The following is a 144179-nucleotide window of genomic DNA, read 5'->3' on the forward strand; positions in this document are numbered from 1 at the left end:
CTTAGATCAAATTGCTTACAAGATTTTGCCGGTTGGATAAAGAGAAAACTGTTAAATATACTGAGCCCTTGTTCTTAGAGCGGTACCACAGCCTGGGGCTTTCAGAGATTTGTTATCTCATTTGCTCTTTTAAAAAAATAACAGCTTTGCAGAGATATAAGTCATATACCACAATTCACCTACTTAAAATACACAATTCAGTGGTTTTTAGTATGGTCACAGAATTGTGCAGTCATCATAATCAATTTTAGAACATTTTCATCAATCACTCCCCCCTCAAAAAAAACCACATAGCCATTAGCAGTCACTTCCCATTTCCCCCAATCCCCTCAGCCCAAGGCATCCACTAATATACTTGCTTTTTCTATGGATTTGCCTATTCTGGACATTTCATATAAATGAACTCATATAAATGTGGTCTTCTGTGACTGGCTTCTTTCACTTAGCATGATATTATCAAGATTCATCTCCTTTGTAGCATGTATTAGAACTTCATTCCTTTTTATGACCAAATAATATTTCATTGTAAAGATAGGCCATATTTTACTTATCCATTAATCTGCTGATGGACACTTGGGTTATTACCACTTTACTGGCTACTGTGAACATTCATGCACAAATTTTTGTGTGGCCCTCACTTGATCTTTACATCACTCTGGAGATAACAAAACTCATGCCAAGATGGTAGACAGGAATTTTGCATACAGCTTTTAGATTTCTGAGCCCATGCTTTTTCCAATCTATGTTCCTATAGTTGAAATAATTGCTTTGACAGAACCTGGTGTGGATATGACTGTAGGAAGGAACCATGAACATGGACGGTTGTTTTCAGTTGTGAAATTACAGCCCTCTCCCCAGCGTCTCCCCCTTCTTTCTTGGCCCTTTTCTCCTTTCGTAGTATTCTCTTTTTTCAAGTATCAGTTCCCCGCCCCTGTGTTGGGGACAGAATCTACTATCACTCATTTACACTTTGGTGTGCAATGTAATGTTGTGGGAATTTGATATTTGCATTTTGTAGTCATCTAACGAGATGAAAGCTCCACTGCCAGCGGCAATCACAGGGGTAGTATTTGAAGCAGGGACAAGCAGAGCGGGGATTTCTTGGAAAAGCTCGTTCTCTCGTCCTGTCCCAGGGTTTCAAGGATGAAGGACACCCACGTTGGGAGTTGGGGCGGCGTGGACCGCCACCAGCGCGGGGCTCCCCTCCAGGTAGGTCACGCGCACCGTTGCTCGGCAACAACCGGCTCAGGAAGGTGGCGTCCCCGGAACCCCGCAGGGAGCGCGCACACGCTAGGCCGCAGGGCCGCCCGCGCGGCCGTGACGTCAGGCCCACCCCGCCCCTCGGCTCCTGCTGGACCGGGCGCGAGGCCGAGCCCCGCCCCTCTCGGAGGGCAGCCACCGGAACCCACGAATCAGAGAGCCTGACACATCGCCCGGGCCGGGCGCAGGGTAGCCAATCGCTGCACGCGTGTGATCCCGCGCCCGCCCCAGAGGCTGGCTGCAGGCGCTGAGGCGGCGACCGCGGGAGTCGCTGCTGAGGCGACCGCGGGCGCGGGTCGCGTCGGCGCTGTCCGCGGGGCCGGGCCGGGCTGGCAGCAGCTGGCTCCTGGCGCTGAGGGCAGGCTCCCGGGGAGGGCGGAATGGCCCCCACCTAGGGCAGTGGGAGAAGCGGCTGAGCCCAGGATGCCGGGAAGGCGGCGCGGCGGCTCCTCACTCATCCCAGGTAAGGGGGACGCCGCGCTCGCTACAGCTCCGCTCGGAGCGCCGCCCTAGCCCCGCTGTCCTCCTGCCGCCGCCTACCTGGCTCCGAGTCCGGGCCGCCTCAGTCCTGGCACCCCTGGGCCGCAGTCGCCTCCGGGCCGCACATCTCCCCTCTGCTCCCGGGCAGTTGTCCAGCCCCGCCCCCCAAGCGCGGAGCCCCACGTACTGGCCGGGCCCGGCTTCTGCACCCGCACCCCTGGCCCCAGCGCTGGTGTTTCCCGTTCTCGGGCTTCCCCGTGGCCCGGCTTGCCCCGTCGTGGTAGCTTTCCCGCCCTCTCCCTTCCCTTCCCTTCCCTTCCCTTCCCTTCCCTTGCCTTCCCTTCCCTTCCCTTCCCCTCCCCTCCTCCTCCTCCCTTTCGCGGGGCCGGCACCGTTTCCAAGCCCTTGCAGTCTTTCGGGGAGCCTTCCGGGGATGAGACACCTCAGTCCCCTCGGGATCGGACTTTGGCCATCAACTCTACCTCGGCTTCATTTCGGGCTCACCCCAAACATGCCCCTTACACCGTATCCTCTCTACATTTCACTCGCGCCCTCCCACCCCCATCCCATGTGTCCCTGGGTTTTGCTCTTTTGCTCCCAGATGCCTTCCTTTCCCATCTCGCCTCTTCTCCCTTCACTTTCATCAACCATCGTCCCTAAAACTGTATCTTTACACTTAAACCTTCAGACCCTCCTACTCTCCTGATTGCCAGATCTGTAGTTTTAACATCTGAATTCGTCGTTAAATGAGCTGCACCCATAACACGTGAAGTGTCTTGCCCAGAGGCTGGCACACAGTGGACCTGGCACATGGCAGATGTTTAGGCGTGTTGCCACCTTCCTCCTTCCAGGCCTTTGTACTCTCCAGATCTGGCAAGAGGTCCAGTATCCAAAGGGAGTTGACGTGCTACCAGAAGAGTGGTATAGGAGATGGCAGGATGAATTAGTGAGCTCCCAATGTGATAGGGAGATTAAATTGTCAGTTATTTGCTCAACTGCATTCATCCCGAAGAACTGAATTCTGCTATCTTTGTGTCCTGTTTTGTTTTATATTAATTGGCTTTGTAAAGGATTCTTAACGATCTTTGCAATATAATTGTTCCCTTAATTCCCCCTCTCCATCTTCAGTGTTTGTTGAACCTTCACTTTTAGGAAATACCTCTACCTCCTAGTTGAAATAGCATTGTATATAAGAGGTGTTTCATGTGTTTATCTCCCACCTGGATAGTCCAGTCCTCTAGTGTATTTTCATCCTTTGAGAGCCTGGAAGAATCAGATACAGATTTCTTGGAATGAGCTGTTGAAGGGATTAGAAATGCTTAGGACTGAAAGTTCTGACGAGTTCTCTAAGAGTGAAAGAGGAATTCTCTTGCACCCGCCTTTGTCTTTCTGGCTATCAGGGAAAGTAATTATAGTCAGTTTTTTAGAAGAGTAAAATAAGTTTGACTTTTAAAAATTATAAAAGCGATTTACTGGCCTGAAGCCATTATTGCCACATTTGCTCAGATGGTTTCCAAGCCTGGATGAATCAAACAGTTGGCTTTTTCTGCTCCTGGGATCTCCAGAGCAGGCTGGAGGAAATCATGTAACCGAGCTGCTGGTCCTATTCTAAACTTTTGGATTCCAACTTTACTCACACTGTCTGGAGACACTTTGACCTACTCCCTAGGTTTCTCTTGTGTACCCAAACCTAAATGGCTGTTTATAGATTTTTACCATTTTCCTCTCTTTGTCCTACTCGTGACTTATATACGTTGCTAATTTTGCCTCCTGCTTCACAGAATTGGTGGTCATCAGCCGTGAACTCTTAAGGGACTGTCATTTTTCTGTGTGCTTGTACCTATCTGATTTCTGTTCTCCTTTCCTTTTATCAGAGAAAGAGGGTCCTCCTTTCTGAGGCTAACATCTCTGATATTCTATTTTCTCATTTTTCTCCCCCTCAGCCTGCACACATGCTCACATTTTCACCATCCAAAACAAACAAAAACAAAAACCTTCCCTTAATGCTTCCCTCTTTTCCCCCTCAGATTAATGTGGTATTCATTAGGATTTCATTTTCTCTTCTTTCCTCTGTCCTCTTCCTGGGGTGATTACACTTCCCTTCATGGCTTCAAGAAGCACCTGTATATTTATGGTTTTCAAAGATGTGTTTTCAGTTCCCATTTTTCTTGAACTTCAGGTGTTTCTTATTTTCATCTGCCTTTTAGATAGCTATACTTGGACACTTGGTACTTCAAACTTGATTATTTTTTTCCTTTCTCTTTTCTCTACTTACTCAGCTGCCTCAAGCACATCCATCCAAGCCCTACTTTAAAACCACCTGGGGAGCTTTAACCACAGAAATTCTGATTCAGTTGGTCTGGTGTGAGGCCAGACCTTTTCATTTAAAAAATACTTCTCATGTGGCAGTGATATGCAGCTCAGGCTGAGAACTGGGCTGAGAGCTGGAAGAGGGAGTGGGAACCCTGAGGAACTATGTATAGCATTTAACTCATTCTTTAAAAATCAGCATAAATGGCACTTTTTTTGGCATGGTTAGTTGCTTACTTTCCTAATACTTTGTACATGTACCTATTACACTTACCACATTTTATTTAACTTATTTCTCACGACTCATGACTAAGAGTTGCTTGAGGTCTGGGATTATGCCTAAAGGTAAACTGCTGTTTCTCACACTATTCACAACACTTCTGCCACCAAATATGTAGGTTTTCCCCTCATATTAAACAGTTCCGCAACTCTCCGGACAACTGGGTGTTCTACAATTTAACTTAATTATTACACTAACTGCTTGGAGTTAGTGCAGACCCCACAGATTAGGGACTCAGTCCCACAAGACTCCGCCTGACTTCAGACACCAATCACAAGTCCCAGGTTGTGACCTGGACTTCTGACCAATTGGCTATAAATTGGGGCTTCCCACAACTCCCTCTTCAGGTCAGTAATTTGCTAGAATAGCTCACAGAACTCAGGAAAGCTCTTTACTTACCATTACCCATTTATTATAAAGGCTATAACTCAGAAACAACCAAATGGAAGAGATGCATAGGGCAAGGTATGTGGGAAGGGGCATGAATCTTCCCTGAGTTTCCATGCCTTCTCTGGGGCTCACCATCCTCCCAGCACCTCAGTGTGCTCACCAACCTGGAAGCTCTCTGAACCCCTTTATTTAGGGTTTTTATGGAGGCTTCATTATAGAGGCACACTTGATTAAATGACTGGCCGCTGGTGATTACCTCAATCTATAGCTTCTTTCCCCTTCCTAGAGGTCAGAGGTTGGTTCCTCTGGCAACCAGCCCCCAACTTCCCAGACATGGTTGAAAGGGCCTTATTATAAATAACAAAGAATGTTCCACTCACCCCTATCAAGAAATTCCAAGGGTTTTAGGAGCTCTGTGCCAGGATCCAGGGATGAATATACTATTCTATAATAATCTTATAATATCACAATGTCTTATTTATTTTTTCGTCACTGCCTTGCACAGTACTTGGTATATTTTAGAAACCTGATAAAAATTGATTAAGTAAATCGGTTGGTAAATAATGTAAAACAGATCTTGAATTCACAGTTTTGCAAGCTGACCAGCTGTTTCTCTTTTGCTGCTTAACAGGTCACTAGTCATACTTGCACAGTCATTCTTCTTTTAAACACACACACACTCTTTATAAATTAGAGTGGATTAATAGAAATATTATTTGCTCTTTATGCTTTGGCTTTTAAGATAGTTTAGCTATGACAATATTAAAAAAATTTTTTTTGAAGTATAGTTGATTTACAATGTTGTTAGTTTCTGGTGTACAGCATAGTGATTCAGTTGTACATACATGTATATTCCCTATTCCTTTTCATTATAGGTTATTACAAGATATTAAATGTAGTTCCCTGTGCTATGGAGTAGGATCTTGCTGTTTATCTATTTTATATATGGTAGTTTGTGTCTGATAATCTCAAACTCCTAATTTATCCCTCCCTGAACCTTTCCCCTTTGGTAACTGTAAATTTATTTTTTGTGTCTGTCTTTCTGTTTTGTACAATAGGGTTATAGAGGTTCATTCAGACTTCCTTTTTAGCAGATACTGTTTAAAATATATCTTATTTCATACGACTGAGGCACATATATCTTGTATCTTTTAAAAATAAATAACTCTGATTTTAGGCTTATAAGCTTTGGAATCTTTAACTAGAACAAACACTGTCAAACTGATTAAAAAATCATGAACAGTGGTAGAACTATTTTTTTTAATGGCGATTATGGGAATTGAACCCAGGACCTCATGCATGCTTAGCATGTGCTCTACCACTGTGCTCCCCACCCCCATCCCCAAACTATTACTTTTGAACTAAGAGAATTAAGGAAGAGGGGAATATGCATTAACGCATCTACCTATGTGAATCGCATTGGTGATAGGGATGGGTAATTCTCAAATATTTAATTACTGTTATAGGAGAAACCAGTAATTGTTCATATGTTGATATCAACATATTTTATAATTCCTCACAGCTAAGATATAAACTGTGGAGTTGTTTGCCTTTTGTTGTTGTTGTTGTTTTTTAGTGTTCTTAAGATTTTGTTAGCTGTTCTCTTTATAGAATTTGTGGTTGACAGTTTTTACTTTCAGCGTTTGAAAAATGTGCCACTTCCTTCAGACCTCCATGATTTCAGATGAGAAGCATTTTGTTATTGGAATTTGTGTTTCCTTATAAGTAATGTATCGTTTCTCCCTGGCTGCTTTAAAGGCTTTTTCTTTGTCTTCAGTCTTCATAAATTTGATTATGATATGTCTTGGCATGGATTTCTTTGGGTATATATCCTATTTGGAATTCTGTTAGCTTCTTGAATTGTAGGTTAATGTCATTTGCCAAATTTGGGATTTTTCAGCTGTTTCTTAGAATAACTTTTCAGCCCCACTCTATTCTTTCTGTGACTCTGATGATACAGAATGTTAGGTCTTTTGTTATTGTCCTACAGGCATAAGGCTTTTTTTTGTTTTGTTTTTTCTTTAAGATAGCTTTTTTCTCTTGTTCAGATTGGGTAGTTCACATTGTTGTGCTTTCATTTTCAGGTTCACTCATTCTTCTGTCAAAATCATTCTGCTCTTGAGCCCATCCAGTGAGCTTTTGTTTTGTTACCATGTTTTTCAGTTCTGTAACTTCCATTTGGTTTTTTCTGTATCTTCTCTTCCTTTGGTAAGATTTTCTGTTTTGTCATTTGTTTCAAGAGTATATCTCATTGCTCATTAAAGCATGATGGCTGCTTTAAAATTCTCATTAGATAATTTGAACATCTGATCCATCTTGGTGTTACCATATGTTAATTTTCTTCATTCATTCAGGTTGTGATTTTCCTGGTTCTTAGTATGATTAGTGACTTTTGATTGTATCCTGGACATTTTTTGATATTTTGTTAGGAGACTCTGGATCCTATTTAAATCTTTTATAGGTTAAGGAAATTAAGAATTATAAACTTCCAGTTATAAAATAAATAAGTCATGGAGGTATAATGTACAGCATAGGGAATATAGTCAATAATATTGTAATAACTTTGTATGGTGACAGTTGGTGACTAGACTTATGGTGGTGATCATTTTGTAATGTATAAAAATATCAAATCAATATTGTATGCCTGAACTTAATATCATATTGTAAGTCAATTATACTTTAATTAAAAAAAAATCTATTTTAGTTAGCAGTCACCCTGAGCAATTTAGTGTGTAGGTCCCAGCCTGCTTTCTTTTTTTTTGGTAGCGGCTTTATTGAGCTATAATTTACATTCACTCATTTAAGGTGTAAATTTTTTTTTAGTATATTTATTGTGTATTTATATTTGTGTAACCCTTACTACAGTCAATTTTAGAACATTTTCAAGAAACTGCACACTCCATACCTGTCACCCCCAGCTCTCCCACTTGTCATCCCCTCCATCCCTAGACAACTGCTAATCTGTTTTTTCTCTCTATAGATTTGCCTATTCTGGACATTTCATGTAAATGTAATTGAAAAAGAAGTAGTCCTTTGTTACTGGTTTCTTTCACTTAGCATGTTTTCAGGGTTCTTCCATGTTGTCGACTGTATCAGTATTTTGTGTCTTTTTCTTGAAGAATAATATTCTGTTTTGTGCATAGACATTACTTATGTACTGATCAGTTGGTGAATGTTTGGGTTGTTTGTACGTTTTGGCTGTTAATGAATAATGCTGTTGTGAACATTTGTATACAAGTTTTTGCATGGACATGTTTCATTTTTCTTGGATATATACCTAGGAGTGGAATTTCTGGGTCATATGATAACTAGAAGTCTAGGTCTAACATTTTGAGGAACTGCCAGACTGTTTTCCAAGATGGCTGCTCTATTTTACTTTTTTTTTTTTTTTCAATTGAAGTATAGTCGGTTTACAATGTTATTAATTTCTGGTGTACAGTACAGTGATTCAGTTATACATACATATATATATTCCTTTTCATATTTATTTTACATTTTGTCAACAATGTTTGAGGATTCCAATTTTTCTACCTTCTTGCTGACACTTGTTATTATCTGACCTTCAGATTCTAGCCATCCTAATGAGGGTGAAGTAGTATCTTATTGTAGTTTTGATTGCATTTCCCTGATGGCTAATGATGTTGAGCATTTTTTCATGTGCTTTTTGGCTATTTGTATATCTTTGGAGAAATCTTATTCCTTTTCCCATTTTTAAATTGAATTATTTGTCTTCCTGTTGTTGAGTTGTAAGATTTCTTTGTATATTCTGTATATTAGACCCTACTCAGGTACAATTTGCAGCTATAAATCTCCCGTTCTGTAGATATCTTTTCACTTTCTTGATGGCACAAAGATTTTCAATTTTGATGAATTCCTATTTGTCTATTTTTTTCTTTTGTTGCTTGTGCTTTAGGTTTCGTATTTAAGAAACTATTGCCTGATTCACAATCATGAAGACTTACTCCTATGTTTTCTCCCATGGGTTTTATAGTTTCAGCTCTCACATTTAGATCTTTAATCCATTTTTGCAAATTATGTATATAGTATGAGATAGGGTCCAACCTCATTTTTTGCTGATACTTAGTTGTCTCAGCGCCATATGTTGAAAAACTATTTTTCCCCCCTTTAAATTGTCTTGGCACCCTTGTCTAGTTGGAATTTTGATAGGGATTGCATTGAACTTGTAGCTCGGTTTGGGGAATATTGCCATCTTATCAGTATTAGTTTTTCAATTCATGAGCATGTAATGTCTTTTCATTTATTTAGATCTTTAACTTATTTCAGGAGTGTTTTCTAGTTTTCAGCATATAAGTTTTGCCTTTTTTGGGGGTTAAATTTATACCTTAAGGTTTTATTCTTTTGGTGCTTTATAAATGGAATTCTTTTCTCAATTTTGTTTTGGATTGTCATTGATAGTTTATAGAAATATAACTGAATTCTTTATATTAGTCTTGTGTCTTAACACCATACTGAACTCATTTAATAGTTCTGAGAATTTTTTAGAGATTTATTGGGATTTTATATATGCATGCTATATCATTTCTGAAGAATGATAGTCTTACTTCTTCCTTCCAATCCGGATGCTTCTTCATTTATTTTTCTTGCATAATTGCCCTGACTAGAATCTCCTGTATGATACTGAATAGAAATAGTGAGAGTGGATATCCTGTCTTGTTCTTGATCTTAGAGGGAAGCGTTATATATGAAATCAGCTGTGGATTTTCTTAGGTGTCCTTTTTCAGGTTAATGATGTTTTATTTCTAGTTTATTGATTGTGTTTATCGTGAAGGGATGTTGGATTTTGTCAGATGCTTTTTCAGTGCCTATTGAAATTATGTGATTTTTGGTCTTTTATTCTATTAATATGTTGTATGATGTTAATTGATTTTCATATATTGAAATAACTTTGCATGGCTGGATGCACCAAACTTGGTCATGATATGTGTTTATATATGTTGCTGTGTTTGGTTTACTGGTATTTTGTTGAGGATTTTTGCATTTATATAATAAATATTTGTTTGTGGTTTTCTTTTCTTGTTGAATTATTCATCTTCATCTGGTTTTAGAATCAGGAAAACTGGCTTCATGGAATGAGTTGAAAAGTGTTACCATCTCTTCTGTATTTTGGAAGAATTTGTTAAGTGTTAGTGTTCATTCTTAATGTTTGGTAGGATTCACCAGTGAAGCCATCTGGTCCTGGGCTTTTCTTTATGTAGTAGTTTTTGATTACTAATTCAGTTTCTTTACTTGTTATAGCTTTATTCAAATTACTTCTTTTTGCATTGATTTTAGTAGTTTATGTCTTCTAGGAATTTGTTCATTTTATCTAGGTTTTAAAATTTGTTAGATTACAGTTGTTTATAGTGTTCCCCATAATTCTTTATAATCATTTTTATTTATGTAAAGTTGGTAGTAATTACTGATCTTAGTAATTTGAGTCTTCTCTCTTTTATTCTTGCTCAGTCAAGCTAAATGATTGTCAATTCTGTTGATCTTTTCAAAAAACCAACTCTTTGTTTTGTTGATTTTCTCTATTTTTTTCTGTACTGTATTTATTTCACTGTTGTCTAATTATTTCCTAATGTCTCCTGGCTTTGGGTTTAGTTCTTCTTTCTCTAAAGTGGACAGTTAGGTTGTTGATTTGATATCTTTTTAATATTAAAAAATAGACATTTATTAAGAAATTCAGATATAATTGACAGATAGTATTGTGTAAATTTAAGATATATAACATGTTGACTTGATTTCCTTTTTTAAATATAGGTGTTTATAGCTATAAATTTTCCTCATAGCATGACTCCTGCTACTTTGGTTACATCCCATAAGTTTTTTGTTTTTATCTCGAAGTATTTTCTAACTTCCCTTATGATTTCTTCTTTGGCTCATTGGTTGTTTAGGGGAGTAGTGTTTATTTTCACATCTTTAAGAATTCCCAAACTTTTTTCCTGTTACTGTTTTCTAATTTCATTTTGCTGTTGGAGAATATACTTTGTATGATTTCAGTCCTTTAAATTTACTGAGACTTCTTTTATGGCCTGTTTTAGGGAATGTTACATGTGCACTTGAAAACAATATATAATCTGCTGTTGTTGCTTGGACTGTTTTATAGATGTTTGCTAGATCTAGTTGGTTTGTAGTGTTGTTCAAGTCTTCTATTTCCTTGCTGATCTTTTGTCTGGTTGTTTTATCTGTATTGAAAGTAGAGTTTTGAAGTCTCTTAACTATTATTGTTCAATTGTCTATTTCTCCTCAGTTCTGTCAGTTGTTGCTTCTTGTATTTGGGAGTGCTGTTATTAGGTGCATGCATATATATTTATAATTGTTGTATCTTCTTGATGAACTTGCCATTTTATAATTATAAAATGTTCCTTGTTTCTAGTAACAAATTTTATCTTATAATGCAGTGTATCTGATTTTAGTGTAACTACTCCAGAGTCTTTTGGTTACTATTTGCATGATGTTGTTCCTCTCCTTTTGCTTTCAGCCCATTTAGTCTTTTAATTGAAAATATGTCTTGTAGAAAACATGTATTAGGATGATTTTTTTCGTTTGATTTTGGTCCATTCTGCCAGTCCTCACCTCTTGATTATTTAATCCATTTACATTTAATATAATTTCTAGTATATTAGGATAAATATTTTACATTTTGCTATTTGTTTTCTGTATGTCTTATGACTTTTTTTGGTTTTTTTTTTTCCATTACTGCCTTTTTTGTATTAAATATTTTCCAGTATAGATTTTAATTAGCTTGTTATTTCCTTTATCATAATTTTCTTTATTTTCCTGGTGATTACAATATTTATTTACAATAAGTTAATATCTTAGAGCAGTCTATTTTGGATTGATACCAACTTAATTTCAGTAGTATGCAAAAACTTTGTTTTAATGGAGTTCTGTTCATTTCCCCCTTCTTTGTGTTCTTATTGTCATTCAGATTGCATATCTTACATTAAAATCCCATTAACAGTTTTATAATTATTGCTTTATGAAGTTGTCTTTTAATTCAGATAGGAAAAGAGGTACAAATAAAGTCTGTTTATACTGGCTTTTTGGGTAGTTTATTGGTGCTGTTTATTTCTTCATGTGGATTTGGGTTACTGTCTAATGTCTTCATTTCAGCATTAAAGACCCTTTATTTCTTGTGCAGCAGCCCTTCTAGTGATGAATTCTCAAGTTTTGTTTACTGGGGATGTTTTAATTTCTCCTTCATCTTTTGAAGCTTTTGAAGGATAGTTTTGCTGCATATAGAATTTTTGATTGATAGTCTTCTTTTATTACTGTGAATATGTCATCCTACTGTGTCTGGCCTCAGTGATTTTGATAAGTCAGCTGCTGGTGCATGAAGAGAGCCACCACACACACACACTTATTGAAGATTTGATATATGATGAGTCACTTTTTTCTTGGTACCTTTAAAACCCTCTTTGGCTTCTGACAGTTTGATTATAATGTGTCTAGCTATACATCTCTCTGATTTACCCTACTTGATATTTATCTAGTTCCTTGGATGTTTAGATTAATGTATTTCATTGAATTCAGGATGTTTCCAGCCCTTATTTATATAAATCTATTTTTTTCCCTGTATTTGTCTCCTCCTGTATTTGTGCATGCCTTCTAGATTCCTAAGGGTATATTGGAGCTTTTCTAAACCCTCTATATACCTTGTATTCTTCATATTTTGGTGTGTTTGATGATATCCCATAGATCTGAGGCTGAGTTCATTTTTGTTCATCCTTTTTTCTTTCTAATTCTTCAGACTGGAAAATCAGTCTGTCTTTAAGTTTGCAGATTCTTCTAGTAGCTTATGTCTGCTGTTGAGCTGCTCTAGTGAAGTTTTCATTTTAATTATTGTACTTTTCAACTCTAGAATTCCTATTTAGTTCTTTTTTTAAAAAAATAATTTTTCTCTATTGATATTCCCTATTTGGTGAGAAATCATTCTCATAATTCCTTTTAATTCTTTAGACATGGTTTCCTTTAGTCCTTTGAACATATTTACAATAGCTGATTTAAAGTCTCTGTCTAGTAAGTCCAACATCTTGTCTTCTTCAGGGATAGTTTCTGTTGACTACCTATTTCCCCCGTGTATATACTCTCTTGTTTCTTTGTGTGTCTCATAGTTTTTGTTGAAAAATGAAAATTTTGAATAATATAATGTAGCTACTCTGGATGTCACCCTCTCTCCCAGGGTTTGTTGTTGTTGCTGCTTGTTTTATTACTTTTTGGGACTAATTCTGTAGTCTGTGCTCTTTGTTCTGTGTAGCTGCTGAAGTCTCTGCTTGGTTAGCTTAGTGGTTAGCTAATGATTGGACAGATTTCCTTAAATGTTTTAAATCTATAAGTCTCCCAGCCTTGTTGAGGCGCTCTGTGTGTGTGTGTGTGTGTGTGTGTGTGTGTGTGTGTGGTGGCTCTCTTCATACACTCATTCACTTCATGTGCCTTAGCTTTTACTTCCTGCTTGTATAGAACATCAAGGTCAGCCAAAAGTGAGAGAATAGGAGCTTCCTAGGTCTTTCCTGGGCATGTGCATGCCTTCTAGATTCCTAAGGATATGTTGGAGCTTTTCTAAACCCTCTATATACCTCTCATTCCTCAGTTTTATCTTTTAAGTTTTTGGATCAGTGTATTGTTTGCCCCAGCTATTACTGCCACTGCAGACAGCTGTGGCATGAAAAAAATTATTATTTTAATAAATGCCTGAGGATAGAATTGTTCACATTGAGGGCGCTCTGATTCACGCCCAGTAAAGATAAGCCCTGAAAATGGCGCTTTTCCAGTGAGCTGCTAAACAGGTTAAATAGTGACAGTTCTTTGGAGATGTAGTTTTACGGGGAGCGCCTAACCTCTTCTGCTCCCTGAAGTAGCTACTGGGTGGCTGTTACTTACAGCTACGACGTTTGCAGATTGTTGGTTTCCAAGGCTTCTTTGGAGCTGGGGAGAGGGAAATACGGCAAACTGAAGTGCCGTAAAGCTTGCTTTGCTTACTGTAAGTCAGCTGTTTTTCATGAATAAATGTTCCTTGGATTGTTGCAAACCTTTGGTTAATTTTCAGATTTCTGAAAAAGTTGACTTTTGCTAGTGTTCTCATTATTTTTATGGAAGAATCAGACGTTTAGAGGTCCTTACTCTTCCATCCTGGATGTGCTTCCTCCACTCTTTGTTACAGTTATGTAATAGAAGAGTTTCATGCATTAGATTTTAGCACTTTTTTAGGTTACTGACAGCTTCAAGTTTATACATTTCTGTTTTTCTGGTTTTCTTTGCTGCTGTTCTCCTACCGTCTGGTTAAGCTGATTATTTAATATTTTCTGAATATGTGCTGTCCTCTTCCACATTGAGGGTTCTTGTTTTCTTACTTTCTCTGCTCAAAACACTCTTCTCTCACTCCCACAGTGAGTGTCCTGCTTATCTTCTAAGATTCATTTTGTCATTTTCTTTGTATAGCTTTTTATGAGCCCATGGATGTGATCCTTTCTTGAAAAACTTGTATTCTTTTTTCATACTTTTGTATGATCTTCTCATAATCTCATCATGTAGTATATAGTTTCTTGTCTTTTCTCCCTAAGTTGCTAGCTCTTTGACGGCAAATGATGAATCATACTCATTTATATGCTCAGTAAACATTTGTTTAATTGAAGTGTAGGAGTAAGGTTTCACAGCAAGAATTCTCCATATTTTAGGTATTTGTTACTAGGAATTGCATTTTATCCATTTATCATTGATCTGAAGGAAAATGTCTACTCTGGAAAAATAACAATATGCGGTTGTACACACTCTATACTACATAATCCTTCGTAAGGTACAGGAAGATAAAACTGTAAAGGCAAAGTTCTGTTTTTCCCATAGAGATTGTTATAGTGTGGTTTCTGATCAAAGATTTGATACCTAGCTTTTTATAGAGATGATCACAGAATTCCAGCTCTGAGTAACTTTGTGTTAGAGACATAACTTCTCATGACAGAAGCTTAGTTACGTTTGAGAGTGACTGTGCTAAAGCAAAGCTAAACTGATTAAAACAAAACAAAACAAAAAATCACAGGAAAGATAGAGCTACTTGACATGCTAGTTTCTAGCCTCCATTTATGTCTGTTGTCTTTTAGGACCAGATCTAGCTCTCCATTCTTAATCCCATCTAGATGAAATCAGCAGGAACTTGCAGAAAGTGTGCAGAAATACATGCTGCTCATTTATGCAAATAAAGCAGAAAGCATACATGACTTTAGAGCTTTCTATCATTCTGATTTGATGTAAGATGATTGAAATTGGATAATTCAAAAGCTGCGTACATTTTTAAAACCATATGCTAACAAAAGACTTGTAACAGTGGCAGTTTAAATTCACTTCATTTGCAACATATGTGTTTCATACGTAGCTTTTTGTTCATGCCAAGCCAAATGTCTGCGAAGCACCATGAGGTAGCCCTCATAGTTTTAGTCAGACCTGGGTTCCAACTTGGTTAACAATTTGCCAAATATCGATGCCTTTAATGAGTTACTTGGTTTTTTCTGAGCTTCAGTTTCCTCACATGTAAAATGATTCTAGGACAGAAATGTTACTTTACCTTTTGATTTGTTGCAGTGAGTCTAAGTATGAAAAAATAAGATTCTGATTTATTCATCGATGAGAATATGAAATGATAGAGACAGATGAAATAGACTGATTAATAAAGAAAGTAGGTTTAGAAAAGCAAGGGTCAGGGGGAAAAAACAAGAGGTGAACTTTGTACTTTAGTTTTTCTGAATATAGTCAAACCATATTTTAACACAGGATTCAGGAGGAAAAGACAGTATTCTAATAGGAAAGTGTTCACTGTCTGGAGATTTAGTGAGAATGAAAGTTTTAGTGGAATCACTCAATTTGAGCGCTGAGTATACATATAGCATTTTATGTTATATGCTAAGGGGAAAACTGAAAAAAATAAAGTATAGTCAGTACCTTCCAAGAATTCACAACTAATCACACTTACAGAATCTAGTTACATTAACTTATTGGAATCAAGAATCCATTAACTCATTCAAAAGTCCCTACTTTCATGGTGGGCAGGGTAATAGCTCAGTAATAGAGCTCATGCTTAGCATGCACGTGGTCCTGGGTTCTATCCCCTCTGTTAAAAAAAAAAAAAAAGCTCCTACTTTCAAAGAACTTACAACCTACTGAAAAAAAAAAGACAAATTATATAAGGAGAAATATGATATGGGTTAAGTGCAACGGCGCTAGGAAGGACAGCTGTGTCGTACAAGGCAGAGAGCTGTCAGGAAAGCTTCCTAGAGGGGATAGTATTGAAACAATATTGAAGGGTGAGTGGGAGTTACGAGTAAGAGGTGCTGCAGGTTGTTCAAGCTAGAAGCAGCGTCGAGTGAGAGTGCAGGACAGGGGTGCTGGGGATGGGACGTGATTAAAGAAGAGGCTGAGGGGCCGGCAGGGGCTGGATCATGAAGGGCCTTACATGTTATGGTGAGGATTTTTTTCTGAAAGAAGTAGAAAGTCATTGAAGGGTTTTAAGCGGAGAGTGTCATAAGTATGTTTACATTTTAGAAAGATCACTCCTGAAACAGGATAGTGAATGAACTGATTAAAGGAAGTCAGAGAGTATCAGTCAGGAGGTTGTGGAGTTATTCTGGAGAATAAGATGAGGGTGAGGATTAGAGCCATACCAGCAGGGGAAGAAAAGGGAGGAGAATAGATTTAAGAGGTAGGAAGGAGGAAGAATTGACAGGACTCTACTGGTTACCAATGGAGAGGTTAAGGGAGAAACCACATAAAGGCTCCCAGATTTTTAGCTTGGGCATTTGGGAGGAAGTGGTTCATTTACCAGCAGAGGAAACTGAAGAGGTGAATCGATTTTCTATGAAAGATTTGTTCCATTTGATGTTATTTGAATTTGACATGTCCAGCGGAACATCCAGATAGAGTTTGTCCCTTGGCCTTTGAATGATGAGGTCGTGGGATTTGGCATAGAAGTTTTGATTGCAGATAGATTTGTGAGGCATCAGAATATGAATAGAGGGTGGCCATAGATGAAGCAGGGTGAGTGCGGAAGTGTGGATAAGGGAACCCAGTACCACAAATTAAATAATATTTTGTGACTATTTTGTGATGTTTGCTTTTGATGCATTTTAAACTTGTATACATAGTTGAGGCTATTTTTTTTTCTAGATCTTCTATTTTGTTCCAGTGATTACTATTAGAATCATAACAGTTAAAATACTTTTGTTGATACCTTACTATCCTATGGCTCTTTCCAAAGTCTTGGAAAAACTATTTTTCCCATCTGCAATGAATTTTGTAGATTCAGTTAAAAAAAATCCTGTTGGGATAATGATTGGGACTGCAGAATTTTTTCATGGCTTCTAGATTACTTTGTTCTTATTTGTGTGTAGTTCCTTGTTTCATTTTTGATGTTATTTGTTGAGCAGTTTGCTTTGTTTCAGATCATTCTGTGGGTATTTTAAGGAGATTTAAGAGAGATTTCATTAGGTGCTTATTCATCTGTAAATTCCTTAGTGTATTTTATCTGATAATAAAGACCCACTACATAGATGATGAGTGTGTTTTAATTTGTGCTTTAAAGAAGCTTATAGTTTAGTGGGGTAAGCTAACCACAGTACAGTGCATGAGCGTGCAAACCAGTGTGTTTTTGCCAAGTGCTTGAAGTTACAGAAGAGGGAACAATTGATTTTGTGGGGAGGGATTTGGAAATAGAGCACTGAGGAGGCCTGTAAGAAAAAGAGAAAGGGTTCTGGCACAAGAGGCGGCAGCATAAGCAGAGGCCAGGTGTGGAGGTACCTGGTGCAGATGTGGGGTGATCCTGCAGGGGACCAGCTTCATGGGAGGAGTGCCAAGCAAGAGGTGAAGTTGCAGGATGAGCAACAGCCAGTGTCTGACAGTTGCCACAGGCCTGTGAGCTTTAGAAGTCCTTGAGCATGTTATCCACTTGATTGTCGCAGCAGCACTGTGAAAGAGAACTTGGTGTTCCTTTATCTTTTGCATTTTCTCTCCAGTCTTACATCTCATAATTTCTACTCTAATTACATGTGGAAAAGAGTTTGATTATCACTATCCCTCTTTTATGAATGAGGGAATCAGTGCTCAGTGATTTATCTAGTTCTATATGGCTAAGAAAAAACGGATTTCAGAGGAGAGCCCAGGTCTTCTGACTAATATATCAGGCTGCTTTTACATTATTTCAATGCCATCTTCTTTTCTCCTTTTCCTATTCTAGTTGTTTTTAATCCTTAAAGTTAGGAGGTTGGTAGAAAAATTGTGTAATTGAATTACTGAATGAGAGTATATAATTTGAGCAAATTTTTTTTTCTTTTCTTTGTGTTCCATCTCGTGGATGATGTAAACAGAAGATAAACATGAGTGAAGAATCTAGAATAAGAATGTTTAGCCTACAGTGGCCCTCTGATTTATAGATCCAAGAAGGTTAGAACTTGGTAACTTAAACTTTTTATTTTGTTTTATTTCATTTAACTCTTTATTATGAAAGTTTTCAAACATATGCAAAAATAGAAAATCTATTGAACCCTCAAGTGCCCATCACTCAGCTTCAACAGTTATTAACTCATAGTCATCTGCTTTCATATATAATCCCCTCTCCCCACACACACACATCTGCCCTCAGATACTTTTGAAGCATTTCCCAGACATCGTTTCATTTAACTTGAACTTTTTAAAATGTTATGCTTGAGTTTAACTTGTGCTCTTGTCCCTATTTGTGTCCTAAGCATTAGGTCCAGTTCTCAGTTTTTGACCAGCTCTTTTCCCTCTTGACCATGGGGTTGATTGAATACAAAATCCCAGTACACTGCTCCTTTATGCAAACGGGTCCCAGCAGACTCCCAAAGATTGTCAGCTATGTATACCATATTCTTCTTACCATTTGTTGTCAGTGGTTTTAGTGCCAGCCCCCAGTGTGTGGCTAGAAAAAAGTATTCCCATGTTGGTACTCTGACCATGAGCTGATGTAAGGATTGGCTTTGCAACACTGGGCTTATTTGAAGTTTCTGCCGAATGGCAAAACTGTCATTCAGATTAACCCCTGGACACTTATTAGCAAAGTTGTCATTCAAAATAACCCCTGGACATTTATTAATTGGAAGTTCAAGCACATGTTACAATTTTTTTTCCTTTTGCTAAAAAGCTAGAAGTCAGGAGAAACCAGTTATAGACTGGACTTTTGACAGAAGTCAAGGTGGTATTGGCTGTCGCTGTTTGCCACAGTGGTTTGCATGAATAAGCATGTTAATAATGATTAACAAAGGAAAAATAGTTTTTAGGGGATTGTTACATTCCTATAATTTATCTTTTGCTGGAAAATTTATCCAGCATCTCTTTGGATCTAGCAATCTAGCACTGTCCTGATTATAAAAGCAGGGTGACGAATGTGCTCATGAGTGCACATGCCAGGGCCTGTTCATGTGCACTGGCATGGCCTGCTGACTGCCAGCTTCTGTACCCCTGCTTTTTCTGAATGACACTGTTTTTGATTAGAAATCTTTATATAGTTTGCAAAGATCTAAGTATGGAAGTATAATGTCAGCGTTCTCTTCTTCTCTAGAGCATTATTTCTGGGACGCTTTCATTTAACTTGCTGGGAAAGAGCAGTTTTATTAATGGTAATTTTTCAGATTTCTTTGTTGCAGTGTTTCAACACTTTTACTTTCTCCTGGAGATAAAAGTGAATTTTCTAGTGTTCCCTTCTAACTCAGCCTCAGCTCTGTATATGTCCCAGTTGTGAAAATATTGATACTACTTGTCTGAAAATACAGTGACATGGACTTTAAGGTAATGGAAAGAGGCCTGTGTGTGTGTGTGCGCACATAAAACCATGCACGTGCACAGTGGTCAGATATATAAAGGTAATGGTCAGACAGCTTCTACTGTACTTTCTTCTTAAATTACAGGACTACTTTTTTTTCAAGAATTTGAGAAGAATTAGTATCGAGGTATGAGAAGAGACCTCAAGCTCTATGGCATCTCTCTTCTATGAAAGTGTTCTTCCCAGTTTGGTTAGTTTACTGATGCTTTTTGAAGGCTCAGTGTACACTGTGACCTGATGCTCTGGTAAGCATGCTGTGATCGGGGACGGGATGTAGACAAGGTCTCTGAGCTTCAGGAGCTTAAAATCTTTTGGAGTAAGTAAAATATATGCAATAAAGTGAAAAGTGACCTTTGAAGAAGAGGTTAAGATTTAGAGAGTTGATGAGGAGAGTGTGCTACCTGGGCCTCAGTTTGTGTGTCTATAAAATGAAAGCTTTGGACCAAATGACCTAAAGGCCCCTTTTAGCCCTCATGCTCTATGATTCTGTGATTCTCCAAGTTAGGAAACATCTAAAGACAGTAAATTAGGCTTCATAAATCTAGTGAAAAGTAATTAGAATGTTTCTGGGGAAGCCCAAATCCCCTTTCTTTCCCTTTTCAGTATCTTTTGCAAGGCTTTTGACCATTGTCTTACTTGCTTTCAGACATCTTGGAGGAAGATAGAACATACTTTTCTCCCCCAGGTGTGTTGGGGGAGACAGTGTGTAATTTAAAATACAATGGAAATGAAGCCTTGAAAAAAAATCACCACAAATTGTGTTAATTGACACAACTATTAAGTATGTTGGGACACATAGTAGGGGTTTCTTTTCCCCTAAGTTGTTCCTTAGTAAAGAGGGATTTGCCTTCATTTGAGTCCTTATTAAACCTTTGATGTTAAGAGATACATTCTCAGTTATTTTACTTTGAACAGCCGATTGTTTTGGGATGAAGCTTGACTTCAGTCAGTGCTACTTTTGATGACAGAATCAGTAGAAAAGAGATAGAGAAATTTAACACAGGTTTAGTATTGGATATTGTAAAAACAAGCCTTTTCAAGACCATTTTGAAAAATAATACCGGGCTTTTGGCAGAGGAATGACATGTTCTGACTTAAATTTTAAAAAGATGGTTTTGGCTGTTGAGTTGTGAATAGACTCTAGAGGGCAGGTATAGAAGAAAAGATAACCTTTCGGTAATCCTGATGAGAGAATCTGTTGGTGCTAATGAAAGTGTTGAAAAGTGGTCAGATTCTGATTGTATTTTGAAGGATGAGCCGACAGAATTTTTGTCACATTTGGATGTAGGATATGAGAAAGAGATAAATTAAATATGTATTAAATGCTTTAAAATCAAGCACATCCCTCTTTTAAAAATTCAGTGTAAGAAAATAATCATGTGTGTAATGATGTTTGTACATCTGAGACTATTTATCACAATGTTGTTTATAGTCATAAAAATTTAAAAACAAGTAAATAATAGTATAGAATGGGCCAAATAAACATCGGCAGATCCTTTCACTAAAGTTTTATACAGGTCATTAAAACGATTTACATGTATGTTTCTAAATAAGGAAGTATGCTAATAATATATTTCCAGTTTTTGTCTTTTTATATACTTTACTAGGAATTCGGGATATGTTAATAGGAAGTTATCAGATACTGTTGGTTGCTGCTATAGTAACTAAAGTTCTGGCACGTTAACTTTCAGTTGGTGAATTCTATTTTTGTGTCTGATATGTGCTTGGGAAAGTTTTCAGAGAAGTAGTTATCTTGTTTTTGTATAGTTGAATTCTAAATTGTAACCCAGGTAATTTTTGAAAGAAGTTGAGTCATTTGTCACCTATTGGATTCTGACATGTATCAGACATTGGTAAGTTACGTGTAATTTAAAATATGTATAGTACTACATTTTATCGAAAAGGTTTGCAATTTCAGGGTGAGTTCTTAGTGATCACTGCTGTTTGTTTGGGGGAAACAAATGAATGTACTAGAGGAATCATTCTTGTGTAACTATCTAAAATGAAATCAACCATTACAAGAGTTAATTGCATCCCTAAGAGCACTCCTTTTTGCTTCATTGAGTCTACTTTGTTCATATTTAAATGAATTTTTATTTAATTTAAATGTTCATAAAGTGGAAAATATGGAGATTGTTTTTCTAGGATCATTTCTCTGCTTTTTTGGTAAAACTCATTATTTACTTAATGTATTCCTATCAATAGTGTTTGATCAGAAACATTAATTGGAAGATTTAGAATCATAGACTTTCCTGTTCTTGATCTTTTGTCTTCTCCTTCCCCTGTGTTTTCCCTCAAATTTCTCTTGATTCAAAAAAATTTATTTAAAAAATTATTGTACTTTTTTCTGATGCACAGTTCTATGAATTTTATACATGTATTGATTCATGTAACAGCTGCCACAATCAGAATACAGAATAATTCCATCATCCCAGGAAACTCTGTTGTGTTATATCCCTTTATGTGTACAATCCTCTGGCATCTACTGATCTGTAGTTTTGTCTTTTCCAGAATATTTTATAAATAGAATAATTGTGAGACTGGCTTCTTTCACTCAACATAATGCTTTTGAGATTCATCCAAATTGTTGTGTGTATCAATAATGTGTTCCTTTTTACTGCTGGGTAGTATTCCAGCAGTGGATGTACCGCAGTTTATCCACATTTACTCATTGAGGAACATTTGGTTTATTTTCAGTTTTTGGTGATTATGCATAGAGCTGCTATATTAATGTGTAGGTCTTTTGTGAACTTAGGTTTCATTTCTCTAGGATAAATGCTCGGGGACACAGTTGTTGGGTTGTATGGTAAGTGTATGTTTATACTGATTAGAATCTACCACTCTTTTTCAGAGTGATTGTACCGTTGTGCATTCCCAGTACTGTGTGAGAGCCAGAGGCTCCTCATCCTTGTCAGCGCTTGATATTGTCTGTCAGCATTTTCAATTTTAACCATCCTAATAAAGTAGTTTTTTTTAAATAGTATTATTGAAATGTAATCCACATACCATAAATTTTCCCACAATCTGGGTTTAGAACATTTTCATCATCCCCCAAAAAACCACGTGGTAGTTACTTCCGTATTCCTTCTCTCCTCAGCCCCAGGCAACTACTAATTTTTCTGTCTCTACAGATTTGCCTATTCTGGACATTTTTAGTAAATGAAATCATGTAATATGTAATCTTTTATGAGTTGTTTCAGTCAATTAGCATAGTGTTTTCAAGGTTCATCCTTATTGTAGCATGTGTCAGTACTCCTTTTTATGGCTGAATAATACTCCATTGCATGGATATACCATATATTGTTTACCTGTTTATCAGTTGGTGGAAATTTGGGTTCTTGCTACTTTTTGGCTATGAATTATGATGCCTGAACATTTGTGTACAAGTTTTTGTGTGAACTCATGTTTTCAGTTCTCTTGGATGGAATTGCTGGATCATATCGTATGGTAATTCTATGCTTAACCTTTTGAGGAACTGCCAAACTGTTTTCTAAAGTGGCTGTGCCATTTTACAGTCCCACTCACCAGCAAGATAGGACAATTTCAGTTTCTCCACATTTTCACCAATACTTGTTATTATCTGTGTTTTTTATTGTAGCCATCTAGTGGGTGTGAGGTGGTATCTCATTTTGTTCTTGATTTGCATTTTCCTAAAGACTAACGTTATTGAGCATCTTTTCATGTGCTTATTAACCATTTGTGTATCTTCTTTGGTAAAGTGTCTGTTCAGAGCTTTAGCCCATTTTTTTTATTGTTGAATTGTTAAGTTCTTTATATGATTCTAGATACAAGTCCCTCATTAGGTATATGATTTGCAAATATTTTCTTCCTCTTTTTGGTTTGTCTATCACTCTTAGGATGGTGTCCTTTGAAGCACAAATATTTTAAATTTTGATGAAGTCCAATCTATCTGTTTTTTCTTTGTCCCTTGTACTTTTGGTGTTGTATCTAAGAAACTGTGGCCTAACACAAGGTCACAAAGATTCACAATTTTTTTTTCTTCAAAGAGTTTTGTAGTTTTATCTCTTAGATTTAAGTCTCTATCTCATTTTGAGTTAATTTTTGTGAATAGGTATTCAATTTCATTCTTTCACATGTGGATATCCAGTTGTCCCAGCACCATTTGTTGAAAAGAGTGCCCTTTCCTCACTCAGTTATCTTGGCATCCTTGTAAAAAATCAGTTGACCATAAATGTAACCGTTTATTTCTGGATTTGCAGTTCTATTCATTTGTTTGGCTGTTTTTATGCTAGTATTGCGTTTTCTTCATCACTGTTGCTTTGTAGTGAGTTTTGAAATTGGGAATTGTGGATCCTCCAGCATTGTTCTTTTTCAGGATGGTTTTGGCCAGAGGGAGATTGTATAAACCTAAACAGAATTAAGTAACTCCTTGCTTAAAATCTTTAAGTCAGTCACATGTGATTGCCTCTATGATAAAATTTTATATCCCTAGCCTGTTCCACAACATTTATGATCCGACCCCTGCACATCTTTTCAGTTTCATCTCTCACTTTCCCTCTTGCTCACTGCCTTACCCTGCTCCTTGGAAACTTTCGAATGCCTCTCCATCACAGGACTTTTGCGTATCCATTTACTTTTGCTTAGAATGTTCTTCTCTTCAGTCTTTACCCAATTCCTACTCATCCTTTAGATCTTCACCTAAATGTCATTTTTTAAGAAAGACTATTTGTTATTTTAAAATATTTTTTTCTTTATAATAAAGTACAGTGCCTGGCATTATAATATGTTTTCCAAAATGTGACTAAAGGAATGAGTACATGAGTAAACAGGAACCAGATTTTGGTTGTTGTATCCTACTGAGACTATCAAAATGTTTTTCTAGGAATGTATTCTTCAAAAAAAGAAAAACCAGTTGTACTGAGGTATAACTTATATACCGTAAAACTTACTTATTGCAAGGGTAACAATTCAGTGATTTTTAGTAGATTTTATAGAATTGTGCAACTATTACAGTATTCTAGTTTTAGAACATTCCCGTCGTGCCTGTTTACCATTAAATTCCTGCTTTCACCCGGTGCTTTCTGTGTCTATAAGTTTGCACATGTGAACATTTCATACGATTGTATGCTGATGTAGCTGCTCGGACACATACACACTTAAAATTGTTTTTAAAAAAATTGTTTTCACTTTTGAACATGGCTTTCTAGGGATTTGCCCCCATCTGCACAGCTTAGTGGACACAGGTTGTGCTCAAACATCTTGTACCAGTAAGAGTTGTCCTCTGCCAAAGGATCTGTGTGTGAGTAAGGAGCACAAAATTCAGGCTGTTTTCAAATCTGTCCTGGTGTTTACTTTCTACTTGTCATGTCTCCTCTTTGCGTACATGCAGCCTCGTGGTTGGCCACAAGCTTGCCAATCATGACTACAATCTCAGTCTATTAGAACTATTCCTCCTCCTAGCTCACCTGCCTACTGGAACATCACTTACACTGACAGCACAACTGGGGATGTGTGTTTTGCACCACTCCAGAATGAGTGATCTCCCACTGATCCCAACACAAAGCCTCCAGTCCTCATAGTTTGCTCTGCCTGGCCCTGCCTTGCTGAACGTCTACCTGCTGAGGAGAGGGATGGAGAGGGATGAGAGTGGTCTCAGACAAGAGTACCAGACTCGCTGTTCTTACTCAGCGTTTAGCAGTTTTTTAATAACCTATAACAAAAAATAATATATATAAATGTATGACTGAATCACTTTGCTATACACCAGAAATAACACAACATTGTAAATCAACTATACTTCAATTAAAAAAAATTAGCAATTTTTCACGCATAAATGCTTCTTGAGTTTTATACCTTTTGTCAATTTCTAGAGGACTGAAAGGTTTGTCTTGTCAATTCTGTCCTGTTTTGTAATTGTTTTTGGGGGGAAGAATTGCGTACCTTCGCAGTAATTCCTAGCTAGATGTCCTGCCTCTCAGGATATATTCTTTTTCTGGTATACTTAGTTATTTCCCCAGGTATACTTACTGCCAGTCAGAATATTCATATATATATATGAATATATATATTCATATATATATATATATATATATATATGTATGACTGAGAGTTTTTAAGGAATTGGCTCCTGCGATTATGGTGCTGGGATTTCTAAAATCCATAGAGCAGTCTGGCTGGTAGGAGTGGATGTTAGCCTTCAGTCTAAATTCTTCAGGGCAGCAGGCTGGAAACTCAGGCAGGGTTTCTATGTTTTAGTCTTGAGGAGAATTACTTTTTTTTTTTTTTCCAGAAAACCTGTTTTTTCTCTTAAGGTTTTTACTTGTTGGATGAAGCCCACCTGTTTTTTGGAGGGTAATCTGCATTACTCAAATTCTGTTGATTTAATTGTAAATCTCTTCTTAAAAAATACCTTCACAGCAACAGTAAGACTAGTATTTGACCAAACACTGGGCATCATGGCCAAACCAAATTGACACACAAAATTAAGTATCACACTTGCCCTCTGAGGAACCAGGGTACTTATTTTTAGTCTAGGTATAGGCTGATTGCTGTCTGCTTCATAATATGTATCCTTGCTCCAGCTAAACTAGCAGCTCTATAGTATGTGTATTTTATGTGTACATAGTATGTATGTTTTACATACATGCCCCTGCTTTTACATGTCTTTTCTTTGGTCATAGTGTATCTTCAGTTCAGAATGCTCTGTGCTGTCCAGATCTTATCTGTTCTGAAGGCTAGATCACAGACATACACAATTTTCTTTACATCCTATACACCAACTCTCCTGAACTGCTTCCTGTCCCCTAATTATGCTGTGTTTTGTCATGCCATAGTGCTTTTGGACACAGATTCCTATTGCTTGGCCTATTCTTCCCTCTTACTTTCTATAAGGCTTTTATAGCTTCCTGAGATAAACTCTGTGTGCCTTTTCACTATGCTCCCATTGTCTTCCTTGCTTATTTCTACTCAGGCACTGATCACATTTTATTGTCATTAGTTGCATATCTGTCTGCCCGTGAGACTTTGTTTCTTGAGAACAGGGGTCACTGCACTGCTGTCCTCTTCAGAGTTTATCCTCAGCCAAGCCCAAGTATCTGGACTGTAATTTATAAAATGAATAAGCTGAGTCTATGCCTAAGATTTGGAAATTGTATATTTCTTCTGTAATTTCTCTTTATAGTAGAATGTGGAGATAATGACTTCTTGGGGCTGAAGCAAATCTGAATACCAGAGATGAACCTTGGATTAGATTCTGAACATACCTGTGCATATTAAATGTTTGCTCAACTCACTATAGAAGTGGTTTTATTTATTTTTCCATTCTGTGCAAGGTACATAACTTAAATTGTTACATTAAGAAAAGTTGTTTCTGATTAGAAATGTTGATTTATTATTGCTTGCATTTATGTGTACTTGTGTTCTAAGAAAATCAGTGCATCTAAGACTGCTTCAGCTTCTTTCTAGCTAAAATGTGATGGTGATAACTGATGACGAATTTGTAAACAATCTTTACATGAAGATAAAATAACTTTTTCCTTTTCCTATTAGATGTTGATCATCTTTCTGAAGTAGAATCTCCATGGCCTGAACAATTTCTGAAAATCATTTGGAGCAAAATAGCTGTTTAATAACAAGATAACTACATCAAGATGGTTGGAAAACTGAAGCAGAACTTACTATTGGCATGTCTGGTGATTAGTTCTGTGACTGTATTTTACTTGGGCCAACACGCCATGGAATGCCATCACCGAATAGAGGAGCGTAGCCAGCCCCTCACGTTGGAGAGCACGAGGACCACGGTGCGAACTGGCCTGGACATCAAAGCCAATAAAACCTTTGCCTATCACAAAGATATGCCTTTAATATTTATTGGAGGTGTGCCTCGGAGTGGAACCACACTCATGAGGGCCATGCTAGACGCGCACCCTGATATTCGCTGTGGAGAGGAAACCAGGGTCATTCCTCGAATCCTGGCTCTGAAGCAGATGTGGTCACGGTCGAGTAAAGAGAAAATACGCTTGGATGAGGCTGGTGTCACTGATGAAGTGCTGGATTCTGCCATGCAGGCCTTCTTACTGGAAATTATTGTTAAGCATGGGGAGCCAGCCCCTTATTTATGTAATAAAGATCCTTTTGCCCTGAAATCCTTAACTTACCTTGCTAGGTTATTCCCCAATGCCAAATTTCTCCTGATGGTCCGAGATGGCAGGGCATCAGTACATTCAATGATTTCTCGGAAAGTTACTATAGCTGGGTTTGACCTGAACAGCTACAGGGACTGTTTGACCAAGTGGAATCGTGCCATAGAGACCATGTACAACCAGTGTATGGAGGTTGGCTATAAAAAATGCATGTTAGTTCACTATGAACAACTTGTCTTGCATCCTGAACGGTGGATGAGAACTCTCTTAAAGTTCCTCCAGATTCCTTGGAACCACTCAGTATTACACCATGAAGAGATGATTGGGAAAGCCGGGGGAGTATCTCTGTCAAAGTGAGTAGATGTTATATTTTTATTTGACCCTATAGTCAGCTAATAAAGGTCTGTGTGTTTGTGTATGTATGTATATGTGGAGTGTGTGTGTGTATATATATATATACACACACACACACTATATATCTATAGTGATTATATATATGTGTGTGTGTGTATGGAAACTATAGACCTTTTCTGGAATAGATATAGCTTCATCAGTGAGTTTTTTAAAAATTCTCTAGCCAACTCATTACAGACCTTTTCATTTATTTAATTCATTTTTTAAATGTGTTGTTGCACTTTTATTTATTTATTTTAGAGTGAGCTAATTAGGTTTACTTATTATTTATTTTTAGAGAGGTACTGGGGATTGAACCCAGGATCTTGCGTATGCTAAGCATGTGCTTTACCACTTGAGCTATACCCTCCCCCCAATTCATTTTAAAATTTATGAATTGTCCTTTTTATTTATTTGATAGAAGGAAACCCATTTTATAGCAGTATATGGCCTTTTTCATGGTCCTCTGGCTTTAATGTCTGTCATTCATTTTGGTGTTTTCTGATGTTTAATTTCTAGATATTTTTGCTAATAAGGATAGTTGGCTTTTGTGTATATTAAGGTCAATATAAGAAAAAGCATGTATAATGTTGGTGAGTATGTAGTGAATTCCAGGCATTTAGGAAATTTTAGTGATAGGGAAAAGGTTAAAATTATCTAACCCAGTTCCTTCACTTTACAGGTAGGAAGTACTCAGTCAGAAAGACCAAAATTATTTACTCAGATTTAGACGGCAAGGCCAGAATTAGAATTCATGCTTTGGTCTAAATGGGCTAATGCTTTTTTCCATGGCATTTTATTACACGTAGTGTTTCTTTTGTTATCTGATGGATACATCTCTTGAGTTTTACAAAAGGTTAGAGAATCTCTGAAATATGGAATCTTAATCCATAATCCATACAAGAAGCTCCCTGGATTCAAACACTTCTAAAACCATTGCAGTTTTCTTCCTTTCTCATAAAATGCTGACTGGGGTGCCCTGACTTGATGTGGTAATCTGACCTGATGACTTATGTACCTAGAATAAGGGTATAAAAATAGAAACTACTGTTAAATTCAGGTAGCATCTCCTCATGAAGAAAAGTTAGCTATAACTAAATTTTATTTTTCATCTTTCCATTTATAAAAGCAATATATATCCCCTGTAAAAAAAAAAAAAAAGAAAAAGAGAAAGCAGTGTGCTTCCCTTGTGTGCCCTGCTTGCCCCTATCAAGGAATATCGTCTTGATTTTTTTTCAAAGTGTAAAACTTGTACAGTAAATATTGATTCTTCATGTATATAATTTGTGAAACCTAGCATTCAGTTATTGATTATAAATTATTAGGTGTTATCATCCCAGTGACTTTAGGTTATTTTTATTGATTCACAGAGAATTACAGCTCTAGCTGTTGTCATCACAGTTTATTGTTCTTTCCTGATATTACACCATAACTAATTTCTAATTGCCTGTATTCCTAGGTAAGCACTTCAGACTATATGCTTGTATCTTGGTCCAGATATTGTAGTTTAATATAAAATGAGCATATTAGACACTCCTACCCCCTGGCTCTCTCCAAGTAGGGATTAAAGATATATGCTCAGGTTAAGTTCTTGTGGAAATCAGGAAAAGATAATTTTCCTAACATGAAGACCAAGGAAATTCATAGAAATTTCAAATCAGTAAATTTTAGAAGGGAAAGAGATCTTACTTAGCATGTAGGATATGGAATGGAGACCCAGTAAGTTTCTATGCTTTGTCACGAATCCATGGCAGAACCATGACTGGAACTTCCAATGCTTATTCTAAGATTCTTGCCACCATATGAATTTTTAGAAATTAAAGTATAATGTATATAATAGGTGCACAAATATTCAGTGTACAATTTGATGAATGTTTATATCTCTATGCACTTGTGTACTTATCATCCATATAAAGATACAAAAAATTAACAGCAATCAAAAGTCTTCTTTACGCTTCTTCTCGGGGGATATCCTCCTCAGTTCCAGAGTAACCACTGTTCCAACTTCTTTCACCAGAAGTCATGTGAGGTTGTATATGCAGTTCAGAAACAATCAATCTTGCTTGTTTTTTAACTTCATATAAATGCGGTCATGTCTATTTATTATCTTGTGCCTGGCTTTTTTCATTTAACATTTAGATTCATCCATATTATACATAGCAGTAGTTCATTCTTTTTCATTGCTGTGTAATATTCCAGTAGTTAAATAGAATCTCTTACAAGGCTGCAATCAAAGCTTAACTGGTAAGGGACTATTTCCCAGTTCACATGGTTTTGGATAAGATTCAGTTCCTAATGGATGTTGGATGGAGGATCTCACTGCCATGAAGCTTTCTCTGTATGGCTACTCACAACATAACAGACTTCATCAGCAAGCAAATGAGAAGAGCCAGAGAAAGTGAGCAAGACAGAATTCACATTTTCGTAACCTAATCTTGCAAGTGCCATCCTTTCACTTTTGCCACATTTATCAGAAGCAATTCCATAGGTCCAGCGACAGTCAAGGGGAGGGGATTAACAAAAGGAATACCAGGAGTTGGGAATCATTGGGTACCATTTTAGAAGAAGCTGACCAGTCTGCCGTCTCGCTGCCAATGACTCATTTCCCTTTCATATGCAAAATACATTTCCCCATGTCCCAAAATTCTCATCCCATTACAACCTTAAAGTCCAGCATCTTGTCATCTAAATCAGGTCTAGTTGTGGATGGGGCTTCTGGGTATAATTTCTTACATATAGGTCCTTGAATACAATTGCTCTCGATCTGAAGATTTGTGACACTAAAGATACAAGTTATGTCCTCACCCCATCCCCAGCACCAGTATACAGTGGTGGAACAGTCATAGAGTAAAGACATTGTTACTTAAAATGAGGGAAATAGGAAGCACAAAAGTAAAACTGGTTCATATCAATTCTGAAATACATCTGGGAAAATGTTACACATTTTTTGATGAGGTCTCAATCCAATATAAATTGAAGAATTATTTTCCATGTCTCTCTGCTCTGGCCTCTTCCTTTTTTTAGAAAGATAGCACATATTTTGTAGCTGTGTGGTTTTATCAGTCTGCTTCCTGCCAGCAGAATTGGGAATCCAGGGTGTCTTCTCATTTTGTGCTGTTTCTGTATTCTTCAGTCCAAGTTGGCAATGTTGCTGCTGATAAACTTTTCTCAAAAACTTTGTGGGTCCTCTGTAAATTTCACTGGGGTTCATTCCGTTTGGATGATAGTTTTACCCACAAATTCTTTGAGATAAACCCTTTTTGCTTTGGGTTCCTACTGAGTTGGGTAAGGGACAATATGGTTAAGCTTCCTTAGAGGCCTTATTGTTAAATTGAGAGGACCTGTGAGTTATACCCTTAATTTGTTTAAAGGACTGTGTGTGACTGAATTATTGGGGACCATTTTAGAAGCAGCCTACTTACAGAGGTTAATTTATCTAATCAAAGTAGTTTGCTGACTTGTGCTCTAATAGATTCTTCAGAAAGTGTCCATGGAAACAACATTCCCTGAGTTCTTAATTTTGATAACAACTGCTCAGTGCCCTTTATACCTAAAAGTCAGTTTTGCTGGATATAAAATTCTTGGCTGTTTTCTTCCGTGTGTATGTTAAACAGATTGTTCCATTTTCTTCTGGCAAAAAGTATTGATGTTAAAAAGTCTGATAATCTAATTTGGATTCTTATTCTTTATTTGTTCCTTTATTTTCTCCTAGAAGTCATTTGCTCATTTTGCCTAGATGCTCAAAGGATTTTTTTCTTTTAAAGTCCCATAATTTTACTGGAATATGTCTTGATATTGGTCATTATAAAGCACATATTCTCAGATAGACCAAGACTATGTACTCTGTCAATATGTAGTTTAAAATAAGATATTTTCTTTGAATTTTGGTTTTTCGTATTTCCTAACTTTGATTTTCTCCTTCCTATTATTCATATGCTGGATTCCTTCTTTTTCCCTTTTTAATTTCTTTCTTTCTTTTTTCTTTTTTTGCCTTCAGTATTTGGTCATTTTGTCTTTAATTTTATCTCTTCATTTTTTATTTTTAAAATATTTCTTCTGTTTCCAATTATTTTAAATTGAAAAACATTTAAGTCTTTTGAAGGCATTATTCTGTTTCACATTTAATTTCTTCTAAGAATATCTATTATATTTATTAACTCTTGTCTTTCTTCAAGATTAGTCTTCACTTCTTAAATGATTTTTTTCATTTCTTATTTTCCCCTGAGTTCTACTGCTTCATTTCTGAGTTTTTATAATCATAATTTATGTTGTTCTTTCCTGTCTGGTATCATTTTTTAAAATATCTTTTAGCTTGTTTTAAAATAGTAAGTTACAATTTTAATATGTTTTTGTGGACATGTCTTTCTAGCTGCTTTCCTTATCCATAGGAATGTTATTTTTTTTCTCATCATAACTTTGGATGAGTTTAACCTTGTACTTTTTTATTGCTCACTTATACATGAAAATAGTTTTCTTGAACCTTTAGAAGAAGGAATGATTCAGAACATCTTTATTAATTTCACAGATCTCCCTCTTCTGATTTTTTTGGTAAAATATTAAATACTGTGATGGCTTGTTTTCTGAGATGTCATGGTCCACCCCCTCCCTCAAATGTATCTGTACCTTTTCACTCTTTTTTCTTTGTCCATATTCTATTTCTGTTCTGAGAAGTTTCCCTTCAGTGTGGTGCCCATCCTGAAAAGGTGCTTTGGCTGGTTGGTTTCAAGAGTTCGTGTTTCCCAGCCTTCTGACCCCTTTCAGAACTTACCAAGGGCCCCTTGCACTCATCTTTTGGTTTGGTGAAACACCTCCCACTTTAATGTTCTCAGATAGGCCCACTGTGATTTTCAGAGTCCGGCTGACTTTTGTATGCCATGTTGCTTCCTTCTCTGTCCTCCCACACATTCATTCCATGCAGGTATTATGACTGTGTTGGCTGTTTCCACCTACTTGTATTTGAGGATTCTGGGGGCTGCTCTGTCACCTAGCTTTGTTTTTAAATGTTGTTTATGGGGTTTGGTTTTGCTATCTGGTTTCTTTGTTTTCAGGGGATATTTGACAGGATGAAAAAAAATATTCTGTGGTTTCTCAGATTCCCTCTCATTTTTCAGAACTTGGACTTGGAATACTTGGCCTGGGTTTGGGGGTGGTTTGCAGGATTTTGAACAGAGGAGTGACATGATCTGACTTGTTTTTAAAGGCTCTATCTAGCTTATATGCTGAGAATAGTCCACAGGGTTGTAAAGGAAGAAGCAGGGAGACTGTTAGGAGAATATTGTAGAAATCCAGGCAAGAGATAATGTTGGCTTGGACCAAGGGAGTAGCAGTGGAGTTAATGAGAAGTGATCATATTTGGATATATTTTGAGGTATAGTTAATAAGGTTTTCTCCCATCCAAGTACTAACCAGGCCCGACCCTGCTTAGCTTCCAAGATCAGATGAGATCAGGCACGTTCAAATAAGGTTTTCTGATGGATTGGATGTGGAGTATGAGAGGAGAGTAGTCAGAAGACGACTCCAGTTTTATTTTGTTTTATCCTGTGCAGCCAGAAGGATGGAGTTGACTTTAACTGAGATGGGGAGGGCTGTGGGTATAGTAGATTTATGGCGTAAGATTAGAAGTTCAGTTTGGGCTGTGTTGAGCTTGAGATAATTATTAGACTTCTGAGTGAATCTTTGTGATCATGTGTCCCACTACTGCATGGGCTAAAAAAGAAAGACATTGTTTATCATAGAAAATTGGAAGATATAGAAAAGTTAAGGTAAGAGTGTAAAAAATCACAATCATATCACTCTCATTGTTAACATTTTGCTGTGATTCTATGTATATATATATATAACATGCATATATAACACATTTTTACAAAACTGAATTTCTGTTGTGTACACATTTTAAAATCTGCTTTTAAAAGGTATAACCTAAACATTTTCTAAGAGTGAGATATTTTTTGAAAACATGACTTTTAATGGTATTTATCTTCTGTTTTACTTTAATAAGTCAAGCCGTATGGATTATGTACTCTTTTATCCATTCCTTTTTGCATTCCAGCCCATTCCAGCCCTGATGCTTTAGTCCAGAGGATTTGGTTTCCTGTAGTAGTTGCTGTATGTCATAATTCAGACCTGTGGTTTGGCAGCCCGCCTGGCTGTAGTGTTTAACTAAGACTCATGGAAGATCTGTGCTTTTAAAATGAGTGTCTTGGAGGATTATATTCACCTCAGTCATCAGGACTTTGGCACTGTCCCCATTCCCTGAGGAGGGGTGCCTTCCACTGTGAATGCTACAGAGGGAAGGGAGCTTGGGCACTTAAGACTCAGGGAGAGCCTGCAGGTTCTCAGATACCCTGCCTTGCAGAGTTGTGCCTGGGCTGTGGATATTGAAATACATGTCTGTCAGGCACTGTTTTATGGTCCCAATGAGACTAGAGGGTACCTGGATGGTATCTAGTTTATACCCTGTTACACTTCAGGCCTAAGTGTTGGTTAACTTTTGGAAGGACCGAAGGAGTGAAGGAGATTGGGTAAGCTCCATCCAGCCTGCAGGTTGTTGTCCAGAGAAGAAAATCAGGTTCTCTGGACAAAACTCATTTCTCTCTTAATAACTATATCCTTTTGAACAGAGAATGACAAAGTTTTCTGTAAGGGACCAGATACTTTTGGCTTCATAGGCCATATGATTTCTGTGATAGGTGTTCAGCTCGGATGTAGAGTAAAAGCAGCCATGAACAGTACAAAAACAAGTGGATGTGGCTTTGATCTAGTAACACTTTTACTTACAAAACAGGCAGCAGGCCAGATTTGGGCTATAGTTTGCCAGTCTCTGCTTTTGAACAGTGTTTTGCAAAACTCTGTCTCTTGTCTGTTAGTGGTCATTATCCCTAATCTCTGAGGGTCAGAGTTTTCTTAAATCTGACAAAGCTAGGTCTCACAGGTCCGATTTCTAGGGTGCATTCTCACCACTGCACTTTGCTGCCACTTAGAAAAAGACAGACTAACCAACTAGAACCCATGGGAAGAGAGGAAAGACAAGCCCAAAGAGCTAATTTGGAACAAAGAGGCAACTCTAAGAGTTTAAGGGTGGAAGGTTTGTGTAGCTCACCAACCAGACAGTGACCTCCTGGAGGACTGGGACCATACCTCCTCTTGTTTTTTATTTTATATCCTATTTTATTTTATCCTGTCCTGTCCATCGCTCAACAGATGTCTTCCTTGAATCTGATAAGTGCAGAGAAAATAACTGTTTCTTCCCCCTCCTTACCCTCTCTACCCAGGCAGCTCCAAATACATCCTTAGCTCTCCTCACGTGCTGTTCTCTAAATGCACCAGGCTGTCTCGTGTGTGTGAAAGTTGACGTCCTTCTGCGAGGAAGGGTATCACCTGAGACCACCACCCTTCCCCTGCCATAAACCCTATATGCCTGTAAGATACAGTCTTAGATTGGGGTTGACAGATTTTTTTCTGTAAAAGGCTGAATGGTAAATATTTTAGGTTTTGAGAACTGTATAGTTTTTACCTCGACTACTCAACTCTGCCACTGCAGCACAAGAGCAGCCATAGACAGTCTATAAACAAATGAATGTAGCGTGTTCCAGGAAGACTTTATGACATTGAAATTTGAATTTCATATGATTTTCATGTGTTATAAAGTATTCTTCTTTTTATTTTTAAAAACAAAACATTTAAAAATGTAAAAGCCATTCTTAGCTTGAAGGCCAGACAAAAACAGATAGCAGGGTTGGATTTGGCATGTGACCCATAGATTACTAACCCTTGCCTTAGCTGCTTGGTAACTCACGTTGACTCATGTCCCACCCCAGGAGACGAATGGCCTGGTTCTGTCCTCTGCACTCCCATTATACGGTTTCTGTCCTCTGTCATCACATTTATCATGCTGCGTATTAATCGTGTATGTTTCTCTTACTGGACTCTGAGCTTCTTGAGAGGAGGGCCATGACACAGTCGTGTCATCTCTGCATGCTTTAGTGTCTAACGACCCAACACATAGTGGGTCAGAAATATTTAATGTGAATTTTGTGCTCAATAAGTGTAAAATGCCATTATTACTGTCTTAAAGAGAAACACCTGATCAATATGCAACACGCCTTTCCAAGTTCTTCCTCTTAGGAGTCCATAGCAACTGCATTTGCTGCCAGTGGAGCTTGTGACTCAGTGATTACATGACAAAAGCCTTTTCATTTTTGAATTCTATCTCTTTCAGACAGAGATGATTGTACTTTATATTTAAATCCTTTATTTGTCATAATGATAAACCACAGCTTTCATTTTTCTTTTAAACCAGTGCTATAATCTGGATGCAGAAATAATGATAGCTGTTGTTTACTGAACACATACCACATTTCAGTCTCTTAGTCAACACTGATTTTCCTTTAGACTTTTGGTAACTTCCTGACTACTATCAATTTACCTCTTTTTCTTTGTTCCCTACACCTGAAACAAAACTAAGCAACACCACATTGCTTTTCCTCCATGCTATCTATTGTAATAAGAATGATAACACCATCCATTCAGTCCTTCAAGTCAAATCTGAATTCACCTAGACTCCTTTTTCTCCTTCTCCCCATATCTGACTGGCCACTAAGTCTTATCAATTAAAAAGAAAATCTGTGGAGGTTTTTCTTTCCCTATCTATGTCATTTGCTCTAGTTGAAGCTTTAATCATTTCTCAGTTCTCTCAATATATAGTTGAACATTTTTACTGGTTTTTCTGACCCCAGGTGCCCCATCCTTCAATCTGCCCTTCCCATAGTCATCAACATTGAATGCAGATAAGGATAATCTGGTCTTGTCCATCCTGTGATTAAAACCTTTCTATCATTCCCCATCATTTTCAAGATAAAGCCAACTTCCCAGTCACAACATACAAGACCCTATGTGTGACTTCACTGCTTAAAATAGATGTGTTTCAGAATTCAGAAATTTTTAGATTCTAGAAAGGTCATATGCTGTACATAAAACATATCTTATAACATCCTTGCTCATTCTGGATCAGCACTCTGTAATCAGACACATCAATATTTCTGCATCTGAGAGTATGATTGTTTATGCCAAGTAGAATAAAGGCTGTAAATAGATTCCTGTCAGTTCAGGTAATGTTTTGCTACCAGATAAGTTACAGGAAAATGTTTAGCTTTTGGAGCTTCTTGGATTTCAGAATTTGGGGTAAGAGTTTGTGGTCCTGTGGATGTATGGTGGTCTGCTGGAGCTGGGTTGCTCCAGCTGTAGACAGCCCATTTTTGTGCATCTCTTCTCAACTCTGCAGTAGTTGACGTAGTGGTAGTAGCTTGAAATCAGCCATTCTGGGAGTATTTACATCACTGGTCATCAGTAAATGCCACAAATCATGGCTTTTTCCTTCTTGGAAATCAGGCTGTTAAACATTACTAGCACAGCAGTGCATATATCTATTACATATACAGTATGTTTTTATCATTGTGGCAAAATGACTTTCTCAGTCTATGCAGTATAGAACGAGAGGCCAGGGTTTTCAGGGAAGCATAGACTGTAAAAATTAAGATGATCAATTGGACAGCAGTAGGAGAACTGGGTAAAACGGGAGCTTTGGAGACACACAGACATAGGTTCAAATTCTAACTCAGTTATTTCCAGACTGTGTGACCTTATGGGTCTCAATTGTCACATTTGAAAAATGGGTACTGATAATGTCTTTCCCTTGAGGTGGTTTCAAGGATTAAAATGGATACCATATGCAAAGTGCCTGACATAGAATGAAAAAAAATTGTTTTTTGTTTACTATAAACCTTTTTCTTCTTAAGATGTTTCTCTCTGCAGGCATGACTCCCTTTCTCTAACATTCCTAATGCACCCACAGTAAATATAGTGTAGTTCAGCACTTGGATGTTCTCTAGTTACTTCATCTTGTGTCACTTGATTTCCTTATAAAGATATGATCTTTGACTTCTCTTGAGTATGTTTGTATAAACTAAATTTATAGGGTTTTTTCCCTGCCATGAAAAGCTTTTACTCATTAATTTAGTAGACATTTATTGAGAATCTGTTACATGTTAACATGCTAGATACTAGTGATCGTGAGATTAGTAAAACATAGATCTTCCTTATAGTCTGGTGGAATGATAGATAGTTGGACAAGGAAGCCAGCTGCTTAAATACAGACTTTTAGTAATCTGGGTGAGAATGATGGTGACGTGAACTAAGGCTAGTGGCAGCCAGAATAGAGGAGAGATCACCCTACTCAAAGGTAGAGCCTCTGGAACTGGGTAACTTGGAAGTGATCTTGCTTTCTCCCTGCCCCATCTGAGATTTCTGGCTTTGCCTGGTGGATGGGGGTGGTGCTGTTTGTCAAGATAAGATGTACATGAAGAATAGATTTTGAGGAGAAGATGATGGTTTCAGTTTTAGACCATCTTTGTTTTTAGGTGTGAGTAGAGTATCTGGGTAGGGTGACCATATAATTTAACATACAAACTTGAACATTTATGGGTGTGAGTGGGATGTGCTGTTAATAATTAAGCTGGGTGCAAAAGGTATAAACTGAAACTGTCCTGGACAAACCGGGATGTTCTTTACACATGTAAAAAATGTCCAGAAAAGATCATTAGAGATGAAGCCATACAGGGAAAATGTACAGAGTGAAGAGAGCAGTGGGTTAAGTGGAGTCCTGGAGAAATTTTTAAGAGAGAAAAAAGAATGTGGCCATCAAGACAGGGAGGAAGCCTGGAGCTAGTGGCCTCACAGAATCCCAGGGAAGAATCATTGTATTTTCTCTTATGTATTTTTTAAGGAGCAGAGCCCCTTTGAGGGATTCTTCATCAGATGATGACTATCTGCAGTGAGAGGTCGTATACTTAAAGAAACAGTGTTTTTACTTTTTATTAGAATACTATGAGTGACTTCTAACACATTATGACATAAAACTCTCTTAGGCACTTTTGTTTTATAGTCATTTGGCCAAATCTGCTAATTCAGATCCAATTTTAATCTAGATGTCATTTTATATTATATTTTACCCCAAAATTATGAGTCAGATTATTTAGTCAAATTTGATGTCACTATAAGCTTAAAGTAAATCTCTAGGTCAAGAGTTAGAAGACATTTATTTTGTCATATTGAAAGTCATAAACAGCACTTCTTTTTCTTTCTTAGATAATAAGGTTCTTTAGGAAATAAACTGAAAAATAAGACAAATGAAATCTTGCATTCTTAATAGATTATGGTTGGCTGTTTTCCCCCTAATATTTTATTGAAAAATTTCAAACATACAAAGAACTGAAAGAATTATACCCACTAGCTATGAATAACATTTTGCTGTGTTTACTTTGTCACATAATCTGTCCATCTGTCTGTCCCTCTAGTCATCATTCATCAGTCCATCTTATTTGTTGTTGTTGTTTTTTATGTATTTCAGGTAAGTTTTTCTAAGCAGTCTTATCTTTGTTTTTTTTTTTCTGAATGTTGTAATTAAAGTGTCAACCCATTTTGTGCAGATGTTTTCAGCTGACCTCTTTTCCTATTTCTAGAAATCTGAGGTTGCCAATGATTGCTGTCAAATTGAGAACATTGAAAGTCTGATAAATGTGTTAAGCCTGAATAATGCCCTCTCTCTCAACAGCTTTATAATCTGGAGACTTATCATTTTTAAAGTTAGTGATAATAATTTTCAGTAGCCTCTTACCACATTTTTTCAGTAGTCTAAATGAATATTTATTCACATTATATTGCTTTCAGAGTGGAGAGATCTACAGACCAAGTCATCAAGCCAGTCAATGTGGGAGCTCTATCAAAATGGGTTGGGAAGATCCCTCCAGATGTTTTACAAGACATGGCAGTGATTGCACCCATGCTTGCCAAACTTGGATATGACCCATACGCCAACCCACCTAACTATGGAAAACCTGATCCCAAAATCCTTGAAAACACGAGAAGGGTAAGTAAGATTTTTAAAGTAAATGAAGAAAACTGGATGTGGAATTTGGTTCTTGGAAAATATTTTTCTTTTTTGTTTCTTGCTTTTTTTATGATCAGAAGATATTTTTAAATTAGAAAAATCACATTTGCAGAATGCTTTATCATCATAAGTCTTCCACGGCATTTTAAGGATAACTGAGACTTCCCAGGAACTATGGGGACAATTCTGTAATCTATTTTTCCCAATTTCTAAGAATGATGCTTACTGTTGGGGAAATTTATTCTCATAGTTGATTATAACAAATTTGCATAAGTGCAGAATTATTAGTGACCTCACTTATAGTTTCTTTTTACTTTGAATCTAATGAATACTTTACTTTTAAACCTTTGTTTAGATAAGGCATGATTTCTCAATACTTGATAACTAAACATTGGCTTCATAAGAATTATTAAACAAATACGATAAACTACCCTCTGAAAGAGAGAAAGTTGCTATTAAAAAGTGTAATTACAACTATTTATTTTATTTTTTTTCTGTTCATGTTTTTGGTTTTTTTTAAACATTTTTTATTGATTTATAATCATTTTACAATGTTGTGTCAAATTCCAGTGTTCAGCACAATTTTTCAGTCATTCATGGACATATACACACTCATTGTCACATTTTTTTTCTCTGTGAGTTATCATAACATTTTGTGTTTATTTCCCTGTGCTATACAGTGTAATCTTGTTTATCTATTCTACAATTTTGAAATCCCAGTCTATCCCTTCCCGCCCTCCACCCCCCTGGTAACCACAAGTCTGTATTCTCTGTCTGTGAGTCTATTTCTCTCCTGTATTTATGCTTTGTTTTTGTTTGTTTGTTTTTACAACTATTTATTTTAATAAGTTATACTCACATCTTTATTTTATTTCAGGAAGACTGAAAACTCAAAGAATCTCAACATATACCTTACCAATATAATCTATTTCATACCAGAACTCGATGTATTCTTTTTTTAATTGTGGTAAAATATAAGTAACATAAAATTTACCATTTTAACAGTTTATAAATGTGCAGTACATTTGCATTGTTGTGCAGCTGTCACCACTATCCATCTCCAGGACTTTTTTCATCTTTCCAAACTGAAACTACGTAGTCATTACCCATTCCCCCTTCCTCCAGCCCCTGGTAACCACAATTCTACTTTCTGTCTCTAGATGCAGTCTTTTTTGAAACTACAGTTTAAACAACTCAACCATGTTAGCATAAGTTCGCAGGTAGGGTATTTGGTTTCAAGATTTAAAATTCCTTAACTTTATCTGGCATTCTCTTGTTATGTCAGAGTTCTCCCCTCCCTGCAGCCTTATGATATATCATCTCTTTATCCTGTCCTTCTTTTGATACCCTTAATTGACAAACAAACTTACATTTCATGAGGCTAATTTCCATGTAGATTTTTTACTATTAGTTATTGCTTTCATTTTTCCTTTTTCAGTTCATTAATAGCTATGTAGAAAGAGCTGTTTTCTTCTAAACTATCACATATGGAGGCAGATTTTTATTTTTTTAAATAATCTTCATTTTTTTAAATTTTTCATACACACATTTTGTTATAAAAATTTAAGCTCAATTTCTAAAAGTTATGAAATTTAACAGATAAGAATAAAATTCTCTGATATTACCACCCAAACACTTACCATTCATAATATTTTAATGTGCTCCCCTTCCTTTCTGCATATTGTTAAACAAAGTTAAGCTTACATATTTTATAATTTACTTTTGCAAACATACAATCTTATATCCAGCACTTTCCTGTTAGTATTCATGAGCATTTTCCCATTGTGCATATGCTTTTTAAATACAAGTTTTCATCGTTATGTAGATAAATCATTATGAGCCACCTTACATCCTTTATGAAACACAGTACTAAGTAAATGAATGAATGAACAAATGGATAAAATGTTTCCCTAGTATATCTTCTATAATTCATTTTATCATTTTTCTTTTGTTGTTTACAATTTTCTCTTTGACAAACAGTGCTTCAGTGAACATTTTTGCACATACTGCATTTCAGTTTTTTCTTTTTTAAGATATACTAATGAGAGTGGAATTAAACCAGTCAGAGTATCTGAAAGTTTTTTAAGGTCCACGATATATGTTGATAATTTTTTTAATCTTTCAAACTACCAGCACAATATAGGTAATTTTACTTTATATTTTTGCTAATTTTAATAGGTTTCATTGATTAAAATAATTGAACATTTTTCAGTTATTATCTATATATATTCTTTTCTGAAAGACCTCAAGTTTTAAAACAGTTTTATATGTGTTAAAGTTTTGTGAATCACATTCTGCTAAAGACGAAGTATCCATCAGTCCAGCATCCATTAACCTAGTCCTTTGTAATCTCTTGGTAATTGGTAATTCATAGCTTTCTCCTTTGTGCAATACTGAAATGGTTTTTGTAATCCACAGTACATGTATACATGATATTTAGAGGTTTTCCAAGCAGTAGACATTACAGTTTTCTTACATGCAAGTTGTCTGGCTAGATTATTCTTGGCTTGCTTGAGTGGTTAAGTTGGGAAGAATGCTGTGGTTTGAATCCTTGTGACTAGAGAATTTGTTTCATACACATTTGTGGCTTTTGAAAGGGTTTCCAAATGCACACTGGAAAAAACCGCTCCCCCATCTCTGTCTATGTCTAAAGTGACAAATAATTTTGAGGGAAAGAAAAGATAAAGCGTGAACTGTAATTGCATTTTGAGCACTTTGTGATAATGCATATATGCTGACTTTCTTGTTTCATGGGATTGAGTTTCATAAGCCCTCAGATAATCCAAATACTATGTACTTTTAAAGCTTTTTGCCTGGAAAAACTCAGATGCTAATATATCCAGCACTGATGATCATGAGGTTTCATAAAGTAATACTTACAAAGTGATCTTCAGTTGCTAGCTGTGACATGAGAGGCTCCAGAGAAAACACATGGCTAGGGAGTCGTTCCCTTTATCTATGGGATGAGAGTGGGAAAGTACTCACATTTTCACTGGGAATATAAAATCCAAAGCTCCAGGCCTAAAAGTTCTGGTTTTCATACAGTTTTGGGTCTAGAAGTATGGTGTCTGAGTCAGCATATTATGGGAACATGTTGCCCAATTTTGAATAGAAACTCATTTGCTTCATAGCTGCTGTGACTCAGATGGTAAATTGGAAATGAAATGCTGACATATTTTGTACCCTTTCCCACCGTGGCCTCTAATCCCAAAATTGTAGCACATTTCAGTAAATGGTACCCTCTAGGTTACATTCTAGCTTTCTCTCTCCCCCGTAGGTTTTTAATCTTTTTAGATTTACAGGCCTATTTGAGAATCTGGTGAAACTTATGGATCCCTATCTGAGAAATACAGACACATGCATACACAGAATCTTACCCACAATTTCAGTAAATTCGTAGATGCCCATCAGATTAAGGAATTCTGTTTTGTAGTCTTCTTGATCAAGCTCATCCACTCATGTGACTTTGATTACATCCTATTTGCTGATGATCATAAATCTGTATCTCCCAGTGGGTCTCTTTCCTGAGCCCCAGGCTCATTTTTCCCACCTGCTTTCTATATCTCTCTACCTGGATGTTCACAAGGACCTCAAACTCAATGTCCAAAATGAATTTATTGTCCAAACTTGTTCCCTGATAGGCAGAAGCTAGATGGAATTGTCCACTAAACTGAGCAAGAATTTTGAATAGGAGTGGTTTATCTATATTTGCAGTGTCTTTGAGCCAATGAGCAGATATGAGGAGCAGAGTCCTCAGGACACGTGGGTGAAGCCAAAAAGCAGTTCAAAGACCTCATTACTAAACCTGAAGAGTGAGTTGAAAAGTAGATCCAAGTGTGAATGGAATATCCAGTTGAAACCCTGACTAGACAGTACTACAGGAGAGCAGGTAGTCAAATGGAAAAGCACATATCAGTGTGCAGAATCCACAGAACAAACAAGAAGGAACTTGAGTATTAATTAGGTGAGCTGGGAGAGGGAGTTGGGTTATATTCCTGAACCAAACAGTAGGAAGCTGCAACAGTTGAAACTGATGTTCTCGCATTAAAGGTAGAGCCTGTAATGCATACCTGTGTTCTAGTTCCTGTACTCAGCAAAACCTGCTTCTCCCAGCTTTTCCCATCTTCATATATAGCATTTCTATTTATCTAGTCATCAAAGTTACTTAGGATTACCTAATTTTGCAGATCACATGTAATTAACTGGGTAACAATTCCCCTTGATTCTACATTTGAAAGTATCTTGATTCAATTCTGTTTCAGCTACCTTAGTTCAGTTTCTTCTCATTTTTCACATGAATTAAGATTTCTTTCTGTTTGTGTATGTGTGTTCATTCTTCGCTACATTTAAAAAATATTCAATGGAAGTTATTTTTTAAAAGCTCAAATCTGAATGTACGTTCCCTTATGTAAACCTTGAATAGCTCAGTTGGTCCTATTGAGTAGAGCCCAGACTTCTTAGAATGGCATTTATTTTTCAAATCTTTGGAGATTTTCTGGTGACGTTTTTATTGTTGGTTTCTAATTTAACTTCATTACGGTTAGAGAACACACCTAGTATGGTTTCAGTCCTTTGAAATATATTGAAAATTGGTTTATGGCCAGCATATGTTCTCACATGTCACTTGAGAGAATGTGTATTCTGTGGTTGTGGCAGAGTTCTATGAATATCACCTAGGTCAAGTTTTCTTACAGTGTTGTTCAAACCTTCTAATTCTTATTGATTTGGGGAGTTGAAATTTTATCAGTTTGGGGAAAGATGTGAATTTGTCTTATTTCTCCTTTTAGTTCCATCAATTTTGCTTCATGTATTTTCAATCTATATTATTAGGCACATACCCTTTTACATCTTCTTGAGGAATTAACTCTTTTATCATTATAAAATATCTCTCATCAGCTCTGATATTTCTCAAAAATCAAATTAATGACATAGAGAGCATACTTGGGATGCTCACCCAGAATGCCCAGTGAAAGGACAGAGATGGAAATGATAGGTAAGAGAAAATTGTACATTCTAAAGAAAGGAAATTGAGACTTAATGAATAATAGAAATCTCCAAAGGAGAAACCAGAAGAAATGGAACAGCAGCATTAATCAAATTTGTCATTGTAGAAAAGTTTCCAAGGCTGAAAATGACCTGAGGAATAAACAGGTTTTATGTGTTCTAAAGAACATTATGAAAAAATGTCTATACCTAGATATATTTTAGTGGTGTTTTTAAATTCTAAGGATCCTGAAAAAAAAAACCCTGCATATATCAAGGCAGAAAAAAATAGGTTATCTACAAAGGATCAAAAATTATGCTAGCTGCAAAATTCTTTTTTGTAGTGCTATATGTTAGAAAATAATGGCGCAGTGGTTCTTATGCTGTGTGTACTTTTTGGTGTCTTTTTACCCACTGAACAACAAATTTACGTGTGTTGATACGAGTTGATATTCCTGGAAATAAAATCCATAAATTTCATTGTATTTTCAAGTAAAACAAAGAATGGTACTGGAGTAATATCTATTTTTTTCTTTTGAAATAGTTTAAAACTTAAAAGTTGGAAGAGTAATACAGAGAGCTCCTGTATGTCCTTTCCCAGATTCACTGATTTTTAACCTTTGCCCATCGTGTCCTCCCGCCATCCCACCTTCCTCCTTTCCTCTCTTTCTTTCTTTCCCTCTCTCTCTGCACGTGTGTGTGTAAAATATATTTACCAGATTTACTTTGGTTTTATCATTTTCATCTTACAAACACACACACTGTATTGTGTTTTATTTATTTATAATTTGAGTATTGGGTGCATACATCATGCCCCTTTGCTTTTAATATTTCCTGAGAATAAGATATTTTATATAACTACAGTTATCAAATTTAGAAAATTTCACATTGGCACAATACTTTTATCTAATTTGTAGTCTATATTTCAGTGTTGTCATTTGCCCCAATAAGGTACTTCCTAGCTTTTTCTCCTTACCGGTACAAGTTTCAGTCTAAGATTACATATTGTATTTAATTTCCTATTGTTTTAGTTTCCTTTAATCTGTAGCAGTTCCTCATATATTCTTTGCCTTTCATTGATGATGTTGAAGTTTTTGAAGAATTTAGGCTAGTTATTTTACATAATGTTTCTCGTTTTTAGTTTATCTGATACTTCCTCATGATTAAATCAGGTTGTGGCTTCCCAGCCAGAATACTAGATACATGGTATTGTTTCATTTTTAAGGATCACATCTAAAGGCACATGCTGAAGGTTTGTGGCAATCCTGTGTCAAGCAAGTCTATTGGCACCATTTTTCTAAGAGCATTTGCTTACTTCATGTCTCTGTGGCACATTTTGATAACCCTTGTAATATTTCAAACATTTTCATTTTTATTATACTTGTTATAGTGATCTGTGATCAATGATCTTTGATATTGTTATTATTATTATTATAATTGTTTTGGGTGCCACAAACCATGCCCATATAAGACAAGTTGACTGATAAATGTTGTGTGTGTTCTGATTGCTCCAACAACTGGCCATCTGCCATTCCCCCAGGTCTCCACTCTCTCCCTCCTCAGGCCTCCCTATTCCCTGAGACATAGCAGTCCTGAAATTAGGCTAATTCATAATCCTACAGTGGCCTCCAAGTGTTCAAGTGAAAGGAAGAGTTGCATGTCTCTTGCTTTAAATGAGAAGCTAGAAATGATTAAGCTTGGTGAAGAAAGCATGTTGGAAGCCAAGACAGGCCAAAAGCTGGGCTTCTTGCGCCAGGCAGCTAAGTTGGAATGCAGAGGGTAAGTTCTTGAAAAAAATGTAAAATGCTACTTCAGTGAACACATGAATGATAAGAAAACAAAACAGCCTTATTGCTTATATGGAAAAAGTTTTAGTGGTCTGGTTAGAAGATCAAACCAGCCACAACAGAATTCCCTTAAGCCAAAGCCTAATCCAGAGCAGGACCCTAACTCTCTTCAATTCTGTGAAGGCTGAGACAGGTGAGGAAGCTGCAGAAGACATAGTCTGAGGCTAGCAAAGGTTGATTCGTGAGGTTTAAGGAAAAAAGCCAGCTCCATAACATTAAAGTGCAAGCTGGAGCAGCAAGTCCTGATATAGAAGCTGCAGCAAGTTATCTAGAAGATCTAGCAAAATCAATTAATGAAGGTGGCTACACTAAAAAACAGATTTTCATGTAGGCAAAACAGCCTTCTATTGGAAGATGCTAGCTAGGACTTTCATAGCTAAAGAGGGGAAGTCAATGCCTGGCTTCAAAGGATAGGCAGACTCTGTTGTTAGGGGCTAATGAAATTGGTGACTTTGAGGCCAATGCTCATTTACCTCTGAAAATCCTAGGGCCCTTAAGAATTATGCTAGATCAACTTTGCCTGTACACTGTAAATGAAACAACAAAGTGTGGGTGACAGCACATTTATTTACAAATACTGAATATTTTAGCCCATTGTTGAGACCTACTGCTCAGAAAAAAGATTCCTTTACAAATAGTACTGCTTGTTGACAGTGCAACTGGTCGCCCAAGAACTCTGCTGGAGACAGACAGTGAGATTTAGGTTGTTTTCTTGCCTGCTAACACAACATCCATTCTGCAGCCCATGGATCAAGGAGTAATTTTGACTTTCAAGTCTTATAATATAAGAAATGCATTTTGTAAGGCTATAGTCTCCATAGACAGTTTCCTCTGATGGATTTGGGCAAAGAAAATTGAAAACCTTCTGGAAAGGATTCATCATTCTAGATGCCACTAAGAACATTAAGAATATTTGTGATTCATGGGAAGAGGTCAAAATACCAACATTAACAGAAGGTTGAAAGAAGTTGATTCCAACCCTCTTGGGTGTCTTTGGGAGCAAGACTTCAGTGGAAGAAGTAACTACAGATGTGGTGGAAATACCAAGAGAACTAGCACTAGTAGTGGAGCCTGAAGATGTGACTGCGTTGCTGTAATATCTTGATAAAACTTTAATGCGTGAGGAAGTACTTCTTTTGGACTAGCAGAGAAGGTGATTTCTTGAGATGGAATCTACTCCTGGTGAAGATGCTATGAAGACTGTTGAAATGACAGCAAAGGATTTAGAATAGCACGTAAACTCAGAAGATAAAGCAGCAGTAGGTTTGAGAGGATTGAGTCCAATTTTGAAAGAAGTTCTACTTTGGATAAAATGCTATCAAACAGCATTGTATGCTACAGAGAAATCATTCATGAAAGGAAAAGTCAGTCATTGCAGCAGACTTCATCATCGTCCTATTCTTAAAAATTGCCACAACCACCCCAGCCTTCAGTAGCCACCACCCTGATCAGTCAGCAGCCATTAACATCAAGGCAAGACCCTCCACGAGCAAAAAAGATTATGACTCACTGAAGGCTCAGGTGATGGTTAGCAGTTTTTAGCAATAAAGCATTTTTAAATTAAGGTATGTACATTATTTTTAGGCATAATGCTATTGCACACTTAATGGACTGCAGCATAGTGTAAACATAGTTGTGTATGTACTGGGAAAGCAAAAAGTTTGTATGACTTACTTTTTTGTGATACTTGCCTTATTGTGGTAGTCTAGAACCAAATCCGCATTATCTCCAAGGTATGCCTGTATTCTTTATTGTTGTTTGGAATCAGAGTAGCTGGCATTGATAGAGGTTCAACATTGCTTTGTTCAGCTATTCACTTTGGGGGCTTGAAATCTTGAATAAGCATCAGTGGGCATCATGTGAATTCTTCATATATATTTCACTTAATGTATTTTGCATTTCAACAACTAGATATTTCTTCCTAAATCATGATTTGACAGCAGGAGAGCATACAAAGAGCTCATCTTATAGTATTCATGTTTTATAATTGAATGAAAAATGTGCAGACTAGTGCCAATTCCTTTCGGTTTTTCCACCATTTTCCAACCCAGAGATGCTTCTTTTTCTTTCCAAGGGGACAGTATCAGTACCGTCAGAAGCCCTCTGCCTGCCCCTCCAAATTATTTCCTCCTCCTCTTTCCTTCTTTACACAGATAACTTATGTCCTGAATTCTGCCATCATAGATTTAATTTTGCTTGTTTTGAAACTTCATATAAATGGAATCATGCAGTATATTTTGAGGAAAGAAAGAAAAGTAGTCTCTGACATCCAGGAACTGATCTGACACAACCTCTAGGCCATGGTTTATTGGAAACTAGTATGGTGCTCACCACTAAGACATGTTGGCCTCCTATTGGATGTAAATGATCTCATGGAGCACCAGCACAAGCATGATTACTTTTTAACCATGATGAACTGAGAGAAAACAAGACCACTTCATGATTTTGTTTAAGCACTCAGAAAACATCAAGATCACTGTGCAAAGCACAAATACTCACCTCTGGTCTAATATGAGTGACTGTTGCTGCTTACAAAAAACAGCTGTAGTCTCACTTCTTGTCTGCCTTCCTTCTAGATAAGATTTATTAAGATACCCAGTCATAGAATCATCCCTATATGCTGGCAGCACCCAGTCCAGAGCAAACTCCTGTTTCCTCAGACTCTTCCCCAGATCATCTAACCCTGGGTCATGAAAGTACTTTCTAATACCCTTACTGAGACATCCTGCATTTCCCATGATGTGTGTCTTCCTTTGCTTAAGTGAGTAATGAACTCAACATGTTCAGCTACAGCTATATTCCTGATAGTCTTTAGCTGGAGGGTATTGACAGTGTCCTTCTGTGTCTGGTTTCTTTCCTTTAACATTTGTGAGATTCATGCTGTTGCATTTCACAGTGGTTTATTTTTGTTACTTAGTACTATACTATAATTACACAACTGTTTGGACATTTGAGTTGTTTATAGTTTTAGGGATGTTTTAATGTTGATATACAATATCGTTGTACATGTCTTTTGATGAAAATGAGTATGCACTTTTGTTGAGAATATGCCTGAGAGTTACATTGGGAGTCCCCAAGATCACTCACAGTAATCCAAAATTCTTATGCTCACAGTTGAAGCTGATTATAGCAAAAGGATATAAAGTAAAACCTACAAAGGGAAAAGGCATATGGGGGAAGCTCTGGAGGAAACCAGGTGCTGCCTTTCACACGTCCCTCCCAGGGTTTGCTCCATTCAGTCAGCAACATGTGACTTGTTGCCAACCAGGGAGCTCTAGAGCTTTAGAATCAAGAGTTTTTACTGGGGGTCAGTCACGTAGATGTGTAGCGTCTGCAGGACTGACTTCAGTTACTTATGCTCCAGGACCCCCACCTCCGAGAAAAAAACGGATGTTCACCATAAATAAATTACTAACATAAGCTATCTGCTCAATCTGGTACCACCTGGTCCAAGGCCTCAGACATGCAAAAATATTCTTATAGACAGAACATTCCAAGCTCATATCCCAGGAGCCAGCCAAGAGCCAGTCCTGAAAATAGGCCTTTCTTGGGAATGTGCAACATTTGAGCAAACTAGGCCTGCTGAGTTAATCTTTTCCTTCAGAGAATGAAAGTTTGGGTCAGAGGGCATTTGTATGTGCAAATTTAGGTGATAATGCTCAAGAGTTTCCCAAAGTGCTCCCCCTCTCTCCCTAGCAGATGTACTAGAATTTCAGTTGTTTACATTGCCAGTGTTTGTTAGAGTCGGTCTTTTAAAATTTTAGTCTTTCTTATAGGAGTGCAGTGATGTTTCATTATGGTTAAAATTTTTATTCTGTAATAACTAGTGAGAGCAAACACTTTTTCATGTTATTTGCCACTAGACTGTTATGAAATGACTTTTCACGTCTTTTTTACCCAGTTTCCTACTGAATCATTTGCTTTTTCCTTAATGATTTTTAGAAATTTTCTACATACTGTGGCATTTATATGTATTTCATGTATCTTCTCCCATTTATCTGCTTTGCCTTTTCTCTCTGTTAAGGCTCTATTTTCAAGAATAGAAGTTCCTAATTTTCATGCCTAATTTAGTGCCTGTATCTTTATGTTTAATGCTTTTGTTATACCGTTCAATAAATCTTTTTCATAATCCCAAGTTATGAAGATTTTGTCCTGTGTTATCTATAAAAGCTTTATTGCTTTACTTTTCTCATTTAGACCTGCAACCTACCTGGAACTGATTTTTTTATTGTGGTAAAAAATGCATAACATAAAATTTATAATCTTAAGCATTTTTATGTGTACAGTTCAATAATATTAAGTATATTGACATTGTTGTGAAATAGATACCCAGAACTTTTTCATCTTGCAAAACATTCTCTTTACCTATTAAAGAACTCCCATTCCTCCCATCCATTCCTAGTTTGCTGAGCATTTTTATCATGAAAAGGTGTTTTGAATTTGAATTTGGTTAAGTGGGTTTCTTTTATGTAAGTATCTAAGAAGGCATGAAAAAATGCTTAATGTCATTAGCCGTTAAAAAGATGCAAATCAAAACCACAATCAGATGCTACTTCATGCACATTGGGATGCCTATAATAAAAACATGTGGAAAACAGTATGGTAGTTCTCAAAATATTAGCAATAGAATTATCATATGCTCCTGCCATTCCACTTGTGGATATGTACACAAAAGATATGAAAGCAGGGAATCAGATATTTTTATACCAGTGTTCATAGCATTATTCACAGTAGCCAGAAAAGTGGAAACAACTCATTGTCCATCAATAGATGAATAGATAAACAAAATGTAGTATATACATAAAGTGGAATGAAATTCCTTAAAAAGGAATAAAATTCTGATACATGCTACCACATAGATGAACCTTGGAGACATTATGCTAAATGAAATAATCAGATACAGAAGGACAAATTTTTATGATCCTACTCATGTGAGGTGCCTAGAATAATAGTCCAGTATATAAAGACAGAAAGTAAAACATTGGTTATCAGGAGCTCAAGGAAGGAGGGAATTAGAAGTCACTGTTAAATGGATATAGAATGTTAGTAAGGGATGAATAAAAAAAAAGTTCCAGAAATGGATAGTGGCGGTGGTCGCACAACAGTGTGAATGCACTTAATGCCACTGAACTGGACACTTGCCAGTGGTTAAAATGGGAAATTTTATGTTTAGTATATTTTACCACAATAAAAACAAAATGAAAAATATATGATAATATGTTTCTGAGGAAATGGAGAAATTAGAATGCTCATATAGTGCTGGTGGGAATGTAAAATGGTACAATCACTTTGGAAAACAGTCTGCCATTTCCTCAAAAAGTTAAACATGAAATGGACAAAGGCCTTAAATTGACATACAGATGGCCAGTAAGCATATGAAGAAATGCTTGTCTCATTCTTTTATGAGAGTCAGAGGAGAGGCTCAGGAAAACAATTCATCATCTTCATAGGTCCTAGAGGCAAGAGCCCTTGCAGGGCTATATTAGAAAGCCGCCAGGATGGTCAGGAGGCAGAAAACAGGAACAAGGGCAAGGTCTAAGCCAGAAACTACACTGAGGTTTCCAAGGGAATGGCAAGACAGGGCAGGGTGAACTGGTTAGGACTGACTGTTTTTAATGGTTTCAGTGGGATGTGGGGTAAAGGGGTGCTCCCTCCTTACCTGACACCTGACCCTGGGATGCTTAAGGGGGAGGAATATTGTCTCCTGTGGTATAGGGGCCAGATAGAGGAAGTCTGGCCCTGGATTGGTTGGTTTGTATATCAGAGACACCCTTCAGATGGGGCCCCTTGCTATCTCTAAGAATTGGCTAGTCTTGGAAGGGTAGTCTCTCTAGCCAGAAAGGTTTTTAATCTTATTACAGAAATCTAAAATATTTATAATGCAGTGCTCAATATCACTAGTCATTAGGGAAATACAAATAAAAATCACAGTGAGATACCACTTCATACCCATGGGGATGGCTGTTATTGAAAGAAAAAAAGAAAAGGAAATTACAAATGTTGGTGAGGATGTGGAGAAATTAGAACCCCCATGCACTGCTGATGGGAATGTAAAATGGTGCTTTTTGACAGTTCCTCAGAAAGTTTATATACATGGAGTTACCACATGACCCAGCATTCCACTTCTAGTGGAATATCACCTGTTGTTCATTTATCCATCAGTGGACATTTGGGTTGTTTCTACTGTTTGGCTGTAGTGAAAAAAATGCTGCCATGAACACAGGTGTTCAAAAATCTGTTTTAGTCCTTGCTCTCAATTCCTCAGCTATAAAAATGGAGACCACTATGAAATGATTTCATTCATTCATTTATTTTTTCATACAACTGTCCATTCATCCCTGCATCCAGGATATAAGGCTGATTAAATCTATCCTTCTCCTTAAGAAGTATGGCGAAGATAGATTTGTAATTAACTATAATTCAGTGTGGTAACTGCCATAAAAGTAGGAGCATTCAGAATGCCATGTGGACACAGAAGTGGCACTACTGGGTTCTCATGTTTAAAGAATAAGTAAAGGTTCCCCAGGTGAGAAAAGAAGAAGAAAGCACCCCAGTGATAGGAAATTATCGAAATTATTATTGACTGTACTTGTATGTGTTAAGTGTGTTTTCATTGTTTCTGAAAACTAGGTTCAGTACATTCACTTTGAATAGAAATGACTTAGCATTCTTGCCTGACAAGTGTCTTATAGTAAAATAGTATGATTTCTTTATCATTCTCCATGCTAAACTCTTCTTTGCAGGAAATCAAAGTCCTAATGCTTAATTTGTTTTATTTATACTGTTTTCTGGAATAGAAAGAAGTCCCTGTGTCACAGTTACTTACACATTCTCAATTCAATTCACATTCCAGTCCATCATGTCCAATTTCACCCAAAAGTCAATACATTGAAACAATTCTTTTTCTTAAAAACATTATGGGAGGAATATATGTATGTATATGTATGATTGACACATTATGCTGTACACCAGAAATTGACACAACATTGTAAACTAACTATACTTCAATTGAAAAAAAAATATTGGAGGCACATATCATTGCTTCAGAGCTAATTAATATTTTTTCTTCTTGATACAGGAAATAGGATTAATAACATTTGTCCATTGTTTCTATCTAGCACAAAAGTATTGAACTCTCAAGGAATCCAGTCTGAGATTTGCAAAGCTGCCAAAATATTTTTAAGACAAATGAGAATGTGTAAACATACGTGTTATCAGATGTTTCATATTTGTGTTTTAGAGATAATGAGTCTCTAGTGGGCCACAGAGCCCAGTGGGATTAAAGATGTAAATCTCAAAATCTAGATTCCTTCCTGTGTCATCATATCTGGCTGGAGTTGTGTTTTCTCTGCATGTGAAACTATCAAGTCATTATTTCTCAAGGGGGAATGCTTTTTATATTATTAAAAATAGTGAATTACATTACAAAATAAACAATAGCAGGCCAAGCATGGACCAGTGATGAAAATTTGACATGAACTAAGGATTATGATTAGTCCAGTTCTGTGCACTTTGAGCACGCTTGGAAAGAGGATGGAGAGAAGGAAGCAGGAAGGGTTGGTGAGGCGGAAGGAAGGGAGGAAGGATTATATTATAGGATTTTCAGTGAGTTTTCAGAAAGGAGGAATAAATTAGTTTTGAGCTTACAGTGAAATTTGAATTCACAACCAAGGCTTATGAGACTAATCATTTAACCCTTGGAGTGTGTGTGTGTGTGTGTGTGTGTACACATGTACATGTACATGCACACACTTTGAAAAAACAATGTATGTGTATACATATATATTTGAGGAAAACAGTAAAAGCAATGCCTTAAAGTCTGCAGCACACATAGTGTGGTCATTAGTACATATTTCTGAAGATTGTTTAAAATTCTCTTATTTTGAAAGAATGTTTTGAGTTAAATCAAAGATTGGCACTTCATAGCCTGCAGGCCAAATCTGATCTACCACTTGTTTTTGTAAATAAAGTTTTATTAGAACACACTACACTCAGTTATTTACATGTTGTCCAGGTCTGCTCTCACATGCAACAGCAGAGTTAAGTAATTGGGAAAGTGACTGTGTTACTCTCTGGCCTTTTACAGAGTAGGATGCCAATCCCTGAATTTAATCCTATTTCAGCGCCTTCACAGATTACATATTGTAATATACTCCAGTGAGATTTGTAAGGCAAATATATTTGTGGTGTTAAATTTGTTTTGATTTTTTCCCCAACTGTTTCATACTTACAGAATTTGAAAGATATCTATATACCTTTAACAGATTCTTTAGTTAAAATTTTGCCATATTTGCTTCAACTCTCCGTATACATGTATACACACGTGTGTTTTTTGTTTTTTGTTTTGCTTTTGCTGCTGTTGAATTATTTGAAAGTTGCAGGTGTTAGGCTCCTTCAGCACACGTCTATAAGAATAAGAGCATTTCCTACATAACCCACTGTTTGAAAATTTAAAGACACATGTATGGGCTTTTTTTTTTAATGTGTGTAAGGACTATATAACTGTCATTTCTATAGCATTTTGTTCAACCCTGTGTTCCCATTTATAAATGAGAATTTCAAGTATAGTAATTCTAAGTAGAATGTATTAGTTATCTATTGCTTATAGCCTGAATAATGGCCCCCTGAAGATTTTCATGTCCTAATCCCTGGAAGCTGTAAATATATTGCCTTACATGGCAAAAGGGACTTTGTAGATCTAATTAAGGAATTTTCAACAAGGAGATTATCCTGTACTATCTGGGTGGGCCTAGTGTAATCACAGCATCTTTTTAAGGGGGAAGCAGTCTTGTAAATGGTGGTTTCCAGCCTCTGCAAAGCTTCCAGCCACAAGTTACTCACATGGACCCCAGAGAATGTACTTACTATGAGTACTTACCACATGTTTCCTTAAAACTAAGTATTGTTGAGTCCTTTAATTTTAGCACCTCTTCTCCTTTTCTATCTCCACCCTTGCAGAGAACATCAAACTAGCGACCCCCCCCCCATTTGTCACCACTGAAACGTAATATATGAAGATGGAAAGCTCCTGTAGGAATGGTAAATGACTTAGAGTGGAAGACAGCCGAACTTAAATGCCTGGGGGAAAAAAAAAATAAGACACAAGCAAGCCAAGGGGCAAGAAACAAGCCAGTTTACCTGAACCCTGTGAAAGTTCAGGAATTTGGAACCATCAGATATTACAGATTAGGGGTTTGATAAGGTCCGATACTAAAAACAGAGAGACTGAATATCTGTATAGAGCAGTTGGACTTACAGATCACCACCCCTTCCCCTCCGCTTGCAGAAGAAGTATATTCTCTTAGAGGGAAAGACTAGGGAAAGTAAGGACATTAGTAATAGAGGCAGGGCTCCAAATTGAAAACCAGAGCATTAAGTGAAAGTCTGCTGCTTTCTGAAAAAATTAACTCATCATTAGATGATGCCCCTTCCAGTCCTCTACCTCGACCCAGCTCAAGAATGCTGGCACCGCCACTATGGAAAACAGTGTGGAGATTCCTCAAAAGACTAGGAATAGACTTGCCGTATGGCCCAGGAATCCCACTCCTGGGCTTGTATCCAGAAGGAAATCTACTTCAGGATGACACCTGCACCCCAATGTTCATAGCAGCACTATTTACAATAGCCAAAACATGGAAACAGCCTAAATGTCCATCAATAGGTGACTGGATAAAGAAGATGTGGTATATTTATACAATGGAATACTACTCAGCCATAAAAACCGACAACATAACGCCATTTGCAGCAACATGGATGCTCCTAGAGAATGTCATTTAAGTGAAGTAAGCCAGAAAGAGAAAGAAAAATACCATATGAGATCGCTCATATGTGGAATCTAAAGACTCATGGACAGAGAATACAGACTTGTGGTTACCAGGGGGGTAGAGGGTGGGAAGGGATAGACTGGGATTTCAAAACTGTAGAATAGATAAACAAGATTACACTGTATAGCACAGGGAAATATACACAAAATGTTATGATAAATCACAGAGAAAAAAATGTGACAATGAGTGTGTATATGTCCATGAATGACTAAAAAATTGTGCTGAACACTGGAATTTGACACAACATTGTAAAATGATTATAAATCAATAAAAAAATGTTAAAAAAAAAAAAAAGAATGCTGGCACCAAAATAAGAAATGTGGTTCCTTCTCTAGATTCTTAACTACCCCAAAGAAACGACCTATAGCATGATATACGGAAAACCCTAACCAAAAAAGCTGGCTGAGGAAGTATATCTGTAACTAAACTCAACCCTCATAAATAGATCTCCAATCAACGTTTTAGTGTCTCACCACCAAGAATCACTGGACATTTGTAGAACGTCTCTAACATGAAAGGGAGAAACAAAAAAAAAAAAAAAGAGAGAGAGAAGGACTTAAGAGGAAACAAAATGTAATGAGCAAAAGAAAACATAAATGAACTGTAATTAATATTCTTCTAGAGATATGGTGAAAGAATAAGTATAAGATGTTATTTTTAAAACAATAACAACTAAAGCAATCAGAGAACTAAAAAATTTGGAAGCTAAAATATGAGAGCTGAAATTTAAAATCAGTAAGAGTTGAAAAAGTTAAGTTGAGAAAAATTTCTTAGAAAGTAGAACAAAAAGACCAAGAGATGACTTGGAGAGGAAAATTAGAGGCTTACTTCAGTGGTTCAACATTTGACTAGTTGGAATCCCAAAACAGAGAAAATGGTGAGCAAGAAATTACCAAAGTAGTCATTTAAGGACATGTATCTCCGGTACCCATGAGTGAAGAGAATGAGCCTCATCGAGGCACATTATCATGCAATTATAGAACTACCAGGGATAAAGAGAAAATTCTTCAAGCTTCCAGAGTAGAAACAAAGGTCGTATACAAAGGACCAGGAATTAGAACATCAGCCTTGTCAACAGAAACACAGGAAACTAGAAGACAGTAGAGCAATGCCATAATTTCAAAGAGAAAATTATTATATCTTAGAATTTTGCACCAGATAAACTTTCAGTCAAATGTTAGGGTAAGAAAAAGACATTTTCAGACATGCCAAATCACTATGAAGTATTTGCTTCTTACACATTCTTTCTCAGGAGCTACTGAAGACTGCACTCCATCAAAGATGAGGGCTTAACCAAGGGAAGACCTGGGCAAGGAAGCAGGGAATCAAAACCAGAGACATATGGAGAATATCCAAGATGACAGCAAAGGAAAATAAAATCCCAGGACGGCAGCTGTGCAGGAGACCTAGGAACAAGCAGTCCAAATTGAGGTAGACAGAGGGTTTCAGGAAGGATGTTTTAGGAAAGGGGGAAAAATGGAACTGATAAATTATTTGACAGTTTTAATGATGTGGAAAATTATATGAATTATATTGAGAGGTTTTTATAAAGACTTCAGAGGGTGTGAGAGGTCTTAGCCATGATTTCAAATACAACTACACAAAAATGTGAAGCAAAAGGCTTCCAGTTGTCACTCCCATCCTCACAACAAGAAAGCTGCAAAAACTGAAAATTAACAATTCTTAGAGCAATTGAGATCGAAGAGAATTGAAGTCTTCAAAGAGTATTGAGATCATGGGGCAGACCTGCACCCCCAAAACTGGAGGGAAAGGTGGATGCTGAGAATCGTAGATACCTAGAGCAGAAGCCTCCCGCTGAAGTTGGTACTGTACTGTTAGGAACACTTGAACTGTAAACAGTTAACTTCCAGAAGTTCAGTGTGGGCTAGGCTGAGAGTTAAAAACTCCAACGGCCCAGTCTTAGAGAGGCCCCTATATTCTCATGAGTTTTACCTCCAAGAGCCCCACAAGGGTCTCAGGGTAGAGATCAGAGAAGAATTCCCTGGTTCTCTGGCAGAGGGGGCAGAAAATAACCATTCTGATATAAGCTCAGTATACTCCCTAACAATGCCTTGCCCTCAAGGTGAACTATTTACCAAAGCCTAACCGACTTAGGTGAAGGGAAATACCCAACTCCAGCTCCTTCTAGCCTTCCTGTCTTATCTAAGAGGGTGGAATGGGAAGCTAGGAAGCAATTGTGGTGGTCACAGCCCAGGTATACAGACTCACTAAAATACTGAGATGTAATTATGGGATTACAGAACGCTTTCTCCTCTCTTCACGCACACACCGTACCACACCAGTCAGGCTCCTGTGTAGTAACGTTGGGTTACTGCCTAAAGTACTACAATGCTCAGACCTTATTTTAAAAAGGACTCTTGGAAAACCCCAAAACAACACAGGATATAAAAACAAGGACACTAGAGAAAATTTTAGCCTCTGATACTTAACGCTTTCACAAATGGTAAACATAGACTAATTCCTAGCCTCACACTAAAGACTTACTTACCTTAGTTCCTTTTACCCACTATATCATGTCCACTTTCAACAAAAAATTGCAAGATATACTAAAAGGCAAAAAAAAAAAGTATGAAGAGACAATTGCAAGTATCAGTACCAGATTCAGATTCAGATAGTTTAGAATTATCAGACTGGGAATTTAAAATAACTGTGATTAATGCACTAAGCACTCTGGTGGGAAAGTTGATAACATGCAAGAATACATGGGTGGTGTAAGCGTAGAGATAGAAACTCGAAGAAAAAATCTAAAGGAAATGCTAAGAGTCAAAAACACTGTAACAGAAATGAAGAATGTCTTTCATGGGCTCATCAGTAGACTGGACACAGCCCAGGGAAGAACCAGTAAGCTTGCAAAACTGAAGTGCAGAGAGAAAAAAAGAATGTCCAAGAACTGTGGGACAATTAACAAAAGGTGTAATATACACATAATGGGAATACCAAAAGGCGAAGAAAGAAAAAGGAGCAGAGGAAACATTTGAAGTAATAATGGCTGAGAATTTTCCAAAATTAATGACAGACACCAAGCCATAGATCCAGAAAGTTTATAAAACACCAAGTAGAATAAATACAAAAAAAAAAATCTATACCTAGTCATATCTTATTCAAATTGCAGAAAATCAAAGACAAAATCTTGAAAGAACACTAAGGACAAAAACATCTTAAATACAGAGTGACAAAGATAAGAATAATACTGGAGTTCTCCACACAAGCAAGAAGAGAGTAAAGTGAAATATTTAGTGTTGAAAGGAAAAAACCCCCACCAACCTAGATTCTCTATGCAGCTAAATTAGCCTTCAAAACTGAAGGAGAAATGCAGACTCTCAGATAAACAAAATTGAGGGACTCTCACAAGTATGCCTGCCTTGCAAGAAACGATAAAAGAAGATCTTAGAGAGATGGAAAATGAGTTGGAAACTCAGATCTGTGTTAAAGGAAGAGAAGGAAAGTTAGAGAAGGAATGATCGGAGGTAAAATAAAATCAAAATACTAAGAGCAACAATGTGTTCAGCCAATTGCAACAACACTGATGGATTTGGAAAGTATTATGTGTAATGAAATAAGTCAGACAGAGAAAGACAAATATTGCATGTTATCACTTATATGTGGAGTCTAAAAACTAAAACAGACTAGTGAATATAAGAGAAAAGAACAGGCTCACAGATGTAGGGAACAAACTAGTGGTTCCCATGGGAAGAGGAAGGGGGATGGGCAGGATAGGGTGGGACTTAAGAGATACAAACTACCATGTATAAAATAAATAAGCTAAAAGGATATATTGTACAGCACAGGGAATACAGTCAATATTTTACAATAACCATAAATAGAGTATAATCTTTAAAAATTGTGAATCACTATGTTGCACATCTGAAACATACATATCAACTGTACCTTAGTTTTTAAAAAGAGAGCAAACAAGAAAGAAAAAAAGATACATTAGAAAAACAAGAAAAAATGGGTAAAAGATCTGAAACAGACACATCTTGCCAAAGAAAATATACGAATAGCACCTGAGGATATGAAGGGGTGCTCAACGTGTGATACTTATATTGTCATAACAGTGAAAACTTACAGAATGCAGCCTACATTAGTACATAGTAATTTTTGAGAGACTAGAGGAAGGGAAGTATTGCAGACCTAATATCCTCATCTGTCGTAATAGAAATTCTGTGTAACAAGTGAACATCCATATTCCTACCTGAAGGCATTTCCTCCCCTTGTGTGTGTACCCAAGCCCATCTCCTTGTCTCCTGCATCATCACATTTTGCTTTCCAGCAGGATCTTCCCCATCAACAAACCAATATGCCTTTAGTTCACACACACACACACACACATACACCCCTACCCTTATGCAAGCACCCTGCCACTACCATTCTGTTTCTTTGCTGCCCTTTACATAAAAGCTCAGGTTTTCTATACTCCAGGTCTCCACTTTTCTCCCTCTATTTTGTCTTACATCCACTCCATTCAGAATTTCACCACTACCATTCTGCTTAATTTGCTCTTGTCAGGGTCACAGTGACCTTCGTGTTGCTCTATCTAATGGTCAGTTATCATCTTGTCTCCCAGCCTTTTTTGACACATTTGATTACTCCATCCTGATTATGTTTTCCTTTACTTGGCTTCTAGGACATCACTTCTGAGAATTTTCCTCCTGTGTCGAGGGATGGGTATAGCTCAGTGGCAGAGCATATGCTTAGCATGCATGAGGTCCTAGGTTCAATCCCCAGTACCTCCATTAAAAAACAAACAATCAAAAACTAATTATAAATAGAGCTAATGACCTCCCCCACACCAAAAAAAATTTTTTTTTCCTTTTCTCATTGATGGCTTCTTCTCAGTCTTCTTTGTTGGTTCTTCCTCATCTCCCTAACCTCTTAATGTTAGAATGCCCCCACATCTTGGTCTTAAATCCTCCGCTCTTCTCTCCACCCTGAGTGCCTGGGTTATCTCATCTGGTATCAACTTTTAAACACCATTGTATAGTTGAAGATTCTCAAATTTACATACCCCAGCCCAGACCTCTTCCATGAACTCCAGATGTGTGTATCTGATTGCTTGACATTTTTATTTACTGTCTAATAGACATCTCAAGTTTAACATGTCCAAAACTGAACTACTGATCATCCCTGAAAATCTTCTGTATCCAGAACCTTTCCCAGCTGAGTTGATGGCAGCTTCATATTTCCAGTTGGTAGTTACTTAGGCCAGGAACCTTGGAGTCATCTTTGACTCCCCTCTGCTCTCTCACACTCCACATCCAGTTGGTTAGGAAATCATGATATAATTAGTGGGAGAAGTTCACAAACCTACCATTTCTCACCACCTCCACTGCTACCTCCTTGTCATCTTCTCTTGTCTAGATTACTTCTGTTGCCTCCATACTTCTATCCTGGGTCGCCTACAGTATAAGCAGAGCAATAAGGATGATTGTTTTAAAATGGAAGTCTGATCATGGTACTCTGTAGCTTCCCATTTCACTGCATTGGACAAATTGCTTAATTTCTCTGTGCTTCAGTTTTTTCATCTGTAAGAAGAGAATAATATCTCTCTCAGGAGACTGTGGTATTCAATAAGGTGATACATATGAAACTCGTCCTTAACACTTACCTGATGCAGAGAAAATAATGTTTAGCTACTGTTCTTATTATTTGTTTTTCCAGCACACCCTCCAAATCAGAAGCCTACTTTTGTTTCCTTGTTCCTTCAGTGCTTGAGCTGGGAAGGTTCTGTAGTAACGTTGGATTCTGAGAGTAGCTAGCTCATTTCTGTCAAGCAAAATCCTCAGTTCATTAGTACCAGAGGATAGTTCCAGGAACACTGTTCCTTTAACCAAAGGAAATTCCATTCCTAACTTTGCTGTTTTTGTAAGCAATGCAGTACTTGGTTTCCTGCACTAAACAGGAATTGCTTTGTCAGTAGAAAGTGTTCTCTTTGTCAATACCATAGTCCCTAACTTTTGAAGCATTTGTTCCCTAAAGGTTAATGAAAGGAAACAGCTTCCCATTTTTTTGTTGAAGTGTAGTTGATTTACATTTTGTGTTAGTTTCTGGTATACAGCATAATGATTCAGTTATGCATATAAATATTCTTTTTCATTGTAAGTTACTGCAAGCTATTGAATATAGTTCCCTGTGCTATGTAGTAGGACCTTGTTTATACTTTACATATAGTAGTTTGTATCTGCTGATCCGAAACTCTCAATTTATCCCTTTCCCCTCCTCCCTGTGGTCACCATAAGTTTGTTTTCTGTGTCTGTGAGTCTTTCTGTTTTGTAAAGAAGTTTCTTGTGTCATTTTTTTAGATTCCACATGTAAGTGATATCATATAATATTTGTCTTTCCCACTTATTTTTTGATTGAGCCTTTTGTCTGATATCTTATCCTGACTCCCCCCCCCACCCCTTTTTGTATTACATTTGTGACATCACATACTTAAGGGTTTTTTTCCCCTTCATATAAGCCTTACTTCTCTGGTACTGTTGACACTTGGAAGACACTTAGAATACTCAGTGTTCCCACTCATGTTACTATCATGCCTTGCTGATTTTTACAATGAACTGAAAAGAAAAGGGAAAATTTAACTGTAATTAATATTAATATTAATATTAATATTAATAAATTGCGAAGAACATGGTATAATGGGAGCGTGCTGAGCCGGGACCCTCTGAGGCTCATTCTGCCGCTAACTGGCTGTATGACCCCATGGGCTGGCGTTGACCGTTCTGCTTGAATTCTAGCTAAGAGAGAGGAGATTCAGTTTCTGAGAGGATGTGAGGAATATAAGAAAAGTTGCTTGGGGACCAAACCCACTAACGGTGGAAGAAGTACTGGGGCAAACAAATTCCTCCTGGTTCAGTAAAGTAGCTGGGGCACAGGGCCCTAGGCCTGAACAGCTAATGCCCTAGGAGCGTGGAGGGTGGGGATTGGGACTCAGTTCCCTACCTAGAAAGATAAGGAAAGACACTTGAGAATCTGGTAAAAAGCAAAAACAAAAAAACTGTTACAGTGGCTTAAGCCCCAACTTGAGTATAGTGTCTGCTTGCCCCATGGCTAGTAGAGACAGGCACAGTGGAAGTCCCTGTTAATGTGACCTACAGACACTTCCTACTGCAGAAAGCTGGAGCAGTAATACAGTGTTATGTGTCAATTATCTCAGCAAACCTAGGGGTGGGGGGAATGCAGAAGGCTGGAACAGTCTCTGGACTGTGGTGTTGAGGTGAAGTAAACAGGATTCTTACATGCAGATTCTTCAGGGAGCAGCTCGGCCAGCCCTCCAGTGTCCTGGGCCTGCTTGAGGGTATGAAGGAGACGGCGGCAGCTTTTGAGACATTCCTTGTGGCTGCACTGTTGTCATTCCACACCCACCTCAGCTTCCAGTGTGATGCATCTCTGAAGAAATACCTTATCCATAAATCTGATGCCTCTGCTTTAATTTAGACTTTCTAGGACTGTAGCAAAGACCCCAAAGAATAGACCAGGTTTTAGAAATGGCAGAGAAAGAGACAGGAAAAAAGCACATTCATTCTCTGAATCTCAGAAGGAATACTGCTACTTTTAAAGTGAATCAATCATCTTAGAACCTCCCCTCCTATAGGTTTGTAGGCTTTAGTAGTCAGCATTTAGAAGATTTCTTTGTGCTCTGAGGGGCTCCCCAGTGACTCTCTTCCCAATAAAAACCCATAGTTTGTGTTACTGTAGTTTCCTGAGTCCAGCAGTCTCAAACTGTTGCTGATAGAGACCTTCTTCACTCTTGATTGACATGAATAGTTCCCAGTTTTTTGCTGTAGACACTATTGAAACAAACTTCTTTCTACTTAACCAAGTGTGTGTGTGTGTGAAAGAGAGAGAATAAGAGAGAGCAAGCTCAGTAAATTAAGCTGCTCTCTTAATTTGTTCAGTTTTGTTACTGAAGTATAACATACATACAGAAAAGTATACAAATCATAGCTCAAAAAATGATCACAAAATGAACATACCTTCATAATCACTACCCGTATCAGGACAGAGATCACCAGCACCCTGGAAGCCTCTCTCATGTCCCCTCCCAATCACTACCACCCACCTCCCCCCCCAGAGTAAACAGTATCCTCATTTACAACATCATAGAGTTGTTTTGCCTATTTTTGAGTTTTAATTTTTTTTAAATGGAGACATGTAGTGTATTATTTTTGGAGATCTGGCTTTTTTTCCCCTCATCACTAGGTGTTGGGATTCATCTACGTTCTTGGTATAGTAGCAGTTCGTTTTTTAAATTGCAGTATGGTATATTATTATATGCATAAACCACTTTAATTTATTCATTCTAACTGCAATGCCACTTTTGTTGTAAACCAATTATCTGTAAATGAGGGTCTGTTTCTGGACTCTTCATTCTGTTTCATTAATATATTTGTCTATCCTTGTGCCAAAACCGTTGTCTTGATTTTTTATATACAACTGTATAATATAACTTAATTATAGCTAAATAATAATGTCTTAATGTTTGACAGAATAAATCCTTCTACTTTGTTCTTTTTAAGATTACCTTGATTATTCTTGTCCCTCTGCATTTCCATATAACTTTTACAATCAGCTGGAAATTACCCCCCCTCCCAAAAAAAGCATGCTAGAATTTTTACTGGAAATCCTTGGAAGAAAATGGACATCTTTACTGTCTTGAATATTACAGTCCATGAATGTAGTCTGTGTCTCTATATATTTAGTCTTTAATTTCTCTCAATGGTATTTTATAGTTGTCTATGTAAAGATCTTACACATCTTTTTAAAGCTATTTCTTAATTATTGCTGCTATTAGAAACATTTTATATATTGAAGAGTAAGTTTTTAATTATAATATTTTATGAAGTTAAAAGTATATATAATTTTAAGAATCATCTAATATTCAAATTATTATGGGAATATGGAGTACATTGAGAACAGTAAAGATGGATTAAATCCAGAGCTAGAGATTTCAGAAGGAAATCAAGAGGAGCCTGTTCCTAAGTTGTGTGAATTCTGTGTTGGTTCCTTGAGAGAGATGGCCTAGGGCTTGCTTTCATTCTCAGCTAAAATGATTGGAACTTGGAGTGTTTGATGCTTTTTTTCCTTCTTCAGATACTCCAAGCCCTCTCCCAGCCAGTCCATGTTTGGGAGCCCCCAGGCAAGTGTAGGGCAGGTGGGATCAGAGTGAATAGGAATTTCACACAGTCCTTCAACACTGGCCACCAAGAATGAAGCAGTGAACCCACCCACCAGGCATTGCCGGCACCCCGCAGCAATGATGACAGTGTTGTTTTCCTTAAACTCATACTTGGCTTTGTTTTTCCAGGTCTACAAAGGAGAATTCCAGCTACCTGAATTTCTTAAAGAAAAACCTCAGGTACTGTGTCCACTTCCTCCTTTTGATGTGTCATGGTAGGTGGGCTCTTGCGTTGAAGTCATCTTTTTAAAGGGATAATCATATGTGCTGGTGGTAGAAAGACTGGCCTCTGGTAATGCTTGGTTTTAACAATAATTTAACACAGTTCAGAGGGTTCAGTGTCTTCCAAAACTAGGGAAATACTTGGTTGATAACTAAAATCTGATTGCGAGGCCACTCACAAGCCACAGAGTATTCCACACATAAAGAGCCTGCCTCAGTGAATATGCTCCAGCCTTCTGATATTCACCTTGAAATAAAAATGTACAGCCATCCTTAATTCTTACTTACTGCGTGTATATCCATGGCCTTTTAACTTTTCTCATGTGGAGCCTAGAAGACATGTGAATACATTATATACACATTATGTACACAGCTGCTAAGTCCCCCAGGTTGGGAATGGATAGTATGAGTTTAAAGGTTGTAACTTTTACTTTTTTAAAAACTAATTAAAACAGATCCAGAATTATCCTTGTAATGTCACATTGTCACTCACTTGGACTCCAGTATTGTTTCTTGAATTGGAGAGAAACAGGTGGTGTTATGGCCAGCATGCCTAGAGTAGCTCAGAGCATCCTGCTTGCAAGCATCACCTGCCATGCCTGTGTAGCGGTGGGAAGACATCCATGACTGCTGCTTGAGCCCAGCAGAAGACTTCCGTGCCCAGCGTAGCAATAATACATGTTGCCTCCAGGCTGCTGCTGTCAGTGATTAGCTTGTTAATAGGAAATGAAGACTCGGCAGTGAACTCGGTTTCTCAGAATGTTCCAGATATGGGTTGTTGAGGGGAACCTCGCAGACTCTGTGAAGTCGTGTTGCCTGAAGCAAGCCTGGGGTGACTGGGCTTCTCTCAGGGCAGCTGTGTCTCACACCAGGGGTGAAGGCTCCATCTTCTCAGATCCTTGTCTGATAACAGCCGTCAATAATTGATACATATTACTTGAGAATTTTAAACTACTTTCATGGTTTATGCTTATTAACATATATTTAATTTTAACCCATCCATTCATTCATTTCATTTATTTGACAAATGTCTACTGAATTTCTTTCATGCATGAGAAATTGGCGTAAATCCTCTAGAGTCAGAGGGAAAAAAAAAAAAAGATCTTCTCAAGGAACTCCTGGTTTATCCAAAAGACTCTGATCAACTATTGCAGAGAAGTGGCCACAGGGGTCCTGAGCCTTGGCTGGGCAAGATGTGCCAGAAAGAAACCTAGGTGGTTGCATGAACAGGTTGTCACAGGCTGTGGCACTGGAGCCAGAGAGTACTCCAAGAGGCAGAGTCATGAAGAAGTGTCACATCCAAAGGCTGTTTTGCATAACAAGTCTGAAGGAGTCAAGAAAGGGAATTTGAAACTAAAACTAAAGGGGCACCCCTGATTCACAGCATACATAATGATCATTTCCAGGTGGAATGTAGACCTAAATGTGAAAGGCAAAATAGTAGTTTTTAGGAGACAATAGAGGAGAATATCTTCATGACCTTAAGAGGGAAGGATTTCTTAAACAAGTTATAATAAAATACTGATCATTAAATGAATTTAGGAATGTATATGCATGACTGGGACATTGTGCTGTACACCAGAAATTAACACATTGTAACTGTACTTCAATTAAAAAAATACTGGTCATTAATTTTTAAGTGGATAAGTTGGACTACATTAAAATTAAGAATATTTACTTACTAGAAAGCATCAAAAAGAGTAAAAAAGTACATCTTACGCAGGGGAAAATTTTGAAACAAAGGACTCATCGGTAAAATATAGAGAATTTCTACAAATAAATAAGGGAAAGATAACAAAAAAATGGGCAGAAGGCTTAATAGGCATTTCAAGCCTCTTGTTCTGGTTTGCTTCATTTAATGCATCGCACACACTTAGAAAAGGGCCCATAAAAGGCTTTGATTGAACTTCTAATAAATGAGAAAACTGAAGCCCACAGAACCCTCAGGACTGATACTTAGTTAGAATTGCTCACACAACTCAGGAAACTGCTATACTTATTACAGTTTTATTATAAAGGATGCAATTCAAGACCAACGAAATGAAGAGACACATGGGACAAGGTCTGGGAGAGTCTCAGACACAGAGCTTCTGTGCACACTCCACATGGAACTGGGGTGCTTCTCTCTCATGGCACAGCAGGGTATTCACCAACCAGGAAGCTCCACTGCAATTTAGCATCCAGAATTTTTACTGAAGTCTAATTACATCAGCATGATTGATTGACTCACATTGGTCATATGATTGAACTCAATCCCCACCAAGGTCCCCTACCCAGAGGCTGGGCTAGCTCAAAGCCCCATCCTCTAATCACAGGATTGTTCCTCCTGGTGACCAGCTCCCCTCCTGAGTCATCTCGTCTCTTAGCATAAACTCAGGTATGATCTAAGGGGCCCATGAGTAACAAAGACACTCCTGTTACCTGGAAAATTCCAAGGATTTAGAGTCTCCCTACCAGGAACCAGAGCCAAAAGCCAGTCATTGCTTCTTTATACAACAATAGTGGGCTGAATTCAGTAGAAAGTCTCTGATCAGAGCCTGCAAGCTACATCTGATACTTCAGCAAGACCAGTCCCTTCTCATGCTGATCGACCTTTAAACATCTTTTGCTTCCTTCCACAGACTGAGAAAGGGGAGTAGCAGAGCCAGGAACCTCTAATGTACCTGAGGTGAGGTTGGGGGACATTGCTGGGTCTCTGGGCTTCCCTGCTTAGGCTCTGTGGGAGGCAGCGTGGCCGGGGTGGAGAGCACAGCTCTGGAGTTAGGTCTCCTAGGTGCAGGTCTCCTTGGCTCTGTGTAACATTGAGCAAATTATTTAACTTCTCTGTGTCTTAGTTCCCTCATCTGTAAAATGAGGGCTATGTTGATAAGAGAGTGGTAGTAAGAATTAACCATAATGACGTCTGCCAGGCGCCTGGCATAGATAAGCACTCAGACAGTGTTGGTGGTTATTTTCATTATGAGGAGGGGTTTAAAAACGATAAAATATTTTAGCTGAAAAAAACCTGGAGACTATCAACCTCAACCACCTGTTTGCTGGTAAGAAAGAGAGAGCAGGCTGGTTGTCAAGGTCACAGCACAGGTAGGGAAAACCCAGGGCTGAAGAACACCGTCTCCTGACATCCAGCTGGGGATTCATTTCCCGCCCTGCACTGCTTTCTCTGTGTGCTGGATGTGCAGGTGTTTTAGCACTAATACTTCCAGGGGCTGGTTGGTTGGTTTTTCAAGTCCACCTTTGCTGATATTAATGCATTACGACGTCTTACATTTGTAGCCTACATTGTCTCATCTCGTAGTTAAGGGCTACAGTTACAGCCCCCTTTGTATCTGAGTCATATCAGGTACATGTCCTGGGATACCAGCCAATTAGTGGCAAAGCTGGTTTCAGAACCTAGACCTCCTGACATGGCTGCTCAGACCTCATATCCCTCTCCCACACTTTCTTAAGGTTGTGTTTTGCTCTGAATAATGTGGTTGCCTTAGATCATTTGGAACTTGAAAAGCTTTATTTAAAATATGATTCTTAAAATATTTTTATCTGCTGTTTTATTTTCATTTTATATAATAACCATATATTGATTGTGTACTCCATATCAGGCATCAAATACCAAGCATTATATATATATAAAGCATATATAATATATAAATGATGTATGACATATTATATAACATGTGTGATAACTACACATATTATTCATATATATGATATGATTTCATTCAAATTTCAAACCACTCTGGCAAGTACGTGGTATTATTCCTGTTCTACTGATGAGAAAACTGAGATTGCATAATTTGTTTTGAATAAGATTTTTATGACTTGCCGTGTGTTAGTGGCTTATAGATTGAAAAAGCATGTGAGCACTGCTATACCATGTCAAAATCATGGATAGCAGGGAGCTAATAGTATTAATAGGTTTCAGGATTTATGATTGCCTTTTTGTTAAGGAGTAAATGCTAAATGTAGACTTATACTCTGTGGGCACACGTGTATAACAGCAGTTATGAGGCCTTGGATAGTTTTGTTTATTCATAATACTTCCAAAAGTATAGATAAATTCCCTCCTTGAAACATACATACAGGGATTCATCATGGACCAGCTGTTTATAGAATGCAGTGTCAGTTGACTCCAGCCTTGCGTTGCATCTGCAGCAGTGTTTCGTCTTTGCTTGTGAGGCCTGCAGGTGCCCACGTTCAAGGAAAGAAAGACTCAGGAGAAGCTGGGAAGACATCAGAGCATCTCAAGCTAAATAGTAGTCTTTTGGATCCCTTTGGTCTATGAACAACAGTCACTGTGTTTTCTAAAGCTTCCTGTACGGAACCTCAGTATCCACTTTTTCATATAAAGAGTCCGCACGTTTGACCTCCGGACCTTTGACGTCTCTATCAGTGCCCCTGCAGTAGCTTCAGCTGCAAATGACAGTTGCAGTCATCTCAAAACGGGCAGGAGCAGCACTTGCTTTGGCTGTCATATGCTTGTTCTGCACGTTGAAGCTACCGGCAGGCTCTAAAAGCACCGCAGACTGAGGGAGACTGTGCCTCTCCCGTAAACCTTCTGAGGCAGCTGTTCTCGTAATTGTCCAGCCCCCTGCCCATCTGCATGGCTCCTGCCAGGCCCACCACTGGAAAGGAGGTGTGTCGTGCCAGGGAGAACAAACTGTGACTCCACACCTGTAACGACATTCTGTTTGTTTGCTCTAGGGAAGACTGCTGCTGCCTTTTCAACGGCAGAGAAATTTCTAGGTCTGGCTCTCCCCTGCTGAGATGAATGGATGTGTGTACCATGGCCCGCGTCTCCTGTCATTTGCCAATCTCCCCCCACTGAGAGGGTGGGATGTCAGCACACATTCCGACCTTCCTGAGTGGCCTGCTTCCCGAGTCCAACGCTCTTGAACCTAATTACATGCACAGCCCCGTGGATAAGGAGCCCAGAGGGGATGTGTGCTTTCTGTTAAAACTGCTCTGGTCCTCATCTTTTCTTACCAGATTCCAAACTGTGTTTTCAAGGGGAGGGTTTTAAAATGGCATCGTGTAAGCGAAAGTGGGCAGTTTCATCTTGGAATAGGTTGTCCGTACATGTTCTAATGTTTTGTAGAACACTTGTACCTGTTTAAATGTATTGATGTCGATAGTATTAAATACCTTAATTATTTAAATAATTCATTGTATTGTTTCTGAGAAGTTGAGGAATTACCACATACATTTACAACTTGATGCCTTTTGTATTTTATTTTTCAAAATAAAAGCCTTAAATGTGAAGCACACTGGTAGTTCCCATGTTTTCATTTCTGTGATTTCAGAGAAGCAATAGGACCTTATCAGATGATCATTTGATAAACCAAAGTTTCTCCAGTTGGCTATTTTAGCTATTCCTCTCTATGCATCATCATTTCTCAGTGAAATTTTTGCTGTAATTTATTTCAAGGAGACTTGCTGCCATCATTTTGTGTCAGGGTTCTATTTCATGCTTATATTCTGTTTTTAAAAACAAAGAAGTTACTGTTTCCAACTTTTTTCTGGAAACCATTGTTATAGATGATACCTTCAAAATACTTCTCAAATCCGTCTACTTCCCGTCAGCTCCACTGCCCCCACCCTGACCTAAAACATACCATCAGTCACTAGACTCTTCAGACTCTTACGATATAGACTGTTGCATTTCCTGGAGCACACAAAGCCTTTCCTGCCTCTGCACGTGTTACTCCTCTCCCTGGAGTGTTCTGCCCTTTGCTCTTTGCCAGACAGCCTCCTTCTCAATTCTCTGTTCTTCCTCAGAAGGACTTTCCCTCACACCTTGAACTAAAAGGTAGGTGCCCCTGCTGCCTACCTTATTCACATTATCACCCTGTCACATGTTGCAGTTTTTAATATTTCTTGACTTTTTTAAAAAGTTGTCTTTCTCTTATATAGTTAGTGAGTTCCTGGAAGACAGAAACTATCTTTTCTTGTCCGTTTTTGTACCCCTGACACCTAGCAAAATGGCACATTGTAGGAACCTAGTAAAAGATTTGATAAATGATTAATCCTCCCGGAAACCTCTAGTACATCATTTTCAGGTGAGGAAACAGGCTCAGCCAGGTCAAGTCACTTACACAGTGCCCCTCAACCCATGCCACGGTGGGAACCTGGTGTCTAGGTGCAAGCCTGACCCTGATGTCCCTCTTTCCACCGCCCTCCCCGAGGCCTGTCCCCTTCAGTTGAAAGTAAGTACTGCTGCCAGATCAGTCCTTTGTTCAGCGCTGTGTCTTAAGTCGCTCCTTTGATTCTCTAATGCCTCACACATTAAACTCTGCCTCCAGGAGATGGCCTCACTACTCCCTTGTGAACAACAGTACACTTCCTCCCTGTCTCCTTATACTCCCTTTACTTGCCGCTTCTTCCAGATGCCCAGAAACCCAATCCCTCTCCCCTCTACCTGGGAAGTCCCAGCCCCGTTAAGGGCTCAGCTGTCTTAAGTCCCATTTCCTGTTACTGCTCCAACCTCCAGATAGCAATAAAAATCAGCTTCAGCATAACATAATTGTTTTTGTTTTTGTTTTTGCTTATTTCCTGTGTTGGTCACATACCCCTTTGGAGCCTATCAGAATGGGAGGAGAGGACATTTTTAAACTATAACCCAGCCTGACTCTAATCCTGGCCCCTAGGAACAGAAGGGTTTTATTCCCTACACCTGGAGACTCCACTGTTGTGCTTGGGAGCGTATTGGAACAGGAAGGGGCAGAGAACCCCCGCACAAGATGGCTGATGTGGAGAGAACCGTGCACACCTGGCCAGAAGCAGCAGATGCTGAGGTATCTCCATCCTGTTGACATTCCTTATTTCTTTCTGGTCTGAGCACTTTTCTTTTGAGCCCTGTGAAGCAAAGCCTTTCTGTTCCATGTGACATCTTAGAACACCTCTACAAAGATGACTATCTGTGAAATGTTGTGATTTGATGGAATCAAATGGAACTGTTGAACACATGAAAGATGGCTGGAGTAAAAGTTTAAAAGTAGCTGGGTTAGGGACCAAGGTAGGCCTGTGGCCTGTGACTATCAGCTTCCCAGGGCCTGCGTAGCCATGTCTACAGACAGCGGGTGACCCGGGGGAGGGGGGCCAGGGGAAGGCTGGTGTCCTCAGGGGCTGCAGGAGGAGCTTAGAGAGATCATCATCCATGAAGAATCACAGAATTTAAAAATGAGAGACAAACCTAGTCACTTTGTCAAGTAATCATTCTAGTAACGTAGGTCCAGGCTCTATGCCTGAATTTACATGTTTAAACTCTTAAATCTCAAAATCACCCTCTGAGGTAGGTATCATTACTACCTACATTTTACAAACACTGGCTCAGGAGGTAATACTAACTTAACTAGTATTACCAGCTAGTAAGTGATGGAGTCAGGTTACAAATACAGACCACCTGACTCCAAGTCTACACCCTTCACCACCACTCTGCCTCTCAGTAATCACCTTTATACTAGAATAGAAGCTTGTCATTAGCACTGAGTGCCAGCTATTTAAGTTCCTCCCTTGTACTTAGTAATTTGCTAGGTATGACTGGGTGTGTCAAGAAGGACGGGCAGATTGCTGTCCTTGGAAATTTACCATCTTGGTGAAAATCAAGAAAAATGCACATCAAACAATTATTTCAAGCTCTATCTAACAAAACCTATAAAATTACCTGCCACGACCTGGCAGGTAGATGATAGGCGAGTAATAGTCTAGGCATGACTTCGTTCAGGGTTGTCCTCAGATTTGTATTTCCAGGGAGCTACGGATCCTGGGGCTGTCTGGGCTTTTCTCTGGCAAGGTCAGTATTTTCAGCATCAAGTTCCATTTCCCTGCTTGTTTGTCACTATCCAAACCAGTCTTCCGCAGGACTTGCGGTCTTTGCATAAAGCAAAGCACTCTCTTAGTTATTCTGGATTGGGCAAAAGAGATCATCTCTATTCATTTTGGGTTTAAATTGTAACAAAGCAGCTCATTATTAGAGGTTTCTTTTGGCAGGGGCGGTGGGGACGAGGTTGCAGGGGAGTATTCTGGTTAGACCTTAAAAAAATGACTTTGATTCTCCCTTTGGAGTTTATTAACTATTACTGAAGACCAGAAATTGAATCATTTTCACAATAAAATCACTATTTTTGTTGTTATACACTGTAGAAATGGCGCTATGGAGAAGGAAAGCCTAAAATGCCCTCTGTTGGTCAAAGGTGGAATGACGGCTGAATGTATGGGAAAGTTTTCACGTTGAAAGAAATAATGGAAATTCATAAATGAGCGCAAAGCTTTCTCTACAAAGATGTCTGTTGCAATGAAGTTTATAGAAACAAAGAATTGGAAAAAAACTAACAAAAGGGGGATTAGTCAAGTGAATTATGGTACATCCAGATAACAGGATACTTTTCAGCTAATAGGATATTGTAGAAAAATATTTCATAACACAAAAAAGTTCGTGTTATATTAAGAGAAAATTTGAGATCACAAAGCTGTTTAGTACGATCTCACTTTTAATATTTAAAGGATACATGGAAAACTAAACAGAATTGCTGAATTGATAATCAACAGAAAAGACACATGCCAAGATGTTAACAGTGTCATCTCTTTGTGGTGGAGATGTGGGAATTCTCATTTTCTTTCTGCTTAATTCTATTTTCTAAATGTGCTACAATTAGCATGAATCACTTTTTGTAAAACAGAAAAAAAATGGGAGTTTTTTTAAAGAAAGAAATCAAGTGATTGAACCCCCTAATCATACAGATAAAATCTGGGGTCTAGAGTAGTGCTGTGACTTACCCAAGGCTACCCACCTAGTTAGACTTAGCACTGACTTTCAGTTCATTCATTTTTTAATAAGTCTCCTTATTTAGCCAATTCTTTTGATGAAAAATTAGTAATGTGAATAATCTGAAGAATCTTGGCTATTGGTTGTTCTTCACAAGTCAGTAACTGAGACTTGAATTAGCAATGAAGCCAGGTGTCAGCTATTACGACATTTAGACAGAGCACCTTTGAAAAGATCACAATGTGGTCAGGATTGACCTATTTCTCTTGAGCAGGGATTGGTATTCTACAGCCGTTGAGCCAAATCCGGTCACACAGTGTACGTCTGGTGTTTTCTTTTTAATTTAAAATTTTTTATTTTTGGGGAGAGGAGAGGTCATTAGGTCTATTTATTTATTCATTTATTTATTTTTCAGTGGAGGTACTGGAGATTGAACCCAGGCCCTTGTGCATGTTAATCATACGCTCTACCATTTGAGCTATCCCCTCCCCCGTTTATGTCTTATGACGTAACTTATGTATAACCCATAACATCATTTATGTTCCATCTATGGCTGCTTTACCTCAACAGCAGCAGAGTTGAGAAGAGACAAACTGTGTGGCCTCCTAAGCTGAAAATATTTACTCTCTGGCCCATCACAGAAAAAGTTTTCAGACACTTACTCTCATGGATTATTTTAATCTTATATTGCCTTAGGATATTTTAATGTTTCACTATGCCTTAGTGTTTCTAGCCAGCCCAAAGTACCCTTAGCTGGCCATTCCAAACAAATGTCAGGACAAATATCAGAGCGAGGAAGCTCCCAAATGGCAAATTGTTTTGCTCTGATATCCTTTCACTGCCTCAGAGAAGCAGGCCACCCCCAACCCCAAAGCCAAGGCAGTTTCTGAGTGGGTGGGGTTGTCTGGGGGAGAAAGGCTATGGAACAGTGGAGAAGTTCCAAGAGTTTGGGATGGTAGGAGACAGGGTGCAGGGGACTCTATCCAGCTAAATTCTTTTTCCACTTGATGGAATCATATTGAGCAATAGATATTTAAACTGTGAAGTGCTTAAACTGAACTGATAGAACAGTGGAAATGCCATACAAACTGGGAGTGTGGTGGGAGGGAGACCTGGGGATGTGGTCCCAAGATCCTCACCCACCCACCAGTGGGATTTGACCATAATGCTTCCAGAGGTGACTGGAACAGGAGCTCACTTAGAGACTTAAGGGATGAGAAAGCAGTACATAATAGTTGGTAGGACAACTGTGGACCCTCAAACCAAATTAATAAAATACTATTTTCATCGAATTCTGGATGTGAGTTATTTTCAGTCCATTTTCTCAATCGTAGTATTTCTCCCTTTGTGTCCCATGGATGAGGAGCAAGGAACTGAGAGGATTAGGGGAAAGAAAGGAAGACAGAAACATTTGCTAGGAAGACAGTGAGTTAGGTTTTGGCTGTGTTAAGTTTAAGGTGCCCTGTGGGACATCTAGTTAAGAAATGGCAAATAGTCAGCTTCATGGAGGATAAGGATTTGACATTCAAGAGAAAAGGCTGGGTTGGAAATTTCACATTTGGGAGTCTTTAATAGGTAAATGGTGGTTGAAACCACGGAAGTAGATGGAATTGCTTGAGAGTGTATGTAGAATAGAAAAAAAGCAAGTCAAGGACTAATTCTGGGATCTAACACCTTCGAAGGGATGAGAAGGGGAGTAGGGCCTGCAGAGGTGATGGAAACAAGATGGAGAGAAAAGGAGAGCCAAGAAGACAGTCATGCAATTCAAAGGAGGAAGGGGTTTTAACTGAGAGAAACTGGTCCACAGTGGCATGCGTTGGAGAGTTCTAGAAGGACAAATCGCTGGGCTTGGCAATTAGGAGGCCACTCTCATCTTGGAGAGAGCAGTCTCAGTGATGTGACGGGTCAGAAGTCCAACTTGCAATGGGGATAAGGACGTGGAAGAAGCAAGTGCGGACTATTCTTGGGAGGATATTGACTACAAAGGGAAAGAGAAAGAAGGTGGGAGAAACTGGCACATAAAATGGGCTACAGCAAAGGAAACAGTATAGAGGGAGAGACTGAAAATTCAGGAGAGAGAAGGGTTAACTGACGGAACAAGAACAATTCTGGAGAAGCAAGAAAGAGCCTTATTGGAAGACTTAGCCTCAAACCCAGAGAAGAGAAACTTCCCCAAAGCTGGAGGGAAAGAGAGATTAGATCAGAGTTAACCTGTAGGTGGTGGGCAGTTACGGGAGGTCTTCATGCCTGATGGCCTCCCCTTCTCTCTGCAGTGGAACCCAAATTACTGTTTGCTGGAAGGAAGAGGGATTTCCTGGAGTGAGGAGAGGTCTTGAAAAGAATGGTGAGATTGGAAATAGTTAAGAGCTGACTTGGATGTTAGCTAGATTTACTGTGGTCATCATTTTGCAGTATAAGCAAATATCAAATCATTATGTTGTATACCTGAAACTAATATGCTCTATGTCAATTTTATCAGTTTTTTTTAAGAGGAAAAAGAGAAGAGAGAGCTGTCTTGAAGAAACACGTGGACGGATGCCCCAGTGGCACTGTGAGTTAATGATGGGTTTAGAGTGGTAAGCAGTTCACATGGTGGTGGCACTTACTCGGGGGAGAGCACAGAAGGCTGATGGGTTAATCTGAGGTTATTGGTTGTGTACAGAGGTCACACATATGTAGAAATTGCCTAGAGAGTTGTTTAAATGGATACTTTTTTAAATGAGAAAAAAGTGTAAAAAATGAAAAAAAATTAAAAAAAACACAAAAAAAGAAAAGAAAAGAAAAGAAGAAGAAAAATAATAAATGGACACATTGGTAGGATGGGAAAAAATAAAGTCAAGTGATGAGATAACAGAGAGAAAAGGTTGAGAGGAGAAGGGAAATAGAAAATCATGGAAACCAGGCTTGAGGAAAGAGATGGAAGGTTCGAATCTAGTGATCAAAGACTGATACATTAGAATTAGAACTTGGGAGGTAGAAGAGCTCTGGGTGCTAGCAAATCTCCTTCACAGAGTAACTGCACTTGACTGTTTTCCTTGCTGCCCATTATCCCCTCACCTCACTCGGAACCAAGTTTTTCTCTCACCTCTTTCTGAAACAAGGATGCCCCTGAAGAGCTTTCAATGTGAGAATGACATGATCTGATGTAAAATGTTCAGAGCAGCATGAGACATAAAAGTACAGTTTCACAGCAGCCCTGCTGGTCATAGCACAACACAACGGCATAATTAAACACTCATCAACAGTGGCCTGGAAAATATTCCATTCATTTAAACCCCCCAAAAAATAGCTAAAATTAAACTGCATAGCTTAAAGATTTAGACAGGGGTGGTTAAGCTTGGAAGACAAGGAAATGGCTACCCAAAAAGTGAGGAGAGTGGTGACTTCAGGACAATGGAGGTTGTCTTCATCAGAGAGGAGGCTTTGGAGCAGGTAGGAGCTGGCAATGTTCTATTTCTTGCTTGAGTGATGGTTATATGGGTATCTATCTCCTGTATAATAATTCTTTAAGCTGTACATATGTGATTTTGCACTTTTTTATATATCTCAACTAAAAAGAAAACATACATGGAATGATACACAGTGTATTTAGGAGGGAGGGGAGTGAGATTTGGGAGGTATAATTGTGTTTGTAATTTTGTATTTCATGAGCTGGGAGGTGAGTACATGAATTTTCAACTGTTATTGTCTATAATTGTTTATATGTCTAAACTGTTTAAATCAAAATAAAAACTGAGAGAAGGTAGTGTGGAGAAGGCGATGGATGATTTCGTTCCCATTTTCACTTCCTTTATTGTTGTTAAATTATTTATTCAATAAATTAGAATTGAGAGAGAAATTCAGTAGCTGAATCAGCGCTTTGGAGATCTGTTGCCTTTCAAAAGTTCTTTTCTTTGGTGAGGTATGGAGCATGGAATCCAATTGACTGCTCTCAGGACTCAATGCCTGTAGGACTATTTGCTTGATGGGCTCTTGGAGGAAAAGTAATTCCAGGGCTATAAGTGCCAGTGTTCTGAGAGCAGCCCCCACCTCTGTGCCGGCAGGTGCTATCCACTTCTCCCTCAAAGGCTCCCCGACCCTTCCCGACCGCCCTCATGTGAACTGGCCTGGAAGTCATTTCACTACAGGGTGGGGAGAGCTGCAGCCAGCAAACTGCCCTGCTTTCCCAGAAAGCCTGCTCCAGCCACTTCCTACCCTCATTCCAAGTCTTCATTCCAGGCGGCTGACCTTGGACTCCCCCACCTCCCCGCCCCCGCCAACAGAGTAAACAGAACCAACTGGGAAACTATACTCTTGAAGGAAATCCTCAGCCAAAATGAAAGATGAAAACTCAGTAACGTAACATGGATTGCACATGTGTTTTCCTACTTACTGAGCCTCTCAGGTTATCTTCCCATTCTCTTTACACAGCTTTGCTTTCAGGTGTTGGAATAACTGCCACCTGAGAGCCCTTAGCTCTCCAGTTTCCTCATATGGATTCTTGGAGGAGAGGCCACCGGGCAGAATGGATAGATGGAAGGAAGCTGGTCCATGTAACTCCTTGTTCTGTTACTTAATGAACCAACCCAGGATCTCCTCAGACTTCTTGTTATGTAAGATAATAAAATTCTCCTGTTATTTAAGCCAACTTTGGTTGCAGTTTCTAGTACAGCTAAATATCCATAAGGATAGAAAGAGGAAATTTTGCCATAGATATTGTTGAGAAAGGCTGGAGCAGGTAGTGATGGATAAGATAGCGTTGGGGGCTTCTTTAGGGAAATGCTACTCAAAATGTGATTCAGGGACCTGCCACATTAGAATTGCCTGGGAGTTTGTTAGGAATACAAGTTCACAGGCTTTAATCCCAGATGCACCAAATCAGATTCTCTGGCAGTGGGACTGGCAATCTGTATTTTAACAAGCTCCCCCTCCAGTGATTTTGATGCAACTAAATAATTTGAAGAAAACACTGACCTTGGAGACTCCTACAGCTGGGAGTGTGATTGTGCCAACAGAGTAAGTGCTGTGACTCGAGCTCATTGCTGACCTCCCTGAAGCTGTTCTAATCATCTAGACCTCATTTTCCTTTTCTATTACAAAGATGTAAGAATCAAATGAGGAACTGGGTGTAAAAATGATTTGAAAGAACTAAAATGCCTTGATCCCTAGGAGAATCCCTGAGCTGACCCAGCCGTACCAGGGGACACAGCATCCCAGGCTGCAGATAGAGGTGTCTGATCAAGCTGGACTCTGCCTGGGCAGCCTGTGAGCTTCTTTGGGTAGGGCCTGTTTCCATCTGTGTCTCCCGGTTAAGAACTGACACGTAGAGGGTGGGAGTCACTGTCATTCTCAATTGAATTCAACTGCCTCTATTTTGAGTTTTCTTTTTCGGATTGCGGCCTGAGTCAACCAGCAGACTGGAAACGCAGGTTTTGCCCTCGTGGCTAGAGGAGCACTGGCACCTATCGCAGTGCTGCCCTTTCTCTCCTACAACCCCAGTGACCTCAGCCGTCCTCCCTCCACATCCTCCAGGAAACGATGCCCAGGATCTCCACTGAGGTGATCTGGTCCTCCCGGATTTCCCTGGCCTTCGACGCCCAAGGATGCACAGGACCCGTTGCCCTGGAGACGAACGAACGACTGAGTCGTGAGCCCTCTCTCCTCTCAAGTTTCTAGATGTCGACCTGGATGCGGGACCCACCCTTAGAGCAAACAAGAAGGCCCGGCTTAGAGGCAGTGGCCTCGCGCGCGCCCCGCGCGCCGAGCTAGTGTTAGCGGCTGGGGAGGGCGCGCCCGCTGGCCAGAGGACCAATCAGAGCAGGGCAGGCCAACAGGCCCGGCTCCCAGTGGCCACTCAGGTGCGGGCTGAAAGCACAGCCTGCTCTGGGATTGGGCAAGCTTCCTGCCAATCAGGAGTGGAGCTAGCAGGGGCTCGGCCAATAGCGGGAGGCGGCAGGGTCAGGCGGGTGGCCCTGCGGTCCGCCGGGTGGTCCGCTAGCCCGTCGGCGCTGAGGGAGCGGCCGCCCTGCGGCCCGCGCTCGCTGCGCTCTCTGCCCCCCACCCCCACCCCCGCCCCTCCCGTCGGCCGCGCCGCGTCATGCCAGGCGCTGCTCTGTGCTAGTGCCCCGGCCGCCGCCCTCCCGCCCGCCCGAAGCCGCGCCCACTGCTCAGAGCCAGAGGGATGGTGGTAGTCACGGGGCGGGAGCCAGACAGCCGTCGCCCGGACGGTGCCATGTCCAGCTCCGACGCCGAAGACGACTTTCTGGAGCCTGCCACCCCGACGGCCACGCAGGCGGGGCACGCGCTGCCCCTGCTGCCGCAGGAGGTACCCGGACCGAAGGAGAGGTTGGAGGGGCGCGGGAAGGGACGCAGAGGGAGAAGTCTGTGCCAGGCAGAGCTGACCTTGGGATGTGAGCAGCGCTGAGGTCGGGGTTGGGGTTCGGGCCGAGGGCGGCGCCAGAGGAGCTGCAGTCGCCTGTCCATCCAACTCTGACCTTCCCCCTCAACCTCCGCCCCACCTCCCCGCCGGCTGAACGCACCAGGTGTGTCTTCTTTGTCCCAGGGGGCACCTGGCTCCCCACTCCCCTCCTTCCAGGATTCAGTGCCTGCAAGACTGATTTCCTCCCATCCCTATGTCCCATCCTTACCAACTGGAGGAGGGAGGGTAGGCTGTGGGAAGGAGTCCTTGGAGTCCCGAGAGATGATGGTGTCTTCTAGAGAGTCCAAGACGGGGCCTCGGTGGTTGCCTAAACCCAGTCTACAGCTGTCCAGACAGTGGGGTAAGGGGCTGTGTACAGATAATAGATGTGGCCACGCTCACCTGACAGCTCCGTGGCTTTCCCTCACTAGCTGCTGTGCCGTGATACACGGGGGCTTCCACTGGTCTTACTTAACACATGTGACACTCTCATATGAACGCCTGAGATGACCCTCAAGAGAAGGGAAAAGAGGAGGGCCCTGCTGGGCACTGAAGACAGAGCCTAGGAGGTAGGGACTAAGGTAGTGACAGACATGGAAGCATGTGACATGTGGGGTCCTGGGCAAATGGGCTGAGCCCCAGAGGGGCAGAGTGGGGCTGGGTGAGGCTCTCCGGGAGCTGATGGTGTCCTCTTGGGGTTAGGAGCCTGTATTCTAAACTTCATGGGGCACTTGTGAAAATGGGCAAAACTCTGGAAGTACTCTTTGCAGTTAAAAGAAAAAAGCCATTAGAGACATAGGGTGGTATTTTTTGTGCACTGTCATTGGGGAAACAGTGTGGTTTGAGGGAAAAAGCACAGGACCCAGAGACTATAGGCCAGGACTCCAGTGCCTGCTCTTCCACAGACTACATTGCAACCTGAAGTATTATTATCCCCAAATAATATTTTGAGTCCTTGGTATGCACATAGAATAGTTTTAGAGGAGTTACAGAATTAGCAGAAGGCATTTCCTATCCTCTGGATGTAGAAGAGTAACAGTACCTACATTCACAGAACTGTAAACACCTGTTTCATTCATTCATTTGTTCAATGCATATTTGGGGTTTTGCTGTGAGCTGGGCACTGTCCCAGGCCCTGGGTGACTTTGATGTCGTGTATTTGTAGCCTACTTTATTTCACAAAAGATTCGAAAGTTGGGGAAAAGGACTGTCTAGATAAATGCACATAGACTTTCGCAGAGCCAGAGAGATGTAAGGCTGAAAAGTATGCCCTGGGATAAAATTTTAGTTAATCTGGAGGAGGTGTGTGGGAAAATGAGAGAGAACTGGCCTCATTTCTTTCAAAACCACAAGCAGTGAAAGAGATTAAAAAAAAAAAAAAAAGGTCCTGAGCATTTTAGGGAGAACCTAGAGCTTCTCAGGGCAAATCTATACCATCATTCCTTGTCCCTCAGTCTGCCGTTCCTCCCAGAACCAGAGCTGGCCTCAGGACTAATCTCACTCCGCAGATTAAGGAGAGAAATGGTGAGGGACAGACGGTGAGGAGTGGATGTCTGGAATTATTCAACATCTATGAGCCCTGCTGTGGGTGGACAAGATGCTGTCCTGCCCTAGGGATGCGTGGGGTCTAGTAGGGTGGGCAGACAGAGAAGATAACCACCAGCAGCACAAAGTGCCTGTTGTGCTGGGCACTCTTATAGAGGAGCATGCTGATTCAGTGACGGTACAATGGTGGGAGTGTTTAGTTAACTTTAGTCTTGGGGCAGGCAAAGGACAGTAGAGCAGAAATGCACAGAGCAGGGGACCTTGAATAGAAGCTCTTAGAGTGAGTGGTTCTGCTAACCTATATGCTGCCTTGGTGTGAATTAGCAGAATGGCATACAGCCAGGCTAGCAGACTGCACTCACCCAGGTGCTCTTGTGCAGTGAATGGTGCACACCACTGTACGGGGCAATTGCATTTGCTCCATGGACAGAGGGAGAGTGGCAGGAGCATTTTGGACAGAGAAGACAGCATGAGTAAGGGCACCAAAATGGTATATTCAGGAAGCAGAAGGAGGACAACTCTAGAGCAGACATAGTAGGATTGGGGTGGGAAGACCTGATTTAAGAGCAACTGGAGGAGGATGGGGAGGACTTGGTAAGTGATGAGTATGGGGGAAGGGAAGAGAAGGAGATGCTCTGAAAGTTTCCTGGGTTGTAGCCTTGGGTGACTGAGTTCACGGCGTAGCCCCAGGAAGACAGTGGACAGAGCAGCCCCAGCTCTCCTTCCCCCATGCCTGACCGAAAGTTCTGGTGATTCTTTTCTAGTTTCCTGAGGTTGTCCCCCTTAACATCGGAGGGGCCCACTTCACCACACGCCTGTCCACCCTGCGGCGCTACGAAGACACCATGCTGGCCGCCATGTTCAGTGGGCGACATTACATCCCCACCGACGCCGAGGGCCGGTACTTCATCGACCGGGACGGCACGCACTTCGGGTACGTTTCTCCCTCTGCCATCAACTTTGTGGTCCTAGTAAGGAGTGGCCTGGGCTTAGGTGTGGGATTTTGATATCATCCATAATAATACCTAGAAGAGGAGATAACATGCTGGTGGGTAGTGAATTAGATTAAAATTCTTAGTTTCATTCCCAGACGCCAGGACAGCCGGAGAAATCCCAGGTAACATGCATTAGCCGGATGTGATGAAACTGCTTTTATCCTACTCAAGTTAAGACAGAGTTTTTCACCCCTGTAGAACAAGTGTGATCCCACCTAGAGGCAGGGCTGTTCTAACCCAGCTTCTGGGAGAAGACCTTCAGATCCAGATTCTGGGGCTCGGCACTGCCGTTAGGGAGGAACGTGGTATGTGGCAGCTGTTCCCAGACTTCTTTCAATAATTTACAACAAACAAAATAAAACAAAAAAAGGTGAGGGAAGGGCCACTATAGGTGTGCCATCCTATAATTTTTTCAAGAAAAGTCTTTAAAATTTTTTTCCATTGTTACTGTCATTTCAACACTAAAACATGGGAAGACATAATCAGAAGAAAGATAACACCCCCAAGAAAGGACTTCTGACAACGTTACACATAAACAATTTAAAGACTTTGTTTCAGTTTCCTTGTTTGTGACATGAGAAATAATTATAGCTGCCTTGCAGGCCTGTCATGTGGATTAAATAGAGAGCCTTGGTGTGACCCCTGGCCAGGTCCTTTCAGAGCATGCGGCTGAAGCTCCATGCCCCATCATTCTCACTTTGGAGATGACTGGAGAACTAACATGGTCCTTGACCTGAACACAGTGAAACTCTCCAATCGCTGCATCTTGGTGCTGGCCTCGAAGGAGGATTGCCCACACTGAGAGAAGGGTCATTTTTATCCTCAGAAAGGACCCTCTGGTCACATAATTTGCTTTGAAGCATCTGGGTTTCCCCATTGGGCTGTCAGCTGCCTCCAATGCTGAGAAAACAAAGCCTCACATCCCTCTGCAGAGCTATAAAAAGATTTTTGTTTGCAGGCTGTTTGGGGGAGGAAAGTGCTGGCCCCAGCTGGCAGCTCCCACAGCACTCGGAGCTGGGCCTTGCCCCAGGGTCATGTTTTTCAGAGCACCCCGAGGTTTGCTGATGATCCTAGAGGACTAATTTTGGAAGGGGTTGTGGGGAGGGGAGCACAGTTTGGCTCTAAGCTGGATGTGCCCACACCCAGGTGGCCATGGCTGGAGGGCGGCATAGCCAGGCAAGGACGTGGCAGAAAGCAGGGTACTGGTGCATTTACCCTCCAGCTACTGGACCCCGGTGGCCTTGATGCACCAGCAGCAGATGAAGGTGCTGGAGGATTCGGGTAAAATAAAATAGGGTTTAGGGCATTTCTCTGCGGGTGAGCTCGCCGACCCCCAGCACCCACGGTGGAGGCTGCCTGGGCCTCCGCCTGAGGCGGTTTCCCTTTGCCATCAGGGCGCGGCGCTTTGGACTGAAGTCTGGACCGCTGTGGGTGTGGGCGTGGAGTCTCCTGTGTCTGCACCTGGGCGTCTGGCTTGCTGTGGCTCCTTTAGCAAGGGTCTTCCTTAACCCCTCCGAGCCCCACCTTTTCCTCGTTTATAAAATGGACGTGAGCGAGCACTTACCCCGCAATGTCGCTGGAAGGATTGAATGGGGTGCCACGTGAACCGTGGCCGACACAGATCAACGCTCACCGTTAGCTGGTGAGGTCACAGCTTGATCTGGGGGTTTACTCACACATCCATTCCTATAAAAAAGCCCTTCCCACACCTTCCAGGGGTGAGTCCGATTATTCTTAGCACTAAAGAATCTGAAGAGAGAATGAAAAGAGCGGAATTTTTATTTTGAGAAAATACAGCGTGTGGTTTTATTCACTCCTGAGCCCAGTGTGCTCGGGCGTTAGGCTTACGCTTTCATCTTCCCCCTGCAGCTACGGAGCAATGGGGGGGGCGAGGACGCGCGGGAGACGGAGCGCTCCCAACCGCTGCAGGGCGGGATGTAAGGCGCTGCAACCAACCGCTGTGTCAAACGTGCACTCGCCCTGTGACCGAACAGCCCCGCTCCCGGTATTTGCCCCAGGGAGACTGGTGCCTGAGTCCACAGACAGTTCACAGGGAATGTTTATCACGGCTTTGCTCATAAGAGACCCAAACTGGAAGTAACTCAAATGTCCATCAGCAGGAGAGAGGGTAAATAATTTGCGGTGTATCCATACGGTGGTATGCTACTTCGCAATGGAAGGAGGGAAACGACCGCCACCCGCCACGCAGGGAGTCAGTCTCAAAACAGCAGACTGAGGGAGAGAAGCCAGGCACGAAAGAACGACCTGTGTGATTCCACTTACATGCATTCCCAGAAGAGGCAAATCAAATCTTGGTTGATAGAAGTGGAAGGTAGAGTGGTTGCCTCTGTAGGGGTTGACCGGGCAGAGGCACAAGGACACTTTAAGGAGGTGGAAGTGTTCCGTATGTTGATCTAGGTGGTGGTCGTATGGGTGTATTCATGCATTAAAAAAAGAGTTGAACTGTACAATTAAGATTTGTACATTTATTGAATATTAACAATATTTCAATTAAAATATATATATTAAGGGGCCAGATATCATATCTTTCTATTTTTTCCTGTATATGCCTAATAATAACAACACCTGATATACCTAATACTAATTGTAATTACAGTAATCACGATACTGGTAATGACAGCTACTGACACAGAGGGCTTGCTCTGTGCCAGGAATTTTCAAAGCACTTTTTATATATTATTTAACTCCTTCATAACATTTTGGGATGGTTTTCTTATTCCCCCTCCCATTTTACAGATGAGAAAATCAAGGCACAGAGGGGTTAAGTTCACTTACTTAAGGCTACACAGCTGGCCGTCTGGCTCCAGAATCCATGTTCTGACCACTGTGTGGCTCTGTCCAGGTCCGTTAGCTCCTTCTCACCCACCTCTTTCCTTCCTGCTCAGAGATGTGCTGAATTTCCTGCGCTCGGGGGACCTGCCGCCCCGGGAGCGCGTGCGGGCTGTGTACAAAGAGGCCCAGTACTATGCCATCGGGCCCCTCCTGGAGCAGCTGGAGAACATGCAGCCGCTGAAGGGGGAGAAAGTGCGCCAGGCCTTTCTGGGACTCATGCCCTATTACAAAGGTGAGGGGTCAACTGCCCTGGGCAGTCGGGGAGTGAGGAAGAAGGGCTGAAGGCATCTGCCCGTGCTGAGGTCTCCCCCAAAACAAGTGGGTCCGTGGTGCATCTCTATTACTCAGGATGAGAGGACATCCTGCCCGCCTCCTGCCTCCTCCCAGTCACACGGGGACGATTCGGGTTAAACAGGCCCACGTTGCCTGCAGAATTATCAAATCGCATTTTGAAAGGACAATACCCATCCCATCCCCTTGCTTTCCTTTTGCGGTGCAGAGCCTGGATCCCCGTTTAAGTTTGTGCCCTTCCCAGGCCCACAGAGCCTCTTCCCCAGGGATCCGTCTCTTCCTTCTTGGACCCCGCTGTCACTGGGGCTCTCTCTGTAACCCCACACTGCCTTGCCCCACCCCCGTCCCAGTGATGGGTGCTGTGTTCACCCCCATAGACCACTTGGAGCGGATCGTGGAGATTGCCCGGCTGCGTGCTGTCCAGCGGAAGGCCCGCTTTGCCAAGCTCAAGGTCTGTGTCTTCAAGGAGGAGATGCCCATCACCCCCTATGAGTGTCCGCTTCTCAACTCCCTGCGCTTCGAGCGGAGCGAGAGTGACGGGCAGCTCTTTGAGCACCACTGCGAAGTAGACGTGTCTTTCGGACCCTGGGAGGCTGTGGCTGACGTTTACGACCTGCTGCACTGCCTGGTCACGGACCTGTCAGCCCAGGGCCTCACCGTGGACCACCAGTGCATCGGGGTGTGTGACAAGCACCTCATCAACCACTACTACTGCAAGCGCCCCATCTATGAGTTCAAGATCACATGGTGGTGAGTAGCCCTGGGAGGGAGCAGAGTCCCATCAGGGAGGATGCCCATTCTCCCTGGGCTCTGGGAGCGAGACCCCTGGCATGGCTCCTGGCAGCCCCAGACCTACAGAGGTGAGGACCGGGTCCTGAGGCACAGCTCCTGGCAGATGGAGGTGTGGCTCTAGTCTCCCTGGCTGTACCTCGGGGCCAGGCTCAGGGCTGGTGGCCCGCGGGGACTTGGTGCCTGCACTCACCTGGCCTTTCCTCAAGGCATGGCAGTCTTCGCCTGAGGCTGATGGGGTCCAGCTGGCTGGGGCTTGACCAGGATGTCCAGAGAGGTTTTGTCACTTTCTTGACCTTGCAAGAGCGTTTCTGCCCTTTACAGAGCCACGTTACCTAACTGATGCAGGCATCATCACTTCCTCCACGCTGTTCAAGCATCCCTTCCCTGTGCTCAGTGTGTAAGTGTGAACATAGGACATGATGAGGGATTTACCCAAGTAGCCACCCCACAGCCCCTGGCTGAGGAAGGAGCGTTTTCTCTCCCTCTTCCCCCAGCCTTAGCCCCACGCTGCGTTTTAGGATGTGGATGGACTCTACTCCTCCCAAAGCATATTTTTCACCACCTTTTGGAGACGTAACCATAGTTGCCAAAGCCATGCACCAGGTTGGCCTTAGAAAAGCACAATGTTTACAGCCCTGCCTCAGGGCCTTGGCTTCTCCTACCTTCCACCAACCTTCCTTGCTTGAAGGGCTGTCTTCTCACAGGGCTGGAATGCACATTTCAGCGGCTCCTTTCGAAGATTCCCTAAATCGAGTGGGCAAGATGTCTAGACCTTCTCTTGTCTTTGAGATGTAACATCCTTTCTAGAGGCTCAGGATACCTCCTTGGCTGCTAGTCCGTGTGCTAGGATCCAGTGTGCGGTGAACCTCCCTGGATGGAACCCTGTTGCTTCATCCTGTGAACGTTCTCCTTCTAGAAAACTGTCTGTTCTGGGGAAGGAAGGAAGGGGTTGAGGGAGAGGCACAGCGATCCCAGGAGCTGTGAGAAGACAGCCTCAAACCGCCATTATGTTTGACTCCCCACCATTCAAACAGAAACACATCCACAAGGCTCTGCCCCCACTGCATGTCCTCTTGCACTGTCTGCAGCCTGGGGTGGCCAGTCAGGTGTGGCCCTGCATCTGCTGAAGGAAATGCTCTGTAGCACCTGTGGCTGGAACGGAACCTTCCTGCGCCACGTTAAGGGCTCCTCCCTGTAATCGTGATTGTACCGGACTGTTGCTGGGTGTTCTTGTAGGGAGATTTTCCTCGCATGAGCCTCACTGGTCTGAGTCCTGTAAGACCAGACTGGTGAGGAGGGCGAGGGGCAGCTGACGACGTCTGCATCCTTCTGACGAAGAGAAGGCCAAGCCCTGGGACCTTGGCTGAATTCCTTCATGGGCTGTGACCTCTGGGCCTCTGTACGGGAACAGATTCTGGGGCACAGTCTCGTACTCTGACGTCATATTCCGAGGTGGGTGGAGCAGGCGTGCAGCCTGACATCTGACGGGACAGTACAGTATGTCGCTCAGGTTCCGAGACAACCTGTTCCTTCATTGTTCCCATCCACAAACGGATTGTCGCTTTCCTGGAGCCCATGTCCCCGCTTGGACCTTAGCCCAACAGCACGGCTCCTGCCCTGTTCCAAAAGAAAAGCCTTTCCTGTAAGTTGCTCTGATTGGTGTTACCGCCTAATACAAGTTCATTTGTTGACAGACACTGAGGCGAGCTATTCAGGAAGGAGTCAGTGTGAGTCGAGATCATCAAGCCCAGTACTCTCAGTGGTCCGACCTTGACCTCGGCCCCTTCTCTTTCCCACCCCAGCCCAGAGCATCACAGCACTTGGTTGTTTCGAGTCCGTACACATAAGACAGGGCAAGACTGGTTCACTCAGATGCAGGTTTGCTCAAAATCAGGCCCTGAAGACTTGCTTGGGGCTACAGGGACACAGGATAAGGACACTGTCTCTGCGCTTCTTGCTGGAGACACCCCTGTTTCTCTGTCCCCCATGTTGTCCTCATGGTGGTGTGCTCTGTGCCACCGTGGGCAGACAAGGCTCTGGCCAGTAGATGGGGCAGAGCAGGAACACTGGCTGCCAGCTTAGAGCTCTTTCTAAGTGCTGTAAAAGAGGCCGGTGGCCCAGTTTGGCCATTGTCTGATGAGAAGCCCAGGTCAGGCTGAAAAAATGTTCTTGGATGTGGTGGTTTGTGGTAGTGGCCTCCAAATAAAGGTCATCTCTGAGAAGGTGTCCTCTCCCAATTGGGTCCCCTTTCAAGCTCTTAAGTGGCCAGGCCCAGAACATAAGAAGGGTTGGGTCAGGAAGAAGGGCTCCAGAGGATGAGCGCTTCTCTCGGATTGAAAGGAAGACTGTTTTCCTAGCATTCTTGTACATCACATCCATGGATCAAACCAAAGTGCCTGCCTTTGGAGCTTCCCTTACGTTTGACTTTGGGTACCATTTTTCCCAGGGGCTCTGCTCCCTGGTTGAGAAGGTGAAAGTTTTAGGAGACAGAACTGCATGATGCAGTGCCAGCCAAAATCCATGGAGAGTGAAAAACTTAACGGCAACTAAGACGACTGAAACGAACCCACCGTGAAACACATCACACCGTCCCGGGTTGAGGGGAATTCTTTGGGTAACACTCTAACTCAACAGAGTAGAAGAGTCGTCACCAGCCTTGGTCTGCCTGTGGTTAATTCACCAGGCTGTCCAGTGCTTATCAGTGGAAAGCAGTCAAGTCTGCTCTGAGAGATTTTATTCTTTCTCCCTGGAGCTTGGGATAGTCTGGGAGCTGTCTGAGCCTTATGCCTCAGGCTGATCAGGTGATACAGTCTTCCTGTCCTGGGTTGCTCGTTGGAGGACTAGGAGATTAACATCGGCAAGCCACAGAGTGGGGTGAGCCTCGGGGTGTGATCTTGGTCCAGGCTGGATCCTGAAATGGTCAAGACAAATAATAACAAGACAAAAACTACTCACACCGAGCATTTTGATGCCAGAGTTTCAAATATCGTATTTCTGCCTACCTTCTGTCCATATTCACCCCTGCTATAAGTGTTAAGCTTTCTCGGGTACCATTTTGCTGGGGCTCTTTCATGAGGGGGTGCCTGCCCCATTATCCCGAAAAAGAGGGAGGCTTTATTCATCAAAAGCCAGAGTGTTGGGAACTGGGGTAGGAGAGGCACTTTTGGGAATTCTGGAAGAAACACATGTATGCATATGTTCATGGGGGAGAGGAGGGTTGGCAGAGGGTTGGGGGAGGTGGGAGCAAAGACTGGTGGAGGTGGAGGAATAGGCAGTTGCCTTCGGAGCGTGGGAGGTCACCGGGTCCATCATCTTTCTGCCGCACAGTGTCGGGTTTGTGTACACAGTGTAACCTCTCCTGTGTTCCTTCATTACGTGTCCCGTCAGCGCTTTGGTGCATGGAGGCTCAGTACCCCCACATGGCATTAAAGTCAAGAATTAGAACCTGGGTGCCGTGCCTTTCCTTGTTAGAGGCCTACTCTCATCCTTCCTCTGCCCTGCACGCTGCCAGCTGATAAGTCTTGATTTCTGCTTAACATTTACGTGATGTGTTTTGGGGGCTCGTACTAAATAGAACAGGCTCTCCCCTAAGGCCAGCTGCCGGACTTCTGCGCTGACGTGGAGCTAAAGGGGGACGGGCCCTCTGAAGGTCCTCCTGCTCCAGGTAGGAGGGAGCCTGCCCAGGCCGGGCAGGCGGGCAGCTCTGCCCTCCTCTGTTGAGATGTCTCCAGGGGAGGGAGGGACCACAGTTCCTCAGTCATCTATGTGGCTCACAGCCACGTCACGGGCTTCTGAAAGAAGTCCCTCCTGTTATGTCACCACTTCATTCCAAAGAAGGGAATCAGTGGCTCTCAGCTTATATGAGCCTCAGTGGTTAAGCCTGTCCTTAGAGGAAGACGGATATAAATTGCTCTTTCCTCTAAAAGTGCAGTCTGACGCCTTCCTGGCTAATGATCCTGGCTTATCAAGATGCCCCCTAGGGGTCCCTTCTTGGATTAACCCAGAAACGTGAGTTCTCCAGTGCTGGGAAGCTGGGCCACCCTCCAGCTACTTCCCTAAAGCCTCTGATTATTCAGACTTGTAAGCAAAGTGCTGCATCGTTGGGGCCACCTGTATTCCCTGACCTGGTTACCGTGCACACCGTCACGGAACAACGCTACGTGAACAATACCTCACAAGCTGGAAGCTGAAGCTCACAGAGGTGTAATTTCCTCAGGTGCGCATAGCAAGTATGTGGCAGAGCCAGGATGCAAACCCTGAGCCCTTTCCTGAAGTCCCCAGGGGTGTTCAACAGCGGACCCCTCCCCTCCTCTTGGCAGCTCCATGCCCCGCCTCTGAGGCTCAGGGCTTTACCCCACCTAAGCTGTGAAGACTTGAAAAGCAGATATTCTGGAAGGAATATTAGAAAGACTTTCTTAGATGTGTAGATTTTAAGTAGCCCCTGAGCATTAGGGATCTATGTGGGGTCTCCAATTTACTGCCCTTAGTGAGGGACACGTCCGCCAGGTGGAGAAGGGACCCACTCATGGAGCACTCCAAAGCTGAACCCCCTGTACGTCTTTTCCCCTATCCTGGCCTCACACCTCCAAGATGCACTTTGATGCCTTGGTAGGGGTCACAAGGAGGCACAAGCAGCCTCTGTCCTTTGTTTCTACACCACGATGCTGGGATTGGCTGAGGCCAGCAATCCCTTAGGTATGACAGTTGCAATATAATAAACAGATTCAAGGTCCAGAGGCACCATTTGAAAGAACCCCTTCAGGGATTGTCTGTCCACAGCAGCCTGGAGCCGTCGAGATGAAACTGGGAGCTTGGGCCACGCAATGAGGGCAGGCCAAGTTTTTCAAACATTTTGGCCCCAGAACATGCTCCATCACAGATTCAAGACCCAAAGAGGCCAGGATGCAGCTGACAGAGAAGCCACTGCAAGCTGCAGGTAGGTACCCATGGGCAGCAGAGGCCAGCCAAAACCCACAGCTTCTCAGCCTGGACACAGAAGGGGAAGGGGTTTTCTTACAGTGGCTGACAGGTGTGTAAGGAGAGGAAGCTGAACTTGGGTGCTCCTGTCCACCCTACTGCCACCCTGTGTGCTTACATCACACCCAGTCACAGTGGGCAAAGCATAGACACTTCTTGAAGCCTTACATCTATATGGTCTCCTGAATTGCATTGGAGCCATTGTATTAGTCAGGAGAGAAAAAACACACTATCTATCTAGCGTGGGATGTGTACATCTGTCTCTCTGGATATATATCTCTCTCTCTGTATGTGTTTATATTCTAAAAAGAGATTTATACACCTCCTGGGAGAATATGTATCTATAATGAAGTCCAAAGGTAGGTAGCATACCACATGGTTTTCCACTTTACTATTCACGTTTAAACATTATCTTTTGAAGATAGTTCATTCCAGTTCATATAGAGCTGCTCCTCCCCGCTTTTAAAATCTGATAGTAATCCATTAAAAGTATGTTCCACAAAGCTATTTAAGAATAGTTTCTGCTGCCTTTTGAGATATACATGCTTCCATCTATTTAGCAACAGAGTAGTCTTTTCTTTCCCCATTTAGGCAAACATAGCCCTCCACCCTCTTGTTCCTGATTCGATAAGGACTACTTGGAAACTTAAGAGAAAATGTAAGGTGGAGGTCTTGGGTTTCTCAGCTGAGTCTGTAATGCTTACAGACTTGTGTCATGGTTGCCCAAAATCTGTTTCAGCAAGAAGGAATGTACTCCTTTGCTTATGCGAATGATCTGCTTTCTCCGATTTTTGATCCTATGGAAAATGGCTTAAATGATGTGGTTCCTTAACTTGCTTCTCACTTGGGAACACTGTAATTTGATAAGCCCTCTTGCCGTAACTCTCCTCCCAGAGTCTATCCCTGAGGCTTTCCCCTGGGCTGCTTCATTCTTAGGTGACCTTTATCTCCTGGGGCAGAGGTAGCCTTCGCCAGTTCTAGGATTACACTGCCCTAACAAAACCAGAGAAGAGAGAGAGTCCCCTTCCTGAAAGCTAGAGAAGTCCTAGGAAGAAATGACGGGCAATTGTGATGCCTCTGTTGTAGCCCCGGGGAATGGCAGAGCCAAGGGGTCGGGTCCTCAGTGGCTGAACTATGTGGACGGAGAATGTAGGGAGGTATGGTTCCCCAATGAGAAGCCAGGGAGACAAAACACACACACCCTCTACTAGTTTTACAAAACTGTACTCTGTCTGTTCCAGTAGGGACCTCTGTTTCACTGCCAGACATGAGTCATAGCCACATTATATGTTTAGCATAGATCCTAGCTGTTGATGGTTTCTTAAAGTCTTGCATTCTGCAAAAAATAAGAAAAATAATAATTTCCTCTGTGGGATGTGGCAAAAAAAGGTGGGGAGAGGGTCAGTTTGTATTCCTTTCCTCTTTAATGTATATATTAAATAGTTTTTGAAGAACTGAAATGTGTCCTATCATACAGCAAGTAGAAAAATTAATTCTCTTTCTCTGTGATAATGATACGATTTTACTATTACAAACCAGGTATGTCTCGTTAAGAAAGGTTTGTTTCTTTTCATATAATTGCTGCTAGAAATAATGGCTCAAGTTATATAAAGTCAAAATTCCTGTCTTAGGCACACATTATTAAAATTTTAAATGATAGGACAATTCGAACATCAAAACAAATAATTATAGTTCGCACGGCTGTATGTTCCCCAATACATCTGCCACCAGTGTCTATGTCCCCAGGGTGAGCTGCAGCCACCCCCTACTTCTCCAGGAGTCTCTCCAACACCCATGGGGCTTTTCTTACATGCCTGTTTCCCACCAAATGAGTGTTAGTATCACTTTCTTTAGACCTTTTGCTAGAATTTTGGTGCCATTTACCCTTCATAGGAAGAGAAGGGTTTTATTTTCAACAGTTTTGCAGAGATACATGTCTTCCAAAATACCAGCAGTGTCCTGTCCTAATAAGGAGAGTACATCACCTCCTCAACAGCTGGAGTAGGGTGGGTGGAAAATTACACTGAAATCTAGCATGCAAGAAGAGGAGGTTCCAACAGTCTCAAGTAGCAAGGAGGAAGATGCTCTAGCTGCCGGCAGGGAGTTTATTGAGATGTGGAGATTGCTTGGCAGAGAAGTACCAGAACACATCAGGGATGATGAGCTCAAAACCAATATGGAATGTGTTTCTAAATCATCCAAAAATATTTAAAATACTTATATGTTAGGGAAAAAGTGAAAAAAGCCAAGCAAATAAAAAAGGAAATGAAAGTAGCAGCAAAAGAACAAATGAAAAAAAAAATCAGCTACCAGAAACCACTAAGGAAGATAAACAGCAAAACTTTCTACTTCTATGACTTCTGGATAGGAATACGGACATTGCAGTGCGCTGGAAGGGTGCCCAGGCCATGCGATTTGGACAACCTTTGGCTTTTGACATGGCTTATGATGACTATATGAAACCAAAAGAACTGAAGAATTCTGTTTCTCAACTTTTAGAAAGGGAAGGATGGAACAGAAGAAATGTTGATCCTTTCCATGTTTATTCCTGCAACCTTAAAACAGGTGGTGCTTACTATAGAGAGTTAGTTAAACGTTACAGAGAAAAGTGGAACAAATTGCTTTTAACGGCAACAAAAAAGTCTCATATGGATTTATTTCCAAAGGACAGTGTTATATATTTAACTGCAGATTCTCCCAATGTTATGACTACTTTCAAGCATGACAAAATTTATATACTGGGATCTTTTGTTGATAAAGGTATGCAGCCAGGCACATCTCTAGCCAAGGCAAAATGGCTGAGGCTGGCTAGAGAATGCCTCCCATTGGGTAAATAAAATCTCCCAGTGAGACACAGGCACCAAGAATCTCACCTTAGATCAAATGCCAGTTGGGAAGATGGGAAGAGGCTCTGAAGTTTGCTCCTAGGAGAAAACATACTTGTTATCTGGAGCTTTCTCACAATTCTCAAGAGTTTGTTGAAGAAGTCAGAGACTTTTAATTCATTTCCAAGAGGCTCTGTAAATAGATGTCACAGAAAAAGTAGCTTGAATGAGGATATTTGACAGCTTAAAAAGTAGATGGATTAGGAATACAGTCCTATAGTCTATTTCATCCTGAATGGAATTCACTTACTCTTTTTTAAAAGGTCATCTTTCCAAACTAACTGAAATATTGTGTCTTTCTCAAATTAATTAAATGTCTGCAAAACTTTGGAAATATGTTTTATTATAAAAAGGAAAGAATTATATTAATGGGCTATAACCCACTGAATAAAGTAAGAATCCATGAATTCATGTTGACACAGATAAATAACTACATAAAAGAGGTAGAAAGGACAGTTGAGTAAAGTATCAGCTAATAAATGTAGAAGGAATGATGGAGTTAGAAAATCTCCATTTAGCAACTGTCATGATTATAACTGATTTAGGCAAGAATTATCAATGTATTCTAAAACTGATGAACTAAATTTTTCTTTAAACCAGGATATTTACATAGTCGCAAAGTATTTTCCTATAAATTACTAATTAATTGTAAAGGTAAAAACAGTAACTTCTCAGTGGAGACACCTGAAAGACTCCACTTGAGTAATTAAAAGTCAGCATTAGCTAAAATGGGACAAACATCATGTACACCACCTATCTTAACACCCTGAGAAGAACACAACATTATTTATGAGATTTTTCTGCCAAAAATGAATAACTCAAATCTAATCATGGGAAAACATCAGATAAACCCAAAGTGAGGGATATCCTTTAGAATTAACCATCTTATATTTTTCCAAAATGTCAAGAGTATGAAAGACAAATTTAAACGGAGGAACTAGTCCAGATTGAAGAAAACTAAAGAGACATGACAATTAAGTGATCTTAGGTTAGATTTGGGACCAGGAAAAAAATAGCTATAAAGGACATTTGGCGGACAATTGATGAAAATTGAATAAGGGCTGTAGATTAAATAATAGGGTTTTATCAATGTTAATTTTCCTGATTTTGATAATTTTGCCTTGGTTTTCTCAGAGAATATCTTTATTCTTAGGAAATACACACTGAAATATGGAAGAGTCAAGAAGCATGATGTTTGTAACCTAATCTTAAAGAGAATTGGAGAGAGGAGGAGATTGAGCAAATAATAAGGAAAATGGGGCAAATCTACAAATTCAGGAAGCTTAAAGAACTTCAAGATAAATTCAAAGAGACACAAATCAAAACACATAATCAAACTGTAGAACGCCAAAGAAAAAGAATCTTGAAAGCACCAAGAGAGAACCAATTCACATACTAAGGAAGCCAGAAGGCAGAGAGATGTCATATTTAAAGAGTTGAAATAAAAACCTGTCAACCAAGAATTCGGTATCTGGCAAAACTATTGAAAAATGAAGGAGAAATTAAGACATCCTCAGATAAACAAAAGCTAAGGAAGTTTGTTACTAGTAGACTTGCTTTCTAAGAAATGCTAAAAGGACTTCTTTGCTGGCTCTTTCTCTTTTGACCCACTCTAGGATTTAATTTATTTTAGTCCTCTTTTATCTTCACTTTTCCAATGGGACCAATATTTATAAGATGCAAAAACAACACATAAATTGAAATAATATTACAATGAATATCCATATAACTATCATCAAGCTGGAAAACTAAAACACTGCCTCCTCAGTTAGCTATACCTTTGGTGCCCCTTTCTAATAGCCTACAACACCACCCCTTCTCCCAGAGGGGAGTGTGGTAGTATAGTGCATTAATGGCCCCAATGAGTCAGACCTTCCAATGTCCTCACTTTTGCTAGTCCCCTCCCACATTGACTTTGGGGTTAGCCCCTTACTTGCTTTGCCCATTACCTTTTGGTCTCTTCTCCTACCTTCCCTCAATTCACTCTGCTACAGCTACACAGGTTGGAGGTGTCAATAGGGCCTTTGTATTTGCTGTTCCCAGTGCTTAGCGCACTCTTACCCAGATATTTGCATAGCAGTGTAGCTAGCTCCCTCATTCTTTGTTTTAGCCACCTTCTCAGCCAGGGCTTTCCTGCCCACCCTAAAACTTCAAACGTCTTGGTTGCACTGGCTTTCCCTCTTCCTTGTAATATTTTTCTCCAAAGCACTTATCACTATTTCATGTTCTACTGTAAATAATTTATTGTTTATTGGCTCCTCCACCTCTCCCCTAGAATGTAAGCTTCTCAACATAAGTACTTTTTGTTTTAAATAGTTTGGTGTCCTCAGCCTAGCACACATTAGGTGCTGTGGAGGAGGGAAAATAATTTTCCTTCTGCTTTCCTGAGCTCTTGGCTGAGACTCTTATAACAGAGTAACAAGAGAAAAACAAGTAGAAATTTATTAACATGTATACCTCACATATACATGGAGATGCCCAGGGAAAAGGATTAGAATGCCAACTTAGGTATCATTTTCCAGTAAAGACAAAAGAGGAAAGGGATTGTCATCGCATATTCTGCTACCCTCCTGTGTTAAGGAATAATTTGAGAAGCGAATCAATCTCCATTTTGCAAATAATGAGCAAAGACGGAGAAATAAGGCAACCTGTTCAAGCTCAGAGAGGGAGCCTTCAGCAAATCTGGGATTCCAACCCAAGTCTTCCTCCCGAACATAACACTATAGTATTTTCTTTCTTTTTTTTTTTCCCAGTCGTGACTGCACTTTGTACTACAGAATGCATCCAGAATACAGAGGCAACTACTGTCTCCAGCATTCCTGAAACGGGAATCACGGAGAACGGGACTCCGTTTATGACTCGACCATTAAACACTGTGTGGCGCTAACTTATTTAACTTCTGGGACTAAGTTATGCTCAGCTGTAAAACCGCCTTCTAGATCAACCGATCTCTTTAAGGTCCTTTAACTCGAACCCTTTTAAAATCCTGAAGTCCGCGTGAAGCGATGGCAGCCTCATTCCCTCCAGGGTGGAACCGTCCGTCTACTGATCCAAACACTGCTCTCCGGCAGCCTCTGCCTCTGCAAGCCCGACAGGGGCCCCAGGGTGCGCGGCACCCGAGGGGCGGGATCCCGGAAGCGGCTGAAGAGAAGACAGGGAAACACCTGTCTTCTCCGCCGGCTCCCGAACCCTCCAGGTCAGCCCCCCAGGACTGGCACCGAGGCCGCCTCCTTCCTCTGGTCCTACGGCTCTGTCGCTGTATCATTCACGCTAGCCTCGGCCTCGCTCCACCCAGAGAGATTCCAACGGGAACCTCGCAACCGCATCCTCCCCACCAGCGCCCAAGCCCCGGAAGTGACGTCGTGCGTGCGTGGCGTGCGCTCGCGGCGCCGGGGGCGGGGCGCGCGAGAGGGAGGGCCGGCGTGAGGGCGGGTTGTGGACTGGCGCCGGGACCTACTCGAGCGACGCGGGGAGAGCGGCGGACCCGACGCCGGTGGAGCCGCCTGTGAGGTACGGACGACCGACGGGGGTTGAGGGAGGCGCGGTTTTCGGCTCGGCACAGCTGGACGGTGGCGGCGGCGTCCCCGCGGGGGCCGCTGGGTCATGGGTCCGTGCTGTCCACCCGGCCGGGGCCACCTCGCTCCGGTGTCTCCTGCCGCCTCCGTACCAGCCCGGGGCCCGGCGGCGCGGCCCTGGCCGGCCCCTCTCAGCCCTCTGCGTGCACGGCCTGCCCGTTTCAGAGGCTCGTCGCCAAGTTCTCCAGAGTCCGGCCCAGCTCCGACGGACAGACACGTCTCGTTTCCTGGCCGCCTTCTGCCACCCGTCCGCCCCTCGCGCGTTGGCTTACCCCTGGCCGGCTCTCTCCTCGCTCTCCAGTCGGCGTTGTGCCAGGGGACACCTGTGGTGGTGGCCGGTCGGGTCGCGTCCTAGGCCCTTCAGGTACCCGTCGCAGCCCGGCCTGGGCAGGAGCGCTGGGACTTCACCAACCCGCGTCGGTCTTGGGGAGGGGAAGGTTCCGGAGTTGAGAGGATGCTGTCTTTCGTGGCACGGGCACTGGAAGACTGGTCCTAACTCTTGCCCGGTGGTTGAGGACGAAGTTGTAGGCCTGGGGTTTGGAGCAGAAGTCCCTGTTTCCAAAGCGTCTTGGAGGAGGGCAGAGGTGATGCCCATCACGGAAGTTTAGTCGACAGAGGCAGGAAGGACTCGGCCGCTTCATAGAGTAGGTCACAGCCTGCTGGTGGTGTCTCAGCGCTGGTGACCAAGCTCTGTGGTTGGCAAATGTGTCAGTGGGCGCTGGGGTGGGGTGGGGGGGCTCGTTTTACCCGTGAGATTAGATGTGGAAATTTGTCAGGATGAGTTTACAGCCTCACCTGGGGAGTACTTTTTAGATCTGAAGAGTTTTATTTTTGGTTTGGTTTTTGAGATTAAAAGATAGTTACAGTTGCTAATACAAAAAAAAGTTGCACTTTTTTACCCCCTGTAAACCTAAAACTGCAAAACAAACAGAAGTCTAAGTCAGTTAATTAAAATACCAAGAAAGCTTGGCGGAGTGCAAGATTTGATTTTATTTAGTCCATCTGATGATAAATAATGTTAATTTTAAGAGTTACTGATTCATAGGTGGAAGATTAAGAAGTGTTCAAGGATTTGAATGTTTATTGATCTTCGAAGCAATCATTTTCTTCTCTCTAGACATTAGCCACTTAAGGAGTCAGGGACAGCAAGGATCCTTTCAATACAATGCGGTGAGCAGCATGAGCTTGAAGTAGAGCACTGAGGAGCAACGCCCTAAGTGTCCTGAGGGACGGTAGGGTGTGGAGCGTTGAGGAACTGTATTGGGGAATACTGGAAGTGTCTCGAAGAATGAGTGACATTTAGACTAACGAGGCCGGGTGGGGATTTCAGGTGTAGTGGGGATGTAGGGGAGGGACCACTAAAGGAGAAGAGGCCAGTAACTACCAGGAGGTGGTTTTTGAAAAGTGAAAAAATGCAGGGCAGAGAGTGGTGGCAGATAGGGACTGAGATGCAGGAGATTCTTGGACTTTTATCTGATGATGACAGAACCAAGTAAGGGTTTTACAGAGGGTTATTTGCCTCGTTAAAATGGAATTTGACGTGGATCTTACACCCTGGCTGCTATGTGTCTGATGAGGATTGTGCCCAGTATAGGGCTTGGTTATGTGCTAGCTTGTATTTTAATCCTCTCTGCTCATTAAATGTTTGAATTGAATTGTGTACTCATTTACTGATTGTTTATGAGAGTGTCTGACCCTGCTGATTTGTAAGCTTCTGTAAACAGGAATTCTGCCTTTGTCTCTTTGCATCTCAATCCAAGTTGAGCATTCACAAGTATTCCATGAGGACTTGATGAGGACATCATTGGTTTCTGATGTTGGTTTTCAGTGAAAAAAAAAAAATTGACCAGTACTTAACTTATTTTAATGGCTTCATGTAGAAGAACTAGCATTTACTTGTGTCAGTCTTTGGCTAGAGGCACAGAATTTCTGTCTTGAAAATATGAGTTCAATTTTTAGCACATGTGTTTATACTGGTTGCAAAGTAAACATCTCTAGCAGAGATGACCCATCCCTAAAGTGTAGAAGATACCTGTGTAACATAACACCTGTCTATTCTGTGGCTCAGAATAGAAATGCTATTAAGTAGCTTCTTAACCCAGCAATAAAGTCGCACTGAAAAAAAGATTTCACAAGAGGCCAGATATTTTGAAAGTCTTATTAAATGCTCATTTTTATCGTAAAGCATTATAGAAACATCATGTATGTTGTTTCATATGACTGAAATGCCTTGACATATTCTAGGCTATTGTTGAATATTCAACACTTAGGAGAACAACAACAGTTGACTTACCTTTATCCCAGGTAGTATTACGTAACTCATAATTTATCTGTTTGTTATTTGGATAAAACTCCTAAAATGCTTTAAGAAAAGGCTGTACTTTATGGTGCTGCTTTCAAGTTACCCTGTAAGATTCCTGTTGTTGGTGTAGTTACTACAGTGGGATAGGAAGTCTATAATTTTTATTTTATTGTATAGCATTATTTCATGTCTCTGGTGGCATAGCTTACTTGTTTATGGTTAGTGGGAAGGGTGAAGGACTGTAAGTATAATCAACTAATTAGATGAATATGTAGTTAAAAGTCAGAAGTTATGATCAGAATGTTAAGTATGAGTTCATGATGGAATAAAATTTTACCAGCTCAGAGTCTTAAGCTTTTTATCGTCCTCAAATGACAGCAAGATTACTGAAATCCCTGAAGCAGGAATGTAGCAGGACCCTTTGGGGCTCTAAAATCTGTGCTGTCTCAACCTTAAGGGATGGTCGGCACCATAGCATCCCCTACACTAGGCACAGGGCAGTGCAGAAGGAGCTGTACAAAAATTTTATGAGTCATTTTTTAAGCTAGTGTATTCAGTTCTTATTCAGAATAGATTCTCAGTTGCAGTTGCATTTATGGTGGTTTGGTCCATATTTTAAAATAAAAATGACTTTTGGGGGATTTTTACATGGGATATATTTACAATATTCAGTGTGCTCCAAAGGTAAAAATACATAATGAAAGTGTTTTATTTTGGTAGTTCCTCTATTGTTAGAATTTCCTAATTTTAGACATGATATTTTCTACAACTCTTTTTTTCTTTTAGAGTGCAAGAAAGATAATGCCTCTAGAAATTGAACTCATAAAATGTTTATTAATGGAAGAAAATATCTTCTTATTGTGTTACGCTGTTTTTTAAGTGGAACATACTATTTACTTATATCACGTCTTGTTCCAGAAAGGATTCCTAATGACTTACAAAGATATATACAACATTCTGTTGGTAACATAACAGAAATAAAGGAGGGGCTGAATTCAGGATTGTGGGAGAAAAATTAAGATGGAAACAGGAATGAGATCTGTACACAAAGTACTTGGACTGAAGTCTTAAGCATTGTTAGAGCCACAAATTTGACTCTGCTTTTTAGTAGCCAGTTCAGAGAGAAATGTGATCTGTTACATGGTGCAGTGACCATGAGATAAAAGACCAATTCCTCCTTTGGATTCCCAAGGATTCCTTGTATGGAGAAGCTCCTCAACTACATCATCCTTAAGTAAATGCAGCATGTATTTCAAAGGGCTATATTGTGTTTTACTTTATTTTTTAGTAAAATCCTCATTGTCTCGTTGTGTAGGTTGATGACATAACATCAAAACATAATTCAGTGAAAACAGTTCTGGTGCTGGCAAGATGCTGTGGTGTCTAAGCACTTAGATCTCTAGACTGGTTAACTTAAGGATCTGTTTCAGATTACCTAGATAAGTAGATGGGGATTGCACAGTCTTCAGGTTACGTTTCATAAATATTTTGTTTCTCAGTGGAGCTTTTGTTATGAGTTTATGAGCAGTGGGGTTTGCATTTGTGCTTCTCACAAGTTCTCTGAGTACATCTATTTTTTATGTTGTTTGGTTAATCACAGAGCCATATTTTTAGTAGACATGTTTTATCACGGGGGGGCATGAAAATAGAGGAGTCTTACAAGCACAAATATTTAAATGAAAGTCACCTCACCTCCACTCAAAGATGGGCTAAGGGAATACCCTTGTATACTAAGATTTATTTCTAGAAGTAGCTTTGGAGTGTTAACTCCAACACAGAGGGCATTGGCTTGGAAATTCCAGACATATAATTTATTTTTAGGAAGGAAATAGATCCACTCATCTTAGATGTAGTGCCCAGTAAATTAATATATCTATATTTTCCTCAAGCTAAAAAGTTGCCCTTTTAAGTAAAAATAATTCAAATTTATCAAGTGCTAGCATGGGCCAGGCATGTGCTAATAATAAGCCCTTTATATGCTTTATCTCATTGTTGTCTTCTCCCCTTATTGCCCTTCTTAAAAGAAAAACAAAGAAATGTGGTTCAGAGCAGTAACTTGTTCCAGGTCATACAAGAGCTGGTGGAGACTTTGAACTCAAATGACAGACTCAGGGTTCTGTACCTGGCACTTCGTACTACTTGAGGTGGATTAGGCTGAGCCCACAAGATGGGACTAGGCGTGTACAGGGAATGGAAGTAAACATGTTGGCAGGTATTAGAACCCACCATTGCAGAAGGGCCCCAACAGTTCCGGATCTTCCCGGAATCCAGAAACTACATAGTGATACAAACTATGGGCATTTGGCCATAGTTTATAAAGCTGGGGAGAAATATGTCTTTGAGATATTCATCAAGATTGGAGAAGTGGGAAATGCATATATTTTTTCTGTTTGTTATAAGTTTGTCTCATAAGATCAGGAAAACCACAATAATAGTTACAAAGATAGTATGCCATTCTGGAAAAGGAGGTTTGTGTTATATTTTAGAGTAAAACTTTAGCTGATATTCTCACTGCTGTGATTTAGGGTGAATTTAGATCATCCTTTTGTAGTGACATTACTAGGTGTATTCTGTGTTTTATTAGAAATTGTATCACATTAGAGTTGTACAGATAAATAAACCATTATTTACTGTGAGTTTTCATATGCGTCTGTTCCACGTAATTCCAGATCATTTTATTTTGAAGTACTGTACTAGAGTTCCTACAGTATATTCTAAGTTGTGACCTAGCCTATGAAACTATAAAGAACAGAGAACATCCTTATTCTTCCTTAATCACTAAGCGATGGGTGGAACTGTCCTTGCCTAAATATAGTTATGTAACAGTGGTTTCTTAATTGCATTTCCATCAGGCTTTTGTCATTGTTAAGTAAGTTCCTGAAAAATGAGTTGGGCTAGTGACCTAAGTTTTGAACAGGATATTATAAGCAGAATACAAATTAAAAATATGAGAACAAACAAAAAACCCCACCATAAACTGATGAAACAGAACATCTAATATCCATTATAATTAGTGTCTCAGGAAGTAAAATGCTTGGCTTTTACTTAGCAAATTGGATTATATTTTTATTTGTATAAATTAATTAGCCTTTGCAGTTGGGGTTGTAGTGTGATAAGTGTGTAGATTTTATTTGTCTGGGATTTCAAATGTTGTGTAGTTATGAATGAACACATCTCAAATACCATTTATAAGGAGTAATTAGATGGCAGAGTATTTTCACGCCCATATGCTAGCTGCTGATGCCTTTACGAAACATCATGTGATGTTACCTCCACCAGGAAATAGAATGTCTGATGGGAGAGAATACTGACATTCAACATTTAAATCCTTTGAATATCAGCTGTATGAAGTAGACGCCACTTTCTCACAGACGCCAACTTTATTTTTTTATTATTATTACTTTTTCTTTTTGATGGGGAGGTAATTAGTTTTGTTTGTGTTTTAAATGAAGGTACTGGAGATAGAACCCAGGACCTTGTGATGCTAAGCACGCACTCTACCACTGAGCTGTACCCTCCCTACCAGGAGCCGACTTTTATTCTTGCACATATTTGAGAATAAAAGGCAGGCAAATTTTGTTGTTGTTGTTGTTACCCATAAGAGTTTGTAGGCTGTTTCCTTAAGAATTTTTGCCTTTTCAGTACTTTGGTCTTGTAATTGAATAAATAAGTTTATATATATATATATTCAACTTAAATAGTGCTTGAGAAATAAGTTGGGATTCTTTTGAAGTTAAAATTCTTAGATTCTGACAGAAAAAACTGATTAGGAGATTGGATTTTAGCCCAAGTTCCGTCCCCAAGCACAAATAATAATAGTTATAATGGTGAGTCTGCCATTTAGGTAAGTGTAATGCAAAGATCTCAGTTTCATTCTTCAGTGAACTCTTTAGCTGTATTTGGAGAAGAACAGTCTGAGTACTAGGAAATACTTTAAAATTTTTTTTTTCTTTTTCTGAAGTTAATGTCAAGGAGTCTAGTTTTTATAGTTATGAATTTTAGTGACTTTATCGAACTACCCAGTCTGGTAAACACATCACCCCAGAATATCTTCTGATCTTTATTAATGTATATGTTTTTGTTGTCTAAAACTGTCTACCTTTTACTTTGTGGTTTTAAATTTTTAATATTTTGTGTAAGTATTTCAGAACTCACCATAAGGTACATATGTGAGTTTTATTGTATTGCAGAGAAGTCCATTATTTAAGCTCTGTGTTGCTGTGTAGTTCTACCCTTCTTTGAGCTGCCATAGATTTTCTAAACAGAATTGGTTACAGCCAGTGTATTCTTCTTAGCTCCCAGTGATGACTAATTTCTAACCACTTTGCTCACATTAGAATTTTCTTGGTGGATTAACACTGTTATCCTTAAATCATTAGTAGTGCTGTTTGTCTTAAAGTCTACTTTGTGTGATACTAGCGTAGCTTTAGTAGCTTTCTTTGGTAAATGTTGCAGGCTGTATCTTTTTTTCATCCTTATACTTTCAAATTTTCTTTGTCCTAGAAAGCATCATGAAGTTAGATTTAGGTTTTTTTTCTTTAGTCTGACAATTTTAGTCTTTAAATTAGAATCATTAGTCCATTTCCATTGGATGTAATTGTCACTATAGTTGGTGTTATATCTGTCATTTTTTCTTTTTGACTCACCTGTTTTGGTCCTTTTTCCTTTATTTTTTTCTACCTTTTTTGGATTATTTATTATCCAATTATTATTTAATTTTCCTTTCTAGTAACGTCTTAGTTATATATTCTTTTGTGGTGTGGTTATACTAGAGATTATAAGATACACTCTTGACTTACAATAGTCTAGTGCAAATTATACTTTTATCACTTCTCCAATAATGCTAGAACTTTAGATACTAACACCACTTGTCCTTTTCCTGTGTTACTGTTTCACCCATTTAGATTCTACATGTATTTTAAGACCTATAAAAAATTATTGTTCCTTATAATCAATATTTACGTATACTTACTTACATATTTACTCTTTCCATTGCTCTTTATCCCTTCCTGTATTTCTATGTTTCTGTTTGGGGTAGGATGATTTTCCTTTCCATCTCAAGAGTTCCCTTTGGTATTTCTTATAATGCAGGTCTATCCATAATGAATTCTTTCATTTTTTGTTTGTCTGAAAATGTCTTCATTTTGCCTTCATTTTTAAATAGTCAATGAACACCACATTTTAAGTAGGCGTTTATTTTCTTTTAACACTTTCAAAGTGTCATTCTATCATCTTTTGTCTTTTTTTTTTTTTTGAGAATTTAGCTGTTAGTTTTATTGTTGCTCCTGAGAAAGTAATGTGTCATTTTCCACTGGTTACTTTTAAAAGTTAATTTTTTGGTTTTGATTATCAACAGTTTAATTATGCTATGTTTTTGTGTGGTTGTCTTTGTCTTTGTCTTTATTCTGCTTGGGGTTCAAAGAGTTTCTTAAATTTGTGGGTTGTCTTTTCATCAATTTAGAAAATTTCATTCTTTCCTCTTAATATTACTTCTGCCCTGTTTACTGTCTCCTCTCCTTTTGGAACTCTAGTTACACATCTGGTAGAGTTTTTCACAGTGTTCCTCGTTCTCTTTACACTTTTTTCCCCCTATATCTTTTGTTAGTTTTTCTTTCTGCTTCAGTATGGATATATTTTATTGACATGGGCTCTAGTTACTAATCTTCTCTTCTGTTGTGTCTGGTCTGCTATTAAATCTACCCTTTGAATTCTTAATTTTAGTTAATATACTTTCCAGATCTAGAATTTCAGTTTGATTCTTATAGATTCTCATTCTCAGTCGAAATTTTTCATCTTTTTATATGTTCTTTCCTCTTTTTTCTATTTTTTTCAAATAGGAAATTTAAATAACCATCATTATTTTAAAGTCTTTCTGTTAACTTCAGTGTCTGGATTGTCTGAGCATCTGTTTCTGTTACTTGTTTCCTTTTGGTTTTCAGTTAACGTGAATGCTGAGCGCTGTGAATAAAATGAAGCTCCAGATGATGCTGTTCTTTTTCAGAGAGGAATCCCCCCTCCCTTTTGCCATCCAGGTAGAGTGGGGGCTCATCACCTAATCCTGTTTGGAATTGAGTTGATGGTTAAGGTTGTGTTGCCAGTTTGATAAGGCTACGATTCCCTCTAGTTTGCCTTTAATACTGGCAAGTAGCTGGCTGTTCAGGGCTCCAACTGATTGGCTAGTGAATTCCCTGGGGTCCTTCCCTCTGGTAGCTCCTGTACTACAACCTTGGCTCCTGAGAACGAGATTGCTGAAAATTCCACTCTTGATTTTCAGTTTTGTTTTGAAGCCCACTTTGTACAACTACAGCATTTGGTAAATGTCTTCAGGGGAAAAACCATCCTCTTGTTAGGCCCAGTTCTTTGACTCTCTTCTTTCACTGAGATCTTGACTCCTTGAGTGTTGCTTTTCACCTCTTCCAAGAGCTCTCATGGTTCCTTTGGATTCTCAGCCTTTTGCCCCAGAATCAGCAAATGTATTAGGGTGAAAAGTGGTTGCAGAATGTTACTTTCTTTCTCTATGGTTCCTTTCTTTTTCCAGAATCTAGGCCCTTTTAGTCTTGGTTGCTTCAGGTGCTTTCTGATGTCTTTAAACACTGGTTTTAAAAATATATCTGGCTTCCCTAATTCTTAGCAGGAATGTTGCTCTGCCACCAGCTACTCTGTCATATTCAGAGTTTCCCACTAGGAATGAAGTTATGGGAAGAAATTAATCTTTTAGTAAGTGTGGTGCTTACTTTATAGCAGTGTTTCTCAAAGAGTAGTTCCTAGCTTCATTATCCAGGAATGTTTTAGAAATACAAATTCTCAGGCCCTATCTCACCTTCTGAATCAGAAACTGGGCTGAGGCCCAGTACTGTCTGTTTTAACAAGCCTTCCAAGTGATACTTAGGCATGCTAAAATTTGAGAACCACTGCTTTATAAGTTAGTCATTTTACTATTTAAGTTTCTCCTCCTACCTTCATTGGGCCGTGAAGAGTGTATAAACATGTTAAAACTAAAATTTAACTGAGTAAATCTGAAGATCTAATTGCCTTTATTAAAGGATGTGTGAATCAGGCAGCATCTCATCTGGCAAACAGATACTCTGAGGGTTTACACAATATGGAAGACTTTTATAGTAAGAAGAGGGACAAGGGAAGGAAAGTATCAACAAGGAAAAAATGAAACTTCATTGGAGGAAAGTAAAAGTTCAGGTGATGACTGTCTTCTCATTGACAGAGCTGTGACGTTCTCCATTGGCTAAGCTTGTTGCTGGGAAAGAACTTCTTTCTCTTGCTGAGGTAGTAAAGCAGTTACATTTCCTGTTTGGGAGTACAAGGTACGTCTCTTCCTGTTCCTGAGTCAGTAGCTGACGTCTTTCTGTTGGAGTAATTGATGTCTTCCTGTTTGGGGTAACTGATGATGAGGATGATGAGTGTAGTGGTGGTAGGGCACAAGGGCTTCCTTTCCAGGCCATCCTGGCACCAGTTCTATTTTTATTTTTAGTTTTTCTTTTTAAATGGAGGTGCTGGAGATTGAACCCAGGACCTCATGCATGCTAAGCATATGCTCTACCACTGAGCTACACCCACCCCTGACACCAATTCTAGCTGAGGTTTTCTTTTACTAATTTTCACAAGGAACAAAGTAAAAGAAAGCTGTCTCTGCAGGTACTTTGTCAGCCTTCTGAATAAATCATGTAATAAATTTAGAAAATACCTATTGAGTACTCATCCTGTTCTTGGGCACTGTGTTGTCTACAAACATGGAGTAGACAAGTAAGCAAGTAATTGTAATAGAGCATGAGTATTATAATAGCCATATTTATAAAATGCTATAGGAACTAGAGAGAGAGGATTATTTTGTCAGTGGGGAAAGAGGAGTCAGATGTTATTTGAATAGGGTGGGATCTGAAGGCCGACAAACAGAAGGGTATTCTAGGCTTGTTCATAAATAAGATGACCATGTACTTCATTATCCAAAGCAGGTCACTTTTGAGAACCAAAAGGGTGCTTTTATGCCAGGACAATAGGCATAAGCCAAGACTGTTCTCACTAACTGAGATCTATGATCACCTTATTTGTAAAGAGCAGGCAATGCTGTGAATCCACAGTTCCGTGTCAGCTGGTGGAAAATGCATTTATTTCAATTATTTATAGAATTTGCAACAACTCTTATTGGATGGTTTATTAGTTTCCTAGGGCTGCTGTAACAAATTACCACAAACTCCTTAGGAGGCTAAAAACAACAACAGAAATTTATTCTTTCACAGTTCTGAATGCTAGAAGTCTGAAATCAAGGTGTCACCAGGGCCATGCCCTCTCTGAAGTCTGTAAGAAGGATGATTGCTGGCAGTCTTTGAAGTTCCTTGGCTTGTAGCTGCACCCCTCCAGTCTCTGCATTGGTGGCCACATGGCCTCTGTGTATGTCCTTGTGTCTCTTCACGGCTGCCTTAGAAGGATACCAGTCTTTGGATTTAGGACCCACCCTAATCCAGTATGGCTTCATTTTAACTAATTATATCTGCAAAGACCTTATTTCCAAATCAGGTCACATTCACAATATTGGGGTTCAACCTATCTTTTGGTGTGGAGGGGAGTGGAAAACAATTCAACCCACAACAGTTGGGATGGTTTTAGCAGCTTTTGAAAGTTTCTGCAATTGAATTTGGTTAATTTTTTGTTACACACAAGGCACTTCTCAGAAGCTTAAAACGTAATACAAATATTTGTTGGATTGAGCCATCTAACAAATCTGAATAAGTACATTTCAATCCAGGCAATTGCTTTTTGAATTTCTCTCATCTCATAGACATGTGTCTGTCTCACTTTGCCCAGCGGTAGCAACCGGCTGAGGACAAAGTGGCTGCAGCAGAGCTAAAGGTTGGGGTATAAGTTTGAAAAAAACAAAACAGAAACCTTTGATCATTGAAGCCACCTCCACCTTATGTTTTGCACTTTGCTGTTACTTTAAGCTGAGTTAAGAGACATAATTTTTGGTCGGTTACTTATGAGATAAATTGACCAGTTAGGGAATTGGCTGCTTCTGTGGAAGAGAGGGTAGAACACGGTAGAATGGGGACTAGAGCAGCTAGGTTATTTCGCATGTAAATGTGAGTTATTCGCCTGGGGAATGGCATGCTCAGATTGGAATCATAATTTCACTTCAGTGAAGAGGGTGTGACATGGTACAATAGAAGATTGTTGTCTAGAGTTCATTCCTTAAGAATGCTGCTGTGCTGGCCCTGCTCATTCCAGAAGCATAAACTCTACATTATGTCCCATGGGTTTGATTATCATTTGGAATTATTTGGGCAGGCTAGTGTTTGGATACTTTGTTTTGTTATGTTTAACACTGGAACTCTGCCACTGATTCTCTGTGACATTCACATTCGTTTTGGAAGCAGTGTATTTAATGATATGAAAGTCAGTGAAACTTGGATACCAATTTGAACATGAAGTCTTTGATTAAAACTATAGTATCTTCATAATATATAAAGCCAAGGATTAAAAGATAACATAAAAAGAGCACCTGTATAAAGAAAAAGGATGTCATAGAAAAATGAGTAAAGAACAGGAAGAGTTTAACTCTTCAAAGAAAATATGCTAATGATCAATAAATACCTATAAAGATGGTTAATTTAAGGAAATGCATATTAAAATAAGTCTTTTTTTTGCCTTTCAGATTGGCAAAAATTAAAAATTAATAATGCAGTTTTTATGAGTTTGTGGGAAAGTAGATTCGCTATAGGTAGGAAGATAACTGGGTGCAATCTTTTTGTGAGGCCAGTTTGATGGTATACATTAAAATTTACAATGTACAAACCCTTTGACATTCCATGTCTGTTTCTAAGAAGCTATTTCCATTTTGTAAATGGTCTGCTCATATCCTTATCCTTTGTATCAGAGCTTTACAGGTCTTATTAGTATAATTTCTAAATATGATAAAATGCTTTATTGTCCTACTTACTTAAAATATTTTTGCTAGTCTCTTATTTGCCTTCTATTTTGGTTCTAAGTGGGGCCTTTAAAAAACTAGGTAGAAGTTTCATTTCATGTATTCAAATCTGTTTCCTTTCTGATTTCTCCTGCAGCTTGTAAGCTGAGATAGCCCTCACCTCTTTAGAAGTTTCATAAATACTTAATTTTATTTTTTTTATTTTTCTGTTTGTCTTTAAAAAACTTTAACACCTTAAGATACTGTAATTAATTTGGGGGGATATCAGATTGCTAACCAGTTATTCTAGGAATGTTTATTGAAAATTCCTTTCTCTTCCTTCCTCTAATAATAAATTATTTTATGTATTAGCATATTCATTTTTGGGTCATTCTGTTCTGTAGTGATTTGCCAGTTCTGTTGCTAAGTTCACACTATTTTAACTAGTTTGCCAAAAGTTAGTTTTCAGTAAATTAAATTCATTTAAAATATTAAAAATTTTTAATCTGTTATTGCTGATCAAATATGGAATAATTTTGTCAAGTTCAAAAAAGTCTTTTGGCATTTTATTGTCATTTATAGTGAACTTGAAAGTTCTGAAATATTTGCCATTTATATAATACTTAATTTTCTCGTACTTTGTCCTGGTATGTGTTGCCAACTATTTAAGCCTTCCTTTTTTTTTTTTTTTTTAAATTGAAGTATAGTCGATTTAGAATGTTTTGTTAATTTCTGGTATACAGCAAAGTGACCCATTTATACATATATATATATATGTTCATTTTAATTATAGGCCATTACAAAGTATCAAATATAGTTCCCTGTGCTTAACAGTAGGACCTTGTTACTTTATGTATAGTAGTTAGTATCTGCAAATCCTGAACTCCTCATTTATCTTTCCAGTCCTGCCTTCCCTCCGCATAACTGTAAGTTTGTTTTCTGTCTGTGAGTCCGTCTCTGTTTTGTAAATAAGTTCATTCATGTCCTGTTTTTTGTTTTTGTCTTTGTTTTAAGATTCCACATATAAGTGATATCATATGGTATTTTTCTTTCTCTTTCTGGCTAACTTCACTTGGTGTGATGATCTCCAGGTCCATCCATATTGCTGCAAATGGCATTATTTTATCTATTTTATGTATTTAAATCTTATTTATATCTCAGTATTTTTATGCAGCACATAAATTTTTATTGGAATAGTTCCTTGATGTTTTTACATTTTGATACTATTGGGAATGAGATCTCTTTTTATGTTTCCTAAACTGTTGTTGTTAGGCTATTATAAGAGTTTCATAAAATTCATATACACGTATTTAACTTGTTTAATATAAACAAATTATTTTTATAATAGTAAATAATTTTAAAATTAATTCCTCAGTGTTCATAGTGTTTTAATTTCTTCTTTCAGGCCTTCTAGATGTGTAGTCAGATTTCCCATACTAGACAGTAAGCAATACAAGGACTGAAACTTTATTTTTACTTCCATTTGTATCCCAAGTGCATGTCATGTAGTGTAAATCAGTATATAAATATTTGTTGAATAACTGAATGAGATCATGATGAGTAGAGAAAGCACTACAAGAATATAGTGACTGTCTCTAGGTGGTGTTTTCTCTAATTTCTACTTGTCTCTATGTCTCAGATTTTTTAGAGTAACCATCTTTTACTTCTATAACTGGAAAAAAGCAAATTTAAGGGAAAAAGCTTAGCAATAAATTCTATTTCTTAACTGAGCTTCAAGATAGTTTATCATTTTAGTAGAGTTGAGTGGATGTTTTCTATAAATCCCAAGTGAGTAGCCCAGAGAATTGATCTATGAGGACATGACACTAAACTCAAGAATAGGAAGCAGGACTCTCACAAGGAAGATAGGAGGAAGCTACTCAAATCTACAAAGTATTTTTTGTTTTATGAAATGAACCTGGTTTGCATGCGGAGCCTTAAGGAAGAACACACACAATGTGAGCTTTGTACTGCTCTGGCCGTTTTTAGGATACCTCAGCCCAGATTAAGTCCTAGTCCTGAGGCAGAGTTCACCAGAAACTCAACTGTCTCAGCAATAGAGATCTTTTTATTCCGGCATCCCTAACGTGAGTGGGCCAGTTGAATTATGCGTTCTTTATGCCAGGTTGCTCAATAGAAGCCTAGTTATTGGAGTGCAGTGCTCAAACAGGAATTGGGTATGGCCCCTCTGACCTCCCTCCTGGGTGCAGTGATGATGGTAGCTCTGGATTGTGGCCCGTCTGACTCAGGATAGGTCTTTCTGCCCAGGGAAGACAATTGAGTCTCAGAGTTGATCCCCCATGTTCCTCCCTAACTGAAGAGAATATGCTGTCTATATAGCACTGATGTGGAGTCTAGGTGTGCTGACTGTACTGGCTTTGCCCCACAGAGACAGCTGTCATCGCCACTACATAGCCTTTCACATCATGGCAGGCACTTTTTTTGGTGGTTCACTTGCTCACTTTGTTTTCCATACTTAGAAACAGGAACAATCTGAGTGGTATATTCATCTGTTTGATACACATTGGTTCAATCATAGGTGTTTTTATGTAATACATTTTAAGTGGAATTTAAAAAAACTTAATTTGAAATCACAGATTAACAGGAAGTTGCAAAAATAATACAGAGAGGTCCTGTGTACTCTTCATCCAGTTTGCCCCAATGGTTCTGCCTTACATAACTACAGTACAATGTCAAAACCAATAAATTGACATCTCCATAATGTGTATGTATAGTTATGTGCCATTTTATCACATATATAGATTCCTGTAACCATCACCATAGATAGTCAAGATACAGAACTATTACCACTAAGAGCTCCCTTATGCCACCCCTTTATAATCACACCCTGAACTATTCCCAGGTTTGGTAATTCACTAGAAGGACTGCAGGACTCATGCACTCCTGCCTATGTTTTATTGTAGTGAAAGGATACCAGGCAGGACAGTAAAGGAAAATGGTGCATTGAGCAGAATTTGGAGGATACCAAGCATGAGCTTCTAAGAGTCTTCTCCCAGTGGAGTTGATGGGGTGCATTTAATCCCTCAGCAACAAACTGTAGCAACATGTGTGAAGTGTTTTCTGTTGGGGAAGTTCACTTATGCCTTGGATTCCAGGGTTTTCACATACGCACAACCACTTTCGTGACAGACCACAGTCACTACAACTCCAGACGCCCAGAAGGAAAGCAGTGTTCACCATAGGGCACGTGGACTGTCCAGACAAGTTGGTAAGTGTGAATGGAGACTCCAAGTATACGAAACACCCTCATCAGTTAGTACATAAGGACACCCCAAGACCCCCACTCTCAGGAGCTGCTGAAGGGTCAGTCACACAAGCAGACCCTTTTAAGAGTGTGCATGATTTGCGCAACTCAGGCCTGCTTGGTTAGCTCCTCTACACACCCTCACTTGTTGGAAACAGGACATAGAGAAACAGTTCTGGGCCCAGGGTGGAGGTGAGGGCTGGCTAGGCTGGAGTCCCTGCTACTTTAGGTAGAGTGCCCAGGGAAGGCCTTTCTGAAAGTACAATGTGAAAACTGAGACCTGAATGATGAGAGAGCAATCACCATGTGAATCTCATCTGGGCATTGGAACACAGTGCAGAGACCCCCAACAAGAGAGATTGAAAGGAGGCCTGTATTTGTTTTCTCTTGTTGCCATAATAAGTTACCAGAAACTTAGCAGCTTAAAACAGCACCCATTTATTATCTCAAAGTTTTGTGATTCACAACTCCTGGCCAGCTCAGATGAGCCCTCTATTAATGATTTTAAGAGGTCAAAATTAAGATGTCATCTAATCTGGGCTCTTATCTGGAGACTCTCAGGAGACTCTGCTTCCAGGCATAACTTAAATATTGGCAGAATTGAGTTCAATGAGGTTATATGACTGAGGTCTTCATTTCTTTGCTGGCTATCAGCAGAGGGCCATCCTTACCTTCCAGAAGCCACATTCCTTACATTTCTCCACCTTCAAAGCCAGCAATGGTTCTTTGAATCCCTCTGGCTTCCATTCTGGTCTCCTCTTCTGCTTTATATTTTAAGAACAATTTTATTGAGGTAGGATTTACATACCGTAGAATTAACCCATTTAAAGGGCGCAGTTCAGTAGCAACCATCACCACAACCAACTTTAGAACATTTCCATCACCCCAAAAAGAAACTCCATACCCCTTAGCATCTCCTTTATTCCCATCCTCTGCCCCTCAGTCCTAGGGAACCACTACTCTACTTTCTGTCTCTCTAGATTTCACTGTTTTGGACATTAATATGAATGAGATCATATAATGTGCGGTCTCTTATGACTGACTTCTTTCACTTAGCATAATGCTTTCAAGGTTAATCGTGTTGTGGCATGTGTCAGTACTTCATTCCTCTTTGTGACTGAATAATAATTTATTGTATGAATATACTGTTTTTTTTTTTTTTTGTCTTTCTTCAGTTGATGGGCATTGGGGTTTTTTTCCCCTCTCTTTGGACTATTATGGATGATGCTACTATAATCATTCATGTACAAGTTTTTGTATGGACATGTTTTCATTTCTCTTGTGTATATACCTTGGAATAGAATTGCTCGGTAACACTAATTAATATTATTTGAGGAACTGTCAGATGGTTTCCACAAGCAGTTAGTTTCCAAAAGAAGCTGTACCATTTTACATTCCCACCAGCGGGGTATGAGGGTTTCAATTTCTCCACATCTTTGTCAGCACTTGTTATTATCTGACTTTTTAGTCCTAGTGTGAAATAGTATCTCACTGTGGTTTTGATTTGTATTTCCCTAACAACTAACGATGTCAAAAATTATTTAATGTGTTTATTGACCATTTGTGTATTTTCCTTGGAGAAGTGTCTATTCAGATCTTTCATCCATCTAAAAAAATGGGTTGTTTATCTCTTAAAATATTGAGTTGTATAACGGTTCCTTATATATTCTGGGTAAAAGTTCTTTGTCACATGTATGATTTGCAAATATTTTCTCCCATTCTGTGGGTTGTCTTTTCACTTTCTTGATGAGGTCCTAGGAAGCACAAAAGTTTTTAATTCTGATGAAGTACAGTTTATCTTTTCTTTTGTCATTTATGCTTTTGGTGTCATATCTAAGAATCTTGCCAAGTCCAAGATTATGAAATTTTACCTCTTTTGTTCCCCAAGAGTTTTTATAGTTTTAACTTTTGCATTTAAATCTTTAATCCATTTTTAGTTAATTTTTGTATATGGTGTGAGGCAAGTCTGACTTCAGTCTTTTACATGTGGCTATCCCAGCACCATTTGTTGAAAAGACTCTTCCATTTGATAGTCGTGACCATAGATGTGTGAGTTTATTTCTGGACTCAGTTCTTTTCTATTAAACCACATGTATGTCCTTGTGACAGTTCCACCCTGCTTTGATTATCACGGCTTTGTAGTAAGTTTTGAAATTGGAAACTATAAGTTCTTTTTCGAGATTGTTTTGACTATTCTGGGCTCTTGTTCTCCTCTGCACTTAGGACTCATATGCTATTATTGGGTCTAGCTGGAAAATCCATGATAATCTCTCTATTTTAAGGTCAACTGATTAGTAATCTTAACTATCTGGGAAGTTTTTGTTTTGTTTTGTTTTGTTTTTTTTGCCATGTAAGGTAATATTGTCACACAGATCTAACACCAGCGTGGAGGTCATGGAGGCACAAGGCCTTTGGGGCTTAGATTTGTGAAAAGGAGGAGAATGATAGGAGTGGAAGTTGGATAGAGAGGTATGAATGAAAGTCTCAGAAATACTGATTTGTCGTAAGTCACATTGCAGAGATGAGATTTGAATGCATGTTTGACCAGTCTGCATGTTCTCATGTCTATTGAATTGGTCTTCATAGACTCATAGAATAGCTATTATTTTTGTTTTCATCTTGACCTGTTGAGCTCTTAGTATATGCTAAGTAGTGCTCACAGCACTTCTATTATGGTTCTTCGTGCTCCAGCATAGTACCTGGACAGGTCTTTGAGTGCAGGTAATAGGCTCTGCTGGAGCTAGCATAAGAAAAAAAGTTAGGGATCAAGGGGTATGTTCCGGAATCTGAGAGTAGGCAGGCAGCTAAACTTTAGTAAAAGATTGGAACTGAGAAATGGAAACCCCTCAGGACCTAGAGAGTATTTTTCTTCTGCTGCTTTTCTCAGCTTCTTGGTGTGTGTCTGTTTCTCTCTGCAGATGGTTATCCTGTTACTCAGACCACTTGCTGGAAGGTGGTCATGCCCCAACTTCTCCATCATTCAAGAGAACAGCCCAGACCTAGTCTCATTTCCAAAACTTCAGTTTGGATCACGTATCCACCTCTGGTTCAATCAGCAGTAGCCCTGAAGTCGTAGGGGAAAGGGACTGCACCTTTTACAAACACAGCAGCCTACCTTTGTAGATACGGGGAACAGTTCCCTGAGAAAAGGGAAGGTGCTGGCCCATGTATCAGGTAGATTCCCTAAAATGTGTTCATTTTAGTAACAGACTTGTGCTTTAGTATTTATAGTATAAAAAAATTTAAACTTCCTGAATTTATATAAAGAAGAACTAGATATTTCTTGTTGTCTATTCTTCTTGGAACTGAAGAAAGGAACCACAGGATGATGACAGTGAGATTGGCTCAGACTCTGAAAATAGTTCAGTAGAACTCAGGACTTAGTACAAAAATGTAGGCTGTTGTGATGGCCCTGCCACTTACAACCTTTTTGATTGAATAAATCGTAACTTCTCACTCTCAATGTATTTATCTGTATTATAAAAGAATGTAGATCGTCTTTAAAGTTTCCTCAATTTAACACTGTAGACTCTGGCTAGATTTTGTTACTCTTCCTTTCTCCCTCAGCCTCATTTACTAAATGGTAAGTGCATTAGATCTAAATCCTGTCCTTGGAGGGCTTTACTCTTATAGAGACAGTAAAGAGTATCACTAAACTTGCAAGTCTCCCTGCCATGTCTCATTAGTTAACTCTTAGAGATCTTACTGCCAAATAGGTTACCATCCCTCCCCTTTCCATTCCCACTGTGTTACTTCTGTCATTAGGACCTCTTATTGTAGTTGTCTCTTGATCACTTTGTCTTCTGTTTTTCACTTGTCCCCAATCCCTAGTAATTGCCTCTCAAGATTTTTTTAAATCATAAAGTAAAATTGAATTTTGGGGGAGTGTACAGTTCTATGAATTTTAAAACATGTATAGATTTGTGTAAACATCTCCATAATCAGAATACAGGACAGTTTCATCACCTGTAAAAAAAACTTTATTGTGCTATTCCTTTATAGATACCCTCCCTCCAACCCTAATTCTTAACAAACACTGATTATGCCATATGTCAACTTTAAAAACAGGCTTCACTCATTCAGCGTAAAGCTTTTGAGAATTCATTCAAATTGTTAGGTATATCAGCTCTTTCTTTCTTTCGCTAAGTAGTGTTCCATTGCGTGGATGTACCACAGTTTGTTTATTCACTCATCTATTGAAGGATACTTTGGTTGTTCCATTTTTTAGTGATCATAAATAATGTTACTAGAAACATTTGTGTATAAATTTTTGAGTAAAGATCAGTTTTATTCCTTAGGAGGAAGTAACCAGGAATAGGATTGCTGGGTTGTATAGTGAGTGTATTTAACTCTTTATAGAACTACCAAAGTGTATTCCATGGTGGTTGTGCTATTTGCATTCCACTAGGAATGTTCTAATTGTTCTGCACCCTTGCTACCAGAGCCATACTGGTAGGTGTGTGGTGATATCGCCTGGTCGCTTTAATTTGCATTTCTCTAATGAATGGTGATGGTGAACAACTTTTCATGTGCTTGTTTGCCATGTTGTCAAGAACTGTGAAGGATGTGATTTTTTACCTTACTTACAAGTACAAGTTAGCCTACCACAGTTTCATGGATGCTGGCAGAAGTCATGAGATTCTGGAGTCAGAGACAAAGCACTTTGTTATTCACAGGACATCAGTAAAGCAATCTTCATCTTCACATGGGCTACCCTTGCCCCTAAGTCACTTGGGACTAATGTCACAACTGAGGAACCTAAGCTTACAGAACCTAAATCTTTTATAGTGGGCCACAAACAAACCCACCTGACTTTTGACCCAGAGGGAAATATTTTATCTATTGTACTGAACAGTAAACAAACTTGCCCTCTGCTCTGAAGGGAGATAGTCATCTGTTTCTTCTGAGAGTGTTAAATATGCAGACATCCTTGAAGATAGTCCATTACAAGGCCTCTTGTTCAGAAATGTGAGACACCCATGAAGAATTGTCTCCCAGCATGTATACCTTCTTTGGATAAGTGTCTGTTGAAGTCTTTTGTCCATTTTTAAAACTGGGTGGTTTTTCTTTCTGTTGAGTTTTGATAATACTTTATATATTCTGGATGCAAGTCCTTTGTCAAATATATGGTTTGCAAGTATTTTCTCCCTAGTCTGTAGTTTGTCTTTTCATTTTCCCAGCTTCACAGAGCAAAATTTTTAGTTTTGCTGCAAGTTCCAACCCATCTTCTTTGGGCTGTGGTTCCAATGTCAATTCATTTTTCAAAGCCTTCGCAGTGCTATTTTGCAGCGCTAGTTTCCTGTGTCCCAGTCTGAGACCTGTGCAGTGGTCTCTATCTATGCATTTTAATCTTTGGTCTCTAATAGCATCAGATCCATGCACACATGGTTTGGGGTGAGTCCAGAAGTTCACAGACAACGTTTTTAGCTTACTTTCTTGAGTTCTCCTTCTCAGTGATTTCCCTTGTATTTTTTTCCCTATGGGCTTATCTTTCCTCTGGGTGGGAAACTTTGGAGTTAGTTACCCCACTTTGTCTTGTACTTCCGTCACTGTCTGCACATTTGGGGCCTAGAAATGGGAGGATAGAGAGTGGGAAAAATGGATAGTTCCGCTTCCTCAGAGTTTAGGTCCTGCAGTCTCTCATTCCAGCCACTGCTATGGACACCATGTGATTGCTTGGATGCTGTGGCTCAAGAGAAGGGAGAAAGACAATAAAGTGGAGGGATTTTCATATTTTCTCTCACTGTTAGAGAGTTTCCTTTCTCATTCCTTGAGCCAGGACTAGAGGAGCTTCCTCTGTGCCCTGCTGTCCATTTCTGGCTTGACTTGGTGATACTGGAGAGGAAAAAACGCTAAACTCACCAAGGTTCAGTCATACATTGAGTTCTGGTCTTCTCAATTCTCCTCTTTCCTTTTGCCTTTGAGAAACCGCCAAAGTAGTGCTTAGTGCATACCATCTAGGTTTATAGCTGGACTAAACCTGTGAAATCTCTCCCCCACAACATCTGGTCACTGCTGTCTGTCCTTTTTTCCTCTTGTTTTTATTTTTATCCTTGACTTCCTCCTAGGGGTCACCACTGTGCCTGCATACCTTAATGTTCAGCCAAAGATTGTTGTTTGTTCAGACGAAGATTGAATTTGTGCACAAACATGTCTAATCAGTAAGGCTTCTGGTCTTCTGGCCAACAGCACCTGTGTGTATGCACAGGGGACACAAGAGAGCCCAGTGGAGGGAGCTGGTGGCTTGAAGTTTGGATGCATTCCTTGGCTCACACTTTGTTCCATCAGCCGAGAGGAAGTTTTGTCTATCTTTATAGTTGATTTGGGGGGAGAGGATTTATTGTCTTCCTCACTTCATCATACTGGAAGACAGAACTCCACCTCAAGTTTCATGTCTTAAAATAGATATCTTATCATGATTTCCCCTTTTCATTGAAACAGAGATGCTGTAATCCAGACTCTAACCTGGAATTTAAAAAAACCACCATAACTGGACTTGACACCTAATTTCTTCCATTTACCTCCTACTTATACCACATTATTCATGTTCTTCATTCTTGTCTTTGAGCTTTTTGTGAAAGATGTCTTTCCTGTCTGGAATGTCTTTCCTCTTTTGTGTAACCACTCCAAGTCTCTTTAAGCTTCAACTCAAGGCTCCTGGAGGTCTGCATCTCCTCCCACCTCGTTCCCTGGCCCATATGGTCTCTCCATACTCTGCAAGTCAGAATTACTCTGCCTTCTTCCTCCATGGTTTCATAGCTCTTTTCTGTTTTTCTACATTGTTCAGTCTGCATCTATTTTTGGTTATGAGTTTTCACATCTAATAAAACGAAGATAATATCTACTCTGCTTTTTGTGAGAAATAATTATATTGAGTACTGTCACAATATTAGGCATGTAATGAGTGGTGGCAAATAGTAGGCATATAGTAATTTGTCCTAGACTGTTGAGGACCTTGAATCTCAAGGAGTTTAGACTCTATTCTGATGCTTTAATTACACTCGTTTTTCTTGGTGAATGTTAAATTATTTAATTTAATGACAAACTATTAAGTTAAAAAAGTTTTTTAATTTTTTTTTATGGTGGGGAGGTAATTAGATTTATTTATTTGTTTGTTTGTTTTTCAGTTGAGGTACTGGAAATCGAACCCAGTATTTTGTGCATGCTAAACATGCACTCTGCCACTGAGCTATACCCTCCCCCCAAACTATTCACTTTTATGTCATTGAAATGAAGTTGTCTTTTTGAGCCAAATAACATAGTATGCTAAGAACACAAAGTATTTCAAGAAAATTGTACTTTGTCCCTTAGGCTTAAAATGTAAAGTTTTTTTTTTTTTTTGGTAGCAACTAAGAAGGCTCTTTTGGCCTCCTTTTTAAAAAATATTAAATTTTTTTGTGTGTGTGGTGAAAAGACATAACATAAAGTTTACTATCTTAACCATTTTTGAAGTGTACAGTAGAGTAGTGTTAACTATATGCACCTTGTTGTGCAGTAGATCTCTAGAGCTTTTTTTGTCTGGCAGAACTGAAACTCTATACCCATTGAATAGCAACTCCTCTTTGCTTCCCTACCCCCCCAGCCCCTGGCAACCGTCATTCTACTTTCTGGTTCTAAGAGTTTGGCTACTTCAGATACCTCGTGTAGGTGGAATCATGTAGTATTTACCTTTTTGTGACTGGCTCATTCTACCTGACATAATGTCCTCAAGGTTCATCCATGTTGTAACATGTGACAAGAGTTTCCTTCCTTTTTAAGGCTGAATAATGTTCCACTGTATGTCCCACATTTTATTCATCCATTCATCCTATCTTTATCCATTTATCCTTTGATGGATATTTAGGTTGCTTCTAATTCTTGGCTTTTGTGACTAATATTCAATGAACATGAGTGTGCAAATATCTCTTCAAGATCCTGTTTTCAGTTCTTTTGGGTATATACCCAGAAGTAAGATTGCAGGATAATATGGTGATTCTATTTTTAATTTTTTGAGGACCCTCCATTTTACATTCCCACCAACTGTGAACAAGGGTTCCAGTTTCTTCACATCATCACCACACTTGCTATTTCTTGTCTCTTTGACAATAGCCATTCTGACAGATGTGTGGTGATCTGTTATATTTTGATTTAAATTTCCCTGATGATTATTGATATTGAGCATCTTTTCACATGTTAATTGGCTATTTGTATATCATCTTTGGAGAATTGTCTATTTAAGTCCTTTGCTAATTTTTAAATGGATTTTTTTTTATTTTTGTTGTTGTTGAATTGTAGAAGTTCTTTATATATTCTGGATAGTAACCTCATATCAGATATATGGTTGGCATATATTTTGTCCCATTCCATAGATTGCCTTCTCTATTGATTGTTCCTTTTTTTGTGCAGAATTTTATAAGTTTGATACAGTCCCATTTGTCTATTTTTGCTTTATTGCTTGTGTTTTTGGTATTACGGGCAAGAAATTGTCACCAAATCCAATGTTATGAAGCTTTTCCCCTATGTTTATCTTCAAGGAATTTTATAGTTTCATATCTTATGTTTAATCCAATATTAGTCCTTTTTTAAAATGTTATTGTTTGGCAGGAATAAGAAGTTTGTTCTTCAGTATGACTACATCAGGAATTTGCTGTATTTAAACTTTTTTTCCCTCCTTCCCTCCCTCCTTATCTCCTTCCATCCCTTCTAGATTGAAGATGATAGACTCACTTGTTTTTTTCTTCTTAATTGCTTTGCTGTTAGTAGAATGATAGTGAATTCATTTTCAACAACATTTTCTTGTTATTTGATTAGCAGGAAGAAGATGAGCCTTAAGTCTGAACGCCGAGGAATTCATGTGGATCAATCAGAGCTCCTATGCAAGAAAGGATGTGGTTACTATGGCAACCCTGCTTGGCAGGGTTTCTGCTCCAAGTGCTGGAGGGAGGAGTACCACAAAGCCAGGCAGAAGCAAATTCAGGAGGACTGGGAACTGGCAGAGCGGTAAAAGGACTTACCTAGGGGGTTGGTTTGACAGTGATGTAACTGAATACATAGCTCTTTTGTTGTCAGAATACATTTTTATTTTCTTTTTGAAATATCAGCATGCCAGCTTAATAATAAGAGAAATTAATTCTTTCCCTTCAGTCAACAGTTAATGATTTCAACAGTCAGTGATTTCTTCATTTTGTCTTTTTCTTAACTTTTAATTGTTTTGTGTTTGGAGTGTGTTAGTCTTCATTCTTTCATAAAGACAATAAGCTCCTTGGAGTAGAAGAGTGGAGATAAACATACTTCATGGTGAAGATTAAGTGAGGTAATAGATAGGATGTAGCTAGCACAGGGCTTGGCACATGACTTTCATCAAGCATTATTTTCCTTGTTCTTTTAATATATCCAGCATGGCATCTGGCACAGTGATAAACACATAGTAGTAGAATCCTGTTGATTTGTGTGCATAGTCTTTGCATTCTGGAAATTTAACTTTTTCTTTAAAAATGGGGTTTGTTAGTCAAATAATTTGTATTATCCAGAAATATGATTATGATAAAAATAGAAAGGTAAAATGCCAGTGAGCCTAGGAACTTAATAAAATGCTATGAATAATGTTAATCCTTTGCCAGAGCATCCTAGGAACTGTAAAACTTCTCAATAAAAAAGAGTCAGACTGAACTCTGACAGCTTTTGCTAGTTTTTTTTTTAATCTAATCAGGTATGTTTGTTGAGTGACTTCTTTACTAGCATCTGTGTTGAACTCAGAGAATTACAAAGTACACTCACTGCTTTCAGTGACTCCAAAGTCATCCAAAGAGAGAAAATATAGACACAGAACATAAACTATTTCTTCAGGTTTCCCACTGCCCTCCTGCTGTTCTCAGTAGCTGATCCTATTTCATAAAGAAAGTAGAGGCCACAAAGCGTGAATTCCTTAGCTTTCTCCTCTCTTCACATCAGAATGTACTAATAGCTTTATCAACATTTTCTGTTTTGTCTGAGAGAAAGATGAATCCCTGTTTCATTCTCAGACCACTTTCTACCTGTGATTTTGTTGCTGTTGGTTTCTGCTTCCAATTGTGACCTTGCTTGAGATTTCCCACAGCACTAGTTCTCCAATTTGAACAGGCATGGGAATCACCTGCAGAGCTCGTAAAAATGGTGATTGCTGAACCTCACCCCCAGGGTCCCTGACTTTGGTAGGTTGGGAGTGAGGGCTGAGAATTTGCATTTCTAACCAAGTTCTCAGATGTTGCTGGTGCTGCTGTCTGGGTAATGACACTTCGAGAACCATGGTTCTGTAGATAGCCTTTGAGATTTATTATAAATACCTCAAATTCAGCTGGTCCAAGGCTAGATTTATTGCTTTTATTTACTCCAATCTTCACTCTCAACATTTCCTCCTAACTCTTCTGCATCAGTTAGTGATATCTTGTTTATTCAATTGGCTAAAAAACATTAGAGTCATTTTTAATTTCTCCTTCACCTCCTATGCTGTCTACAACTAATTGAGCAAGTGTTGCTTATTCCAGCTCAGAGAAGTCTCTTGAATTTCATCCTCTCCTATTTCCTGTCCTTATTTTCGCTCACTTAAATCTTTGTAATATATTCTTAAGTATTGTCTCTATCCCTAGCCTCTCTGCCCCTCAAGTTCTCACACAGCTACCTGCGTTGTCTTTCTAAAGCACAAATCACATAATGGTAACTTATTGAATTGCAGTCTTTCTTGGTTCCCCACCGCATGATGAAATGCAAAATTACAGCAGGCTTGGCAGTCAAGGTTTCTTACCACCTGGTGCCTACCTGTACAACCAGCATCATGGTCCATCCCACCATCAATGATCTGACTACACTGAACTTGATCCACAACGAAAACCACATGCCTTCACATTGGTAGTGCCTTCTTCCTGAATGCCCTTTCACTTGATGTGGTCCTCTTCTTTAAGACCGGCCTAAATATCACCATTATAAAATTTTCTTGAACTCTTCCAGCTGATTTAGTTTTTCTTTCTTTTGTTCTCATAGCACTTGGGTTTTGCTCTCTGTTATAGGCACCATCACATTATGTGGTAATTATTTACTTACCTCTTTCTCTCTTCCACCCTTAAGATTGTCAGGGAAAAGGACTAGACTTTATTTCTTTTATGTAACCCTAGTACAGTGGCTGAATTAACATGATCCATGGAGAAGGTCCCTTTAGAAATTTGTAGTAGCATGTAGGATAGTTTCCTGTCAGAGACCTCAGACCTATTTAGTATATTTAGCCTCTGGTTCTAAAAACTTTTTATCTTCGACTCATTGAGTTATTACCTTTAGGTACAAGGAAAACTTGGAGAATATCTGGGTCATCCTTAACCCCCTCTTGAATTACAGACTACAGCGGGAGGAGGAAGAGGCCTTTGCCAGCAGTCAGAGCAGCCAAGGGGCCCAATCCCTTACATTTTCCAAGTTTGAAGAAAAGAAAACCAATGAGAAGACCCGCAAGGTTACCACAGTAAAGAAATTCTTCAGTGCTTCATCCAGGGTTGGATCAAAAAAGGGTAATTTTCTGATTCTCTTTTTTTCTTCTGTGCCCAAATGAGATACAGAGTAGATCCACAATGCATGTGGGCTCAACTTTTTAATTTCTTAAGCATTCAGAGAATATCAACCAAGATTTGAGACCGAAATTGGGTTTGAGGCCCAGACAATATGTGAAATCTCATCAGTTGGAGGAATTGTGTTTTAGAGAACTTGTTTACGCTGTAGGAGAAGTAAAGAGAAATGAAATATCTAGTTTTGTTTATAAAATTCCTTTTCATCCCATCTGTTTGAATGTTTTATTTTTTGTGTTTTTAATTTTTGGATCCTGGTTTATTCTCCTTTGTGTAATAGCCTCATTGTCCATACCTTATCAGAAATGATTGTTTCTAGGCTTAAATCATCTAGAAAAGTTTTCTGAGAGCTTATTGGAGAGACAGCTTGTATCTTGAGGAAATACTGTACAGAGAAGGAAAAGTGGAACAAGGCTCACCTTGGGCTTTTAAGAGTGTGAAAGTAACCCATAGTAGATATTGTCTGGTGCATGGATTGGTATGTACTTGACCTTATTCATCCTGCTTCTCAAAATTCCATATAACCAGCAAGAGTATTGTCACTAAAGTCATGCTTGTTCTACCAGTGAGCAGGTAAGCTAATTGAAGTGGTGTAGCCGGAAGCAGAAAAGAAAATACCTGTTGTTAGGGCTTAGTCTCGGAACCTTTATGTTGATAATCAGATACACCGTAAGTTGGAAATAGTAAAGGATACTGGGAACCAACAGCAATGCTGTCACAAGAGTCCTTCTCTTGGGTACTACCCGCCAACCTGGGGTAATTGTCATGGGGTTTTGATCTGCCTAAATGAAGGGGAATGAAGAATATTACCTTAAGATCTTTGCTGGTCTTTTGGATTTAATGATTATTGGTTTTTGTTTTATTAAAGGGAAAGGTTGCTTATAAGCAAAAACACAGTACTTCTCTTTAATAAAGGCAAACCTTTTAACAGTCTTTTTATTCACATGATTAATTTGGAGTTGTCCTTGGTTGGCTGTTACTCATAGCAGTTTTCTTTACAACAGTAAGAAGGGGAATAGAGATTAATGATTTGATAAGGATGTATTTGGCTCATGATTTATTTATTAGGAGATAGTGTAGTAGGGTGATTAAAAGCATAAGCTTTTGAGTCACCCTGATTTGAGTCTCAGCTGTGCAGTTTACTAGCTGTGTGACCTTAAGCAAGCTAATCTCTTTAAGGCCTGTCTATTCTTAGGGACAGTAACACCTATTATAGGCATGTCTTGAGGATTAAATGAGCTGATGTGTGTACTGAGTTTAGCACAGTACCTAACACATAGTAAGTCTCCAATAAGTGTTAGCTATATGTTGTTTTTCTTATAGAATAATCTCTTCTGGTAAGGAGCACAAAGGTGTTGATCAAAAGCATTCATTCCTATTTAGCTTGAATTCTGTTTCCTGCTCTGGGAAAGTCTCATTAACCTTATGAATTTATGATATATGGTGAAGTGGTATATGCCAACAGATGAAACAGTAAAGAAATTATAAAACCATCAGTTCTAACTGCCATATTTTACAGATGACTGTAGAAAAGCCCATAGAGGTGAACTAATTTACCCAAGATCATGTAATGAATTAATATATTAGACCTCAGGTCTCCTAACTCCTTGTTTTTTCCATTGTATCCCTTGACCTCAAATATGTGTGTAGGTTTATCTATAACTATACCTGCGTATGTATCTATATAAATAGAAATATGATGAAGTTTCTATTACTGAAGTGCATAATACTCATGCACATTCATTGACTAAACTTGACAGTTAAAAATATCATGTCCTAAGAGCTTCTGTACAGTATGCATTATATTAGGAAAAGATTTGTACTTTAAAAGAAACAATTCCAAATGATTAAAAAAATTTTTTTAATTGAAGTACAGTTGGTTTACAGTGTGTTAATATCTGGTGTACATCATAGTGATTCAGTTACACATATATATGTATTTCTTTTCATATTCTTTTCCATCATAGGCTATTACAAGATACTGACTATAGTTCCCTGTGCTATATAGTAGGGTCTTGCTGTTTATCTATTTTATATATAGTAGTTAGTATCTACAAATCCCAAACTCCCAATTTATCCCTCTACCCCTGCTTTCCTTACCCAATAACCACAAGTTTGTTTTCTGTGTCTGTGATTTTTATCTTAATAAATGATTTTTATCTTAAAAACTTTTATGTGGAATAGTTCTTACTTTTTTCTTTTCTTTAGAATGATAGATTTTTACTTTAGTTTTTTTGGTGTTCAGTTGTTTTTTCGTCTGTAGAAAGTATATGAGGATAAAGACCTCAGAGTGTTGAAAAAAACTGATGTGTGAGTATTAGAAAAGAGGCTGCAATTGGATCTTTGTTTCACAGATTGCTTATGTAACTTTGCCAGGGGAGCTTTGCATTTCAGGCTGATTGTTTGGCCTTTTCATGTGGATAAGGTTAGCCTATACTAAATGCAGTTTTAATCTATTGAGTCTAGACTAAAATAGACCTTTTGTGTTTTGTATTCTTTATTTTACTTTGTTAACACAAAATGTCCTTGCTTTTGATATTTATTTGCTTCTGTTGGTAACTTGAAAGAAAGCTCTTAAGCCAGTGCAGCTTGGCAGTAAATAGAACACAAAAAATCTTCTAAGGGATTTGAAAAATATTTTAACTTCCTGTTAGAGTTGGCTGTCCCTTCAGAGAAGGTAAATGGAACAGCTTGACTGTAAAGACTCAGAGAATTTACTTACATTTTTTAATCTCCAGTGTAAGGTTGTGAGCTCTAGTTTAGAGTAAATCCTAGTGGATCAGCCAAGTCCTCCCACCCTTTGTGCTATTGTTGTCCTACATTTTGCTTCTATATATGCTATGAATCTCACAATCCATTATTATTACTCTAGCTTTTAAACAGTTAATTTTAATTATCTTTTAAGGAAATTTTTAAGTGAGAAGATGTCTTTTCTGCTTGCCTACAGATTTGCCGTTGTTCATGCTCTTTGTTCCTGAGTGGTGGGGAAGATGAGTTATTCTCAGCCATGTGTGCTCAGGGGATTGTTCTGCCCACTCCTTCACCCAGTTGTGGGTCGTTTTCTCACATGTATGCGCAGTACTCAGTCGGAGACTCAAGGGAACCTCTTTGCAGTTATCTGTAGTTTTTTCTTTGCAGCCCTGTCCTCTCTGTATTTTGCATGCAAATTCTAGCAACTTTGGCCTCCCTAAGCTCTTAATGCTGTTTCCCCAATTTAGCAAGTCTGCTGAGTAAGATCTGCTTGAGTTGCCTCTCCATGTGCCAAGGCCTTAAACCTCTCCCCACAGTGAGCTGGAGCACTAGGGAGGATTTACCATGTTTGTCCCTTTCTCCCAGGGACTACTCCCCCTTCTACCTGTTGGCCAGTGTCTGGAAATCATTGTTTCATATGTTTTGTCTGATTTTCCGAAGGCAGTAGGATAAACCTAATCTCTGTTGTTCCATCATGAGTAGGAGTGGAATTATCAGATTGAGTGAAGGATTAAATTCCAAGTATTAAAGAATTCTTTTCTAATTAATAAATACAATTTTTGGTTTTCTATATTGGTAAAAAATGTTGCAGAAAAGATGCTGCTGGTTTCAGTATTAATGATTAAATATGTAGATCAAAGCATGATACATTTTGGCTGAGAAGATACTAACAGAGTAACTTTTATTTGAATAGAAGTATCTTTTAGATATGTAGTTTTATCTACTTGTGCCTCCTACTCAGAAAATAGATTAGCTTACTTTAAGGAAAGTGCAAATATTTAAACATAAAATAATTTAAATTCAAGTTTAACTTTGATTAAGCGTAATTTAAATAATCTTAAATTAGATACTTAAAGTAGTTCCATGCATGGATCTTCTATGTAATGAAACTTACTATGTTTAATTTTCCCAGCAGAAATTCAGGAAGCAAAAGCTCCCAGTCCTTCTATAAACCGGCAAACCAGCATTGAAACGGATAGAGTGTCTAAAGAGTTCATAGAATTTCTCAAGACCTTGCACAAGACAGGCCAAGAAATCTATAAGCAGACCAAGCTGTTTTTGGAAGCAATGCATTACAAAAGGGTAGGTTGAGAACCACTTAGAAACACAGAGTTTTGGTTTTGGAAAGGTCTTAGAGATGATCTAGTGCAACTTTGTCATTTTACACCTGAGAAAATTAAGACCCAGAAATGTCAAGTTACTTACCTGAGAAATGTTGCTAGTTAAACATGACTTGCAGGCTAGTACTTTTCCACTGCAACTTAGTGGTGATTGGATCATCAAGTGGAATGTCTGGCATCGAAGCCATTTGTATTGTGTACTTTTTTAATAAGCCTTCCTAACTTGTCACCTTGTAAACAGTGTTTTGCCAAGAGAGCCACCATAGACCTTGAACTCCAAGTAACAGTTGTTAGACTAGTAGCTATCATTTTAGGGTTTTTTTGTTTTTGTTTTGTATTTTGATTTTTAATGTTTCTCTCCTGGCTCAGGTAAAATTTAGACATTGAAAGGGAGCTTTCAACTTTCAACTGGTTTGAAAGTTTCAACTTTGAAACCTTTCAACTGGTTTCAGCCCCTTTATTTTACAGATGGGGAAGTTGAGAGCCAGAGGGGATAAGTGACTTGTCCAGGGTCCTCCACATGTGTGTCTTGAACCCATAATTTCTAACTCATAATTTCAACAATGAACTGTTCTTGCCGACATCTTTTTCTGCCTCATTCCTGTTTTCTCTAGTCCTAGGATATGCCAGTGGTAAGCAACTTTTTCCACATGTGGGTCAAGTCTAGAAAATTAAATATTTTCAGAAATGGATTAAAAATTTTTTTTCAGCCATTTAATCACTTTATATCTGCCCTGAGACTTAAAAAAATTTCCCCATCCCAAAAGGGTATCTCTTTCGGCTAAAATTTCATTCAGCACCTATATAATCCATACACACTGCAATACTACAGTGTAATGCTTGGCTCTTCAACAAATGTTGTTTGCTCAGATTCTTCTGAAGCTGGTTTATTTTACCCTTTTTTCTTTTTGATTAATCTTATTAACTACTTAATATCCCTGGTAGTCCCTTTTCATATTCTTTAAGAGATATTTCTATTGCAGATGAGACAGACAATGACATTAGCACAAAGTTCATTTATGTTGAACATCCAATTGTCAGCAGCTACTTTTTTCTTCTTAGAAATTCAAATTTGATTGGGTGGGAAGGTGGAGGGGGGAGTGGGGCATATGCAGAAGCTAAAAAAGAATTTACAAGGTTTAGTTTTTAAACTTTATTATCATTACAAAATAACTGGAATTTAAGAATCTTACTGTAAGAACCAAGCTTCATATAGGTTTAAGAGTGGCCACAGATTCTGGGATGTATATGGTCACCAGTGAAATGAAGGATGTCTAGATTTCTTTTGTCATTTGGACAAAAATTTTATGTGCATGAGTAATTTTAAAGCATTATATAAACCCAGCTAGATGTTCACTTTTCCCATCATAACTTGAAAACCATATTTTCTAATTTAATGAGATCTCTGGCTTGCTGAAGAATTTTTTTCCACACATTTATTCATAGGAAACATTTCAAAACACACTGACTGTCTTTATTTTTCTTTAAAACTTCTAAGTGCTTTCTTTCAAACTTTGTACTTAATTTGTCACGAATGAGAAACAATTAGTTTATGGACCTGCCTTGGGTCTGTTGACTGTAGTGATCTGTGTCCTCATCCTCACATGGGCACCACCTGAGAGGTCGATAGAAATGAGGACCCCAGTGAGTTAGACTGCCTTTAAATCAAAGTGAGACTCCTGGAGAAACTCTTTAACTGCCCAAACTATTTAAATCCTACTCTTGCTGATTGTTGACAGATTCTTCAGCTACATTTTCCCCTGTTCTGAAAGTGTAGCTTGCCCTGTTTTTCTGTTTTTTGTTTTTAAGAATAGCCTAGGTAATCCTCTCCTTCCTCAAAATTCAGACTTTTTAATTTATTGGATATTGAAGTAAAGCTTTTTAGTAAGTGAATTTTCTGGGTTTTTCAATGCTGTTTTTTCAAAAACACAATTCGTTTATTAATAGTTGTTCAAATATGCGCTTATTCCTTGCTGAGGAAGTGGTCAAGCACAACATAAGACCATGCTGCTTTCATTGTCCTTTTCCCAGCCAGTCATTCTGTAAAAGTCTGGTATTGATTATATTGTATAGACTTAGTTTTTTTTCTGATATTCAGTCTCCTGAAAAACTATTTTCCTAATCCTAAATGAGAAGGAAAAAAATTATGGTTTAAAACATGGCTATGTCTTCATTTATCTTCTCTTCCCCAGAACAAGTGCAAAGATAGGTGTCCTTTTATATTTTAAAATAACTTCACTATTCTAGACCATATGTGTATGCAAGGAGTAGTTTGCCCTGCTGTGTAATTAGTTAGGAGAGGGAAGTGTGTATTCAGAACAAAGAAACTTTAATCAACAAAATAAGTTTTAATTATGGTAAAAAAGTTGGGGTGGGGGAGAAGTAACCCAGGGCCATTAGATCCTGGGTTAATTTTAAGTAAAATTAGGAGCAGCGAGGATGAGAAGGGAGGCAGTGAGACAGTGGGAAAACATCTGAACTGATGGAGTCTACACAGCATAAGAAACAAAACTAGGTAAAAGTTTGAGTTGTTAACTATATTGAAAGTAATGAATGAATAAAAATATTCAAGACCAATCAATCAAAATCACAGTGGAAAAGTTTTGAACTCTACAAATCCCCCAAGGCACCTAGCAATGTATCTTAAAATGCAACAACCAGCAAATAAATTTCTTTAAATAAACAGAAAACAAAAAAACATTCAAGACCATGTCATAGAAGGCAGCTGTGGTGGTGCAGTGGGTGAGGCTGGCGCAGTACAATCTCTTGGCTTTGGTGTCATGTCCCAGGCCCTTTCCTGCTGCACACAGCGACAGAACAAAAGTGGAAGAGGACATGGGTCAAAATGGAACAGAAGAGAGATACTCCCTCTACAGAGAAGATGCTCATGGAAGGGAAGGTCAAGCTGAGAGAACAGCTAGAAGAGACTACGGAAAAATAAGTGAGGCTTGGCAGATACCGAGAAGTTGTGACGGAGGAGCCGGAAATGCTGGAGGAGGCAAAATTACATGGTATTTAGAGCTTCTGCAAGGACTTGTTAGAGGCTGCAGGCATTTTAGAGAAGGCAACAGTGAAGAAATTAAAGACACTAACCCTTACCTGAAGAGCCTTTATGAAGGCCTCGTAATGACTGAAGTCCACGTTCAGAAGGTGTTCATGTAGCATGACTTACTCAGGTTGAACGAACTGTGGTTCAGATCAAGCCAGGTTTTGACTCCTACAGATGTGAAGCCTTGTTCCACGTGCTGGTTAAGGGGAAAGAGCCGGACTCAGTGGTGCTAGTTACCAAGGTTGGGTGCATTGCATGGGCACACCCCAAGACTTACCCTGCTGCGGGTGGTGAAACTTAGCAGCCTCTTGAAGAGATTTCTTTAAAGTAGCTGCTATACTCCTTGAAGGGCTGATTTCCTCTACTCATCTATGAATACTTTTGAGCTTTTCCTAAACCTTGTTGGAAAACTCAAGTAACCAGTGGCTAAATTGTGTAAATTACATTAATGAACTCTAATTTGGGAGCCTGTTCATTGACTTTTAGGACTGCATGCTTAGTAATTTCACACATTTGCAGAAGAGGCCAGCAGGACACTACTGGACCTCTAGAGTATCATGGATAGTGCTATATCTGCTCAAACTCTGATGACATCAGAGTATTTAAATGAATACAGTGTCTTTGGGAGTTCTGCTGTTTAGTTACCTGGCCATGCAGACTGCCCTGTGTTTGCTCTGCATCTCACTGGAGTTACTGGAACACTTACCCACTACACATTTCATTCAATGGAGGAAAAGCAAGAGCTTAAACATTTTTCTTGCTGTAAGATTATATATTTGTGAAAAGCATATGTGAGTTCATTTGTAATTAGTAATAATCCAGTTCTTAAAAATGATCACCTACTGGCTTTTCCTTAGAGATGTGAAATGAAAATATGTAACTTAACAGTTCTCACCACTTTCATTTTGCCAATAATTGAATCTGATAAAAATCAATTACTTTTGCTCTGTTTTGTTCATCTAACTGTAGAGATGTTTGTCTATACTCAATTAGCTACTTAATCTCAAGGTATATTCCCTGGTAAGATAGACTGTCTCAGAATATGAGGACTGCATGCTTAGCATACTTTAAATATTAATGTTTAATTTTATATTTTATTTAAGGATGAAAGCTCTATTGTGTTCAGTTTCCTAAAAAAATGATTGAAGGCAGCAGAAACTAGCAATACAAGAAATATGAACATTAAAGCTAAAAGCTAAATGGATGAAACAGTTAACTGTAGTACAAAAGAAACTTAATGAAATCAGAAACTAGATCATGGAGATCCAGTTTCTAAAGATGAAATACACAAAAAATAAAACTAAGGAAATAATCAAATAAAGATTTTTAAAACTGGAGGTAGAAAAAAACTTCAGCCAGACAATTAGGAAAGTATACAGAGAACTTCTCAGCATTAATATTCAAAGGGATACACCCGCTTGTCAAACTTTTATACCACAAAGGAAAAATTTTTTAGGAAAAAAAAGTTGCTTTACACAGGCATTAAAGAAAAGATGATCCCAGGCAATGGTTAGAGAATACTTAAGGAGAAGGGTTCATTTACACTGCTACACTGTATTTTTTCTTTGAAAACTATGAAAAAACCTTTTGGAATTTTGTAAAACCTGAAAGAATTTACCAACACAAACCTACTATTATATCATTTAGCTCCTTTGGCAAGAACTTTGATGGATCTGAGATTTACTCAACTTGCAAGTTAACAAGTTAGCCCGCCGTAGTTTCATGGATAATGGTGGAAGACACATCTCCTGGGTCAAGGGGGGAATAAAAGTCCATTTTATTATAGCAACAGCAGTAGCCAGAGTCTGTCAGTATTTACACCAGTTCCCTGAGTATCAGTTCCCACAGGGCAGTGCAAAGGTCAAATAGCGCCTGCATGTGCAGTGAGTTTCATTAGAGAAGAGAATCTTTTATAGGGCCGTGAACTTGCCTGACCTTTGCCCCAGTGAGAAATGTTATTATACTGGGCAGTATTATACTGGACAGTGAAATCTACGCTTCTTACTTGAGGGAGGCTCTGCCTGCCTTCCAAGCCTGTCCACTATACTCCTGTCCTTAAAAAGAGTGCAGAACAGAGGCAGGCAGTGTCTCTCCCCACAAGGTGTGTAGAAATATGAGAGACCTATGTAGAATTGTCCCCTGGCCTCTTTACAGTATTACAAAGGGAGGAACAATAATAAATGGCCACTTTCATTCCTTCTTTCATTCAGCTAGTGTTGAGCACTGGCCCTGTGCCTGGCTCTGAGGATGTGGTCGTGAACAGTACCCTCACTGAGCTGACATTTTAGTGGAGGAGATGGACAATAAAATAATTTATAATACGACAGTATTAAGTCCTGCAGAGAACCTGAAGCAGGATGAGAGGGCAGAGTGGCAGGGGAGTCATTTCACTGTATAAAATAAACACTACTGAAGTGTAAATCTGTGCAGTATAAACAGAAACATAAAAAGGAGGTTTCTGAATTGTAACAATCACAGTGATTGTGTGCAGCAGGGGTGGGGGAGGAATAGGTAAACCATCACCACCTGTAAAACAGGCCATTTAGGCCTTTAAAAGGTCCCAGTTTCTGGTTAGAAGTGAGTACTAGTAATTACAGGAATGAAGTTTGTTCTGAGTGTTAAGATTTGGTGCAAATGAAAGGTAGTCATGTCTTACCTACCTAAATAGATATAAATAGTAGATAATCCAGAAAGTATGTAAGCTAAAAGAATAGCAAGTAAAATTAGAGCATCATAAAGGAAAATTAAAATACCATAGTTAAAATGTTAAGTAAAGTACCCATATTAAAAGTAAAGTTAGATTTATAGATTTAATAGTAAAAGAAAATTTCATCTCATAAACTCCATGATGATAATCTGTCTTTTGTTTATTTAAACCCAGTCAGCTTATTGGAATGATTTGAGATTTACAAAATGAGTTAAGGTAAGAATAAGAGAACAAGGGAGTAATTTGATGATATTTAGAATTTATAAACAAGTTCTTATGGGCGTGTTCTTTAAATAGCTGCTGCTTATGGTTTTCTACGTGAAAATCGGCATAATCTTGTAAATATTTCTCTGAAGGAGTATTTTCAGTGGACCTAAACTTGTTCAGTCCATGGATATATTTGTCTGGTGATCTAATTTAGTGCAGAGATGAACCTTAGAGAATTTACAATATAAATTTCTTTGCTCAATTTGTAGATTAAGGTTAGACAGGAAACCAAAACTTGAAGTCTCATTAGGAATTGCCACTAGAGAAAGCCATGTATTTGCCGTACCAGGCATGCTCATCTGTAGAGACCCGTCCTGCCTCCCCACAGAGGCCGCGGCAGGGTATGGCGGGCGGGATCCAGACCTCTCTCGTAGAGGAGCTCTGGATGTACTTGTGTTTACACCACAGAACATGAAGAAGACAACCTTTCTCATAAGCATAACTGGACTGAGAATAATTTCAGAGTTAGGGGAGCAGGAAGAGCACATGCAGATGATCAGAACAGTAGGTAACCTGGCAGGGTAGGTGGGGAGTCGGATGGGCCATGTGGGCTGAGTATACTCTTGAGCATCCAGCTGATAGATGACCATTGGAGGGTTGAGGCACAGTGTGACCAGATCATGATCTAAGATGGTCAGTTGAAAAGTGAGAAGGATCAAAGGTGGGGAGAGCAGCTGAACTCCAGGTGAGAGGTAGTGAGGACCCAAACCAGCGAAGGATCGATGGGAGAGACGCTGTGAAGGTAGATAGGCAAAGTCTGGTCACTGTCCCTCACCCCCAGGCTTCTTTCCTGAATTAGCCAGAGTGCCAGGCTCTGCGACCTTCACTGGGGTTTTATTAGCCCAGGTCATTGGCCTATGCAGAGGTGGTCTGTGGGAAATAGTCCTGTGGAATTTGTCTTGGGCCAAATTCATGCCCTTCTACAGTGACATCTTTGTAAGAACGCTTGGGAGAAATGCCTGATTTTGCTGTTAAATTTCACCTGAAAAATTAGTTTGCTTTTACATTTTGGACACTCAGTTATGTGACTTGTTTTCATCTTAGTGATGATTGCTAGAAAGTTTAGAGAGAAATTTATAGGCTGAATTTTTACTGACTTGCAGATTTTTGTGTTATCTTTCCTGACTCTAATTTCTGTTTCTGTTTCTCTCCATGTTCTATTTTGCTTTTCTTTTTTATCATTTTCTAGTTTGTTGTGCTAAACCATGTTTTTCTTTCATATAGATTTCAAGTAGTCTTTGGAAGAAAGAGGAATAAATACATGTGTTATACCTATAAAATCAGTAAAACCAAATAAAAATGATAGTGCCCAATATTGGAGCGGTTGTGGAGAAATAAGCACACCTATGTGGCTAATGACCGTACATTGGAGTTTCTGAGGATTGTATCTAGCAGCAGATACTTAGAGCTATAAAGTTGTTCATACTTATTAAATTGTTAATGCCACTTTTGAAAATGAGTCACAAAGGAATAACCCAAAAGAAACATTCTTCACACAGTTGTTTATAGCTGCATAAATAGTGAAAAAGGGAAGAAACCCAAACACACAGTGGTAAAGGTTGGTTAAATAAATCCATTAATATATTGGAATATGATAAAGCCATCAAAAATGGTTAAGTAGATTAGAGAAATCTAAATGTACGTAAACATATAAATTATCAAAATATGCATTATACCCATGTAGAAATATGTATAAACAGTGAGAGGAAAGGAGAGGTCATGAGATGTTGTAAATAATATTAACTGACAAGCTTTTCTCCCCTGCAGCATTTATATAATTTTAAGTACTTTGGGGATTAGTTCAAGGAGTGGACTTTGGAAACTTTGTAAGATTTAGAGCTTTTCTCATGATCTTTCTTCAGCTACTAAGCAGCCTCTTTGTCCCTTTGTTTCAGGACTTAAGCATTGAGGAACAGTCAGAGTGTACTCAGGATTTTTACCAGAATGTGGCTGAAAGAATGCAGACTCGCGGAAAAGGTAATACTTTGTGAGCCAGCCTATGAGAGACTGCTGGCAGTTGCACAGGGCCCGGCAGCCGAGTCTCTTAGTAGTTTCTCTTTCGCTAAAGGTGTGGGTGGTTTGCCCATTCTGTCCTAACCTGCTCCACTGCCATTCTGGTAGCTGGGTTACACTTAGCAGTGCCTTTGAATACCACCATGCATATCATTCCAAGATAATCAAGCCATTGGATAATTCACTGAGCAATGTTTAATAACCTCATTAGGAGTAGGGACAGAGTCAGTTAAAACCCCTTGGGAGGCTTCTAAATGAAATCCCCATGTTGGAATTACCATCTTGGTGAGTCGCTGTTCATGGTCATGTATTCCTCACGTGAGTTGGGGCAGGAAAAAAAAAAAACTGAGAACCACTGGCAGTGCTTTAGATTTTTAGGGATTCTCCTTGATTTTGACTTCCACTGATGTGGATTTTGGAATATACTGACGTGCATGTATATCAGAGAAATTTGCCCATATGTTTACCTCAGAGAAATCTCTAAGGTTTTAGAGTAAACCTCCAAAAAATGAAAGGGTGAATCTTGCCAGCATTTATCAGTCATGAGAATTTCAGGTCTTGGGAATTTTCTAATGTAGTAATAGAGAATGGCCTGTGCTGAGGTCTTCCCGCTTGGTACGGTGTATACCTGTTAGGTCCTGCTAGACAGCTTAAGTTAGAAGTGAGAATTCTGTAAAGGACAGCCCCAAAAGCTGAGGTAATTTTTAAAGGGTATTTCTTTAATGTAGCACCTTATACTATGTTTCTGGATATGTTTAATATATTTCTAGTAAATTAGTTTTCTGCTATGTAGAAGGTACTGTGAAAACATACTCTTAATTTTAAGTGTCCATCCTTCATCCAAATGTCCATTTGGCTATTTCAGTGCCTCCAGAGAGAGTTGAGAAGATAATGGATCAGATTGAAAAGTACATCATGACTCGTCTCTACAAATATGTGTTCTGTCCAGAAACTACTGATGATGAGAAGAAAGACCTCGCTATTCAAAAGAGGATCAGGTAGTTGATTGTACTGCTTTGCCTTGTCTGTTTACTACCTCCTGTTGGAAGAACACATTGTGGGAAAACAGGGCCCTCGAGTTTCAAACCTTGAGAGCAAGTAACTGGTATAAGGTACCTGCCATCCTTAGCATCCAAGCTTAATTGTGGTGTCAGAAAGAAAAGGAATATGGTAAATTGACAGGAGAAAAGGGCTCAAGCCACCATCTTGAATCCAGGCAGCTTTAGATAAAACCATGTCTGATATTTGAGATTGTTAAAATCTCCCAAATTTCCAAAGAACAGGAGGACATTTCATTATTTTCTCATTTTGTTGTATTGTCTTGTCAGGCTGGAAGCTGTGAATATCCGTATCATGGCAGTGAGTGTCATTTTTCCTCATTCCCACCAGGGTTGCTCATTATTCAGCCATCTCTCCAAGCACATCTTTCCACTAGCACTGGGTTGATAATTCACAGAGCACCCACTCTTCCATGGCCAGTAGAGTGAGCCCCAGTGCTCTGCATTCCAAAGGCAGCAAAGCACTTGGGAAAGTAGCCATCTAAATGTGGGAACAGGGCCAAAACTGAGCACGATGAGGTGTTTCTGGAGGAGAGGGGCCTAGGAATCGCAAATGGGGTTCCCAGACCGTGGGGCTGGTACTTGGTAGCTCTGTCCTTGATGGTGCCTCACCAAAAGTGAGGAGTTGATATTGGGAAATGGAAGACAGAAGCAGAAGTGACTAGTGGGCTTGGACTAGGGTGTAGAGTAGGAGCATTAGTCAAGCAGGTGGTGAGAGCCAGCAGCAGAATCTCTGGAATGAAGTTACCATGTGACCTGGAACCTCAGAGACTCAGGCTGAGGTGACACATGCCTGTTGACCTCTTACTCAGGCACTGAGGTGCCTCAGAAATTGAAGGCAGAGTCTAAAGGAACATTAAGGGTGGTGGACAGCAAGGACAGGGAGCAGCAGATTCTCCTCAAATCCTCATTCTCAAATATTGAGGGCTTTTTAATCGTATGTTCTTGTTTCATCTGGTAAAATTGTCTTCTGCTTTTCTTGTGATAAGTGCAGAAGAGAAGTCTGATTTTAGGATTCTAGTTACTTCGGCACATGAGCTGAGCTCCTGATGTGTTTGGGGGCGACGTGCTTCAGCCGAGGATGGCTGGTTGGTCAGCAGTGTCCCATCTTTCCCCCCAGGAGATGACAAGAGAAATGATGGCAATCCATCCTTGGAACTCTTTTTTACTGTCTCTCTCTCTCTCGGTAGAGCCCTGCGCTGGGTTACACCCCAGATGCTTTGTGTCCCTGTTAATGAAGAAATTCCAGAAGTATCTGATATGGTGGTGAAAGCAATCACAGGTCAGTGAAACTGAGCGCTTTTATATTTGGATGTTTTTGCCTTGAAGTTAGCATTTTCCTTTATAAATCTATACATATTTCAGTGAGCAAAAAGTATTTCTAAAATGCAGACTGCCAAAGATACACTGGAATGTGGTAGAAGTGATTTAGGAGTGTTAGTTCTATGAATTTGAAGCATCCGATTAGTAGGTAAATCACTTTCCCCCTTCATTTTCAATGACCAAGTTCTCTTATTTCTTGGGCATTGAACTAAAGTCAAATATAGCTAGGGTAAATTTTTAAAACTCAGTTGAATTTATATATTCAAACTAATTTTGGAGGGAGGGAATTGGGGAGGTAATGTCGTCCCCAATTAAGAATTATATATTACAGTGATGCCTCTGATTGATTGTTAATCAGAGACGTGCTTTGAATTATTTTTCTGGTTTGTTCAAGAAATAAATGAAGTGCCCTAAATTGATGTAGCTCTGACACTCTGGATAGATCCAGGCATCTAATAAGGTTCCTGTTCCTTATTCATAGGAGTAATCCAACAAAAGTGCAACACAAAAGTTAAAAAAAAAATGGAGGAGACATCCAACTTTGGCCAACTTCTCCTTAATTAGGAGAGGAGTTGGAAAGACTTGCTGATTTAAAGATTGTTAATGAACTTCTGCAGGGAAGGGAAGTGGGTCAGCTGATGTTAGCACTGTCAAAGGCACGCCATTGAGTAGGCTCCTTTGGTTATAAGAACCAGATGCACTCAAGTTACAGGAGGAAATGGAGTTTGCTTAAGATGCTATCAGGGTTGGAAGGGAGGAGGACTGTCACAGAAACCTAGCTCCAAGTTAAGGGACTGAGTCGTCTGCTGGTTAATGTGATTCTTCTGCTTTCTGGGTTTCTCCTTCTCTTTGTACGTTTTTGCATTCGTCTCCTGTTATAGAATTAATTATTTTCTGTAATCCCCCTTGTAGAGTCTAATTAGCGTCGCTAAATACTGTCATGCTTGTGTTCAGTGCTCTTCTGCTGGGCTATCATGGGTCCCATGAATTGATTCCTTTGGGTCAAGGCCCACTCCCACGCCTACGTTTTGCTCAGGGAACATCTGTAAGAGATTGAAGGTAAAATCTAGACGTGGACCTTGTACTCACATTTTCCCCGAGACTCTTAACTAGAAAGTTCAAGACCGACTGGTTTATGTTTAAAGTACTGCATAGGAATTTATGTTGAGGACTCTTTTCTGAAAAGCTGCAGGACAGACCTAGTAAAACCAGAAACTGCAAGTTCCAGACCGTTGTTTACTTAAAAATAGAAATAAGAAAGAGGATTTCAGTACATCAGCAGTTTATTAATAGAACTGAGGGTAGAACTTTTCTCTCCAGGCATGTAAGATGGAGTTTCAGGAGCTCTTTCGATAGGAAAAATTCAGCCATAAAATTTTAAAAGCCTTCTTACTTTTTTTCATTTTAGCCCCTCATCTTCCCAATCCAAGTGCAGGCATATTCTGCCCCTAAGGACCAAAGTTTTTGTGATTATTTTCTTCCTAATCTAAACTTGTCAGCCTTAGTGCAGGAGAAGTTGGAAAGGACAGTCTATAACAATAGTCTTAAATATTGGAGATAATCAGCTTAATTTCTCCAAATCACCTTATGTGCTACTGATCAGAACTGTCAGCTTTGTTTATAAATACAGCTCTGTTTATAAATAAATGAATTGAGGCATTTTCCCTTTTACTTGCCATCTGTCTTATAGTGGGTAGACCCCATGGATGCTACTTAAAACGTCCTGCAGTGCACAGGACAGTCCCCTAAAGCAGAGAATTATATAGCCCAAAATGTCAATAGTGCCCAGTTTGATTGACCTAGAAGAACAGCCTACTTTGTTTTCAAAACCCCATTAAAGATAAGTCCAAGACATCTGCTGAGATAGAATACACATACTCCACCCTGTTTTTCCTACTGATTATGAGTAAAAGCTCTGGAGAGACGCAAAGCAGTATCTGAGGACTCTGAAAAGTAACTAACAGCAGGCAGATTGGGAAGGGAAGTCATTGCTAGAGGAACACCCAATGCAGCGGGGTTTCTTGTTTTGTTTGCTTTTCCCTCCTATGTCTCCTAGTTTGAACTTGAGGGCAGTGCAAATCATGGAACTACACATCAGGTTGGGGGGTCCAAAAGGGCCAAAACCAAAAAGAAACTTCTTTCAGGCTAAAGGATGCTCAGGAAGGGTGGGGTTCACTACAAGATGAAGAATAGGGGGAAAAATCCCTTGGGTTTTGTTTTGTTTTTCCCTTTATTCTCCTTTCTTTTACTTCTGTTCTCTTCCTTTTCACACTCCTGTTCATACCCCTTGGCCGTGGCAGCAGCTGCACATGCATCCAGATGAAAAGTACAGTTAAAAAAATGATAATCATAGTCTTTAAAAAATTAAAATAAAAAATAAAGTACTGGCATGCCTAGGAGATACTGTGGCTTCAATTCCAGACCACCACAATAAAGCAAGTAACACAATAAAGCAAGTCAGAGAAATTTTTTGATTTCCCAGTGTATATAAAAGTTACATTTATGCTATACTGTACTCTTTTCAGTGTGCAATAGTGTATGTCTAAAAACACAATGTATGTACCATAATTTTAAAATTGCTTTAAAATGCCAAAGCAATTATAGCAGTAAGGTCAAAGTTCACCAATCACTATAGCAAATATAATAGTGATGAAAAAGTTTGAAATATTGCAAGAATTACCAAAATGTGACACAGAGATATAAAATGTGCAAATACTGTTGGAAAAATAGTGCCAATATATTGACTTGCTCGATGCAGGGTTGCCACAAACCTCTAATTTGTAAAAAAAAATAGAATATCTGTGAAACTCAATAAAATGATGTGTGCATATAATTCACCTTTTATTCACTTTCAAACTTAAATAATAAAGATTAATGAGAAAATGGTTAACTGTCCAAAATAGAGAATGAAACAATAATAAAAAGTAGAAGACTAAAAAGGGTGAAAAATGGTTAAAAAATACATAAATTCCTTCAAATCTTTTTGATGATTAGTTCTTTTTAAATAGAAAAATAAACAGACTGAGACATAATAACCATAATTACAACCCAGAATTAAAAGGTTAAAGAAACTAAACAATACAATAAGCAAAAATTAAATGTTATACAATAGATAAGTAGGGGGACTAAAAGTATTAGTAAGTTAAAATAAGGCCAGTGTTACTGCCCCGCACACATTGGGGTCTGGTGGTCCTGTGAGGGTTTCCCCAGGTAGCTGACCTCAGGGATGAGAACTCAGAGCAGAAAGAACGCTGTGGCGTGTTCCACCATCCCACCTAAATCTGAAACTTTTATTCTTGCTAGTGGCAAGAAACTGCTGTCAAATGAAGCTGCCTCAGCTATTTTTGTCCATGATGTTCCAGACTGAAGCAGAAACATACATCCAGAGGCACACCCCACCTCCCCTTGTGTTGTCCTGACAGTGCTGAGTTTGTGCCTAACTGTTCCTCATTGTCTCTCCTAGTCTTTGTAACAAAGAATGTGCATTTATACGAGCCC

The 144179-nt window shown here is 39.5% G+C and overlaps 3 protein-coding genes, 1 long non-coding RNA gene and 2 pseudogenes across 18 annotated transcripts in view; 5 read left to right on the forward strand and 1 right to left on the reverse strand.

The window, feature by feature from the left end:
• The first annotated feature begins 1494 nt into the window (after positions 1-1494).
• Positions 1495-71317, forward strand: TPST1 (tyrosylprotein sulfotransferase 1). Of its 3 annotated transcripts, none has more exons than XM_031687381.2 (6): positions 1495-1723; positions 27054-27999; positions 39764-39962; positions 65966-66016; positions 68680-68726; positions 70138-71317. In XM_031687381.2, exons 2-5 carry the CDS (start codon positions 27155-27157, stop codon positions 68695-68697), a joined length of 1113 nt encoding a protein of 370 aa, XP_031543241.1. In that variant the 5' UTR covers positions 1495-1723; positions 27054-27154; the 3' UTR covers positions 68698-68726; positions 70138-71317. The 3 variants fall into 3 exon arrangements, with proteins under 3 accessions (XP_031543241.1, XP_031543236.1, XP_072799146.1); XM_031687376.2 differs by having other exon boundaries at positions 70757-71317; XM_072943045.1 differs by lacking the exon at positions 1495-1723 and adding an exon at positions 19658-19789 and having other exon boundaries at positions 70757-71317.
• Positions 71318-80889: 9572 nt separating this feature from the next.
• Positions 80890-91137, forward strand: KCTD7 (potassium channel tetramerization domain containing 7). 3 transcript variants are annotated; one of them, XM_072943063.1, is made up of 5 exons: positions 80890-81120; positions 83523-83692; positions 86660-86838; positions 87248-87647; positions 88011-91137. In XM_072943063.1, coding segments are annotated over exons 1-5 (894 nt in total). In that variant the 5' UTR covers positions 80890-80976; the 3' UTR covers positions 88012-91137. The 3 variants fall into 3 exon arrangements, with proteins under 3 accessions (XP_072799164.1, XP_072799162.1, XP_072799163.1); XM_072943061.1 differs by having other exon boundaries at positions 88394-91137; XM_072943062.1 differs by having other exon boundaries at positions 87275-87647; positions 88394-91137.
• Positions 83662-86212, reverse strand: LOC140687118 (uncharacterized). The gene is made up of 3 exons (XR_012061232.1): positions 86037-86212; positions 85318-85502; positions 83662-83783 (listed from the first exon to the last, which is right to left on the reverse strand). It is a non-coding gene; the product is annotated as an uncharacterized lncRNA (long non-coding RNA).
• A 3357-nt stretch (positions 91138-94494) lies between the features above and the next one.
• On the forward strand, positions 94495-95671 carry LOC102542672 (tRNA methyltransferase 10 homolog C-like; annotated as a pseudogene).
• A 3251-nt stretch (positions 95672-98922) lies between these two features.
• LOC102537036 (rab5 GDP/GTP exchange factor) overlaps positions 98923-144179 on the forward strand; it is a 94786-nt gene continuing 49529 nt past the window's right edge. For 3 of the 11 annotated variants that reach the window (XM_072943049.1, XM_072943051.1, XM_072943055.1), the window contains exons 1-7: positions 98935-99061; positions 123400-123588; positions 125953-126119; positions 130057-130226; positions 138183-138264; positions 139166-139298; positions 140549-140640. In XM_072943049.1, the coding sequence (XP_072799150.1) occupies positions 123410-123588; positions 125953-126119; positions 130057-130226; positions 138183-138264; positions 139166-139298; positions 140549-140640 (823 nt within the window). In that variant the 5' untranslated portion in view covers positions 98935-99061; positions 123400-123409. The other 8 variants (XM_072943046.1, XM_072943052.1, XM_072943048.1 and 5 more) reach the window with 8 other exon arrangements.
• LOC140686997 (grpE protein homolog 1, mitochondrial pseudogene) lies at positions 130373-133639 on the forward strand (annotated as a pseudogene).

This window comes from Vicugna pacos, chromosome 18 (genome assembly GCF_048564905.1).
Source record: "Vicugna pacos chromosome 18, VicPac4, whole genome shotgun sequence".
NCBI classification, from domain to species: Eukaryota; Metazoa; Chordata; class Mammalia; order Artiodactyla; family Camelidae; genus Vicugna; species Vicugna pacos.

Bases quoted from the DNA above. Each gene is read 5' to 3' on its own strand.
- TPST1 (XM_031687381.2), top strand. From the start codon at position 27,155: ATGGTTGGAAAACTGAAGCAGAACTTACTATTGGCATGTCTGGTGATT. The intron at 28,000-39,763 runs GTGAGTAGATGT...TATTGCTTTCAG, and splicing joins GGGGGAGTATCTCTGTCAAA to AGTGGAGAGATCTACAGACC. The intron at 39,963-65,965 runs GTAAGTAAGATT...TTGTTTTTCCAG, and splicing joins TCCTTGAAAACACGAGAAGG to GTCTACAAAGGAGAATTCCA.
- KCTD7 (XM_072943061.1), top strand. From the start codon at position 80,977: ATGGTGGTAGTCACGGGGCGGGAGCCAGACAGCCGTCGCCCGGACGGT. The intron at 83,693-86,659 runs GTACGTTTCTCC...CTTCCTGCTCAG, and splicing joins CGGGACGGCACGCACTTCGG to AGATGTGCTGAATTTCCTGC. The intron at 87,648-88,393 runs GTGAGTAGCCCT...GTCTTCTCACAG, and splicing joins GAGTTCAAGATCACATGGTG to GGCTGGAATGCACATTTCAG.